The 144,179-nt window shown below is 49.3% G+C and overlaps 1 protein-coding gene across 1 annotated transcript; it reads left to right on the top strand.

The window, feature by feature from the left end:
* The first annotated feature begins 116,553 nt into the window (after positions 1 to 116,553).
* On the top strand, positions 116,554 to 118,004 carry LOC144163516 (uncharacterized). The gene has a single exon (XM_077694412.1). It carries the CDS (start codon positions 116,585 to 116,587, stop codon positions 117,671 to 117,673), a length of 1,089 nt encoding a protein of 362 aa, XP_077550538.1. The 5' UTR covers positions 116,554 to 116,584; the 3' UTR covers positions 117,674 to 118,004.
* Positions 118,005 to 144,179: the final 26,175 nt, after the last annotated feature.

Raw genomic sequence — 144,179 nt, 5'->3', positions numbered from 1 at the left:
TGTCTTCAGCAGAGTAATCACCGTCTCCGTCATTTGTCAAGTAAAGCGCTGTTTCCCCTTTGCAAGAAGACACCTCCTGGAGTATCTTTGGAGTCAAGTCATCGGAGTCAATGTCATTCGGGGTTTCTATTGTTTGCGATTGCCCATTCCAGGAAGAAATCATTGCATTTCGTGCAAGGAATGCATTAAGGGTGACCGCTTCTTTGTATTGAGTCTCTTCGGGAGTGTGATTTCCATCTGATGATTTGTCACTATTCAAATATTTGGTGCTGTTATCTCGGTTTTCCCTATGTTCTGCTTGAATTCTATCTTTGATAAACGTCCTCAGGTTTTCTCGAGCTTTCTTTGTTTTAATTGTTTTAAGTTCAAGGGTCGCTTTTGCCGCACAAACCAGGTAGTCAAAGTTGAATGCGTCTTCAAACTCGGCCTCCAGATCATCAATGTCTACAGCACCTTCCACTTCTCGGTTAATCTTGCGTAGTTCGTCATGATGTTCGGCCAATTTATTAGCAAGATCAGTCAACTCACTTATTGCTGGTCGTGTTGTCGGGAGAAGGTCTTCAACGTACCGATGAGTGCCGTGATGTCTTGTCTGACGATGTGCCGCCTTTCGAGAAGGGCCTCCATGGTACGGTCCAGCGTCAAGTCGCTTGTAATAGCTGGTGACCGGGCTCAGAAGGCAGAAGACGGCGTCGTCTCCGCATCGGTTGTGTCACTGCTCACGGACACCTCGTGCTGTGTCGGGCAGATATCTCTTGTTGCTGAGTTCATTCAATCTTTTTCTTCTTCTTGGGCTGACCCGCTCTTTTCCCAATCGGCTTCTTCCCTGTGCGGCTTCATTCCCGATCTCCAGAGGTGAGGATGCGGTCGAAGAGAAGCGGAGTACGCTCGCTGTAGCTCCCCTCTGGAGGTCCCTGCTCCCGGGCTTCACGGCACCAAAATATGTGGAGAAAGGGACGAGCCGCGAAGAGCCCTCCCGATGATGCCTTTAATCGAACACACTTCTGATGATGATAGTGGAGCGCGAGAGAAGGATATCCACTTATTTCACAACAGGATTATCCAAAAGGCGTCCTAGACGGGCTGTGATCGGGATTTGCACGCTTTATGCATGCCTTCATTATATTTGGCGGAAGTGCAAAGTGAATCTACGGTGCTTAACGCTTTATTTTATCCACAGATTTTCATGCAAAGTAAGTGATGATGAAACCGAATAATAATTGATAAAACGGTCTCCCGTACCCTGATTACGAGAGGTGCTTTAGAGCAGGCAGTTAGACAGTTAGTTTCATCTCTCCTCTCCACACTTTTACGTTCACAGTTTTCTCTTCACAATAACATATGTCGGGCACGAAGGGATTAGATTGGTCGTTTCGGCCAGGGACACAGCCAGCCAAGAGCAAACGTTGATTTTGGCACCGGTTTTGGCCGCATACGTCAACGCACCATTTTATTAGTTTCGTATGAACGTCAAAAATACTGTGCTGTAACATAAAAGCAATTAGAAATTTTAATAGTAATAAAATATTTTTTGACATTTTTAACGTTATTTATATTCAAAACGCGTGTTAGCGTTGTCGATGTATTTTGCTACGAAACTGTTCTCTACCACTTTATCAGCTTTGCTTATTTTTATTTATTTTTCGCCAACCGTGTGTGTAGGTTGAGCGGTGTGCGCGCTGGCTCTGCGATTGGAAGTGCCTTGCCCAGCTGCTGCAACATCGTCGTGCAAGGTAACTACTTAATTTCATGCGACGTTATAATGAAGTGTGTTTCTGTGGTTGCCCGTATTTGGTACGAATTCTTTATGCTGTGTTTGAGAGCGGGCGCCGGTCCAAAGGTAGCTGGCGAAGATGGCGCCCGCCGCGAGCATGGTTTGTGTCACTGGACAGTTACCCTGTCTTGCACCATTAAACCTTACATTTGTTGTGTGTCACTACACGTTAGTTATTTCATGTGACTTCATAATCAAGCGATGTAGTACCAGTAGTGGGATCTCCGTTTTATGTGCAACTTCACAGAAAAAAAAAGTACTGCCGGCTACCCGAGATGGATAGACGAAGACCGCTTGACTTGCTACCGTGCAGTATTTTCGAACATCGATTATTGGCACCTAATTGCCTTGACGCAATCTACCATTTGACATAACTGGTGCCTGCTCGAGGGAGCTGCGCTGATCGATTAACAACTAGTGATACATCGTAGGAAATAAAAAACAATTTTACATCCACTCGATGTTGCACTTTTGGCAATTTTACAGTGAAGGATTCGACATGCTTCACTGTTTTCACGTTTCATGTTAATAATTGTGCTGCCATTATGGTGTGGCTTCCAGCCGTGACTTCTATGGTTGTTTACAATCGGCATGTTCACAAAACAAACCATTGCCGAAAAGAGAAATACTATAAAGCACGTAACTCTGACAACGAAGTAACCTATGCCCCACCTACACTGGCGTCCGAACGTCATCGAACCGAATGTCGTTTGACTCAAGTGCGCCGTTGTGCTGCTCCACTGGGTTTTAAAATGGCATTCAGCTCAAATGACATTCCAGGGAAATTAGCACCCCAAGAGGCTTAAAAGCCCCTCGATTTTCGAATGCCGTTTCTTGCACTCTCGCGCACAGCGTTCCAAGGCAGCATTAACGAATATATTACTGGCCTACTTAGAAGAAACAAAATAATCTTCACTTGGGATTTTTTTTCCTTCCCATTCGCTTAAATCATGCTATCAAGATGTAATAATTTTATACTCTCATCACCAGTGCGAGCAAGCGACAAACCAGTGTAGCTAAAAAGCAGAAAACATGCATCCCAAAATATATAAAAAAACCTTGATTGCCATTTAGAATCAAGAAAAACAGTCAAATCCTGTGTTATTTCCAACTTTTACCATTTTACTGCCAAAGACTGGTGCTAAATTTGATTGTTCAATTACTGTGTAACAACAGAACTCGAGAGCAGTAGCACCATGCAGCACGGTGAGCGATTGATAGAGCTTTCAAATGCCATTGAAACTGTAGTGGAGCACGGCGGATTCTGAATGGCTTTCGAACCCCCTCATTTGAGTTGAATGATATTCGGACGGCAATGTAGCAGGGTACTAGATATGTGTGTACAAACACTGACTGATGGGGGAACGGATCGTCAAAAAGGTGGTCATGTAAAGTTGTGCATTGCCAAAACGATGCAGTGCTCATGGCAGTTTCCTGTTCCTTAATGTTGTGCAGTGTATGTTTGCACATGAAAGTTGCGTGCCCAAACAAGCACAAAATAGTCCTTTGTGGCATTCTCATAAATTCCTCGCATGCAAGTAGTGCCAGACCATAGCAAATGTTTCGGCTGAAAATCATAATAGGTTTTTTGCACAGTAGCACAAAGCCAGGTCAGTGGAGTGCATTGCATAAAACACTGGGGTACTGTGAAAGCACGCTGTTTGTACCACTATACATAACAAATTAGCTTTTTTAGTGTAACCATAAAGACAGCATACCACTTAGCATCACTCGGAGAGTCCCATAGTGGAATAACAAACATCAACTGACCTTAACTAGCAGAAAATGTAGATAGGGATGTGGCGCATTTCCTGCACTCTTTCCTGCATACAAAGTTCTCAAACAGATTTTATAGCACCATGGCATCTCCGCCCTGTATCATGCGACACATCCTTCACACATGTAGATAAAAACCGAGCTCCCACATGTGCAATTCTGCAGCACTTCTTGTATTTGCAGCAGAAGTATCAATTTTCTGAATTTTATACGGACGCCTCTAAAACTGCCACCTCTGTGTCCTGCGCGGCGCATGGGCCCGGCCTTAATGTCACTATAACTCTTAACAGTAATACCAGTATCTTTACGGCAGAGGCTTATGGTGTACTTCTTGTTGTTAATCATATCCTTCAAAGTCACACCCCCCCCGCACGGGGCACCTTGAGCAATCTTGGTGACGGTACTGGCAATACCGCGGACCCCGAGCCCCCAAACATAAGCTGGATCCAACCGTGGCGATGTGTTTATAGGTGGAGGGTTAGAAACCACGAACGGTGGCCGTCGGAGCCCAGGTCAAGCTCCGGCGGATGGGCTCCCTGTCTGTTCACCAGGCAGGGAGCTCCGGGACCTCTTTGACTACCAGGGTAAGGTCAAAGAAGAAAGTACCCCCGTCTCCCTGCTTTCCAATGTATCATATGGCATTTTCCAAACCCCCCCCCCAAACGTGATCGGCCCCCGAAAAGGGGCCGCACCGAAGCTTCATTACCACCCTTGCCAACAATTGCATCCCAAAAGCCAGATAACTATCCGCGCTTCTTGATTGTTGAATCTCTTGACAAGTCAAATCCTATCTCCTCCCAGTCAGTGTTCCTTATCACCAAATTCCTTGAAGGCATCCTTGGCAAGTCTCTCCAAGCCAAGAAACTGAGAACCGGAGAAGTTGTGGTCGAGGTGAACACTCGCCAGCAAGCCACAAGCCTCCTTACCCAGAATCGCATGGCAGATCTGGACATCAGAGTCACACCCCACCGTAGCCTCAATAGCTCTCAGGGTGTGATTTCTGAGCCAGGTCTGATAAATGAGACGGAAGCCGATCTGCTCGAAGGTCTGAAAGGCGAGGGCGTGACGGCAGTGAGGCGCATCACCATGCGGCGAGATGATAAGCAAATCATGACAAAGCATATAATCTTGACATTTGACTGTTCCACACTCCCTGAATCCATCAAAGCGGGTTTCATTCATTGTTCTGTCCGGCCTTACATCCCGAACCCGCGGCGCTGTTTCAAGTGCCAACGGTTCGGGCATGGCACCACCTCCTGTTGTGGAAAAACAACGTGTGCAAAATGTTCATCTCAAGATCATGATACAGATAACTGCCAGGCTCAACAATTAATGTGCAGCAACTGTCATGGACCTCATGCTGCGTACTCCCGCACGTGTGAAAGGTTCCAGATGGAAAAGAAAATAATCAACCTCAAAATCACTGAAAACATCACCTTCCCAGAGGCACGGAAGAGGTTCGCCTCTTTCCCTCTGGGGAGGTACGCCGACGCAGCTCGCCGGGGGGCGGAGGGCGTCTGGTTTCCACAGGGACCCAGTTCAGCGAGTCTGACCTGGTCCCTCCGCCGCCCCCCCCCTGGGTTGCCTCTGGCAGCCCAACCCGCCACCACGCCGCTTGCTGAGGCAGCAGCGGTTGTGGTGGCAACCTCTTCCGTCGGGACCGGTGCCGCTCCCGTCCCTGCCTCCCCGTCCTCCAGTGCGTTGGAGAGTGCCATGGACACCATGGGCCCCGCACCGGTTCCCACCGCCACCGCACCGCCCGTGCCACCTCTGGCGCCCCGGACGCCCTCAGCGGTGGCGGCTCAAATGAAGGGCTCCCGAGGGGGGGCCAAGTCCGGGGGGCCCGGTCCGTCGGGCACCCCTCGGACATCCGACGACGATGTGGATGTCAGGCCGTTCCTGCCTGCAACGCAGCGCAAGGAACGCGTCCCGACGCCAAAGCCTCCCGACAAGCCAAAAAAGGCGAGAGTCACAGCCCCGAAAGACGACACAAACAAACAAACACACTCCAGTAGCTCTCACACTAAATAATGGGAAGAGAAAACATATTTCAATGGAACTGTAGAGGCCTTCTTAAAAATCTTGACGATGTATACGAAATACTGCATGCTAATCAGCCAAGTGTAATGTGTGTTCAGGAAACACATTTGAATTCCAAGCACACAAATTTCTTTAATAGTTACATGGTCTTCAGAAAGGACAGGGATGGCTGCACACACTCTTCTGGCGGTGTGGCCATAATTGGGGCCCCTCACTTTTTGCGGTGAAACATTTCAAATTCTGCGATTCTAGATAGGGGAATCTGCAAAATTCTGCGACAACATTGAAACGGCATAAGGTACATGTAACAGTTCATTTATTAGACACTTCAGACTCCTAACATGCTAGATTTTATTTACAACTGAACGAAGCTGTTGTGGCTGAGCATTTGGTGATGCTTTGTGCTTCCTTCACCAAGAGAACGGTACTTGTGAGGCACGATGTCACCATAGCGACTGAATGACTTTTCTGTGTCAACAGAGTTGATTGGCACCGACAGGTATTTAAGGGCAATGGAAGAAAGTGTTGGAGTCAGGTGTTCCATCCCAGCCCAGAAAGCCAGGACATAAAAATCTTCACTTGAATTTTCTTGTTTAGGAAGAAATTGTGCCACTAGAAATTTTGCCACTAGTCACTAGACTTGAGGTCTTGGGCAGACTTCAGGTCACTTGCCATTCAGCAGCTAGGGCTATAAATCCAGGAACGGCCCCAAACTCTGATCTCTTCTCTGAGAGACACCCAACTTGCTGGGGATCCAAGCACCTCACGCTCTTGAAGAACTTCCAAGTGTCAAGAGTTCTCCAAGTATACTAGCACCTTGCTAGCCGCTTTCCTCATTGCATCCTTCATTTGTTTGCAATCTGACCGCCCTTGTCGTGTGCGATGTTCTCTTTCTGTGGCTATGGCTACGCCCCTTGATTCAGGTGGAGGCTGCACCACCTAGCCACTTTTATTATTTGATAAGGTAGGAATACGCAGATGCAAATTTAAAATTTCAACAGTAAAAACGTTGCAGACAATTAATAGAAACTATTTTGCTATTGCTAACAGAAAACACCACTTTTCCGCCACATTTCACCGAATATATCGTTTTGGGGACGTAGCGCCACACTTTTAACGTTTTTTTTGGAATTCCGCGAAAAAACTTCAATTCCGCAATTTTTTGCGGAATTGCGGAATCGCGGAAAGCTAGGGGCTCTAGCCATAATTGCCCGGAAATCCTTAGCCTGCCACCCTGTCACTCTGAACACTGTCCTCGAGGCTGTAGCAATTCGAACAATATTATTAAATAGGTTGATAACGGTATGCTCCATATACATTCCTCCTGATGTTACACTTTCGAGCTCTGACTTCGAGGCGTTGGTTGACCAGCTGCCCGAACCATACATCTTAACAGGCGATGTTAATGCTCACAATTCTCTATGGGGCTCTTCTCGTACGGATGCCCGGGGTCGCCTGATAGAGAGGTTTCTTACATCCTCTGGAGCATGCCTTTTCAACAATAAACAGCCTACATACCATAACATAGGACACAACACATACTCATATCTTGACTTGGCTATTGGCTCTGCAGTTCTCTTTCCACTTCTCGAGTGGGGTGTGGGCACTGACCCATATGGCAGGGACCACTTCCCCACGTCACTAACATACATAGGTAAAGGCCCATTCAGTCCATCTTCCCATAATAGGTTCAATGAAGCACGAGCTAACTGGAATACATTTACAGAGACATCCAAACTACACCACACATCCATAGGACACCTACACGTTGAAGAATCTACCCAACTCCTCACGGCGCACATCCTCGACGCCGCCGAAAAGTCCATTCCCCACGCCTCTGGTGCCCCGCGCAACCAGCGGAGGCCGTGGTGGAATGAGGACTGTAGGCGGGCGCGAGAGGCCCAGAACAAGGCGTGGGGTATCCTCCGTCGGTACCCCACGTCGGGAAACCTCCTCTTGTTCAAACGGGCCAAGGCGTTAGGAAAACGTGTGCGCCGTGGGGCAAAACGAGAGAGTTGGCGTACATTCATAACATCAATAAACTCCTACACAGACACAAGGAAAGTATGGACACGAATACGTAAACTCGAGGGACAACAAACACACAGCCTGTCTCTGGTCAGCACTACAGGGGACACACTCGAAGACCAGGCTGACACACTCGCACAACACTTCCAACACGTGTCCAGATCAGCACACTACACAAACACTTTCCTGAAACATAAAGCCTGTTGTGAAAAGAAGTCCCTACACGACAGCAACAAATCACAGACTTCTTACAACTCCCTGTTTTCACTACATGAGCTGAGGGCTGCTCTAAGCACGTGTAAACCCTCAGCTCCAGGCCCAGACAACATCACATACACAATGATACAACACCTGCACGCAGACACACTTCTAACACTCTTACACCTCTATAACAAGATCTGGCTTTCGGGGCACATTCCAAACTCTTGGAAGGAGGCTATAGTTGTAGCTTTCCTGAAGGAGGGAAAGGACCCGTCGTCCTACTCAAGCTACCGTCCTATAGCCCTGACGAGCTGCCTGTGCAAGCTCTTCGAGAAGATGGTAAATCGCAGGCTCGTGTACTTCCTCGAGTACAACGGTCTTCTCGAGAGCTGCCAGGCAGGCTTTAGGGTGGGGCGATCGACGAACGATCAACTGGTAGCTCTTGCCTCGTATATCAAGGATGCCTTCGCGCATAAGCAGTATTGTTTAACTGTCTTTTTCGACCTTGAAAAGGCATACGACACCGCTTGGCGTTATGGGATCCTTAGGGACCTCAAGTTATTCGGTGTATCGGGTAACATGTTAAACACTCTTGTTAGTTACTTGTCAGACAGAACGTTTCGAGTAAGAGTTGGTTGTGCACTCTCAAACGTTTACGTGCAAGAAAATGGCGTGCCACAGGGTGGCGTGTTGAGCTGCACTGTCTTCATAGTAAAAATGAACTCTCTTGGTAAGGCACTGCCACCTACAATCTCTTATTCCATGTATGTAGATGACGTGCAGATATCCTATAAATCATGCAATCTGTCAATCTGCGAATGTCAAGTCCAGCTTGGTGTAAAGAAACTTGCCGGCTGGGCAGACAAGAATGGTTTTAAATTAAATCCTGTAAAAAGCTCCTGCGTTGTGTTCTCCAGGAAGCGCGGGGTCCATATGGACCCAGACATTACTCCTAATGGCGTGTCGCTTCCTGTGAACAAGGAGCACAAGTTCTTAGGTGTTTTGTTTGACCAGAAATCCACATTCATTCCACACATCAAGGAACTTAAACATAAATGTCTGCAAACAATGAATATACTTAAGGTTCTCTCCCATCAATCTTATGGTTCCGACAAAGAACTCCTACTACGGCTCTATACTGCTTTGGTTGGGTCTCGTTTAGACTATGGCAGTGTGGTATATGGGTCGGCGACTAAAACAGCATTGCGAATGCTTGACCCAGTGCTACACTTGGGGCTTCGTCTCGCTTCGGGTGCTTTTCGCACTAGCCCTGTCGAGAGTTTGTATGTCGAGTGTGATAAGTGGAGCCTTGAGAACCAACGAACGTACATGGACTTGCTATATGCTTTTAAAATTTCATCACTGAATAATCATCCTTTTTATACTGTCTTTAACGATACATCAACATCTCTGCTCTTTGCAAATCGCCCATCCATTCCTCTGCCCTTTTCACTTAGAGTGAGAGAGCGAGCCTCGGATCTCAGTGCTTCGTTTTTAGATGTGTACAGGTCATCCTTTTCTAACAGTGTACCGCCTTGGCAAGTTGGCCATGTGTCGTGCGACCTTTCTGTTATGAGACTTGACAAAAATCGTGTACCACGAGCTGCAATACTGCAGCACTTTCTGTCTTTGCAGTTTAAATACACATGTGCAGAATTTTATAGTGACGCTTCTAAAACCTCCAGTATGGTGTCGTGCGCTGCTCATGGTCCTAATTTCAATGCAGCCAGAACCATGAACATGCACACATCAATTTTTTCAGCAAAAGCGTATGGAATTTTACTGATTGTACGACACATCCTTGAAAATCACATTCCCAATTCCATCATATATACAGATTCTTTGAGTGTTGTTCGCGCACTGTCATCGCACAAGCCCCCCAGAAACCACATAGTTAATCTTGTATTCTGCACTATCATGTCCGTGTATGCACAAAAGCATGAGCTGGTCCTCTGCTGGGTCCCAGGACACGCAGGGATCTCTGGGAACGAGTTGGCAGACGAGAGGGCCGGTGCTGCTGCACTCAGGAACACTGTGGACATTACAACGGTACCCTACACAGACCTCAAGCCACACATAAGACAACACCTGCGCAGAACATGGCAAACACACTGGAATGAACAGACAGACAACAAACTACATGTAATAAAGCCACACTTGGGACGGTACACATCTGACTCACACAACAGACACACGGAAGTCGCCTTGGGTAGGCTGCGGATAGGGCACACCCATGCGACGCACACGTATCTGCTGACGGGATCTTCTAGACCCCAGTGCAGCAGGTGCGGAGAGGCCTATCTGTAGTGCACATACTAATCACATGCAAGGCACTTCACACAACACGTCACGAACACTTCAGAGAACTCTACAGACAACATATCCCACTACATCCATCGCTGTGTCTAGGTGACGATGCCATGTTTTCCGTGAAACGTGTGTTTGAGTACTTGTCAGACGGGAAGTTTTTAAACCTCATCTCCTATCACGCATAATCATATCTGGCCCTATACACCAGCCATCACCATTGCCGTTAATCCCCGCACGGGGCACCTTGAGCAATCTTGGTGACGGTACTGGCGATACCGCGGACCCCGAGCCCCCAAACATAAGCTGGATCCAACCGTGGCGATGTGTTTATAGGTGGAGGGTTAGAAACCACGAACGGTGGCCGTCGGAGCCCAGGTCAAGCTCCGGCGGATGGGCTCCTTGTCTGTTTACCAGGCAGGGAGCTCCGGGACCTCTTTGGCTACCAGGGTAAGGTCAAAGAAGAAAGTACCCCCGTCTCCCTGCTTTTTCCTATGCTATATGGATAATTCAAAACCCCCCCATAAACGTGATCGGCCCCCGAAAAGGGGCCGCACCGAAGTCTCCTTTCCTCCCTTGACAGAGTTGACATTTCCAAAACCTGACAATTTTTCCCGCTTTCTAATAATGGAATCTCTTGACAACTCAAAACCCGTCACTGCACAGTCTGTTTTTCTCATCTCCAAGTTTCTTGAGGGCATTGTAGGGAAATCCTACAAAGCCAAGAAACTCAGAACAGGGGAAATCCTGGTCGAAATTAACAACAGGCAGCAATCTATCAACCTCCTCAAACAAACCCGCATGGTAGATACAGACATAAAGATCACACCCCACCGCACGCTGAACAGTTCCCAGGGCGTCATCTCCGATCCTGACCTGATGAACGAAACAGAGACAGATCTGCTCGATGGCCTTCGAGATCAGGGCATGACGGCAGTGCGAAGGATAATCATGCGTCGAAATGACACCGAAATTCGTACGAAACACTTGATCTTGACATTTGACTGCTCAACGCTCCCCGAGTCGGTCAATGCAGGCTTCATACGATGTCCAGTCCGACCGTACATACCAAACCCGCGCCGCTGCTTCAAATGCCAGCGGTTCGGGCACGGTACCAACTCTTGCCGCGGCAAAACGACCTGTGCGAAATGCGCCGCACAGGACCACCCGACAGATAACTGCAACTCCACCACCTTCACTTGTGTTAACTGGGGGGGGGATCGCACGCGGCGTACTCCCGCAAATGTGAGAAATTCCAACAAGAAAAGAAAATCATCAATGTCAAAGTAACTGAGAACATCACCTTCCCAGAGGCGCGGAAGAGGTTCGCCTCTTTCCCTCTGGGAAGGTACGCCGACGCAGCTCGCCGGGGGGCGGAGCGGCGTCTGGTTTCTGCGGGGACCCAGTACCGCGAGTCGGACTTGGTCCCGCCCCCGCCCCCCGCTGGGTTGCCTCACGCAGCCCAACCCGGCACCACGCCGCTTGCTGAGGCTGCAGCGGTTGTGGTGCAAACCACTTCTGTCGGGACCGGTGCCGCTCCCGCCTCTGTCTCCCCGTCCTCCAGTCCGTTGGAGGGTACCGAGGTGATGGACACCACGGGCCCCGCACCGGCTCCCACCGTCACCGCACCGCCCGTGCCACCTCTGGTGCCCCGGACGCCCTCGGCGGTGGCGGCTCAAACGAAGGGCTCCCGAGGGGGGGCCAAGTCCGGGGGGCCCGGTTCGTCGGGCACCCCTCGGACATCCGACGACGAGATGGATGTCGGGCCCTTCCTGCCTGCAACGCAGCACAAGGAGCGGCTTCCGACGCCCAAGCCAGCAGCAGAAAGGCCCAAAAAGCCAAATCCTAGAGTAACAGCCCCGAAAGACACATGAACACACATACACACAGACTTCAGTACCTTCTAAATCTCCATAATGGGAAGAGAAAATATTACTCAATGGAACTGTAGAGGCCTCATTAAAAATCTTGATGATGTCCATGAGATATTGCATTCAAACCAGCCAAGTGTGATGTGTCTTCAGGAGACGCATTTGAATCCCAATCACACAAATTTCTTAAATAGGTACATGGTATTCAGAAAGGATAGGGTTGGCTGCACACACTCTTCGGGCGGTGTAGCCATAATAGCCCGAAAATCCCTAGCATGCCATCCTATCACTCTCAACACCGTCCTTGAGGCTGTAGCAATACGCACAATAATTTTTAATAGGTTGGTAACGGTATGCTCAATTTACATTCGTCCTTATTATGCACTTTCCAGCTCTGACTTTGAGGCGCTGGTCGACCAGCTGCCCGAACCGTACATCCTAACAGGCGACCTTAATGCACACAACTCTCTTTGGGGCTCCTCCAGAACGGATGCCCGAGGTCGCCTGATAGAGAAATTTCTTACATCTTCAGGAGTATGCCTTTTCAACAAAAAGCAGCCTACATACCATAACTTAGGACATAATACATACTCACATCTCGACTTGGCTATTGGTTCTGCAATTCTCTTTCCATATCTTGAGTGGGGCGTGGGCACTGACCCATATGGTAGTGACCATTTCCCCACTTCCCTAGCATATATAGGTAAAGGCCCATGCAGTCCATCTTCCCATAAAAGGTTTAATAAATCAAAAGCAAACTGGAGCACATTCACACAAACATCTCAACTACACCACACATCCATAAAACACCTACAAGTGGAGGAAGCCGCCCAACTCGTCACAGCGCACATCCTCGACGCCGCCGAAAAGTCCATTCCCCACACCTCTGGTGCCCCGCGCAACCAGAGGAGGCCGTGGTGGAATGAGGACTGCAGGCGGGCGCGAGAGGCCCAGAACAAGGCGTGGGGTGTCCTTCGCCGGTACCCCACATCAGATAATCTCATTTCGTTTAAACGGGCCAAGGCTTTTGGGAAGCGAGTGCGCCGTGAGGCGAAAAGGGAAAGTTGGCGCACCTTCCTCACTTCCATCAACTCCTACACTGACACGCGAAAAGTATGGACACGAATACATAAACTAAAAGGACAACAGACACACAGCCGGCCCCTGGTTAGTACAACAGGGGACACACTGGAAGACCATGCTGACACGCTCGCACAACACTTCCAACATGTGTCCAGTTCAGCGCACTACACCAACACTTTCATAAAACACAAAACATCCTGTGAGAAGAAGTCCTTACGAGACAGTAATAAGTCGACCTCATCTTATAACACCCCCTTCTCACTGCATGAGCTGAAGATCGCACTTAGTACTTGTAAACCTTCAGCTCCAGGCGCAGACAACATTACATACACTATGATTCAATACTTGCACACAGACACACTTGAAACCCTCCTTCACCTCTACAACAAAATATTTCTTTCGGGGCACCTCCTCCCAGGGTCATGGAGGGAGGCCATTGTAGTGGCCTTTCTGAAAGAAGGGAAGGACCCTTCCTCTCCCGCAAGTTATCGTCCCATCGCCCTCACAAGCTGCCTGTGTAAGCTGTTCGAGAAGATGATCAATAGGAGACTCATGTACTTCTTAGAGTACAATGGTCTTCTCGACAGCTGCCAGGCTGGCTTCAGGGCTGGGAGATCCACCAATGATCAATTGGTTGCATTGGAAACATATATAAAGATGCCTTCATTCATAAGCAGTATTGTATAACAGTCTTCTTCGATATGGAGAAGGCCTAAGACACGGCCTGGCGGTACGGCATCTTGTGTGACCTCAAGTCGTTTGGTGTTTCCGGCAACATGCTGAACACGCTCAGTAGCTACATGTCGGAAAGGACCTTTCGAGTGAGGGTTGGCAGTGCCCTTTCGAATGTATACGTGCAGGAAAATGGCGTCCCTCAAGGTGGTGTCTTGAGCTGCACACTGTTTATTGTTAAGATGAACTCACTTCGGAAGGCATTGCCACCAACCATTTCCTGTTCTATATATGTAGATGACATTCAAATATCTTTTAAGTCCTGTAACTTTTCAGTTTGTGAATGCCAAGTCCAGCTTGGGGTGAACCAACTTGCTGGCTGGGCGGACACAAACGGTTTTAAACTGAACCCTGGAAAGAGTACTTGTGTTGTGTTCTCCCGCAAGCGCGGGATTAAGGCAGACCCGGAGATCACCCTTCATCGCGCTTCTATCCCTGTAAAAAAGGAGCACAAGTATTTAGGTGTAATATTTGATGAAAAACTCACGTTCATTTCACAAATCAAACAACTTAAACATAAATGCCTGAAAACACTAAACATTCTCAAAGTCCTCTCCCACCAGTCCTATGGTGCAGACAAAGAACTCCTTCTTCGCGTTTTTACCGCCTTAGTCGGGTCTCGGCTAGACTACGGTAGTGTTGTGTATGGGTCGGCATCAAAAACAGTACTAAAAATGCTTGACCCAGTTCTCCATTTGGGCCTGCGCCTTGCGTGTGGTGCTTTCCGCACTAGCCCGGCCCAGAGCCTGTACGCTGAAAGTAACAAATGGTGCCTGGAACATCAACGAATGTACATAGATTTATTATATGCTTTTAAGGTCTCATCATTCAATAACCATCCTTTTAAACCTGTCCTCAACGATACATCTACAACCCAGCTATTCTCAAATCGTCCATCTGTTCCTTTGCCCTACTCTCTGAGGGTGAGAGAGGAAGCTTCAGGTCTTTCCGTTGGGTTTTTAGATGTCTGTACATCATCATCATTTTCTGACGTTATACCACCATGGCAACTGCAGCCTGTTTGTTGTGATGTTTCATTTATGAAAATAGATAAAAACAGGGTTCCGAGAGCTGCAATTCTGCAGCATTTCTTGTCGCTTCAGGATAAATATAAATGTGCCGAATTCTATAGCGATGCCTCGAAAACTTCAATTACAGTGTCGTGCGCCGCTCATGGTCCCAACTTTATTGCTTGCAGAACCATGAGTGTACACACCACTATTTTCTCTGCAGAAGCATATGGCATTTTACTCATCGTTCAGCACATTCTTAAAAAACGAATTCCTAAGTCCGTCATCTTCACAGACTCTTTGAGCGTTGTACGTGCATTGTCTTCACACAGACCCAAGAAAAACCACATTGTCAATCTTGTCTTTAATTTCATAATGTCTATATATGCAAATAATTTTCAACTAATCCTGTGCTGGGTTCCAGGCCATGCTGGAATCGCGGGGAATGAGACCGCAGATGAAATGGCTGCCACTGCTGCACTTGCAAACACAGTGGACATAACAACAATACCCTACACTGACCTCAAGCCACACATCCGACAACACCTTCGCAGAACATGGCAAGCCGACTGGAATACACAGACAGACAACAAGTTACACATAGTAAAGCCACACTTAGGACAATACACTAGTGACTCACACAACAGATTCACCGAAGTTGCCCTAGGTAGATTACGGATAGGCCACACACACGCGACACACTCCCATCTGCTCACCGGATCTCCAAGACCCCTGTGTAGCAGGTGTGGGGAGGGCCTATCCGTACTTCACATCCTCATTACATGCAAAGCACTCCAGACAACAAGACGCAAGCACTTCCCTCAACTCTACAGACAACACATTCCACTACACCCAGCACTCTTTCTAGCGGATGATCCCGTGATTCCTGTGCAACGCACTTTTAAGTTTCTCAGTGACATCAAGTTTTTACATCTCATTTCCTATCACGCGTAGTTTTTAAAGCTTTATTTCATGCCACGCACCATCACAACCTGGCCCTTTACACCAGCCATCCTCACTGTATTTTATTGATTTTACTTTTGTTCTTGCTTACTGATTTCAGTGTCTAAGTTCTCACCTCTCATATTTAACCACTGTTTTGGCGCTCTTTGCCCTAGTTGGCCTTGCGCCATTAACATCCAACCATCATCATCATCATCACCATTGCCGTTAATTGATTTTATTGTTAATTTGGCTTCAGTAGCTACTATTTTATTTTAGATACTTTTGTTTGGCGCTCTTTGCCCCAGCTGGCCTTGCACCAAAAAACTCTAACCATCATCATCATCACCATTATCTTTATTGATCTTACTATGTACAGTTTACACATGTTATACCTACCTTCTGTGGTAATCACTTGTTTTCATTAAATAACTTCTCTGGCGCTCTTTGCCCTCGTCGGCCTTGCGCCATTAAACACCAACCATCATCATTAAATTCACACACGTGGCTCTACAAAGAGTGAAACCAGAGATTCTCACAGCGGTTACCTGGGATTCGCGGGGGTGCCGTCCCGAACGCAGCAGCATCGGCCACGGCTGTGCATCGGAAGAAAGAAAACGGAGACGAGCCATCCTAATGTGCTAGCTTGGGCTACACCACCGCGCCACACAAGCGCAGACACGGAAACAATCCGGCATGTGAGCGTAGTGATTCCCACTTATACAGATTTAAACTAAATACTTTCGTAGGTTTGAGAATTGCGAGAAAGCTGACGGAACTTTTACAATCGCTATTTATCAGAACCAGTTGCTGCATTGGTCTTTTGTAATACCTGTTAAAACACAACCGAACTGGTATTCAGCAGTTTAAAAAACACAGTCCCATTCGTGACAAGCAGTGTGCAAAAGCTGGCGTATCTCTAGCCGCCAGATGTCTGTAAGTGGATTCTACATTTTGTTTTCCCGCCCTGCAAACCAATCCTTAACGTATCTTTGCAGTAGGACCACTTAATTTTGTCGGGTCTGGGTTACCCAGGAGGTGCTGTCGAACAAGCTAATCAAGCCTTGCGAAGTAAGCGCGCAATGGACGCGAAGCTGCGCCTAAACAGGCCCAACACTGTTGCTAAAGCAGACGACAAAGCCGACGGAAGGGTCCCGCCAACACGCCCGCCGGGGTGAGCACGGGGAACGCTGGGTGTAGTGCCCTATCGTTGCACCATCTACACTGCGCCCCGTGAGTGAAAAGCGCCCTCCCAATGAGGTCCTTTGCTTGTCCCAGAAACCTCCCATATGCACCCTTTTGGAACATCCCAAAAACGTTTTTAGTTCTACTTGGGATGTTTTTTGGAACTTTATTGGGACTTAGTGGGAGGTCCCTGGGACATCCCTAACCTCCCAGATGGGATATCATTAGCATGTCCTTTGGATGTCAGTGCGTTGTCTGGGGAGTGCTCTGAAAAGCGTCCGCGCCTTCGGTTGGTAGAATTCAAGCACTCGAACTACCTTTGGTTGGTTCTTTTGGAGCATCAGCCTCCAACTCGGAGCGCTCCTGACTGCTCTGACTTTGAAGTGAGAGCGTGGCGCGATCTGGCCGGAAGGACAGGTCACGTGACACAAAACGCCGCGGTTGCCGGCAGATGACAGCAGTTACGGCAACATGACTGAAGATAAATGCAGGTACATATATCGCCTTTCGTCTACAAGGGTGGCGATTGAAAATGCTTTCACTTTATTGAAGCAGAGGTTTCGCTGACATCGGTACATTGAATTTACTAGCGTGGACAAAAATCACGCAGTTCATAATAGCATCCTGTGTGCTGCACAACATATGCCTGGACAGAGGTGACACAGGTGTGGAGAACCTGTTGACTGAAGACAAGAGAGAAGAAATAAGACAAGATGCACTACTACAGATCAGAGAAAAGCGCACTGAGCTGGATCAAAACAGGCAGCCGCAGACTGACCGTGAAAGTGTGCTGCGCCGTCTAGGCGAACTGAAAAGACACTGATGTGGCAACTATAGGGAGTAATGGAAGCACTAACCGAGGGAAAGTTGGTATAATAGCAAAAAAAGTTTTATTGTACATGTATGTTGACATACATAGGCAGGCATGTGTGCAGGGTATGCTATGTCTTCATGTGTCTGCTTTTGCTGCATAACAACAGTACCTTACACCGACCTAAAGACACACATCAGACGACAGCTTCGTAACACATGGCAATTACACTGGAGTCAACAAACAGACAACAAACTACACGTAATAAAACCACAACTGGGACGCTACATAACTGACTCACACAACAGATACACTGAAGTCGCCCTGGCTAGACTGCGGATAGGCCACACACGTTACACACTCCCACCTGCTCACTGGAACTTCGGGACCCACGTGTAGCAGGTGTGGAAAGGGCCTATCCGTAGTCCACATACTAATCACATGCAAGGCACTTGACACAACACGACACAAACATTTCCCTGAATTATACAGACGACACATTCCTTTGCACCCATCATACTTTTTAGCCGACGAACCAATGTTTTCTAGTCAACGTGTTTTTAAGTTTTTAGCTGAGGTAAACTTTCTGCAGCTCTTGTCATATCATGTGTAATCACTCTGGCCCTATACACCAGCCATCTCCATTGTCTTTTGTTTTGCATCACCTTTACTTTTAGCACATGTTTTAGTACTTACGGTCTCATCATAATTCAGTAACTTCTTCTTTGGCGCTCTTTGCCCATAGTCGGCCTTGCGCCAATAAAACCCAACTATCATCATCATGCTTTTGCTGCAAGGTCTTTCAGTGCATCAATGTGCTCCCTGTGCAATTTAACCAGCTCCAGATGACGTTCCTCTCTCCTTTTTTCTCTTTCACCCTTTTTGGCTTCTCGTTCTTGATGCAGGTTCTCCATTCGTTCAAAAAAATAATCCATGTGCCTCATTCAGCCAGCGTTGGGACGACCAGTTTCATCTTTGTTCCTTCTTCATTGTTGATTGCCTGCATTCTCAGTAGCCTCACTTGTGGAATCATCCAGAGGTTCAGAGCTACTGTGGTCAGTACTTTGAGAGGGTGCAGTTGTGCTGGTAGATGTGCTGGCTTCCTCAGTTGGCTTAGGTGCACTCTTATATGTCACTGAGTGGACACCACGAAGAACTTCGGGCTCAATACTGTCATCTGCTGCCCTTATTTGCGCAAATTCTTCTTCGTACGACACCTGGCAGCGAGTATGGCCAGATGTCCTGTTGTTGGTGTCTTCATTTTTCTTCCTTTTGGCTATTGTTTTGAAGCGTGACTCGCATTGTGTTGCAGTTTGGTAGATTCTGAGTATTTGGAGTATTTCCTTGGAAATGTGCTCGTACATAACACGCTTGCTACGAAAGTTTTTCATAGGGCCGACCTTGCTTGAATATCGTGCATATAGTGTCAATAAACGCCTTGTTTCTCCTTCCCATGTAAAATAAGCATAGCGCCAGCTATCTGCAACTTTTTATACATTCAGGACGCTTAGTTTCACCGAAAACATGCGCGGTGCGCCCACACTGCCACCCAAAACAAAAAAAAACCTCATAGGTGGACGCCATTGTGTGATGGTGATAACGATGCCGCGGGCCGTCTTTACACGAGGCGCAAGCCAGGTTCGCCAAGCCGGAGCTATAGTCAATCCGTATCCAGTTGAAATCGCGCGAATGTGCTCTGCTGCTAGCATGGCTGCTGGCGCAGGCCGTCATGTATGTGTTGTAAGCAGCTGCTCTTGCAGTTTTCCTGCTACAATTCTTCAAAGTCAAGAGCAAAAATAATGTTTTCATGTTTAGTCTTGAACCCGCGTCATCCTATCTTAGTTGCGAGCGGGCGGTCGCGATAAATGCAAGCGCGCGCGGCTTGCCTGCCAAGGTCAGTAAGCTGCCGTGCCTAGTCAGAGGATAATTAAAGGTGTTGTGCCACCAAATTTGTTGCTTGTGCATTCTTTGTTGCAAACGTTTTATAATTCGTTAGAAAGCATGATACATGCTCTCACATGCACATATTCTGAGTAAAAAATTTATTATCGCACGATTCATGTGAAGAGGATTCGGTTTCGGTTTCTGGGTGCCGATTCAAGCAGGGACGTCACAGTGTCGCGAGGAGGCTCTGCCACGTGTGTCTACCATGCGGCGCTGCGGTACGTTGCGACTTTACTGCGGCGTCTGCTCCCCACATACCTGCTTCACCACGGAAGTAAACACGCCGACTCGTCACGTCAAGCCACCATGGATATGCATACCATGAAAATGAGAAAAAAAACGCTCAAAAAAAAAAAAAAAAGTTTCCCCCGCCGCGAATCGAACCCGCAACGCTGACCGGGTGGGCGGAACGCGCGAGACCACTGAGCTACCGATCAAATGGTTTCACGCCGCGATGTAGCCGGTGTACTAGATGGAGGCCCATCCTTGGAGTCGACGTCGGTGTTCACTAGCTAGTTTACAAAATTCCTGCCTTGTAAACTCAAATTTCTTAAATAGCGCTTGCGCAGCAAGGTTTCGCGAAGCCCCCGCGACAGCTTATCGCCATCAACTCTGCTCTTCTGCGAAAGCGCTCGCAAAAATAAGTGTGCCCGGCTGCGACTGCGATTTTGCACTGAAGGGAGAGTGCTTGCCGTACTTTGGTTTTACGTTAAAAACGTTTGCCGATACTGATCTCTTGTTACCCAAATTACCCTACGTAACTGTTCTTCTGCACGAAACTGACCTTATATTTTCTACAGGCGAGCCGATCGCACACGCATTCAGGGTTAGCGGCGTCGCCGAAGAGCACGGCCGAAGCGTCGAACGCCAAAATACGGATCGCATTAGCGGTAGTGTTGAGTTGTATGGGCTTCATGGAACTTACTGAGTTTATTACCCTCCAGAAACTAACAAAATAGAGCCACGTTCATTGCGGCACGAATGTTGTCGGGGCGCAGTTTTCGCTTCTCGGTTGATTCCCGACGACGCGTCATGCGACCAGTCAGGCGACCGGTTTTGTTGGCGTCATCGGTCGGCGAGTCAGTCACACTACGGCGACTTTCCATCGGCCCACGTGTTTGTGCCGCCATCGGCGTAGTGTGACAACGGGTTGTGGCAATTCGGCAGTTGGCCCATGGTTTGGCGACTCGTCGGCGTCGTCCCCCGCACGGGGCACCTTGAGCAATCTTGGTGACGGTACTGGCGATACCGCGGACCCCGAGCCCCCAAACATCAACTGGATCCAACCGTGGCGATGTGTTTATAGGTGGAAGGTTAGAAACCACGAACGGTGGCCGTCGGAGCCCAGGTCAAGCTCCGGCGGATGGGCTCCCTGTCTGTTTACCAGGCAGGGAGCTCCGGGACCTCTTTGGCTACCAGGGTAAGGTCAAAGAAGAAAGTACCCCCGTCTCCCTGCTTTTTCCTATGCTATATGGATAATTCAAAACCCCCCCATAAACGTGATCGGCCCCCGAAAAGGGGCCGCACCGAAGTCTCCTTTCCTCCCTTGACAGAGTTGACATTTCCAAAACCTGACAATTTTTCCCGCTTTCTAATAATGGAATCTCTTGACAAGTCAAAGCCCGTCACTGCACAGTCTGTTTTTCTCATCTCCAAGTTCTTTGAGGGCATTGTAGGGAAATCCTACAAAGCCAAGAAACTCAGAACAGGGGAAATCCTGGTCGAAATTAACAACAGGCAGCAATCTATCAACCTCCTCAAACAAACCCGCATGGTAGATACAGACATAAAGATCACACCCCACCGCACGCTGAACAGTTCCCAGGGCGTCACCTCCGATCCTGACCTGATGAACGAAACAGAGACAGACCTGCTCGATGGCCTTCGAGATCAGGGCGTGACGGCAGTGCGAAGGATAATCATGCGTCGAAATGACACCGAAATTCGTACGAAACACTTGATCTTGACATTTGACTGCTCAACGCTCCCCGAGTCGGTCAATGCAGGCTTCATACGATGTCCAGTCCGACCGTACATACCAAACCCGCGCCGCTGCTTCAAATGCCAGCGGTTCGGGCACGGTACCAACTCTTGCCGCGGCAAAACGACCTGTGCGAAATGTGCCGCACAGGACCACCCGACAGATAACTGCAACTCCACCACCTTCACTTGTGTTAACTGCGGGGGATCGCACGCGGCGTACTCCCGCAAATGTGAGAAATTCCAACAAGAAAAGAAAATCATCAATGTCAAAGTAACTGAGAACATCACCTTCCCAGAGGCGCGGAAGAGGTTCGCCTCTTTCCCTCTGGGGAGGTACGCCGACGCAGCTCGCCGGGGGGCGGAGCGGCGTCTGGTTTCTGCGGGGACCCAGTACCGCGAGTCGGACTTGGTCCCGTCCCCGCCCCCCGCTGGGTTGCCTCTTGCAGCCCAACCCGCCTCCGCACCGCTCGCTGAGCCAGCAGCGGCTGTGGTGGCATCCACGTCCGGTGGGGATGCTGCTGCACCAACACCACCTAGAACTAGAGAACAAGGTGCCCCGCACGGGGCACCTTGAGTATTCATGGTGACGGTGAGCAGCGACACCGCGGACCCCGAGCTCCAAACATAAGCCGTGTCCAACCGTGGCGACGTGTTTAAAGGTGAAGGGTAGAAGCCGTAAACGGTGGCCGTCGGAGCCTTGGTCAAGCTCCGGCCGATGGGCTCCCTGTCTGTCTACCAGGCAGGGAGCTCCGGGACCTCTTTGACTACCAGGGTAAGGTCAAAGGAGAAAGTACCCCCGTCTCCCTGCTTTTTTCTATGCCATATGAATAATTCAAAACCCCCCCCCAAACGTGATCGGCCCCCGAAAAGGGGCCGCACCGAAGTTTCTTTTCCATCCCTACCAACCATCAACACTCCGAAACCTGACAACTATCCCCGGTTTTTGATCCTTGAATCAGTAGATAAATCGAAACCCGTCTCCTCCCAGTCTGTATTCCTTGTCTCCAAGTTCCTTGAAGGAAGCATTGGCAAATCTTTCGTGGCAAAAAAACTACGAACAGGCGAAGTACTAGTTGAAGTAAAAACTCAGCAGCAGTCCGCAATCCTCCTGAAACAAACCCGCATGGCAGATCTGGAGATCAAGGTCACACCCCACCGCAGCCTCAACAGCTCTCAGGGTGTGATCTCTGAGGCAGATCTCATTTCTGAAACCGATGCCGACCTTTTGGAAGGCTTAAGGGATCAGGGCGTCACGGCTGTAAAGCGCATATTCATACGCCGCGATGACAAACAAATAGCCACTAAACACATTATCCTGACCTTCGATAGATCCATCCTTCCAGAATCTATAAATGCCAGGTATATACATTGCAATGTCCGCCCGTACATCCCGAACCCACGGCGCTGTTTCAAGTGCCAACGGTTCGGGCATGGCACAAACTCTTGCCGTGGCCGACTTACCTGCGCTAAGTGCGGTCAGCATGACCATCCCTCAGAAAATTGTGAATCCGAAACCTTCAACTGTGCCAACTGCCAGGGATCCCATGCAGCGTACTCGCGAAAATGTGAAAAGTTTAAGCAGGAGAAACAGATAATTAATGTCAAGGTAACAGAGAACATCACCTTCCCAGAGGCGCGGAAGAGGTTCGCCTCTTTCCCCCTGGGGAGGTACGCCGACGCAGCTCGCCGGGGGGCGGAGCGGCGTCTTGTTTCGGCGGGGACCCAGTACCGCGAGTCGGACTTGGTCCCGCCCTCGCCCCCCCCCTGGGTTGCCTCTGGCAGCCCAACCCGCCACCGCACCGCCTGCTAAGTCAGCAGCGGCTGTGGTGGCATCCACGTCCGTTGGGGATGCTGCTGCACCCTCTGTTTCCTCCTCTCCACCGGCCCGAAGCACATGCGAGGGCCCGGAGGATATGGAGCTGGAGGAAACCGCAGCAGTTCCCACCTCCGCCGCACCGCCTGTGCCACCCGGGGCGCTCCTGACGCCCTCGGCGGTCGCGGCCAAAACGAAGGGCACCGCAAAGGGTGCCAGGTCCGGGGGGTCCGGTACGCCGGGTACCCCTTCCAAATCAGATGATGACTTGGATGTGGGACCCTTCCTGTCTGCTTCGCAGCGGAAGGAACGGGTCCCCCCATCTAAACCTCCAGAGGAGGTAAAGAAACCCCGTCCAAGAGTCCAAGCCCCGAAAGACCCTACATAAATAGTCACACTCCAGTAGCTCTAATACATAATATTGGGAAGAGAAAATATCGTTCAATGGAACTGCAGAGGCCTTCTAAATAATCTTGACGACGTCTATGAGATTCTGCATGCTAATCAGCCAAGTGTAATGTGTGTTCAGGAAACACACCTGAATTCCAAGAACACAAATTTCTTGAATAGTTACCTGGTATACAGAAAGGACAGGGTTGGCTGCACACACTCTTCTGGCGGTGTGGCCATAATCGCCCGCAAATCCTTAGCATGCCACCCTGTCACCTTGAACACTATCCTGGAGGCTGTGGCAATTCGAACGATAATATTTAATAGGTTGATAACGGTATGCTCCATATACATTCCTCCTGATGTTTCACTTTTAAGCTCTGACTTCGAGGCGCTGGTTGACCAGCTGCCCGAACCATACATCCTGACAGGCGACCTTAATGCTCACAACACTCTTTGGGGCTCTTCTCGCACGGATGCCCGAGGTCGCCTCATAGAGAAATTCCTTACATCTTCAGGAGCATGCCTTTTCAACAGTAAACAGCCTACATACCATAACATAGGACACAACACATACTCATGTCTTGACTTGGCGATTGGCTCCGCAGTTCTCTTTCCTCTTGTCGAGTGGGGAGTGGGAACTGACCCATATGGCAGTGACCACTTCCCCACCTCACTTACATACATAGATAAAGGCCCAAGCAGTTCATCTTCCCATAATAGGTTCAATGAAGCACGAGCTAACTGGAATGCGTTTACAGAGACATCCAAACTACACCACACATCCATAGGACACCTACACGTTGAAGAAGCTACCCAACTCCTCACGGCGCACATCCTCGACGCCGCCGAAAAGTCCATTCCCCACGTCTCTGGTGCCCCGCGCAACCAGCGGAGGCCGTGGTGGAATGAGGACTGCAGGCGGGCGCGAGAGGCCCAGAACAAGGCGTGGGGTATCCTTCGTCGGTACCCCACGTCGGGAAACCTCCTCTTGTTCAAACGGGCCAAGGCATTAGGAAAACGTGTGCGCCGTGAGGCAAAACGAGAGAGTTGGCGTACATTCATAACATCAATAAACTCCTACACAGACACACGGAAAGTATGGACACGTATACGCAAACTTAAAGGACAACAGACACACAGCCTGCCCCTGGTCAGTACAACAGGGGACACTCTGGAAGACCAGGCTGACACACTCGCACAACACTTTCAGCACGTGTCCAGTTCAGCACACTACACGAACACTTTCCTGAAACATAAAGCCTGTTGTGAAAAAAAGTCCCTACACGACAACAACAAATCACAGACTTCTTACAACTCCCTGTTTTCACTATATGAACTGAGGGCTGCTCTGAGCACGTGTAAAGCCTCAGCTCCAGGCCCAGACAACATTACATACACAATGATACAACACCTACACGCAGACACACTTGAAGCACTTCTACATCTATATAATAAAATATGGCTTTCGGGGCACATTCCACACTCTTGGAGGGAGGCCATTGTAGTGGCTTTCTTGAAGGAGGGAAAGGACCCGTCGTCCCCCTCAAGTTATCGTCCAATAGCCCTGACGAGCTGCCTGTGCAAGCTCTTCGAGAAGATGATCAATCGCAGGCTCGTGTACTTCCTTGAGTACAATGGTCTTCTCGAGAGCTGCCAGGCAGGCTTTAGGGTGGGGCGATCGACAAACGATCAACTGGTTGCACTTGATTCATACATCAAGGATGCCTTCGTGCATAAGCAGTATTGTGTAACTGTCTTTTTCGATCTCGAGAAGGCCTACGACACCGCTTGGCGTTATGGGATCCTTAGTGACCTCAGGTCATTCGGTCTTTCGGGTAATATGTTCAACACCCTTGTAAGTTATTTGTCAGAGAGAACGTTCAGAGTAAGAGTTGGTTGTGCACTCTCAAAGGTTCACGTCCAAGAAAACGGCGTGCCGCAAGGTGGCGTGTTGAGTTGCACTCTCTTCATAGTAAAGATGAACTCTCTTGGAAAGGCACTGCCACCAACAATCTCTTATTCCATGTATGTAGACGACGTGCAAATATCTTTTAAATCATGTAATATGTCAATATGCGAACGTCAAGTCCAGCTCGGTGTCAAGAAGCTTGCCGGCTGGGCAGACAGGAATGGGTTTAGATTGAATCCTGCAAAAAGCTCCTGCGTTGTGTTCTCCAGGATGCGCGGGGTCCATCCGGACCCAGACATTACCCTCAATGGCGTGTCGCTTCCTGTGAACAAGGAGCACAAGTTCTTAGGTGTTGTGTTTGACCAGAAACTCACATTCATTCCACACATCAAGGAACTTAAACATAAATGTCTGAAAACAATGAATATACTTAAGGTTCTCTCCCATCAATCATATGGATCCAACAAAGAACTACTACTACGGCTTTATACTGCTTTGGTTGGATCTCGTTTAGACTATGGCAGTGTGGTATATGGGTCGGCGACTAAAACAGCGTTGCGAATGCTTGACCCAGTGCTACACTTGGGGCTACGGCTTGCGTCGGGTGCTTTTCGTACTAGCCCTGTTGAGAGTCTGTATGCCGAGTGTAATACGTGGAGCCTTGAGAACCAACGGACGTACATGGACTTACTTTATGCTTTTAAAATTTCATCGCTGAATAACCATCCTTTTTATCCTGTCTTTAACGACACATCCACATCTGTGCTTTTTGTAAATCGCCCATCCGTTCCTCTGCCCTTTTCACTTCGAGTGAGAGAGCGAGCCTTGGATCTGAGCGCTTCGTTTTTAGACGTGTACAGATCATCCTTTTCAGACATTTTACCTCCTTGGAAAGTTCGTCCTGTTTACTCCGACCTTTCTTTTATGAAACTTGACAAAAGTCGGGTACCGCGAGCTGCTATACTGCAGCACTTTCTGTCTCTGCAGTTTAAATACCCACTTGCAGAATTTTACAGTGACGCGTCTAAAACCTCCACTATGGTCTCCTGCGCTGCTCATGGTCCGAATTTCAGTGCAGCCAGAACCATGAGTGTCCACACAACAATTTTCTCAGCAGAAGCATATGGAATTTTATTAATTGTACGACACATACTTGAAAATCAAATTCCAAAGTCTATCATCTACACAGATTCCTTGAGTGTTGTTCGCGCACTGTCATCGCATACACCCCCCAAAAACCGCATAGTTAATCTTGTATTTAAATCTATCATGTCTGTGTATGCGCAGAAGCATCAGCTGCTCCTCTGCTGGGTCCCAGGACACGCTGGGATCGCTGGAAACGAGTTGGCAGACGAGAGGGCAGCTGCCGCTGCACTCAGGAACACTGTAGACATAACAACCGTACTATATACAGACCTCAAGCCACACATAAGACAACACTTGCGTAGAACATGGCAAACACACTGGGATGAACAGACAGACAACAAACTACATGTAATAAAGCCACACTTGGGACGGTACACATCTGACTCACACAACAGACACACGGAAGTCGCCTTGGGTAGGCTGCGGATAGGGCACACCCATGCGACGCACACGTATCTGCTGATGGGATCTTCTAGACCCCAGTGCAGCAGGTGCGGAGAGGCCCTATCCGTAGTGCACATACTAATCACATGCAAGGCACTTCACAAAACACGACACAAACACTTCAGAGAACTCTACAGACAACATATTCCCCTACATCCATCGTTTTTTCTAGGTGACGAAGCCATTGTTTCCGTGAAACGTGTGTTTGAGTATTTGTCGGACGTCAAGTTTTTAAACCTCATTTCCTATCACGCATCATGAAATCTGGCCCTATACACCAGCCATGCTCATTGTCGTTTTGTAATTTCACTTTTGTTTTTGCTGATTTTACTTAGTATTTAAGGTTTCACCCCTATCATCGACTATTGTTTTGGCGCTCTTTGCCCCAGTTGGCCTTGCGCCATAAACATCCAACGATCATCATCATCATCAGAACTAGAGAAGGCCTGCGCAGGGATGCGTGACGTCATCGCAGTGAGATATGCCTAAAAGCTGGCTTCACCTGATACTTCCAAAGTTTTTCATTCGAAGATGCAGTTTTGCCTACATAGCCTTTTTTTTCTCCTTGCGATTTGGACGATACAGAAAATATTTGTATTGCCGGATATTTTCAGGATGTTTAAAGAAGGTAGGCTTGAGATAATTCATCAGGAACTTCTCAGACAAGCATACGAATTTTGTAACAGAACGCACGGCTAATTCATGCAGTTCAGAACAGGTACAAATTTTCTTTCGACACACATTTATTCATGACACAAAAATGCATGCAGGCAGAATAATTCTTCAGAAAAAGGATTATGCTTGAAGAGTGTTCAGCTTCCGCTTCGCAGCCTTGTTTTCAGTCGGCTTGCTTTCATCTTTGTTCCGCTTTTTAGACTTGCTTTCAGCCAGTTTGTTATTCTGCACTTTACACAGATTGTTCAGCAGTGTATTAGCAGCAGCACTGAGAACATAGTTTAGCACTACTTCAGGTGAGTGGCCATCATCGCAGAAGTCCAAGTCTTCGTTACATTCAACAAGGGAAGTCGTGAGGCTGACAAGCACTTCTTTTTGTTTTGCACAAGCAAAAAATTTGGATGCATACTTCGCACTTCTTAGCTTATCAAGGACAATTTCCATTGTGAGCACAGCATGAACAACTACTGGCTGTGGAAATTTCAGTCCACCCCGTGTTGCATTGGCAATCAGCACATCATCTTCCAGTTCAATGCTCCGATTCTCAACAACCAAGTTTTCTCGGCATGAAGAACAGGCAAGTTTTTTCACTGCAGCGTGTGCGCAATATCCAGCTACATACGTAATAGCTGGTAGCATTGCCTCCTTCTGCTTCACATCATCATCTGTCACTGCAACGTCAAATTGTTTGACGACAACTTGCACGTCTGTGGTGGGGAGACAAGGTGCAGTGGCATCCAAGTTGGGAAGATCAAGTAGCTTTTGGAGTCTTAGCTTCTGTTCACATTCATAAATCTGACGTATTGAAGCATGATACTGGGAACCACACAGCTGTCTGTATCGGCCGAACCGGTCCTCCAAGCTGTCAGTTTGAAACTTCCCTAATAAGACATACTTGAACCCAAGTTCTTCAATGCAATATGCCGACACCTCAACAAGAGCATGTGAGGTATGATGCAGCGCTGTGTGTGTTTCACGGGTTAACTGCCCAGCATCATGTTTCAAGCTCTGCCAGTAGTCCAACCAATCAACAATCTTGTTTAGGTAGTCAATCTGGTGGCAGTTGAGTGCACTTATAGGTTCTTGAAATGGGTCTCGCAGACGCTGGCCCTTCAATGGTGTCTTGACGTTGACTATGTCCCACCACTTCAACACAATGCTAATAAATTCCAATGTTCCATTTGCATGATCAAGTGTCACTTTGGTGCTCCTTAGTGCTGCAACAGTCGAACTGTGGAAAATCCTGAGTGCGAGCTTAACGTTCTGTCGCTCAAGATTGGATGGATTGAGAGCTTTGAATGACAAAGTTGGAGCAAGCCGCAAAAGCTCATCTTTTTCTCCCTCATGCAACTTGCATAGTGTGTTAAAGGAGGCTGTCAGCACAGATGGGGTTTCTGTGAGGGAACTGAAATCAGGAAAGAAGATGCATCTTCCACAATTACGCTGGTTCAGCCAGTTATTTCGGATGCATTTTAGGATATGCACAGTGTCCAGGATAAAGAACAAGGGCCTTGATGAGTCCGAGGGGTGCCTGTAAACAATGCTCAACTTGGGAGGATCCGCAAAAAACGACATTGCCTTTCGGTTGATCGAGTTGTTGTCGGACACCACTGCGACTACTCGTATGCCAATGTCTTCTAGTTTCCTGATCAACAGATCAAGAAAATCATGCAGTTGTTTTGCTCCTATCTGTGCAACTGGAAGTATGTGCACAACGTCCTTGTTAGATGATAACAAGCTTTGCAGCATAAAAACATATGCTGTTTTCGCTGCATTCTCACTGTTCGTCGCTGCACCTGTTACACATCCACCCTTGTATTGAAAGGATGCCTGCAGGTGGATCTCATCCATCATAAGCGTGACGAAGCGCTCGTGGTCTTTTAGTGTTGACGCCAGCCTCCTTGCATAAAAGAGGAAAGCATCCTCTTCTTGCTCCCTGGATGGGCTAGCATTGTAAGAAGCACAAATGCGTCTTATTGTTTGGGGATGTGGAAGCTTCAGTTTCGCTGTGCTTCTGATGAATCTGTACGCATGAGGCGATATTGTGTACACAAGGCTGCAGAACACCATAAAGTCAGCTGGGTAAATCGATGCCTTATTGAGGAGAACTTGAAGCTGCTGTGTCACAAACTTTACAACTTCCATTTGCCACTCATGTGGCAGAGCTGAAGATGACAGTTCCTCCAGGAGTGCCACAACACGCTTCAGCAGAATCTCTAACTGAAGTTCATTCTTTGCAGAATCCTTCGTGACCTCTTCCACGTCGCACAAAACTTTCTGAAGCACTCTGAAGTCGGAGATGGTCAAGGGAAGCACAGATGAACCTAGGCTTTCCAACCTCATTTCACCGACATACACTGCCAAAGAAAGGTCGGAAGACACTGTCACCGCACAATGCACAACTGGCGCTTCTTGGTTGCGGAAGTTGAGGAAAAGTACTCGTGTTTGGGTGACGACCATGCTCCAGAAATCAGTCAGAGAGAGGCCACCTACTGCTTTCAATAGGTCTTCGAAAGTTGCAATGGCATTCTTCTTTTCTTCCGCTTCGTGAGACTGCGCTGACAATTGTATAGCTTCTTGTAATGCTTCTGCATCAAGACGAGCGCGCTTTTCTTCGGGGCTCTCACGTGCTGAAGTTTCTTGGCGAGACAAGTAGGCAGGACAATTGGGAAAGACGCTTGGAATTGCAGAAGGCTTCAATCGCCGCAGCTTGAGGGGTACTTCAATTACTTTCCCAGTCATGCTGTCGGTGTAGCTCGCCGAGTCCACGAAGTCGCTTTCATGGAAGTGGTGCTCACAGACCTGCAAGGTAAGCCCAAAAACGAAGTGTAAGACGAAAGCGACGTTTTACAGAATTATGAGATCCCAGCAAGCCGCTTGTAGAAACCAAGACAGTTACTTTATCTCTGCTTCAGTACGGCAACCAGGATATAGCGATGAAGAATGCTGTATTACACTGGAGTCTCGGTTTGATATGTTAAACCGCGAGCCATGGTTAATTCTGAACTCGAATACATGGCGGACGCTTCACATGTATCGTAACTACGCCTTGCACATCGTCTGTTCGATTAGATTTCGGTGCACGTTAAAGATCCCCAGGTAGTCAAAATTATTTCGGAGCCCTCCACTACGGCGCGCCTCATAACCTTAGTAGTTTCGGTGCGTTAAACAACCCCACAATCAAAAATCGTCTGTTCGATGTAAATTATACTGCGAACGCATAGCGCGAAATAAATTTATGATTAGACAGACGCGCAACTAGGCCTATACATTTAAGCTACACTTAACAGCACAAACACACAATTAAATTACACCGAAACACTATCCGTTCTGTTTTCATCCCTCTAAGTGTATAGCGCGCCGTAACGGTTGCAAGTATCACGCAATACGATCACCTAAACCTTGCTGTCACGAGAATTACGACCGCGGAAAGCAAACTGAGCATTCGCTTACCACTGTGTACTTCGTAGGTACGAAGTTTTCCCGTCGCACAGCCTTCGTCCACGCTGCATTTTGTGCGGGGTCCGACGGAAACCTGTACACGCGCTCTCGCGGTCCGTTGGGATAGTTTGACCGACAGTTCGGTGCACAGCAGCACCCAGGCATTTTCGACGGCACGGCAGCAAACTCCTGTGTCGTACCATTGAGCTACTGAGAACAAAGGAAGACTGCACACCAACGACCATCCAACGACCAAAAGCAGCGCTCTGAACTGGTGTCAACGTTGCCAGATGCTGAGGCTGACGCCGCTAGAATCAGTCCTGTATGCGTTCGGGACTGCATTATTTAGTCATTTTTACTCTCAGTACAGCACCACGACAATGGGCGATGATGTAAATAGACGTATGTAATTTTTTTTCTTATTTTTGCAAAAGAAACGTACCTTATGAATGCCATATTCAATAAACCGTTTTCATTTCCCAACGCGTGCGCTGGCAGTTAGATTCCATACAAGCCATATCCGAAAGTCGCGCCAAGTCGAGCCGGTCTTCACAGCCATCGTAGAGTGAACTAGAAGTTTTAGAGTGGCCCGACCGGCCGCCCGGAGAGGTGCTCGTTTCGCGCAGAAAATAGCGGCGGCGCTGTAGTCAACGACCATTGAAAGCGAAAGCGGCGGCTGACCGCGCGCACGGCCGCGCGCCCAGCCGGGCCAGGAAACGCTTTACGCGTGGAGCGCTGGAAATTTTTTCTGCGGGTCGTCCAATTGCTGAAATGTACTGTAGGTACAGTGGACTGTGGGTAACGAAATGAAAAATAAACGCTGCAGCTCATTTTGCGTTAGTTTTGCCTTTCCCGCTCGACAACAAGGAAAATTACGGATTTTCCTTCAGTGCAGCATTCGTAACAACGGATTCTAAATAAAGTAATTGCAGCGACATTTTCGCTATTCCAATGTCCTGTAAAAACGTATTTTGCGTTGAATTGACTAATATGAACCAGTTTATGATTGCTTTATGATTGTGTCCTTATTGGGCTGCTTGATGGACATGACACGAAAAAATATGAGGACTGGGATGATAGCTTCTCAGAAAAATTTCTTAGTTATTGTCTTGCAATTTAGAGCTCGGACTGCAGTTATGTGGGTTACTATCGTAAGTTGTTGCGTTTGTTTTTTATTGCGGGAGTTGTTATTATAGCAGTATTTAAGCAGTGGCCCGCTTGGGATAATTACGGTTCACGGTGGTGGCCGAACAGAAAATGACACGCGCAAGCGAGAGATCTTTTAAGTGCTAATGCACTTCTTAAGCGACCCTGAACCTGCGTCCACCGGCGATGTCCGCGCACGTGGAGATGGGCGCACGCAGCCTGGCCGCTGACATGGCACATACCCACGTGGGGGATTGGCCAGGAATCTCCTCGTCTTCCTTGGCAACGGGGGGAGATGGGCGCGCGCTGCCTGGCCGCTGACATGGCACATACCCACGTGGGGGATTGGCCAAGAATCGGGCGTGAGAAGGGCTAATGCACCTGCTTAAAGGAGTACTGACACGAAATTTCAAAGCTGAGATCCGCTCTAGCAATCAAGTACAACGACAACACAAATAGGTGTCTGTGAATAAATGCATCTTTCTTTCTTTGTAGTTGTGGGTGTGCGTGTGATCTCTCTTTCGCGAACATTACCGAACCGCGCAAATTCAACTCGTGCATTCGCACTTTCACATTCTTCCCCTCGGGGAAATGCGGGGAATTTTTTTAGAGTGGTTAGCTCAGTTAGCTCAGTTGTCCCAATGACCGTCTTTCATAGAACTATTCCCGCAACGTTCTATTAATGGCACCACCTTTCACCTGATTCGATCAAGAAAGGAGTTGAATCAGATTAACACAAATTTAATTCGCAAGTATGCTGAGAGTACAATTACACGCACATAAAACAAATGCAAAACATAGATCAGAAGATGTATTGACCGCGACAAAAATGAAATATAACACGTCTACTATAGAGGTAAAGGTTCAAGAAGGCTAACATGGAGGTTCAAATAAACGGAACTGGAACAAATACACATTTTGTTTTCATTTTCAATAGGCCAGCAAATGAAATGTAACGCGGGAAATCATGCACAAAGTCTACACATGTAAAGGTTTAGGAATAACTGTAACATGGAATTTTAAATTGACATTTTTGGTCAACGCATTTTCATGACTCGCCCTCGATCACTAGCGACGGCTAAGTTTAAGGTGTTGCTCCCACCTCCGCATGTAATCACGGAACTTGTTTAAACATTTTATGTCGAAATGAATCTCTGTCGAAATGTACACAGAACCAAACCAAATTTGCGGTCAAGGTCTCACGTGCTGGTCGCAACCAACGCAGTTAAGGTGTTTGTTGTGAATAAGGGCTGCAGCACATCCATAACGCTGTCATGGTGGAGCTCCTTGTCGCTGAAGCAACCGGTAAAAACCTCCTAGAGATCGCTAATAAACTTTAAAAAATGCGCGGAAGGATTCAGAAGTCCCCCCAAATTACAAGAGGTAGTAAACACAGCGGCATCGTCCCCTGGCATCCAGGAAGCAGTAGTTGGTCCCGCAGACTTGGCACTTCGTTTTCAGTACACACTTTCTTACCAAGTGCCTGCGACAAAGTAGGTTTATAAAATAAGCCCACTAACGACAGTACACGCATCAACGGTAGGGGTATCCCAGAAGAAGGCTTTTGGTATTTTCGTTCCAAATAGGAACGTAAAAAACAGTAAACTTTTTGCAGCATAGAATGTGCGCCCCGCCGCGTTTGCTTCATGCGCAGTCAAGAAGGGGAAGGGGAGAACATTCCTGGTGCCTGTCCGTCAAATTAATCCCTCGTTAACTCGAACTCTGCTATATCTGAAAATATCTTCTCGAAACTTTTTCTCACCGTGTTTACCTCCCATAGGCGGTACGCGCCGCATTGGCCCGCTTTATCTCAAAACGTTTTTTCGGAGGACCACGGATGTCTCGAAATACTGGCAGAGAGGACACAAGGCAAAGTCCGCTGCAGGCAGCTGATAAGGTCCCCGTTCGAATGATTACTCCCACTACTCGCCGAACGCGGTCGTGAAGTGCAAGTTTACGCGGACTACGCGCCCCCGTTACCGGAATTAATGCTGTTTGGCGCATAAGATAGCTGTGGACGCCGCAGCTGATCATGCGGACGAGGAGGAGCTTCCAGAAGTGCCTACAACGGCAGAAACAACATACATGCTGCGTCTGCTTTGTAACAAGGTAGAATGTAGAGGTGGCGACCACCAGTTCATGCGATGCGTTGAGAATTCTCGGGTACGCTTTTCTGGGATGCAGATGCGAACGCGAATCAGCCGAGCGCAACACAGCTGTTTCTTTCTTCTGCAATAATAAAAGTTTCTTTTTCTTGCGAATTATTTTGCCTTTATTGCGAAATCTCCCCTGTGCAATAGTGCTGTTGTTAGCAGCACTATATATATAGCTGTTATTTCAGGGACCTGGCTACAAATTTTCTGCATTTGATTTAACTCGAAACTCCGCGCTTATATGAAAATTTTCAGCTAATTTTACGACTATGAGTTAACGAGAGATTACTGTATGTCAACGATTAACGTTTTCAGAAAACGCATACAAAATGAGAAAGTATCGTTGGGGGGGAGGGGGGGAGGGAGGAGGGGAGGTCGATAATTTTATGGCGGGTCGTACTAGTTTAAAGTTTGCTCAAGCGGAGTCATAACGTTTCTGCGTCTACTTTCTAAGCCAGCTGACCAAAGGCGCAGGATCGATTCCCGGCCACGGCGGCTGCTTTTATGATGGAGGATAAAAGCGAAAAACGCCCGTGTCTTCGAGATTTCGGCGCACGTTAAAGATCCCCAGGTGGTCAAAATTAATCCGGAGCCCTCCAGTCGCGCTTGCCTCATCGCCTGTGTACCGCCGGCGCGTTAAACCTCATAATCCAAAATAAATCAGCTTCGCAAGCGCAAAACACCGCAGCGAGCAACGCAAATATTGCCGCGCGCAGGCTGGGAGCTGGTGCCGGGGAGCGCCGGCTGTTCAGTTGTTGACGACAGCAGCGCCGCCGCTATACCGATTTTATTTTCTGCGCGAAAGTCGACCCGGCGGAGCAATGGGAGAGGCCGCCGCTCGGGCCACTCTAAAGCTTCTAGTACACTCTAGCCATCGCAGCTGCGTGCGCTGCGTCGGCGCAGTAGGCGGCGCTGTGGTCGAAAGCCCGTCGATCCTCCCGCATATCTCACTGTGGTGACGTAGGTGCTGTGGAGAGGAGGGTTTGCGCAGGCCTTCTCTAGTTCTAGGTGGTGTTGGCTGCACCCACCGTTTCCCCCTCTCCACCGGCCCGAAGCACACGCGAGGGCCCGAACGAGATGGAGGCGGAGGCAGTCGCAGCGACCCCCTCCCACGCCTCACTGCCTGTGCCATCTGGGGTGCTCCCCACGCCTTCGGCACTGGCGGCGCAGGCAAAGAACACCCGAAAGGGTACCATGTCAAGGGGGCCCAGTCCGCTGGGCACCCCCTTGCCTTCAGATGACGACATGGACGTCGAGCCCTTCCGGCTTTCATCGCAGCGGAAGGAACGGGCTGCGACGTCCAGGTCAGTAGAGAAGGTCAGAAAACCCCTTCCAAGAGTGCAAGCCCCGAAAGACCCTACATAAATAGTCACACTCCAGTAGCTCTGAACACATAATAATGGGAAGAGAAAATATTGTTCAATGGAACTGCAGAGGCCTTCTGAATAATCTTGACGACGTTTATGAGATTCTGCATGCCAATCAGCCAAGTATAATGTGTGTCCAGGAAACACATCTGAATTCCAAACACACAAATTTCTTGAATAGTTACATGGTATACAGGAAAGACAGGGATGGCTGCACACACTCTTCTGGCGGTGTTGCCATAATCGCCTGCAAATCCTTAGCATGCCACCCTGTCACCTTGAACACCGTCCTTGAGGCTGTAGCCGTCCGCACAATACTATTTAATAGATTGATAACGGTATGCTCCATATACATTCCTCCTGATGTTGCACTTACGAGCTCCGACTTCGAGGCGCTGGTTGACCAGCTGCCCGAACCATACATCCTGACAGGCGACCTTAATGCTCACAACACTCTTTGGAGCTCTTCTCGCACGGATGCCCGAGGTCGCCTCATAGAGAAATTCCTTACATCTTCAGGAGCATGCCTTTTCAACAGTAAACAGCCTACATACCATAACATAGGACACAACACATACTCATGTCTTGACTTGGCGATTGGCTCCGCAGTTCTCTTTCCTCTTCTCGAGTGGGGTGTGGGAACTGACCCATATGGCAGTGACCACTTCCCCACCTCACTTACATATATAGATAAAGGCCCAAGCAGTTCATCTTCCCATAATAGGTTCAATGAAGCACGAGCTAACTGGAATACATTTACAGAGACATCCAAACTACACCACACATCTATAGGACACCTACACGTTGAAGAAGCTACCCAACTCCTCACGGCGCACATCCTCGACGCCGCCGAAAAGTCCATTCCCCACGTCTCTGGTGCCCCGTGCAACCAGCGGAGGCCGTGGTGGAATGAGGACTGTAGGCGGGCGCGAGAGGCCCAGAACAAGGCGTGGGGTATCCTTCGTCGGTACCCCACGTCGGGAAACCTCCTCTTGTTCAAACGGGCCAAGGCATTAGGAAAACGTGTGCGCCGTGAGGCAAAACGAGAGAGTTGGCGTACATTCATAACATCAATAAACTCCTACACAGACACACGGAAAGTATGGACACGTATACGCAAGCTAAAGGGACAACAGACACACAGCCTGCCCCTGGTTAGCACAACAGGGGACACTCTGGAAGACCAGGCTGACACACTCGCACAACACTTCCAGCACGTGTCCAGTTCAGCACACTACACGAACACTTTCCTGAAACATAAAGCCTGTTGTGAAAAGAAGTCCCTACGCGACAGCAACAAATCACAGACTTCTTACAACTCCCTGTTTTCACTACATGAGCTGAGGGCTGCTCTGAGCATGTGTAAACCCTCAGCTCCAGGCCCAGACAACATCACATACACAATGTTACAACACTTACACGCAGACACACTCGAATCACTTCTTCATCTATATAATAAAATATGGCTTTCGGGGCACATTCCAAAGTCTTGGAGGGAGGCCGTAGTAGTGGCTTTTTTGAAGGAGGGAAAGGACCCGTCGTCCCCCTCAAGTTACCGCCCTATAGCCCTGACGAGCTGCCTGTGCAAGCTTTTCGAGAAGATGATCAATCGCAGGCTCGTGTACTTCCTTGAGTACAACGGTCTTCTCGAGAGCTGCCAGGCAGGCTTCAGGGCGGGGCGCTCCACCAATGATCAGCTGGTTGCCTTGGAATCCTACATAAAAGATGCCTTCATTCACAAACAGTTCTGTATAACAGTCTTCTTTGATATGGAAAAGGCCTACGACACGGCATGGCGATACGGCATCTTGAATGACTTGAAGTCATTCGGTGTTTCGGGCAACATGCTCAGCACACTTTCTAGCTACATGTCTGAACGAACTTTCCGTGTAAGAATTGGTAGTGCACTTTCTAATGTACATGTTCAGGAAAATGGCGTGCCTCAGGGAGGTATTTTGAGCTGCACACTCTTCATAGTTAAGATGAACTCACTCCGTAAGGTATTGCCACCAACCATTTCTTGTTCAGTTTATGTAGATGATGTCCAAATATCTTTTAAATCATGTAATATGTCAATCTGTGAACGTCAAGTCCAGCTCGGCGTGAACAAACTTGCTGGCTGGGCGGACACAAACGGCTTTAAGCTGAACCTCGTAAAAAGTACTTGTGTTGTGTTCACCCGTGTTCGTGGGATCCATGTGGACCCTGACATTACTCTAAACGGCGTGTCTATGCCTGTAGAAAAGGAGCACAAGTTTTTAGGCCTAATATTCGACAACAAACTAACATTTCTTCCTCATCTGAAAATGCTTAAAAAAATGCCTAAAAACTATGAATATCCTTAAAGTCGTCTCTCACCAATCATACGGTGCAGACAAGCAGCTACTCCTGCGTCTTTATACTGCACTGGTAGGATCTCGCTTGGACTACGGCAGCGTCGTATATGGGTCTGCAACGAAAACGGCACTTAAAATGCTTGACCCAGTTCTGCATTTGGGGCTTCGCCTTGCTTGTGGTGCCTTTCGCACCAGCCCTGTCGAAAGCCTCTATGCAGAGTGCCACAAATGGTCCCTGTATCACCAGAGGATATACACTGACCTATTGTATGCCTCTAAAATCATGTCTCTGACAAATCATCCTCTTAACTCGACCATTCATGATGCATCCTCACAGCAGCTCTTTTTAAACCGTCCATCTATTCCCATGCCGTTCCCTCTCAGAGTGAGAGCAGAAGCTTCTGAGCTAGCAGTGTCATTCTCATATATCCACAAGACACCGATCATTGATTTTATTACACCATGGCAGGCCAGGGATGTTTCCTGTGACCTGTCTTTTGTGCAGTTCGACAAAAACCGGGCACCAAGGGAAGCTATTATGCAGCATTTCCTCTTCCTGCAGGATAAGTACCAGTGTGCAGAGTTTTACTCCGACGCATCAAAGACAGCTGATGCTGTGTCTTGTGCTGCCCACGGACTGAACTTTAACATGGCAAAAAGAATGAACTCACACAACAGCATTTTTACAGCTGAAGCACAGGGCATTTTACTTATTTTAGACCACATTGTCCAACATCAAATTCCAAAGTCCATAGTTTTTACAGATTCTCTTAGTGTTGTACGTGCACTTTTGTCCAGAAAACGCTCAAAAAATTATGTAATCAATCTTGTTTTTAAGGCCCTTTTGGCGGCATACGCATCAAGTCTTGAAATAACAATATGTTGGGTTCCTGGCCATTGTGGAATAGCCGGGAATGAAACCGCAGATGAAATGGCCACTGCTGCTACACTCTTGAATTCAGTGGGCATAGCAACACTGCCGTACACAGATATGAAGCCACACATCAGACACCAACTTCACAGCACATGGCAAACACACTGGAGTGAACAGACAGATAACAAGTTACACGTAATAAAACCACACTTAGGACCATACGCTACTGACTCACACAACAGACACATTGAAGTTACCTTAGCTAGGTTGCGGATAGGCCACACACATGTAACACACTCACACCTGCTCACTAGCTCTCCAAGACCTGTGTGTAGCAGGTGTGGGGAGGGCCTATCCGTAGTCCACATCCTAATAACATGCAAGGCACTCGACACAACAAGACACAGACACTTCAAGGAACTATACAGACAACACTTTCCGCTACACCCTTCCTTGTTTTTGGGTGACAATGCCATGGTCTCTGTGCAACGCGTTTTTAAATATTTGTCAGACGTTAAGTTTTTAAACCTCATTTCCTATCATGCGTAATCAAAACTGGCCCTATACATCAGCCATCACCATTGCCGTTGATTGATTTTACTGCTGTTATTTTGGCTTTAGTAGCCACTATTTTCTTTTACATACTTTTGTTTGGCGCTCTTTGCCCCAGGTGGCCTTGCGCCAAAAAACTCCAACCATCATCATCATCAAGTTGGTCAGAACTGGTCAGTTCGGGAATGCCTACTCTCAATGCCCCGATGACTGGGAGACCTCCTTTCCACCCAAGCTGACCATACATAGTTTATTTGTCGCTTTCATTGTCATTTCCCATACCTCCCATTATCATTGCTCTTTCTTTCTGTCCCCAGTACCTTCCCCCCAGAGGGAAGTTGCAAGCCCAAGATAAAATTTCGCAGGCCGACCTCTTCTCCTTTTCAATAAACATTTACTCTCTCTCTTATACCGAACATTAGAAATTTAAAATTATCATCGTCATCGGTGGTAGATGGAATAAATTGGATATTTCTCAAATGCGCCGAAGTACATTCATACATAATTAGCGAAGACGTGCTTCTACAACCACGAGCGCGACTTCACTGACTGGCAGCGATTTACTTCCTAGCAGCGCCTAGTCTTCAGCACGTCGTCTACGCGTATGGAAGCGGTCATAAAGACATTAGACGAGCTCATTAAAAGACCTGGTGAGTCGTACACATACTACATTGAGGACGTTCTCGCATTATGCCTACTCGAGCTTCTCAATGCATCGCACGAATTGGTGGACGCCAACGCTACATTCTACCTTGCTACGAAGCAGACGCAGCATCTATGTTGTATCGACCGTTGTTGTATGTTGTATCTACCGTCGTAGTCACTTCTGGGGGCTCCTCCTCCTCCGCGTGATCAGCTGCGTCGTCCACAGCTACCTCAATGATGTACGCGCCCCTTAATAATAAAACAAATAAAGAGGGGGAGATTAATATCTTCACATTTTGGAATGTATCCGAATGTTGTCTAAAACCTCAATATTTTCAACAGCGGAGCTGTTTAAGCTTGAGCTTGGTCTGGTGGTGTTAGCAAAAAAAAAAAGGCTGTGTCTAGCGTTCCGTCCAGACGGAACGATATACAAGTGCTAAAGTTCCGTCCAGACGGAACGGAGCTCTGCGGGTTATCCTTCCGTCCAGACGGAATACAACTGAGAGCTTAGCGTTCCGTCCAGACGGAGGCGGCGTGAAATTTGTACAGTTCCGTCCAGACGAAAGCAAAACCGACTAATTAGACACCATGCTCACTAGATTTATTTAATAGTCACTGTCATCATCACTACGATATTATTTGGACACCTGGCCACGCGGAGATGTTTGGCAACGTTCGGGCAGACACGCTCGCCCGTGAGTTAAGAATCCGGGCACCGAACATCTCCCTGGAGAGGTCCAATTGTCGTGGCATCATGAACAATACACTAAGAGACCTTAAACTAAACAGAAGAGAATTACCTCCACCTCACCCTAACCTAGACAGGCAGCAATCAGTATTACTGAGACAAGAGAGAGAGAGAGAGAGAGAGAGAGAGCGATCTTTAATGAAGTCTGGCGATGTTAGTTGGGCTAAAATGCTTTACTTGCTACGCCAGTTGATGACGGGATGAAGATGATGGCAATGATGTTCAAGAAGTTGGTGCGTACAGGTACGGCGAGTTATTTACAGCGACTGGTCTAGACTTGTGTGTTGCAGGTACTCTATCAGAGCTGCACAGACTAACACGACATGCACCCCAGCTAGACAATATCTTTTCTCTAAAGGAAAAGCACAAGAACCACCTGTCTGCCAACACTGTGGTGGATATCCTAATCAGCAACATATCCTATGGGAATGTCCTCACACCATTCCCAGCATTCCTCACTTACACACACCAACGCAGCTGCCATATCCCATTGACCAAACCTGGCTGACTCTCGCCTCTACCTACAAGGAGCAGCTAGCTCTAGTGCAATACATCAAAAACGCACTAGAGCTGAGTTTCCCATTCACTGAAGACGACGTGTAATTGGGTTGTCTGAACCGCCTTTGGTTCTAAATAAAGTTTTCTCTCTCTCTCTTCCGATTTGGTGTAGAGGGTGTGCCTCCGACAATGGCACTCTTGTACCAGCGTCTAGTTAGAGCTAACTTCGCGCCCACTTTACAATTGACGCGGTGAGAGCAGGCGGTCTTGATTTTGCACTCAACCGGCCGCTCCGCTACCGCTCACTAGAGCCAAGGCCGACGTATCCATCGCCAGAGTTCCGATCATCGTAATGTTGATTACTAATTACGGTTATTCTTCTAGTCAATGAGCGGGAGGGGGTCGTTCTTCTGGGTAAATATCAAGAAAGACTGGTCGCGCTGCTCGTTGTGAAGCGGGCGTGGTCGAGCTTGGCAGATCGTTTGACGGCCGATCATCTCATTGAGAGTGATTATAAATCAAATGTGACTCAAATGTGATTATAAATCAAAAGCGAACCGCGGTTAGACAAAACCGCACTTTTCTGCGTTACACGACAAACGAAACTGCGGTTACCCCGCTAACCGTGGTTAATGCACACTGAGCTCGGCCACCTCAGTTCGGTCACGCTAACCGCAGTTCCCGCAGCCGCAGTGCTCAAAATCGCACAAGTCAGTTGGGATGCAAGTTGCGGCGCATCAGCGAAGGTGAAAAAAAAATCACTTGGCGTTCGGAGGAGACCCCCGCACGGGGCACCTTGAGTAATCTTGGTGACGGTGAGCGGCGACACCGCGTACCCCGAGCCCCCCATACTTAAGCTGTCACCTACCGTGGCTAGAAGTTGAAAGGTGAAGGGTTAGAAGCCGTGAACGGTGGCCGTCGGAGCCTTGGTCAAGCTCCGGCCGATAGGCTCCCTGCCTGTCTACCAGGCAGGGAGCTCCGGGACCTCTTTGACTACCAGGGTAAGGTGAAAAAAGAAAGTACCCCCGTCTCCCTGCTTTACAATGTATCATATGGCATTTTCCAAACCCCCCCCCCCCCCCCACCAGACGTGATCGGCCCCCGAAAAGGGGCCGCACCAAAGTTTCTTTTCCTCCTTTGCAATCGATCTCTCCCCCAAAGCCTGATAATTTCTCGCGGTTTTTGTTCATGGAATCTGTTGACAAGACAAAGCCCATCACTTCCCAGTCTGTGCTTCTAATCTCCAAATTTCTTGAAAGCCTTATCGGAAATTCGTACAAGGCTAAGAAACTCACAACGAGAGAAGTTTTGATAGAAGTAGAAAACAAAACAACAATCCTCTAACCTCCTCAAGCAAACCCGCATGGTAGATGTTGACATCAAGATCACGCCCCATCGCAGCCTCAATGGCTGCCAGGGCGTGATCTCTGATCGGGATCTAATGAATGAGACTGAAGCAGATCTGCTCGAGGGCCTCCGAGATCAGGGCGTCACAGCAGTTAGGCGAATCACCATACGCCGGAATGATCAAATAATTCCTACCAAGCACATAATCTTGACACTTGACCGCTCTAACCTTCCTGAGTCGGTCAACGCAGGTTTCTTGAGATGTCCAATCCGACCCTACGTGCCGAACCCACGCCGCTGTTTCAAGTGTCAGCGGTTTGGGCATGGCACAACCTCTTGTCGTGGTAAATTGACGTGCGCAAAATGTGCAGCACATGATCATGTAACTGACAATTGTAAATCCGAGAACTTCACCTGTGCGAACTGCCAGGGACCACACGCTGCCTATTCTAGGAGCTGTGAAAAGTTCAAACAGGAAAAACAGATAATTGCCTTGAAAGTCAACGAAAACATCACCTTCCCAGAGGCGCGGAAGAGGTTCGCCTCTTTCCACATGGGGAGGTACGCCGACGCAGCTCGCCGGGGGGCGGAGCGGCGTCTGGTTTCGGCGGGGACCCAGTACCGCGAGTCGGACTTGGTCCCGCCCCCGCCCCCCCCCCCTGGGTTGCCTCTTTCAGCCCAACCAGCCTCTGCACCGCTCGCTCACCCAGCAGCGGTTGTGGTGGCAACCTCTTCCGTCGGGACCGGTGCCGCTCCCGTCCCTGTCTCCGCATCCTCCAGTGCGTTGGAGGGTGCCATGGACACCACGGCCTCCGCACCGGCTCCCACCGCCACCGCACCGCCCGTGCCACTTCTGGTGCCTCCGATACCTGCGGCGGAGAGAGAGAGAGATAAAGACATTTATTCGGTGAAATCCGGCACCGGGGAGTGCGTCACGCAGGACTCCGCCCCGTCCGTGGAGTCCCCGAAAGGACCGGGCTGGATGACTAATGTGCCTGGGGAGACCGGGCGTGAGGGGCATTACAGCCACCACCTTGGTGACTGCCCGATCCGCCTCGTTTCTGTCTAGCCAGGGCTAGCTCCAGCTGCTGGATCACCGTCCGTTGCGCACTGAGGTCCGTAGAGTTGAGCGCGCACTGCACATTCGGGGGGAGCACCCGCGGGTACCCCTGAGTTTCGTGTTCTACACATCCCCACATTACGTGTGGTAAGTCTGCTAGCACCAGTTCACACACACAGCACGTGTCACTTGCGTAGTATCCTGGACACACATAACGCGCCAACGCCGGCGTAATCACTGTGTTTGTCTGTAGTTTACGATAAAGCACTCCCTCGGTACGGGTGAGGAGTGGGTGTGGCTGCACTGTCTTCCTCCGTTGCTCCCGATGCCAGGCGAGTACGTCTCCATAGTTCAGGATTGGGTGCCTTTCATTGGAGCTGTCGCAATCAGTCTCATTTCCCTCCGCCCGCGATGTAAGAGGTTCGGCAGTCGCTACACGGTGTGCGAGCTCTCGTGCAACTTTGTCCGCCTCCTCATTGCGGTTGGGGGTCCCCTTCAATAAGTTTCCCATGTGCGCCGGGAACCATCTGAGGTATGCTCGAGCCATTCTGTTTGTGGGTACCAGTTTCCACGCGACGCTGCTTATCGCATCTCTGCTGTATCTGTGGACAGCAGAGAGGGAGTCGCTCAGTATCGTGATGGTTTGACCGGGTTGACACGTCAACGCAAGCGCTATGGCAGCTTCTTCAGCTTGCACGGCCGTACGGGTCCGGACACTGCCGGCCGTTACACACTGACCATCGCGTGCTCGTATTACCCAGAGTGCAAAGACCCCGGTCTTGTGCTGATGTTCGGCTGCGTCGACGTAATATGCCGAGCCATCGTTTTCATACATGTGCGCTAGCGCATTTGCTCGTGCTCTACGACGTCCCTCGTCCAGCCCCGGCTGCACGTTGCGGGGAAGTGGAGGCATGACTAGTTGCTGCGCAAGTAGATGCTTCTTGCCCGCGTGTATCTTTTGGTCTCCCTCTTCAGGCAGGGGGTCCACCGGCAACGTCAGAGCCGCCCTGTGGAGTATCTCCCTGCCCGCTTGCGTGGTGCCAAGCCGGACTATTTGCGATATGCGTTGCGCCTCCCCTATTTCTTCAAGGGTGTTGTGCATTCCCAAGCCAGCCAGTGCCACGTTACTGGTGCTAGGTAGGAGGCCTAGGATGGCTTTGTAGGCCTTGCGAATGGCCGCATCGATCTTGTCCTTCTCATGTCGGAGCCATTTGTGAAAAGCTCCAATGTAGGCTACATGGCTGACCACAAAGGATTGCGCCAGTCGCAGGAGGCTCGCCTCCCGCATTCCATGTTTCCTCGTGGCCACCTGCTTGACGAGGCGCGTGGCCACTCCTATCTTTGTGATGAGTCGGTCTACTGCCGTCGCGTTTCCACTGCCCCGGTTGATGTGCATGCCCAGAACGCGGATGCTGGCCACGTGGGGGATGGTGCCGTTATCACCGGTGTGCAGAACGATTTCGGCGGCCTCTGCCTCGGCGCTCTTCCTCCAGTGCCCGGCGGGGGTTAAGACCAGTAATTCGGATTTTTGCGGGGAACATTGCAGTCCTGCCCCTTGCAGTTGCGTTTCTATTCAATCTATGGCTTCTTGCAGCTGTTCCTGTATGTGCCCCGTGGCTCCTCCTTTTACCCAGAGGGTCACGTCGTCTGCATAGAAGGTATGATGCACTGAGGGGAGATCGGCCAGGCTGTTGGCAACCGGGATCATGACCAGGTTAAACAGGAAAGGGGAGATGACCGCACCCTGTGGTGTTCCCTGGCTTCCCATCGCTCGTTCCTCGAACTGGATCTGGCCCGCTTGGAGCTGCGCCGTTCTGCCCGTGAGAAAGGCTCGTATGTATTCGTAAGAGCGCTTCCCGAGGCCGACGCGCTGAGCTTGTGCCAATATGGCCGCGTGCCGGACGTTATCGAAAGCGCTCTTGACATCTAATCCTAAAATCGCTCGGCAATCAGTGACGCTGGGCTGGTCCAGCAGGTCACTTTGTATGAGAAGCATGGCATCTTGGGTGCTTAGCTTATTACGGAAGCCGATCATGGTTGGAGGATAGATGCCGTTCTCTTCCATGTAGCGTTGCCATCTGTTGTTTAGGATGTGCTCCATGACCTTGCCCACACACGATGTAAGGGATATGGGTCGCAGATTTTCGATGTTAGGTGGTTTTCCCGGTTTGGGGATCAGGACCGTACGGGCCGTCTTCCACTGCTTCGGTACGTGAACAGTGCTCCAACATTTGTTGAAGAAGTACGTGAGTGCCGTAATGTCTCCGTCGCCCAGGTTGCGAAGCGCCTTGTTGTGCACTCGATCCGGGCCTGCGGCGGATTTGCAGTTGAGTTCACTAACGGCTCTCCTAACCTCGCCTTCGCTGATATCGGCGTCCAATTCGGGGTTTGCCTTCCCTGCATATTCCGGATGGGCGACGCTAGGCGTGGAAGGTAGGTACTTGTTTTTGAGATAGTCTCGTACTCCGTCCTCCCCGTGCTGTTTAATCGCTGTGTGCAATATCTGCTCGAGCCGGTGTCTCTGGAAGGACTTGTTTTGTGTTTCGTCTCGGAGAGACCGTAGCAGCTTCCAGGTACGGCTAGCATGAAGCTGCCCATCCCCTTCCTTGCAGACTGCATGCCATTGCTGTCTGGCTAGCTGTTGGCTGTACGCCTCTATATCCCGACCGAGTTGCGCAACACGTTTTCGTAAGTTCCTACTTGTTCTATTCCTCCATCGATGCTGAAGGGACCTTCGCGCTTCGATCATGTGGGCCAAATGAGGGTCCATTGCAGGAACGGTGTCCTCAGTTCTGACCTCCGTGGTCGCTTCCTGGACCGCTTTATTTATGTTGTGTGCCCATTCCTCGATATCTTCAATGACGGTGCAGGTGCTTTGCCTGCGGAAGGCTGCCCAATCCGTGAGCTTGTGCACGCGCAAGGGAGTGTTAGCGCCCTCGACACCGAGTTCCAGCGTGATTTCTATTATGTAGTGATCGCTCCCTAAGTTCATACCAGTGTTTCTCCAGCTTACCGGACCCTCGCTTGGCGCGGTCGTGAAGATGAGGTCCGGGGTCGTGTCGCGCACTGTGGACGTGCCGATTCTTGAGGGTTGCTTGGCATCTGTATGAAGGGTGAAGCCCGCTGCCTCGGCCTCTTCCAGAAGGTTCCTTCCCTTGGCTGTCGTGCGTGGATATCCTAGTTCCTTGTGAGCAGAGTTGAAATCACCTCCCACGACACAAGGTGCGCTCGGAACAAGCTGCTGAACTCTCTGGAAGAGAGTCTTGAATCGCTGGCTCCCGTGCTGCGGGTTGCTGTATACATTGACGAGAGTGAGGGAGTGACGCTGACGCTTCCCAGCACCACCTCCGTAGCGCAGGTTTCGAGCGCCGTCGAGCCATTGTTCGGCGGATCGAGTGGGATGAAAGTGATGCCCTTGCCTATGAACCTGCAGACCCCCTGCGCCGCTCCCTTTCCTTGCGTACGAGCACTTGGGGGGTGCTCGTATGCCTACTCGAGCTTCTCAATGCATCGCACGAATTGGTGGACGCCAACGCTACATTCTACCTTGCTACGAAGCAGACGCAGCATCTATGTTGTATCGACCGTTGTTGTATGTTGTATCTACCGTCGTAGTCACTTCTGGGGCTCCTCCTCCTCCGCGTGATCAGCTGCGTCGTCCACAGCTACCTCAATGATGTACGCGCCCCTAATAATAAAACAAATAAAGAGGGGGAGATTAATATCTTCACATTTTGGAATGTATCCGAATGTTGTCTAAAACCTCAATATTTTCAACAGCGGAGCTGTTTAAGCTTGAGCTTGGTCTGGTGGTGTTAGCAAAAAAAAAAGGCTGTGTCTAGCGTTCCGTCCAGACGGAACGATATACAAGTGCTAAAGTTCCGTCCAGACGGAACGGAGCTCTGCGGGTTATCCTTCCGTCCAGACGGAATACAACTGAGAGCTTAGCGTTCCGTCCAGACGGAGGCGGCGTGAAATTTGTACAGTTCCGTCCAGACGAAAGCAAAACCGACTAATTAGACACCATGCTCACTAGATTTATTTAATAGTCACTGTCATCATCACTACGATATTATTTGGACACCTGGCCACGCGGAGATGTTTGGCAACGTTCGGGCAGACACGCTCGCCCGTGAGTTAAGAATCCGGGCACCGAACATCTCCCTGGAGAGGTCCAATTGTCGTGGCATCATGAACAATACACTAAGAGACCTTAAACTAAACAGAAGAGAATTACCTCCACCTCACCCTAACCTAGACAGGCAGCAATCAGTATTACTGAGACAAGAGAGAGAGAGAGAGAGAGAGAGAGCGATCTTTAATGAAGTCTGGCGATGTTAGTTGGGCTAAAATGCCTCACTTGCTACGCCAGTTGATGACGGGATGAAGATGATGGCGATGATGTTCAAGAAGTTGGTGCGTACAGGTACGGCGAGTTATTTACAGCGACTGGTCTAGACTTGTGTGTTGCAGGTACTCTATCAGAGCTGCACAGACTAACACGACATGCACCCCAGCTAGACAATATCTTTTCTCTAAAGGAAAAGCACAAGAACCACCTGTCTGCCAACACTGTGGTGGATATCCTAATCAGCAACATATCCTATGGGAATGTCCTCACACCATTCCCAGCATTCCTCACTTACACACACCAACGCAGCTGCCATATCCCATTGACCAAACCTGGCTGACTCTCGCCGCTACCTACAAGGAGCAGCTAGCTCTAGTGCAATACATCAAAAACGCACTAGAGCTGAGTTTCCCATTCACTGAAGACGACGTGTAATTGGGTTGTCTGAACCGCCTTTGGTTCTAAATAAAGTTTTCTCTCTCTCTCTTCCGATTTGGTGTAGAGGGTGTGCCTCCGACAATGGCACTCTTGTACCAGCGTCTAGTTAGAGCTAACTTCGCGCCCACTTTACAATTGACGCGGTGAGAGCAGGCGGTCTTGATTTTGCACTCAACCGGCCGCTCCGCTACCGCTCACTAGAGCCAAGGCCGACGTATCCATCGCCAGAGTTCCGATCATCGTAATGGTGATTACTAATTACGGTTATTCTTGCTAGTCAATGAGCGGGAGGGGGTCGTTCTTCTGGGTAAATATCAAGAAAGACTGGTCGCGCTGCTCGTTGTGAAGCGGGCGTGGTCGAGCTTGGCAGATCGTTTGACGGCCGATCATCTCATTGAGAGTGATTATAAATCAAATGTGACTCAAATGTGATTATAAATCAAAAGCGAACCGCGGTTAGACAAAACCGCACTTTTCTGCGTTACACGACAAACGAAACTGCGGTTACCCCGCTAACCGTGGTTAATGCACACTGAGCTCGGCCACCTCAGTTCGGTCACGCTAACCGCAGTTCCCGCAGCCGCAGTGCTCAAAATCGCACAAGTCAGTTGGGATGCAAGTTGCGGCGCATCAGCGAAGGTGAAAAAAAAATCACTTGGCGTTCGGAGGAGACCCCCGCACGGGGCACCTTGAGTAATCTTGGTGACGGTGAGCGGCGACACCGCGTACCCCGAGCCCCCCATACTTAAGCTGTCACCTACCGTGGCTAGAAGTTGAAAGGTGAAGGGTTAGAAGCCGTGAACGGTGGCCGTCGGAGCCTTGGTCAAGCTCCGGCCGATGGGCTCCCTGCCTGTCTACCAGGCAGGGAGCTCCGGGACCTCTTTGACTACCAGGGTAAGGTCAAAGGAGAAAGTCTCCCTGCTTTTCAATGTATCATATGGCATTTTCCAAACCCCCCCCCAGACGTGATCGGCCCCCGAAAAGGGGCCGCACCGAAGTATCTTTTCCTCCTTTGCAATCGATCTCTCTCCCAAAGCCCGATAATTTTTCGCGCTTTCTGATCATGGAATCTCTTGATAAGACAAAACCAATCACTTCGCAGTCCGTGTTTCTAATCTCCAAGTATCTTGAAAGCCTTGTGGGAAAGTCCTACAAGGCTAAAAAACTTACAACGGGAGAAGTTTTGATAGAAGTAGAAAACAAACAGCAATCGTCTAACCTCCACCAGCAAACACGCATGGTAGATGTCAACATTAAGATCACGCCCCATCGCAGTCTCAATAGCTGCCAGGGCGTGATCTCTGATCGGGATCTAATGAATGAGACTGAAGCAGATCTGCTCGAGGGCCTCCGAGATCAGGGCGTGACAGCAGTGAGGCGAATCACCATACGCCGAAAGGATGAAATAATTCCAACTAAGCACATAATCTTGACACTTGACCGCTCTAGCCTTCCTGAGTCGGTCAATGCAGGTTTCTTGAGATGTCCAATCCGACCCTACGTGCCAAACCCACGCCGCTGTTTCAAGTGTCAGCGGTTTGGGCACGGCACAACGTCTTGTCGTGGTAAATTGACGTGCGCAAAATGTGCAGCACATGATCATCAAACTGACAATTGTAAATCCGAGAACTTCACCTGTGCCAACTGCCAGGGACCACACGCTGCCTATTCTAGGAGCTGTGAAAAGTTCAAACAAGAGAAACAGATCATTGCCTTGAAAGTCAACGAAAACATCACCTTCCCAGAGGCGCGGAAGAGGTTCGCCTCTTTCCCCCTGGTGAGGTACGCCGACGCAGCTCTCCGGGGGGGCGGAGCGGCGTCTTGTTTCGGCGGGGACCCAGTACCGCGAGTCGGACTTGGTCCCGCCCCCGCCCCCCCCTGGGTTGCCTCTGGCAGCCCAACCCGCCACCGCACCGCCTGATAAGTCAGCAGCGGCTGTGGTGGCATCCACGTCCGTTGGGGATGCTGCTGCACCCTCTGTTTCCTCCTCTCCACCGGCCCGAAGCACATGCGAGGGCCCGGAGGAGATGGAGTTGGAGGAAACCGCAGCAGTTCCCACCTCCGCCGCACCGCCTGTGCCACCCGGGGCGCTCCTGACGCCCTCGGCGGTCGCGGCCAAAACGAAGGGCACCGCAAAGGGTGCCAGGTCCGGGGGGTCCGGTACGCCGGGTACCCCTTCCAAATCAGATGATGACATGGATGTGGGATCCTTCCTGTCTGCTTCGCAGCGGAAGGAACGGTTCCCCCCATCTAAACCTCCAGAGGAGGTAAAAAAACCCCGTCCAAGAATCCAAGCCCCGAAAGACCCTACATAAATAGTCACACTCCAGTAGCTCTAATACATAATAATGGGAAGAGAAAATATCGTTCAATGGAACTGCAGAGGCCTTCTAAATAATCTTGATGACGTCTATGAGATTCTGCATGCTAATCAGCCAAGTGTAATGTGTGTTCAGGAAACACACCTGAATTCCAAGAACACAAATTTCTTGAATAGTTACCTGGTATACAGAAAGGACAGGGTTGGCTGCACACACTCTTCTGGCGGTGTGGCCATAATCGCCCGCAAATCCTTAGCATGCCACCCTGTCACCTTGAACACTATCCTGGAGGCTGTGGCAATTCGAACGATAATATTTAATAGGTTGATAACGGTATGCTCCATATACATTCCTCCTGATGTTTCACTTTTAAGCTCTGACTTCGAGGCGCTGGTTGACCAGCTGTCCGAACCATACATCCTGACAGGCGACCTTAATGCTCACAACACTCTTTGGGGCTCTTCTCGCACGGATGCCCGAGGTCGCCTCATAGAGAAATTCCTTACATCTTCAGGAGCATGCCTTTTCAACAGTAAACAGCCTACATACCATAACATAGGACACAACACATACTCATGTCTTGACTTGGCGATTGGCTTTGCAGTTCTCTTTCCTCTTCTCGAGTGGGGTGTGGGAACTGACCCATATGGCAGTGACCACTTCCCCACCTCACTTACATATATGGATAAAGGCCCAAGCAGTTCATCTTCCCATAATAGGTTCAATGAAGCACGAGCTAACTGGAATACATTTACAGAGACATCCAAACTACACCACACATCCATAGGGCACCTACACGTTGAAGAAGCTACCCAACTCCTCACGGCGCACATCCTCGACGCCGCCGAAAAGTCCATTCCCCACGTCTCTGGTGCCCCGCGCAACCAGCGGAGGCCGTGGTGGAATGAGGACTGTAGGCGGGCGCGAGAGGCCCAGAACAAGGCGTGGGGTATCCTTCGTCGGTACCCCACGTCGGGAAACCTCCTCTTGTTCAAACGGGCCAAGGCATTAGGAAAACGTGTGCGCCATGAGGCAAAACGAGAGAGTTGGCGTACATTCATAACATCAATAAACTCCTACACAGACACACGGAAAGTATGGACACGTATACGCAAACTCAAAGGACAACAGACACACAGCCTGCCCCTGGTCAGTACAACAGGGGACACTCTGGAAGACCAGGCTGACACACTCGCACAACACTTTCAACACGTGTCCAGTTCAGCACACTAGACGAACACTTTCCTGAAACATAAAGCCTCTTGTGAAAAGAAGTCCCTACACGACAACAGCAAATCACAGACTTCGTACAACTCCCTGTTTTCACTACATGAGCTGAGGGCTGCTCTGAGCACGTGTAAACCCTCAGCTCCAGGCCCAGACAACATTACATATACAATGATACAGAACTTACACACAGACACTCTTGTAACACTTCTTCACCTTTTCAACAAGATATGGCTTTCGGGGCACATTCCAAAGTCTTGGAGGGATGCCATAGTTGTAGCATTCTTGAAAGAAGGGAAGGACCCTTCTTCTCCCGCTAGCTATCGACCCATTGCCCTGACCAGCTGCCTGTGCAAGCTTCTCGAGAAGATGATAAACCGGAGGCTCGTGTACTTTTTGGAGTATAACGGCCTTCTCGAGAGCTGCCAGGCAGGCTTCAGGGTGGGGCGATCCACGAATGATCAACTTGTGGCACTAGAGTCGTATATTAAGGATGCCTTCGTGCATAAACAGTTCTGTTTAACTGTGTTTTTCGACCTAGACAAGGCCTATGACACCGCTTGGCGTTATGGGATTCTTACTGACCTGAAGTCATTCGGTGTTTCTGGTAATATGTTTAACACCCTTGCTAGCTATTTGTCGGAGAGAACCTTTCGCGTCAGAGTTGGTTCTGCACTGTCAAAGGTACACGTGCAAGAAAATGGCGTGCCGCAAGGCGGAGTTCTAAGCTGCACTCTCTTCATAGTAAAGATGAACTCCCTTGGGAAGGCACTGCCGCCTACAATGTCTTACTCCATGTATGTAGATGATGTGCAGATATCTTTTAAATCATGTAATATGTCCATCTGCGAACGTCAAGTCCAGCTCGGCGTCAAGAAGCTTGCCGGCTGGGCAGACAAGAATGGTTTTAAAATTAATCCCGGAAAGAGCTCTTGTGTTGTATTCTCCAGGAAGCGTGGGGTCCACCCGGACCCAGACATCACTCTTGCGAATGTGCCAATTCCTGTGAACAAGGAGCACAAGTTTTTAGGCATTTTATTCGATGAAAAACTTACATTCATTCCTCATGTCAAACAGCTCAAATGTAAATGCCTAAAGGCAATGAATATTCTTAAGGTTCTCTCGCATCAATCTTATGGGGCCGACAAACAACTCCTGCTGCGCCTGTACACAGCGTTGGTGGGGTCCCGGCTCGACTACGGCAGTGTCGTGTATGGGTCGGCGACAAAGACCGCACTGAGAATGCTCGACCCAGTGCTGCATCTTGGCCTTCGCCTCTCATGCGGCGCTTTCCGCACTAGCCCTGTCGAAAGCCTTTATGTCGAGTGCGACAAGTGGTGTCTAGGGCATCAGCGGGAGTATGTTGACCTGCTGTATGCATCTAAGGTTGTGTCCCTTACCAACCATCCTTTTAATCCCATCATGAACAATACATCAAACTTGCAACTCTTTTTAAACAGGCCATCCGTTTCCTTACCTTTCTCTCTCAGAGTTAGGGAGGAGGCTTCTGCACTCACGGTCCCTCTTTCAGACACGCACAAGACACCCATTCAAAATTTCATCGCACCATGGCATCTTCGTCCTGTATCATGCGACCTGTCATTCACTCTTGTAGAAAAAAATAGGGTACCCAAGAATGCAATTCTGCAGCACTTCCTGTTCCTGCAGGACAAGTACAGGTGCGCAGAATTCTATAGCGACGCGTCGAAAACTGGTTCTACGGTATCTTGTGCAGCGCACGGACCAAATTTTAGAGTAAGCAAAACAATGAATTTTCATAACAGTATTTACACGGCAGAAGCATATGGCATTTTACTCGTTACAAACCACATCATCAAACATAAAATTCCCAAGTCCATTGTGTACACAGACTCTCAAAGCGTTGTACAGGCACTGTCATTAGGAAAGTCATCTAAAAACTATGTCATAAATGCTCTTTTCAAGGTACTAATGTCTGCATATGCCTCAAATCTTGAAATAACTATATGCTGGGTACCAGGGCATTGTGGAATCCCTGGCAATGAGGCCGCCGACCAAATGGCTGGTGATGCTGCTCTCATGACTACAGTTGACGTTACAACAGTACCTTACACCGACCTAAAGACACACATCAGACGACAGCTTCGTAACACATGGCAATTACACTGGAGTCAACAAACAGACAACAAACTACACATAATAAAACCACAACTTGGACGCTACATAACTGACTCACACAACAGATACACTGAAGTCGCCCTTACTAGGCTGCGGATGGGCCACACACATGCGACGCACTCCCACCTGCTCACTGGTACTTCGGGACCCACGTGTAGCAGGTGTGGAAAGGGCCTATCCGTAGTCCACATACTAATCACATGCAAGGCACTTGACACAACACGACACAAACATTTCCCTGAATTATACAGACAACACATTCCTTTGCACCCATCATACTTTTTAGCCGACGAACCAATGTTTTCTAGTCAACGTGTTTTTAAGTTTTTAGCTGAGGTAAACTTTCTGCAGCTCTTGTCATATCATGTGTAATCACCCTGGCCCTATACACCAGCCATCTCCATTGTCTTTTGTTTTGCATCACCTTTACTTTTAGTTACATGTTTTAGTACTTACGGTCTGATGAAAACTCAATAACTTCTTTGGCGCTCTTTGCCCTCGTTGGCCTTGCGCCATAAAACACCAACCATCATCATCATCATCATTTTCCAAACCCCCTTCCCCACCAGACGTGATCGGCCCCCGAAAAGGGGCCGCACCAAAGTTTCTTTTCCTCCTTTGCAATCGATCTCTCCCCCAAAGCCTGATAATTTCTCGCGGTTTTTGTTCATGGAATCTGTTGACAAGACAAAGCCCATCACTTCCCAGTCTGTGCTTCTAATCTCCAAATTTCTTGAAAGCCTTATCGGAAATTCCTACAAGGCTAAGAAACTCACAACGAGAGAAGTTTTGATAGAAGTAGAAAACAAAACAACAATCCTCTAACCTCCTCAAGCAAACCCGCATGGTAGATGTTGACATCAAGATCACGCCCCATCGCAGCCTCAATAGCTGCCAGGGCGTGATCTCTGATCGGGATCTAATGAATGAGACTGAAGCAGATCTGCTCGAGGGCCTCCGAGATCAGAGCGTCACAGCAGTTAGGCGAATCACCATACGCCGGAATGATGAAATAATTCCTACCAAGCACATAATCTTGACACTTGACCGCTCTAACCTTCCTGAGTCGGTCAACGCAGGTTTCTTGATATGTCCAATCCGACCCTACGTGCCGAACACACGCCGCTGTTTCAAGTGTCAGCGGTTTGGGCATGGCACAACCTCTTGTCGTGGTAAATTGACGTGCGCAAAATGTGCAGCACATGATCATGTAACTGACAATTGTAAATCCGAGAACTTCACCTGTGCGAACTGCCAGGGACCACACGCTGCCTATTCTAGGAGCTGTGAAAAGTTCAAACAGGAAAAACAGATAATTGCCTTGAAAGTCAACGAAAACATCACCTTCCCAGAGGCGCGGAAGAGGTTCGCCTCTTTCCACATGGGGAGGTACGCCGACGCAGCTTGCCGGGGGGCGGAGCGGCGTCTGGTTTCGGCGGGGACCCAGTACCGCGAGTCGGACTTGGTCCCGCCCCCGCCCCCCCCCCCCCTGGGTTGCCTCTTGCAGCCCAACCAGCCTCTGCACCGCTCGCTCACCCAGCAGCGGTTGTGGTGGCAACCTCTTCCGTCGGGACCGGTGCCGCTCCCGTCCCTGTCTCCGCATCCTCCAGTGCGTTGGAGGGTGCCATGGACACCACGGCCTCCGCACCGGCTCCCACCGCCACCGCACCGCCCGTGCCACTTCTGGTGCCTCCGATACCTGCGGCGGAGAGAGAGAGAGATAAAGACATTTATTCGGTGAAATCCGGCACCGGGGAGTGCGTCACGCAGGACTCCGCCCCGTCCCTGGAGTCCCCGAAAGGACCGGGCTGGATGACTAATGTGCCTGGGGAGACCGGGCGTGAGGGGCATTACAGCCACCACCTTGGTGACTGCCCGATCCGCCTCGTTTCTGTCTAGCCAGGGCTAGCTCCAGCTGCTGGATCACCGTCCGTTGCGCACTGAGGTCCGTAGAGTTGAGCGCGCACTGCACATTCGGGGGGAGCACCCGCGGGTACCCCTGAGTTTCGTGTTCTACACATCCCCACATTACGTGTGGTAAGTCTGCTAGCACCAGTTCACACACACAGCACGTGTCACTTGCGTAGTATCCTGGACACACATAACGCGCCAACGCCGGCGTAATCACTGTGTTTGTCTGTAGTTTACGATAAAGCACTCCCTCGGTACGGGTGAGGAGTGGGTGTGGCTGCACTGTCTTCCTCCGTTGCTCCCGATGCCAGGCGAGTACGTCTCCATAGTTCAGGATTGGGTGCCTTTCATTGGAGCTGTCGCAATCAGTCTCATTTCCCTCCGCCCGCGATGTAAGAGGTTCGGCAGTCGCTACACGGTGTGCGAGCTCTCGTGCAACTTTGTCCGCCTCCTCATTGCGGTTGGGGGTCCCCTTCAATAAGTTTCCCATGTGCGCCGGGAACCATCTGAGGTATGCTCGAGCCATTCTGTTTGTGGGTACCAGTTTCCACGCGACGCTGCTTATCGCATCTCTGCTGTATCTGTGGACAGCAGAGAGGGAGTCGCTCAGTATCGTGATGGTTTGACCGGGTTGACACGTCAACGCAAGCGCTATGGCAGCTTCTTCAGCTTGCACGGCCGTACGGGTCCGGACACTGCCGGCCGTTACACGCTGACCTTCGCGTGCTCGTATTACTGAGAGTGCAAAGACCCCGGTCTTGTGCTGATGTTCGGCTGCGTCGACGTAATATGCCGAGCCATCGTTTTCATACATGTGCGCTAGCGCATTTGCTCGTGCTCTACGACGTCCCTCGTCCAGCCCCGGCTGCACGTTGCGGGGAAGTGGAGGCATGACTAGTTGCTGCGCAAGTAGATGCTTCTTGCCCGCGTGTATCTTTTGGTCTCCCTCTTCAGGCAGGGGGTCCACCGGCAACGTCAGAGCCGCCCTGTGGAGTATCTCCCTGCCCGCTTGCGTGGTGCCAAGCCGGACTATTTGCGATATGCGTTGCGCCTCCCCTATTTCTTCAAGGGTGTTGTGCATTCCCAAGCCAGCCAGTGCCACGTTACTGGTGCTAGGTAGGAGGCCTAGGATGGCTTTGTAGGCCTTGCGAATGGCCGCATCGATCTTGTCCTTCTCATGTCGGAGCCATTTGTGAAAAGCTCCAATGTAGGCTACATGGCTGACCACAAAGGATTGCGCCAGTCGCAGGAGTCCGCATTCCATGTTTCCTCGTGGCCACCTGCTTGACGAGGCGCGTGGCCACTCCTATCTTTGTGATGAGTCGGTCTACTGCCGTCGCGTTTCCACTGCCCCGGTTGATGTGCATGCCCAGAACGCGGATGCTGGCCACGTGGGGGATGGTGCCGTTATCACCGGTGTGCAGAACGATTTCGGCGGCCTCTGCCTCGGCGCTCTTCCTCCAGTGCCCGGCGGGGGTTAAGACCAGTAATTTGGATTTTTGCGGGGAACATTGCAGTCCTGCCCCTTGCAGTTGCGTTTCTATTCGATCTATGGCTTCTTGCAGCTGTTCCTGTATGTGCCCCGTGGCTCCTCCTTTTACCCAGAGGGTCACGTCGTCTGCATAGAAGGTATGATGCACTGAGGGGAGATCGGCCAGGCTGTTGGCAACCGGGATCATGACCAGGTTAAACCCCCGCACGGGGCACCTTGAGTATTCATGGTGACGGTGAGCAGCGACACCGCGGACCCCGAGCTCCCAACATATGCCGTGTCCAACCGTGGCGAGGTGTTTTTAAGGTGAAGGGTAGAAGCCGTAAACGGTGGCCGTCGGAACCTTGGTCAAGCTCCGGCCGATGGGCTCCCTGCCTGTCTACCAGGCAGGGAGCTCCGGGACCTCTTTGACTACCAGGGTAAGGTCAAAGGAGAAAGTACCCCCGTCTCCCTGCTTTCCAATGTATCATATGGAATCTTCAAACCCCCCCCCCCCAGACGTGATCGGCCCCCGAAAAGGGGCCGCACCGAAGTTTCCTTTCCACCCCTACCAACTATCAACGTTCCGAAACATGATAACTATCCCCGTTTTTTGGTCCTTGAATCAATCGACAAATCCAAACCCGTCTCCTCCCAATCTGTATTCCTCGTATCCAAGTTCCTTGAAGGAATTGTTGGCAAATCTTTCGAGGCAAAAAAACTACGAACAGGCGAAGTGTTGGTTGAAGTCAAGACGCAGCAGCAAGCCACAAATCTCCTGACCCAAACCCGCATGGCAGATCTGGACATCACTGTCACACCCCACCGCAGCCTCAACAGCTCGCAGGGGGTGATATCTCAACCAGATCTGCTAAGTGAAACAGAGGCCGACCTTCTAGAAGGTCTGAAGGATCAGGGCGTAACAGCTGTCAGGAGAATCACCATCCGTCGCGACAATGTAGAAATACCCACAAAGCACATAATCTTAACATTCAGCAGTTCAAAACTTCCTGATCACATCAATGCTGGTTTCATTAGGTGTGGTGTACGTCCGCACATACCTAACCCGCGCCGCTGCTACAAGTGCCAGCGGTTCGGGCACGCTACGACTTCTTGCCGCGGCAAACAGACCTGCGCAAAATGCGCCGCACACGACCACCCCACTGAAAAATGTGATTCCACCACCTTCACCTGCGCAAACTGTAGGGGCCGCACGCGGCATACTCCCGTAGCTGTGAGAAGTTTCACCAAGAAAAAAAGATCATCCACGTGAAAGTAACTGAGAACATCTCCTTCCCCGAGGCGCGAAAGAGGTTCGCCTCTTTCCCCTTGGGAAGGTACGCCGACGCAGCTCGCCGGGGGGCGGAGCGGCGTCTTGTTTCGGCGGGGACCCAGTACCACGAGTCGGACTTGGTCCCGCCTCCGCCCCCCCCTGGGTTGCCTCTGGCGACCCAACCCGCCACCGCACCGCCTGCTAAGTCAGCAGCGGCTGTGGTGGCATCCACGTCCGTTGGGGATGCTGCTGCACCCTCTGTTTCCTCCTCTCCACCGGCCCGAAGCACATGCGAGGGCCCGGAGGAGATGGAGCTGGAGGAAACCGCAGCAGTTCCCACCTCCGCCGCACCGCCTGTGCCACCTGGGGCGCTCCTGACGCCCTCGGCGGTCGCGGCCAAAACGAAGGGCACCGCAAAGGGTGCGAGGTCCGGGGGGTCCGGTACGCCGGGTACCCCTTCCAAATCAGATGATGGCTTGGATGTGGGACCCTTCCTGTCTGCTTCGCAGCGGAAGGAACGGGTCCCTCCATCTAAACCTCCAGAGGAGGTAAAGAAACCCCGTCCAAGAGTCCAAGCCCCGAAAGACCCTACATAAGTAGTCACACTCCAGTAGCTCTAATACATAATAATGGGAAGAGAAAATATCGTTCAATGGAACTGCAGAGGCCTTCTAAGTAATCTTGACGACGTCTATGAGATCCTGCATAGCAATCAGCCAAGTGTAATGTGTGTTCAGGAAACACACCTGAATTCCAAGAACACAAATTTCTTGAATAGTTACCTGGCATACAGAAAGGACAGGGTTGGCTGCACACACTCTTCTGGCGGTGTGGCCATAATCGCCGAGAAATCCTTAGCATGCCACCCTGTCACCTTGAACACAATCCTTGAGGCTGTGGCAATTCGAACGATAATATTTAATAGGTTGATAACGGTATGCTCCATATACATTCCTCCTGATGTTTCACTTTTAAACTCTGACTTCGAGGCGCTGGTTGACCAGCTACCCGAACCATACATTCTAACAGGCGACCTTAATGCTCACAACTCTCTTTGGGGCTCTTCCAGAACGGATGCCCGAGGTCGCCTGATAGAGAAATTCCTGACATCTTCTGGAGCATGCCTTTTTAACAATAAACAGCCTACATATCATAACATAGGACACAACACATACTCATGTCTTGACTTGGCTATTGGCTCCGCAGTTCTCTTTCCTCTTCTCGAGTGGGGTGTGGGAACTGACCCATATGGCATTGACCACTTCCCCACCTCACTTAGATATATAGGTAAAGGCCCAAGCAGTTCATCTTCCCATAATAGGTTCAACGAAGCACGAGCTAACTGGAACACATTTACAGAGACATCGAAACTACACCACACATCCATAGCACACCTACATGTAGATGAAGCCGCACAACTCCTCACGGCGCACATCCTCGACGCCGCCGAAAAGTCCATTCCCTACGCCTCTGGTGCCCCGCGCAACCAGCGGAGGCCGTGGTGGAATGAGGACTGTAGGCGGGCGCGAGAGGCCCAGAACAAGGCGTGGGGTGTCCTTCGTCGGTACCCCACGTCGGGTAACCTCATTTTGTTCAAACGGGCCAAGGCGTTAGGAAAACGTGTGCGCCGTGAGGCAAAACGAGAGAGTTGGCGCTCATTCATAACATCTATAAACTCATACACAGACACACGCAAGGTATGGACACGTATACGCAAACTCAAAGGACAACATACACACAGCCTGCCCCTGGTCAGTACAACAGGGGACACTCTGGAAGACCAGGCTGACACACTCGCACAACACTTCCAACACGTGTCCAGTTCAGCACACTACACGAACACTTTCCTGAAGTATAAAGCCTCTTGTGAAAAGAAGTCCCTACACGACAACAACAAATCACAGACTTCTTACAACTCCGTTTTCACTACATGAGCTGAGGGCTGCTCTGAGCACGTGTAAACCCTCAGCTCCAGGCCCAGACAACATTACATACACAATGATACAACACCTACACGCAGACACACTTGAAGCACTTCTACATCTATATAATAAAATATGGCTTTCGGGGCACATTCCACACTCTTGGAGGGAGGCCATTGTAGTGGCTTTCTTGAAGGAGGGAAAGGACCCGTCGTCCCCCTCAAGTTACCGTCCAATAGCCCTTACGAGCTGCCTGTGCAAGCTCTTCGAGAAGATGATCAATCACAGGCTCGTGTACTTCCTCGAGTACAATGGTCTTCTCGAGAGCTGCCAGGCAGGCTTTAGGGTGGGGCGATCGACGAACGATCAACTGGTTGCACTTGACTCATACATCAAGGATGCCTTCGTGCATAAGCAGTACTGCTTAACTGTCTTTTTTGACCTCGAGAAGGCCTACGACACCGCTTGGCGTTATGGGATCCTTAGTGACCTCAGGTCATTCGGTGTTTCGGGTAATATGTTGAACACCCTTGTTAGTTATTTGTCGGAGAGAGCGTTCAGAGTAAGAGTTGGTTGTGCACTTTCAAAGGTTCACGTCCAAGAAAATGGCGTGCCGCAAGGTGGCGTGTTGAGTTGCACTCTCTTTATCGTAAAGATGAACTCTCTTGGAAAGGCACTGCCACCAACAATCTCTTATTCTATGTATGTAGACGACGTGCAAATATCTTTTAAATCATGTAATATGTCAATATGCGAACGTCAAGTCCAGCTTGGTGTGAAGAAGCTTGCCGGCTGGGCAGACAAGGATGGGTTTAAATTGAATCCTGCAAAAAGCTCCTGCGTTGTGTTCTCCAGGAAGCGCGGGGTCCATCCGGACCCAGACATTACTCTGAATGGCGTGTCCCTTCCTGTGAACAAGGAGCACAAGTTTTTAGGTGTTGTGTTTGACCAGAAACTCACATTCATTCCACACATCAAGAAACTTAAACGTAAATGTCTGAAAACAATGAATATACTTAAGGTTCTCTCCCATCAATCGTATGGTTCCGACAAAGAACTCCTACTACGGCTCTATACTGCTTTGGTTGGGTCTCGTTTAGACTATGGTAGTGTGGTATATGGGTCGGCGTCTAAAACAGCGTTGCGAATGCTTGACCCAGTGCTACACTTGGGGCTACGGCTTGCGTCGGGTGCTTTTCGCACTAGCCCTGTCGAGAGTCTGTATGCCGAGTGTAATAAGTGGAGCCTTGAGAACCAACGGACGTACATGGACTTACTTTATGCTTTTAAAATTTCATCGCTGAATAACCATCCTTTTTATCCTGTTTTTAACGACACATCCACATCTGTTCTTTTTGTAAATCGCCCATCCGTTCCTCTGCCCTTTTCACTTAGAGTGAGAGAGCGAGCCTCGGATCTGAGCGCTTCGTTTTTAGATGTGTACGGATCAACCTTTTCAGACATTTTACCTCCTTGGAAAGTTCATCCTGTGTCCTCCGACCTTTCTTTTATGAAACTTGACAAAAATCGGGTACCGCGAGCTGCAATACTGCAGCACTTTCTGTCTCTGCAGTTTAAATACCCACTTGCAGAATTTTACAGTGACGCGTCTAAAACCTCCACTATGGTCTCCTGCGCTGCTCATGGTCCGAATTTCAGTGCAGCCAGAACCATGAGCGTCCACTACAATTTTTTCAGCAGAAGCGCATGGGATTTTGCTGATTGTACGACACATACATGAAAATCAAATTCCGAAGTCTATCATCTACACAGATTCCTTGAGTGTTGTTCGCGCACTGTCATCGCATACACCCCCCAAAAACCACATAGTTAATCTTGTATTTAACATTATCATGTCTGTGTATGCAAAGAAGCATCAGCTGCTCCTCTGCTGGGTTCCAGGACACGCTGGGATCGCTGGGAACGAGTTGGCAGACGAGAGGGCCGCTGCTGCTGCACTCAGGAACACTGTAGACATAACAACCGTACCGTACACAGACCTCAAGCCACACATAAGACAACACCTGCGCAGAACATGGCAAACACACTGGGACGAACAGACAGACAACAAACTACATGTAATAAAGCCACACTTGGGACGGTACACAGCTGACTCACGCAACAGACACACGGAAGTCACCTTGGGTAGGCTACGGATAGGGCACACGCATGCAACTCACTCGTATCTGCTGACGGGATCTCCTAGACCCCAGTGCGGCAGGTGCGGAGAGGCCCTATCCGTAGTGCACATACTAATCACATGCAAGGCACTTCACACAACACGACACAAACACTTCAGAGAACTCTACAGACAACATATTCCCTTACATCCATCGTTTTTCCTAGGTGATGATGCCATTGTTTCCGTGAAACGTGTGTTTGAGTATTTGTCCGACGTCAAGTTTTTAAACCTCATTTCCTATCACGCATCATGAAATCTGGCCCTATACACCAGCCATGCTCATTGTCGTGTTGTGATTTTACTTTTGTTTTTGCTGATTTTAGTTAGTGTTTAAGGTTTCACCCCTATCATCGACTATTGTTTTGGCGCTCTTTGCCCCAGTTGGCCTTGCGCCATAAACATCCAACGATCATCATCATCACCAGGTTAAACAGGAAAGGGGAGATGACCGCACCCTGTGGTGTTCCCTGGCTTCCCATCGCTCGTTCCTCGAACTGGATCTGGCCCGCTTGGAGCTGCGCCGTTCTGCCCGTGAGAAAGGCTCGTATGTATTCGTAAGAGCGCTTCCCGAGGCCGACGCGCTGAGCTTGTGCCAATATGGCCGCGTGCCGGACGTTATCGAAAGCGCTCTTGACATGTAATCCTAAAATCGCTCGGTAATCAGTGACGCTGGGCTGGTCCAGCAGGTCACTTTGTATGAGAAGCATGGCATCTTGGGTGCTTAGCTTATTACGGAAGCCGATCATGGTTGGAGGATAGATGCCGTTCTCTTCCATGTAGCGTTGCCATCTGTTGTTTAGGATGTGCTCCATGACCTCGCCCACACACGATGTAAGGGATATGGGTCGCAGATTTTCGATGTTAGGTGGTTTTCCCGGTTTGGGGATCAGGACCGTACGGGCCGTCTTCCACTGCTTCGGTACGTGAACAGTGCTCCAACATTTGTTGAAGAAGTACGTGAGTGCCGTAATGTCTCCGTCGCCCAGGTTGCGAAGCGCCTTGTTGTGTACTCGATCCGGGCCTGCGGCGGATTTGCAGTTGAGTTCACAACGGCTCTCCTAACCTCGCCTTCGCTGATATCGGCGTCCAATTCGGGGTTTGCCTTCCCTGCATATTCCGGATGGGCGACGCTAGGCGTGGAAGGTAGGTACTTGTTTTTGAGATAGTCTCGTACTCCGTCCTCCCCGTGCTGTTTAATCGCTGTGTGCAATATCTGCTCGAGCCGGTGTCTCTGGAAGGACTTGTTTTGTGTTTCGTCTCGGAGAGACCGTAGCAGCTTCCAGGTACGGCTAGCATGAAGCTGCCCATCCCCTTCCTTGCAGACTGCATGCCATTGCTGTCTGGCTAGCTGTTGGCTGTACGCCTCTATATCCCGACCGAGTTGCGCAACACGTTTTCGTAAGTTCCTACTTGTTCTATTCCTCCATCGATGCTGAAGGGACCTTCGCGCTTCGATCATGTGGGCCAAATGAGGGTCCATTGCAGGAACGGTGTCCTCAGTTCTGACCTCCGTGGTCGCGTCCTGGACCGCTTTATTTATGTTGTGTGCCCATTCCTCGATATCTTCAATGACGGTGCAGGTGCTTTGCCTGCGGAAGGCTGCCCAACCCGTGAGCTTGTGCACGCGCAAGGGAGTGTTAGCGCCCTCGACACCGAGTTCCAGCGTGATTTCTATTATGTAGTGATCGCTCCCTAAGTTCATACCAGTGTTTCTCCAGCTTACCGGACCCTCGCTTGGCGCGGTCGTGAAGATGAGGTCCGGGGTCGTGTCGCGCACTGTGGACGTGCCGATTCTTGAGGGTTGCTTGGCATCTGTATGAAGGGTGAAGCCCGCTGCCTCGGCCTCTTCCAGAAGGTTCCTTCCCTTGGCTGTCGTGCGTGGATATCCTAGTTCCTTGTGAGCAGAGTTGAAATCACCTCCCACGACACAAGGTGCGCTCGGAACAAGCTGCTGAACTCTCTGGAAGAGAGTCTTGAATCGCTGGCTCCCGTGCTGCGGGTTGCTGTATACATTGACGAGAGTGAGGGAGTGACGCTGACGCTTTCCCAGCACCACCTCCGTAGCGCAGGTTTCGAGCGCCGTCGAGCCATTGTTCGGCGGATCGAATGGGATGAAAGTGATGCCCTTGCCTATGAACCTGCAGACCCCCTGCGCCGCTCCCTTTCCTTGCGTACGAGCACTTGGGGGGTGCTCGTATGCCTACTCGAGCTTCTCAATGCATCGCACGAATTGGTGGACGCCAACGCTACATTCTACCTTGCTACGAAGCAGACGCAGCATCTATGTTGTATCGACCGTTGTTGTATGTTGCATCTACCGTCGTAGTCACTTCTGGGGGCTCCTCCTCCTCCGCGTGATCAGCTGCGTCGTCCACAGCTACCTCAATGATGTACGCGCCCCTTAATAATAAAACAAATAAAGAGGGGGAGATTAATATATTCACATTTTGGAATGTATCCGAATGTTGTCTAAAACCTCAATATTTTCAACAGCGGAGCTGTTTAAGCTTGAGCTTGGTCTGGTGGTGTTAGCAAAAAAAAAGAAAGGCTGTGTCTAGCGTTCCGTCCAGACGGAACGATATACAAGTGCTAAAGTTCCGTCCAGACGGAACGGAGCTCTGCGGGTTATCCTTCCGTCCAGACGGAATACAACTGAGAGCTTAGCGTTCCGTCCACCCCGCACGGGGCACCTTGAGTATTCATGGTGACGGTACTGGCGATACCGCGGACCCCGAGCCCCCAAACATAAGCTGGATCCAACCGTGGCGATGTGTTTATAGGTGGAGGGTTAGAAACCACGAACGGTGGCCGTCGGAGCCCAGGTCAAGCTCCGGCGGATGGGCTCCCTGTCTGTTTACCAGGCAGGGAGCTCCGGGACCTCTCAGGCTATCAGGGTAAGGTTTGAGAAGAAAGAACCCCCGTCCCCTGCTTCTATACTATGATGTATGGCATTCTCTAAACCCCCCCCCCAAACGTGATCGGTCCCTGAAAAGGGGCCGCACCGAATTATCTTTTCCATCCCTTCCAACAATCCACAGTCCGAAACCTGACAACTATCCTCGATTCTTGGTTATCGAGGCAGTTGACAAAACAAACCCTGCCCCGCACGGGGCACCTTGAGCAATCTTGGTGACGGTACTGGCGATACCGCGGACCCCGAGCCCCCAAACATAAGCTGGATCCAACCGTGGTGATGTGTTTTTAAGGTGAAGGGTAGAAACCTCTAACGGTGGCCGTCGGAGCCCAGGTCAAGCTCCGGCGGATGGGCTCCCTGTCTGTTTACCAGGCAGGGAGCTCCGGGACCTCCTCAGCTATCAGGGTAAGGTTGTGGAAGAAAGTACCCCCGTCTCCCTGCTTTTATACTATGCTTTATGGTATTGTCTAAAACCCCCCCCAACCGTGATCGGTCCCTGAAAAGGGGCCGCACCGAAGTATCCTTTCCTCCGTTGCCGTCGTTAACCTTTCCTGAACCGGACCATTTTTCTCGATTTCTTGTGATGGAATCCCTCAATCCAACCCACCCTCTTGCATCTCAGTCAGTCTTCTTGATCGCCAAGTATCTTGAAGCAATAATAGGAAAATCGTATAAATGCAAAAAACAAAGGTCTGGTGAACTCCTAATCGAAATAAATGACAAGCAGCAGTCTGCAAAGCTTCTAGCTCAGACTAGACTGGCTGATCTCGACATCAGGGTCACACCCCATCGGAGCCTCAACAGCTCGCAGGGTGTGATATCAGAGTCAGATCTCTTGAATGAAACGGATGCGGATCTCCTTGCCGGCTTGAAGGATCAGGGCGTCACTGCCGTGAGACGCATCACTATCCGCAGAGACGACAAGGAGATTCCCACCAAACACATTATCTTGACTTTCGACCGCGCAGTACTCCCACAACACATAAATGCAGGTTTTATCCGTTGCTCCATCCGTCCGTACATCCCGAACCCGCGGCGCTGTTTTAAGTGCCAGCGGTTCGGGCACGGTACGAACTCTTGCCGTGGCCGAACGACGTGTGCGAAATGCGCGGCGCACGATCATCCGAGCGAGAACTGCGCATCCGAAACCCTCACTTGTGTAAACTGCGGGGGGCCGCATGCAGCGTACTCCCGCAAGTGCGAAAAATTCCAACTAGAGAAAAAGATTATAAACATTAAGGTCACTGAGAACATCACCTTTCCAGAGGCGAGAAAGAGGTTCGCCTCTTTCCCTCTGGGGAGGTACGCCGACGCAGCTCGCCGGGGGGCGGAGCGGCGTCTGGTTTCCACAGGGACCCAGTTCAGCGAGTCTGACCTGGTCCCTCCCCCGCCCCCCCCTGGGTTGCCTCGGGCAGTCCAACCTGCCACCACGCCGCCTGCTGAGGCAGCAGCGGTTGTGGTGGCCACGTCTTCCGTCGGGACCGGTGCCGCTCCCGCCTCTGTCTCCCCGTCCTCCAGTGCGTTGGAGGGTACCGAGGTGATGGACACCACGGGCCCCGCACCGGCTCCCACCGCCACCGCACCGCCCGTGCCACTTTTGGCGTTCCCGACGCCTGCGGCGGTGGCGGCTCAAGCGAAGGGCTCCCGAAGGGGGGCCAAGTCCGGGGGGCCCGGTCCGTCGGGCACCCCTCGGACATCTGACGAGGAGATGGACGTCGGGCCGTTCCTGCCTGCAACGCAGCGCAAGGAGCGGCCACCGACTTCCAAGCCTACAGAAAGGCCCAAAAAGCCCAATCCAAGAGTAACAGCCCCGAAAGACGACACATGAACACACACGAACACACACATTCCAGTCATTCTTAAATTTAAATAATGGGAACAGAAAATATTATCCAATGGAACTGCAGAGGCCTCCTTAAAAATCTTGACGATGTGTATGAGATTCTGCATGCCAGTCAGCCAAGTATTATGTGTCTCCAGGAAACCCACCTCAACTCTAAACAAACAAATTTCTTAAATAGGTACATGGTATTCAGAAAGGACAGGGTTGGCTGCACCCACTCTTCAGGAGGTGTGGCCATTATCGCCCGGAAATCATTAGCATGCCACCCTGTCACTTTAAACACTGTCCTCGAGGCTGTAGCGATCCGTACCATAATATTTAATAGGTTGATAACGGTATGCTCTATTTACATCTCTCCTGATTTTGCACTTCTGAGCTCTGATTTCGAGGCACTGGTTGACCAGCTGCCCGAACCATACATACTAACAGGCGACCTTAATGCGCACAACTCTCTTTGGGGCTCCACCAGAACGGATGCCCGAGGTCGCCTGATAGAGAAGTTCCTTACATCCTCCGGAGCATGCCTTTTCAACAAGAAACAGCCTACATACCATAACTTAGGACACAATACATACTCGCATCTTGACTTGGCTATTGGTTCCGCAGTTCTCTTTCCATGTCTTGATTGGGGTGTGGGCACAGACCCATATGGTAGTGACCATTTCCCCACTTCATTAACGTATATAGGTATAGGCCCGAGCAGTCCATCTTCCCATAAAAGGTTTAATGAATCACAAGCAAACTGGAGCACATTCACACAAACATCTCAACTACACCACACATCCATAAAACACCTACACGTGGAGGAAGCCGCCCAACTCGTCACGGCGCACATCCTCGACGCCGCCGAAAAGTCCATTCCCCAGGCCTCCAGTGGGTCCCGCTGCCCAAGGAGGCCCTGGTGGAACGAGGACTGCAGGCGGGCGCGAGAGGCCCAGAACAAGGCGTGGGGTGTCCTTCGCCGGTACCCCACGTCAGACAACCTCATTTCTTTTAAACGGGCAAAAGCTTTTGGGAAGCGAGTGCGTCGTGAGGCGAAAAGGGAGAGTTGGCGCACCTTCCTCACTTCCATCAATTCATACACTGATACACACAAAGTCTGGACACGAATACGAAAACTAAAAGGACAACAGACACACAGCCTGCCCCTGGTTAGTACAACAGGGGACACACTGGAAGACCAGGCTAACACACTTGCACAACACTTCGAACACGTGTCCAGTTCAGCACACTACACGAACACTTTCATGAAACACAAAACATCTGCAGAAAAAAAGCCCTTACACGACAAAGACAGATCAAAAACTTCCTACAACTCTGAATTCACTCTCTATGAGTTGAGGGCTGCCCTGAGCACGTGCAAACCTTCAGCTCCAGGCGCAGATAAGATTACATACACCATGATACAGCACCTACACCCAGACACTCTTGAAACACTCTTACACCTATACAATAAAATATGGCTTTCGGGGCACATTCCTCGCTCTTGGAGGGAGGCCATAGTAGTGGCTGTCCTAAAGGAAGGGAAGGACCCTTCCTCTCCTGCCAGTTATCGCCCCATTGCCCTGACAAGCTGCCTGTGTAACCTCTTCGAGAAGATGATAAACAGGAGACTTGTGTACTTCTTAGAGTACAATGGTCTTCTCGAGAGTTGCCAGGCAGGCTTCAGGGCGGGGCGATCTACCAACGATCAACTCGTTGCATTAGAGGCGTATATAAAAGATGCTTTCCTCCATAAGCAGTACTGTATGACAGTATTCTTTGATCTAGAAAAGGCGTATGATACTGCTTGGAGGTATGGTATCCTCATCGACCTAAAGTCCTTTGGCATAAGGGGTAACATGATGAACACGCTTTCTAGTTACATGTCCGAAAGGACGTTTCGCGTGCGACTTGGAACTGCACTTTCTAGGGTTCATGTGCAGGAAAACGGCGTGCCGCAAGGTGGAGTTTTAAGTTGCACCCTTTTTATTGTAAAAATGAATTCCCTCAGGAAGGTGTTGCCACCATCGATTTCCTGCTCCGTTTATGTAGACGACGTACAATTATCCTTTAAGTCTTGTAACCTCTCTGTCTGCGAGCGCCAAGTCCAGCTTGGTGTTAACAAGCTAGCTGGTTGGGCAGACAGCAACGGTTTTAAATTTAATCCAGGGAAGTGCACTTGTGTCTTATTTTCCAAGAGGCGTGGCATCCGGCCGGATCCAGACATTCATCTCAATGGTGTCTCGATTCCTGTCAAGAAAGAACACAAGTTTTTAGGTATAATCTTTGACGAAAAGCTCACGTTTATCCCACATATAAAACAACTAAAACATAAATGCTTAAAAACAATGAATATCCTGAAGGTTCTGTCGCACATTTCTTTTGGTGCTGACAAACAACTTCTTTTACGTGTTTTTACCAGCTTGATAGGCTCACGACTGGACTATGGTAGCGTTGTCTATGGGTCAGCCACTAAAACATCCCTCAGAATGCTGGACCCCGTGCTTCATCTAGGGCTCCGCTTGTCGTGTGGTGCCTTTCGGACTAGTCCAGTCGAAAGTCTGTATGTAGAGTGCAACAAATGGAGCCTAGAACGTCAGCGAGCCTACACAGACCTGCTTTATGCTTTTAAAATCTCATCAATGCCTCACCATCCTTTTACGTCAGTTTTTTATGATACATCAATATCTCAACTTCTTACTAATCGCCCATCAGTCTCTGCTCCCTTCGCTTTCAGAGTAAGAGAAGAAGCGTCACAACTTGATGTCATGTTCTCAGACACCATCAAAACCTCCTCTACTGAACTTCTAGTACCGTGGCAGCTTCGCCCGATATCATGTGATGTATCTTTTAAAAGTGTCGAGATAAACAGAGTGCCTAGAAGCGCGATCGTGCAACATTTCTTGTCCCTGCAGCACAAATACAAGTGTGCTGAATTTTACACAGATGCTTCTAAAACTGCCACAACTGTTTCCTGTGCTGCGCATGGTGGTGGTACCTTTAATGTCTGTAGAACTATGAATAGAAATACAAGTATCTTTACGGCAGAGGCCTATGGCATACTTCTTGTAGTTAAACATATTGTTCTAAGTCGAATTCCGAAATCTGTAATTTATACTGATTCTTTAAGTGTTGTGCGTACATTATCCTCACAGAAGTCTAAAAACCATGTGGTCAATACTCTCATTAGTACTATTATGACTGTGCATGCGTTAAACCTTGAGGTGACCGTGTGCTGGGTGCCAGGGCACTCTGGAATTCCAGGTAATGAGACCGCAGACCGAATGGCGGGCGCTGCTGCCCTTACAACAACAGTTGACATAACAACAATACCCTACACCGACCTCAAATCACACATCAGACAACACCTTCGCACAACATGGCAAGCGCACTGGAATCAACAGACTGACAACAAACTACACATTATAAAGCCACTCTTGGGAGCATACACCACGGATACTCACAACAGACACAACGAAGTTACCCTGGCTCGATTACGGATAGGCCACACGCATGCAACACATTCCCACCTGCTCACGGGACCTCCAAGACCCCTGTGTAGCAGGTGCGGGGAGGGCCTATCCGTAGTCCACATACTAATAACATGCAAGGCACTTCACACAACACGACACAAACACTTCAGAGAACTCTACAGACAACATATCCCACTACACCCATCGCTGTTTCTAGGTGACGATGCCAGTGTTTCTATGAAACGTGTGTTTGATTATTTGTCAGATGTTAAGTTTTTAAACCTTATCTCATATCACGCGTAATCAAATCTGGCCCTATACACCAGCCATCACCATTTCCTTTAATTGATTTTACAATGTCCGATTTACATGTTTTTATACCTACCTTTTTATGGTAATCACTTCGCTTCATTATATAACTTCTTTTCTGGCGCTCTTTGCCCTCGCTGGCCTTGCGCCATGAAACACCAACCATCATCATCATCATCAAAACAAACCCTGTTTCTTCAATGTCCGTATTCCTGATCACTAAGTTCCTGGAAGGCATCCTCGGAAAATCGTTCGATGCTAAGAAACGCCGTACCGGAGAAGTCCTTGTCAATGTCAAGACGCAGCAACAAGCCACTAACCTCCTGTCGCAAACCTGCATGGCAGATCTGGCCATCCGAGTCACTCCCCATCGTAGCCTCAACAGCTCTCAGGGTGTGATCTCGGAGACCGATTTGTTGAATGAGACCGAAGCTGATCTGTTGGAAGGCCTGAAAGATCAGGGTGTAACTGCAGTGAGGCGTATCACCATCAGACGAGACAATAAGGAAATCCCCACAAAGCATATAATCCTGACATTCAACAAATCAAAACTTCCTGAGCACATCAATGCTGGCTTCATTAGGTGTGGTGTACGTCCGTACATACCTAACCCGCGCCGCTGCTACAAGTGCCAGCGATTCGGGCACGCTACAACTTCTTGTCGCGGCAAAACGACCTGCGCGAAATGCGCCGCACATGACCACCCTACTGAAAACTGTGACTCTACTACCTTCACCTGTGCAAACTGTCAGGGGCCGCACGCAGCATGGTCCCGCAGCTGTGAAAAGTTTCAATTAGAAAAGAAAATCATTAACATCAAGGTCACTGAAAACATCACCTTCCCAGAGGCGCGGAAGAGGTTCGCCTCTTTCCCTCTGGGGAGGTACGCCGACGCAGCTCGCCGGGGGGCGGAGCGGCGCCTGGTTTCTGCGGGGACCCAGTACCACGAGTCGGACTTGGTCCCACCCCCGCCCCCCCCCTGGGTTGCCTCAGGCAGCCCAACCCGCCTCCGCACCGCTCGCTGAGTCAGCAGCGGCTGTGGTGGCATCCACGTCCAGTGGGGATGCTGCTGCACCCACTGTTTCCCCCTCTCCACCGGCCCGAAGCACGCGCGAGGGCCCGAACGAGATGGAGGCGGAGGCAATCGCAGCGACCCCCTCCCACGCCTCACTGCCTGTGCCATCTGGGGTGCTCCCCACGCCTTCGGCACTGGCAGCGCAGGCAAAGAACACCCGAAAGGGTACCATGTCAAGGGGGCCCAGTCCGCTGGGCACCCCCTTGCCTTCAGATGACGACATGGACGTCGAGCCCTTCCGGCTTCCATCGCAGCGGAAGGAACGGGCTGCGACGTCCAGGTCAGTAGAGAAGGTCAGAAAACCCCTTCCAAGAGTGCAAGCCCCGAAAGACCCTACATAAATAGTCACACTCCAGTAGCTCTGAACACATAATAATGGGAAGAGAAAATATTGTTCAATGGAACTGCAGAGGCCTTCTGAATAATCTTGACGACATTTATGAGATTCTGCATGCCAATCAGCCAAGTATAATGTGTGTCCAGGAAACACATCTGAATTCCAAACACACAAATTTCTTGAATAGTTACCTGGTATACAGGAAAGACAGGGATGGCTGCACACACTCTTCTGGGGGTGTGGCCATAATCACCCGGAAATCTTTAGCATGCCACCCTGTCACTTTAAACACTATCCTTGAGGCTGTAGCAATACGCTTAATAATATTTAATAGGTTGATAACGGTATGCTCCATATACATTCCTCCTGATGTTACACTTTTGAGCTCTGACTTCGAAGCGCTGGTTGACCAGCTGCCTGAACCATACATTCTAACAGGCGACCTTAATGCTCACAATTCTCTTTGGGGCTCTTCTCGAACGGATGCCCGAGGTCGCCTGATAGAGAGGTTTCTTACATCCTCTGGAGCATGCCTTTTCAACAATAAGCAGCCTACATATCATAACATAGCACACAACACATACTCATGTCTTGACTTGGCTATTGGCTCCGCAGTTCTCTTTCCTCTTCTCGAGTGGGGTGTGGGACCTGACCCATATGGCAGTGACCATTTCCCCACTTCATTAAGGTATATAGGTAAAGGCCCGAGCAGTCCATCTTCCCATAATAGGTTCAATGAAGCACGAGCTAACTGGAACACATTTACAGAGACATCCAAACTACACCACACATCCATAGGACACCTACACGTTGAAGAAGCCACTCAACTCCTCACGGCGCACATCCTCGACGCCGCCGAAAAGTCCATTCCCCACGCCTCTGGTGCCCCGCGCAACCAGCGGAGGCCGTGGTGGAATGAGGACTGCAGGCGGGCGCGAGAGGCCCAGAACAAGGCGTGGGGTGTCCTTCGTCGGTACCCCACGTCGGGTAACCTCATTTTGTTCAAACGGGCCAAGGCGTTAGGAAAACGTGTGCGCCGTGAGGCGAAACGAGAGAGTTGGCACACCTTCTTGACATCCATTAATTCATACACGGACACACACAAAGTCTGGACACGTATACGCAAGCTCAAAGGACAAAAGACACACAGCCTGCCCCTGGTTAGCACAACAGGGGACACACTTGAAGACCAGGCTAACACGCTTGCACAACACTTCGAACACGTGTCCAGTTCAGCACACTACACGGACACTTTCATGAAACACAAAACATCTGCAGAAAAAAAGCCCTTACACGACAAAGACAGATCAAAAACTTCTTACAACTCTGAATTCACTCTCTATGAGTTGAGGGCTGCCCTGAGCTCGTGCAAACCTTCAGCTCCAGGCGCAGATAAGATTACATACAACATGATGCAGCACCTACACACAGACACTTTTGAAACACTCTTACACCTATACAATAAAATATGGCTTTCGGGGCACATTCCACGCTCTTGGAGGGAGGCCATAGTAGTGGCTTTCCTAAAGGAAGGGAAGGACCCTTCCTCTCCCGCCAGTTATCGTCCCATTGCCCTGACAAGCTGCCTGTGTAAGCTCTTCGAGAAGATGATAAACAGGAGACTTGTGTACTTCTTAGAGTACAATGGCCTTCTCGAGAGCTGCCAGGCGGGCTTTAGGGCGGGGCGATCTACCAACGATCAACTCGTTGCATTAGAGTCTTATATCAAAGATGCTTTCCTCCACAAGCAGTACTGTATGACAGTCTTCTTTGATCTTGAAAAGGCGTACGATACTGCGTGGCGGTACGGCATCCTTAGCGACTTGAAGTCCTTTGGCATGTCGGGTAACATGATAAACACGCTTTCCAGTTACATGTCCGAAAGGACGTTTCGCGTGCGACTTGGAACTGCACTCTCTAGGGTGCATGTGCAGGAAAATGGAGTGCCACAAGGTGGAGTTTTAAGTTGCACCCTTTTTATTGTGAAAATGAATTCCCTGAGGAAGGCATTGCCACCGTCGATTTCCTGCTCAATTTATGTAGACGACGTACAATTATCCTTTAAGTCTTGTAACCTGTCTGTCTGCGAGCGCCAAGTCCAGCTTGGTGTAAACAAGCTAGCTGGTTGGGCAGACAGGAACGGTTTTAAATTTAATCCAGGGAAGTGCACTTGTGTCTTGTTTTCCAAGAGGCGTGGCATCCGGCCGGATCCAGACATTCAACTCCACGGTGTCTCGATTCCTGTCAAAAAGGAACACAAGTTTTTAGGTATAATCTTTGACGAAAAGCTCACATTCATCCCACACATAAAACAACTAAAACATAAATGCTTAAAAACAATGAATATCTTGAAGGATCTCTCGCACATCTCTTTTGGTGCTGACAAACAGCTTCTGTTGCGTGTTTTTGCCAGCCTGATAGGCTCACGATTGGACTATGGCAGCGTTGTCTATGGGTCAGCCACTAAAACATCCCTCAGAATGCTGGACCCTCTGCTTCATCTAGGGCTCCGCTTGTCCTGTGGTGCCTTTCGGACTAGTCCAGTCGAAAGCCTGTATGTAGAGTGCAATAAATGGAACCTGCAACGTCAGCGAGCATACACAGACCTTCTTTATGCTTTTAAAATTTCATCCATGCCTCACCATCCTTTTAAATCAGTTTTTCATGATACCTCCATGACTGAACTCCTTTTAAATCGACCATCTTTCTCTGCGCCCTTCTCTTACAGAGTTAGAGAGGAAGCGTCAGAGTTTGCTGTCTCCTTTTTAGATACCATCCAAAGTTCTGTAACAGATCTCATAGCACCATGGCATCTCCGCCCTGTCTCATGCGACACATCATTCACACATGTAGATAAAAACCGAGCTCCCACATGTGCAATTCTGCAGCATTTCTTGTATTTGCAGCAGAAGTATGAGTGCTCTGAATTTTATACGGATGCCTCCAAGACTTCCACCTCTGTGTCCTGCGCGGCGCATGGGCCCGGCCTTAGTGTCACCAAAACTCTGAATAGTCATACTAGTATATTTACGGCAGAGGCTTACGGTGTACTTCTTGTTGTCAATCATATCCTTCAATGTCACATCCCAAGATCCATTATATATACAGACTCACTCAGTGTCGTGCGGGCGTTGTCGGCAACAAAGTCTTCAAGAAATCACGTTGTAAATCTAATAGTCAAGGGTATTATGTCTGTGTATGTCCACAAATTTGAACTAGTTCTTTCCCCGCACGGGGCACCTTGAGTAATCTTGGTGACGGTGAGCAGCGACACCGCGGACCCCGAGCTCCCAACATAAGTCGTGTCCAACCGTGGCGAGGTGTTTAAAGGTGAAGGGTAGAAGCCGTAAACGGTGGCCGTCGGAGCCTTGGTCAAGCTCCGGCCGATGGGCTCCCTGCCTGTCTACCAGGCAGGGAGCTCCGGGACCTCTTTGACTACCAGGGTAAGGTCAAAGGAGAAAGTACCCCAGTCTCCCTGCTTTTATACTATGCTTTATGGTATTGTCTAAAACCCCCCCCAACCGTGATCGGCCCCCTAAAAGGGGCCGCACCGAAGTACCGTTTCCTCCATTGCCATCTTTGACATTTCCTGAACCAGAACATTACTCTCGATTTCTTATCATGGAGTCCCTGAATCCAACCCACCCTCTTGCATCTCAGTCAGTCTTCTTGATCGCCAAGTATCTTGAAGCAATAATAGGAAAATCGTATAAATGCAAAAAACAAAGGTCTGGTGAACTCCTAATCGAAATAAATGACAAGCAGCAGTCTGCAAAGCTTCTAGCTCAGACTAGACTGGCTGATCTCGACATCAGGGTCACACCCCATCGGAGCCTCAACAGCTCGCAGGGTGTGATATCAGAGTCAGATCTCTTGAATGAAACGGATGCGGATCTCCTTGCCGGCTTGAAGGATCAGGGCGTCACTGCCGTGAGACGCATCACTATCCGCAGAGACGACAAGGAGATTCCCACCAAACACATTATCTTGACTTTCGACCGCGCAGTACTCCCACAACATATAAATGCAGGTTTTATCCGTTGCTCCATCCGTCCGTACATCCCGAACCCGCGGCGCTGTTTTAAGTGCCAGCGGTTCGGGCACGGTACGAACTCTTGCCGTGGCCGAACGACGTGTGCGAAATGCGCGGCGCACGATCATCCGAGCGAGAACTGCGCATCCGAAACCCTCACTTGTGTAAACTGCGGGGGGCCGCATGCAGCGTACTCCCGCAAGTGCGAAAAATTCCAACTAGAGAAAAAGATTATAAACATTAAGGTCACTGAGAACATCACCTTTCCAGAGGCGAGAAAGAGGTTCGCCTCTTTCCCTCTGGGGAGGTACGCCGACGCAGCTCGCCGGGGGGCGGAGCGGCGTCTGGTTTCCACAGGGACCCAGTTCAGCGAGTCTGACCTGGTCCCTCCCCCGCCCCCCCCTGGGTTGCCTCGGGCAGTCCAACCTGCCACCACGCCGCCTGCTGAGGCAGCAGCAGTTGTGGTGGCCACGTCTTCCGTCGGGACCGGTGCCGCTCCCGCCTCTGTCTCCCCGTCCTCCAGTGCGTTGGAGGGTACCGAGGTGATGGACACCACGGGCCCCGCACCGGCTCCCACCGCCACCACACCGCCCGTGCCACTTTTGGCGTTCCTGACGCCTGCGGCGGTGGCGGCTCAAGCGAAGGGCTCCCGAAGGGGGGCCAAGTCCGGGGGGCCCGGTCCGTCGGGCACCCCTCGGACATCTGACGACGAGATGGACGTCGGGCCGTTCCTGCCTGCAACGCAGCGCAAGGAGCGGCCACCGACTTCCAAGCCTACAGAAAGGCCCAAAAAGCCCAATCCAAGAGTAACAGCCCCGAAAGACGACACATGAACACACACGAACACACACATTCCAGTCATTCTTAAATTTAAATAATGGGAACAGAAAATATTATCCAATGGAACTGCAGAGGCCTCTTTAAAAATCTTGACGATGTGTATGAGATTCTGCATGCCAGTCAGCCAAGTATTATGTGTCTCCAGGAAACCCACCTCAACTCTAAACAAACAAATTTCTTAAATAGGTACATGGTATTCAGAAAGGACAGGGTTGGCTGCACCCACTCTTCAGGAGGTGTGGCCATTATCGCCCGGAAATCATTAGCATGCCACCCTGTCACTTTAAACACTGTCCTCTAGGCTGTAGCGATCCGTACCATAATATTTAATAGGTTGATAACGGTATGCTCTATTTACATCTCTCCTGATTTTGCACTTCTGAGCTCTGATTTCGAGGCACTGGTTGACCAGCTGCCCGAACCATACATACTAACAGGCGACCTTAATGCGCACAACTCTCTTTGGGGCTCCACCAGAACGGATGCCCGAGGTCGCCTGATAGAGAAGTTCCTTACATCCTCCGGAGCATGCCTTTTCAACAAAAAACAGCCTACATACCATAACTTAGGACACAATACATACTCGCATCTTGACTTGGCTATTGGTTCCGCAGTTCTCTTTCCATGTCTTGATTGGGGAGTGGGCACAGACCCATATGGTAGTGACCATTTCCCCACTTCATTAACGTATATAGGTATAGGCCCGAGCAGTCCATCTTCCCATAAAAGGTTTAATGAATCACAAGCAAACTGGAGCACATTCACACAAACATCTCAACTACACCACACATCCATAAAACACCTACACGTGGAGGAAGCCGCCCAACTCGTCACGGCGCACATCCTCGACGCCGCCGAAAAGTCCATTCCCCAGGCCTCCAGTGGGTCCCACTGCCCAAGGAGGCCCTGGTGGAACGAGGACTGCAGGCGGGCGCGAGAGGCCCAGAACAAGGCGTGGGGTGTCCTTCGCCGGTACCCCACGTCAGACAACCTCATTTCTTTTAAACGGGCAAAAGCTTTTGGGAAGCGAGTGCGTCGTGAGGCGAAAAGGGAGAGTTGGCGCACCTTCCTCACTTCCATCAATTCATACACTGATACACACAAAGTCTGGACACGAATACGAAAACTAAAAGGACAACAGACACACAGCCTGCCCCTGGTTAGTACAACAGGGGACACACTGGAAGACCAGGCTAACACACTTGCACAACACTTCGAACACGTGTCCAGTTCAGCACACTACACAAACACTTTCATGAAACACAAAACATCTGTAGAAAAGAAGTCCCTGCGTGATAACAACAAGTCGCACACTTCTTACAATTCTTGTTTTTCAATTCATGAGCTGAAGGTTGCTCTGAGCACATGTAAGACGTCAGCTCCAGGTGCAGACAAAATCACATACACCATGATACAACACCTACACCCAGACACTCTTGAAACACTCTTACACCTATACAATAAAATATGGCTTTCGGGGCACATTCCTCGCTCTTGGAGGGAGGCCATAGTAGTGGCTGTCCTAAAGGAAGGGAAGGACCCTTCCTCTCCTGCCAGTTATCGCCCCATTGCCCTGACAAGCTGCCTGTGTAAGCTCTTCGAGAAGATGATAAACAGGAGACTTGTGTACTTCTTAGAGTACAATGGTCTTCTCGAGAGTTGCCAGGCAGGCTTCAGGGCGGGGCGATCTACCAACGATCAACTCGTTGCATTAGAGGCGTATATAAAAGATGCTTTCCTCCATAAGCAGTACTGTATGACAGTATTCTTTGATCTAGAAAAGGCGTATGATACTGCTTGGAGGTATGGTATCCTCATCGACCTAAAGTCCTTTGGCATAAGGGGTAACATGATGAACACGCTTTCTAGTTACATGTCCGAAAGGACGTTTCGCGTGCGACTTGGAACTGCACTTTCTAGGGTTCATGTGCAGGAAAACGGCGTGCCCCAGGGTGGAGTTTTAAGTTGCACCCTTTTTATTGTAAAAATGAATTCCCTCAGGAAGGCGTTGCCACCATCGATTTCCTGCTCCGTTTATGTAGACGACGTACAATTATCCTTTAAGTCTTGTAACCTCTCTGTCTGCGAGCGCCAAGTCCAGCTTGGTGTTAACAAGCTAGCTGGTTGGGCAGACAGCAACGGTTTTAAATTTAATCCAGGGAAGTGCACTTGTGTCTTATTTTCCAAGAGGCGTGGCATCCGGCCGGATCCAGACATTCATCTCAATGGTGTCTCGATTCTTGTCAAGAAAGAACACAAGTTTTTAGGTATAATCTTTGACGAAAAGCTCACGTTTATCCCACATATAAAACAACTAAAACATAAATGCTTAAAAACAATGAATATCCTGAAGGTTCTGTCGCACATTTCTTTTGGTGCTGACAAACAACTTCTTTTACGTGTTTTTACCAGCTTGATAGGCTCACGACTGGACTATGGTAGCGTTGTCTATGGGTCAGCCACTAAAACATCCCTCAGAATGCTGGACCCCGTGCTTCATCTAGGGCTCCGCTTGTCGTGTGGTGCCTTTCGGACTAGTCCAGTCGAAAGTCTGTATGTAGAGTGCAACAAATGGAGCCTAGAACGTCAGCGAGCCTACACAGACCTGCTTTATGCTTTTAAAATCTCATCAATGCCTCACCATCCTTTTACGTCAGTTTTTATGATACATCAATATCCCAACTTCTTACTAATCGCCCATCAGTCTCTGCTCCCTTCGCTTTCAGAGTAAGAGAAGAAGCGTCACAACTTGATGTCATGTTCTCAGACACCATCAAAACCTCCTCTACTGAACTTCTAGTACCGTGGCAGCTTCGCCCGATATCATGTGATGTATCTTTTAAAAGTGTCGAGATAAACAGAGTCCCTAGAAGCGCGATCGTGCAACATTTCTTGTCCCTGCAGCACAAATACAAGTGTGCTGAATTTTATACAGATGCTTCTAAAACTGCCACAACTGTTTCCTGTGCTGCGCATGGTGGTGGTACCTTTAATGTCTGTAGAACTATGAATAGAAATACAAGTATCTTTACGGCAGAGGCCTATGGCATACTTCTTGTAGTTAAACATATTGTTCTAAGTCGAATTCCGAAATCTGTAATTTATACTGATTCTTTAAGTGTTGTGCGTACATTATCCTCACAGAAGTCTAAAAACCATGTGGTCAATACTCTCATTAGTACTATTATGACTGTGCATGCGTTAAACCTTGAGGTGACCGTGTGCTGGGTGCCAGGGCACTCTGAAATTCCAGGTAATGAGACCGCAGACCGAATGGCGGGCGCTGCTGCCCTTACAACAACAGTTGACATAACAACAATACCCTACACCGACCTCAAATCACACATCAGACAACACCTTCGCACAACATGGCAAGCGCACTGGAATCAACAGACTGACAACAAACTACACATTATAAAGCCACTCTTGGGAGCATACACCACGGATACTCACAACAGACACAACGAAGTTACCCTGGCTCGATTACGGATAGGCCACACGCATGCAACACATTCCCACCTGCTCACGGGATCTCCAAGACCCCTGTGTAGCAGGTGCGGGGAGGGCCTATCAGTAGTCCACATACTAATAACATGCAAGGCACTTCACACAACACGACACAAACACTTCAGAGAACTCTACAGACAACATATCCCACTACACCCATCGCTGTTTCTAGGTGACGATGCCAGTGTTTCTATGAAACGTGTGTTTGATTATTTGTCAGATGTTAAGTTTTTAAACCTTATCTCATATCACGCATAATCAAATCTGGCCCTATACACCAGCCATCACCATTACCTTTAATTGATTTTACAATGTCCGATTTACATGTTTTTATACCTACCTTTTTATGGTAATCACTTCGCTTAATTATATAACTTCTTTTCTGGCGCTCTTTGCCCTCGCTGGCCTTGCGCCATGAAACACCAACCATCATCATCATTGAACTAGTTCTTTGCTGGGTCCCTGGCCACTGTGGTATAACCGGGAACGAAGCAGCGGACCGAATGGCTGCTGCTGCTACACTCACGAATACAGTAGACATAACCACATTACCCTACACCGACGTGAAACCACACATCAGACAACTTCGCAAAACATGGCAAACACACTGGAGTGAACAAACAGACAACAAGTTACACGTAATAAAACCACACTTGGGACCATACACCACCGACACACGTAATAGATACACTGAAGTCGCCTTGGCTAGATTACGGATAGGGCACACTCATGCAACGCACTCGCACCTTCTCACGGGGTCTCCAAGACCTCTGTGCAGCAGGTGCGGAGAGGCCCTATCCGTGATCCACATCCTTATACAATGTAAGGCACTTGACACAACACGACACAAATACTTCCCACAACTACACACGCGACATATTCCACCACACCTGTCATACTTCTTAGGAGATGAAGCCATGTTTTCAATCAAACGCGTTTTCGAGTTTCTTACCGACGTAAAATTTTTACATCTCATTTCTTATCATGCATGTTGACAACCTGGCCCTTTACACCAGTCATCATCTTCATTACGTTGTCTTTTACTTGGTTTATTTTTACTGAAATGTTCTACTTTTACTTCCATGCCACTTTCATTTAATCACTATTGTTTGGCGCTCTTTGCCCTTTGTCGGCCTTGCGCCATTAAACTCCAAACATCATCATTAGCGTTCCGTCCAGACGGAGCCGGCGTGAAATTTGTACAGTTCCGTCCAGACGAAAGCAAAACCGACTAATTAGACACCATGCTCACTAGATTTATTTAATAGTCACTGTCATCATCACTACGATATTATTTGGACACCTGGCCACGCGGAGATGTTTGGCAACGTTCGGGCAGACACGCTCGCCCGTGAGTTAAGAATCCGGGCACCGAACATCTCCCTGGAGAGGTCCAATTGTCGTGGCATCATGAACAATACACTAAGAGACCTTAAACTAAACAGAAGAGAATTACCTCCACCTCACCCTAACCTAGACAGGCAGCAATCAGTATTACTGAGACAAGAGAGAGAGAGAGAGAGAGAGAGCGATCTTTAATGAAGTCTGGCGATGTTAGTTGGGCTAAAATGCCTCACTTGCTACGCCAGTTGATGACGGGATGAAGATGATGGCGATGATGTTCAAGAAGTTGGTGCGTACAGGTACGGCGAGTTATTTACAGCGACTGGTCTAGACTTGTGTGTTGCAGGTACTCTATCAGAGCTGCATAGACTAACACGACATGCACCCCAGCTAGACAATATCTTTTCTCTAAAGGAAAAGCACAAGAACCACCTGTCTGCCAACACTGTGGTGGATATCCTAATCAGCAACATATCCTATGGGAATGTCCTCACACCATTCCCAGCATTCCTCACTTACACACACCAACGCAGCTGCCATATCCCATTGACCAAACCTGGCTGACTCTCGCCTCTACCTACAAGGAGCAGCTAGCTCTAGTGCAATACATCAAAAACGCACTAGAGCTGAGTTTCCCATTCACTGAAGACGACGTGTAATTGGGTTGTCTGAACCGCCTTTGGTTCTAAATAAAGTTTTCTCTCTCTCTCTTCCGATTTGGTGTAGAGGGTGTGCCTCCGACAATGGCACTCTTGTACCAGCGTCTAGTTAGAGCTAACTTCGCGCCCACTTTACAATTGACGCGGTGAGAGCAGGCGGTCTTGATTTTGCACTCAACCGGCCGCTCCGCTACCGCTCACTAGAGCCAAGGCCGACGTATCCATCGCCAGAGTTCCGATCATCGTAATGGTGATTACTAATTACGGTTATTCTTGCTAGTCAATGAGCGGGAGGGGGTCGTTCTTCTGGGTAAATATCAAGACTGGTCGCGCTGCTCGTTGTGAAGCGGGCGTGGTCGAGCTTGGCAGATCGTTTGACGGCCGATCATCTCATTGAGAGTGATTATAAATCAAATGTGACTAAAATGTGATTATAAATCAAAAGCGAACTGCGGTTAGACAAAACCGCACTTTTCTGCGTTACACGACAAACGAAACTGCGGTTACCCCGCTAACCGTGGTTAATGCACACTGAGCTCGGCCACCTCAGTTCGGTCACGCTAACCGCAGTTCCCGCAGCCGCAGTGCTCAAAATCGCACAAGTCAGTTGGGATGCAAGTTGCGGCGCATCAGCGAAGGTGAAAAAAAAATCACTTGGCGTTCGGAGGAGACCCCCGCACGGGGCACCTTGAGTAATCTTGGTGACGGTGAGCGGTGACACCGCGTACCCCGAGCCCCCCATACTTAAGCTGTCACCTACCGTGGCTAGAAGTTGAAAGGTGAAGGGTTAGAAGCCGTGAACGGTGGCCGTCGGAGCCTTGGTCAAGCTCCGGCCGATAGGCTCCCTGCCTGTCTACCAGGCAGGGAGCTCCGGGACCTCTTTGACTACCAGGGTAAGGTCAAAAAAGAAAGTACCCCCGTCTCCCTGCTTTACAATGTATCATATGGCATTTTCCAAACCCCCCCCCCACCAGACGTGATCGGCCCCCGAAAAGGGGCGCACCAAAGTTTCTTTTCCTCCTTTGCAATCGATCTCTCCCCCAAAGCCTGATAATTTCTCGCGGTTTTTGTTCATGGAATCTGTTGACAAGACAAAGCCCATCACTTCCCAGTCTGTGCTTCTAATCTCCAAATTTCTTGAAAGCCTTATCGGAAATTCGTACAAGGCTAAGAAACTCACAACGAGAGAAGTTTTGATAGAAGTAGAAAACAAAACAACAATCCTCTAACCTCCTCAAGCAAACCCGCATGGTAGATGTTGACATCAAGATCACGCCCCATCGCAGCCTCAATAGCTGCCAGGGCGTGATCTCTGATCGGGATCTAATGAATGAGACTGAAGCAGATCTGCTCGAGGGCCTCCGAGATCAGGGCGTCACAGCAGTTAGGCGAATCACCATACGCCGGAATGATGAAATAATTCCTACCAAGCACATAATCTTGACACTTGACCGCTCTAACCTTCCTGAGTCGGTCAACGCAGGTTTCTTGAGATGTCCAATCCGACCCTACGTGCCGAACCCACGCCGCTGTTTCAAGTGTCAGCGGTTTGGGCATGGCACAACCTCTTGTCGTGGTAAATTGACGTGCGCAAAATGTGCAGCACATGATCATGTAACCGACAATTGTAAATCCGAGAACTTCACCTGTGCGAACTGCCAGGGACCACACGCTGCCTATTCTAGGAGCTGTGAAAAGTTCAAACAGGAAAAACAGATAATTGCCTTGAAAGTCAACGAAAACATCACCTTCCCAGAGGCGCGGAAGAGGTTCGCCTCTTTCCACATGGGGAGGTACGCCGACGCAGCTCGCCGGGGGGCGGAGCGGCGTCTGGTTTCGGCGGGGACCCAGTACCGCGAGTCGGACTTGGTCCCGCCCCCGCCCCCCCCCCCCCTGGGTTGCCTCTTGCAGCCCAACCAGCCTCTGCACCGCTCGCTCACCCAGCAGCGGTTGTGGTGGCAACCTCTTCCGTCGGGACCGGTGCCGCTCCCGTCCCTGTCTCCGCATCCTCCAGTGCGTTGGAGGGTGCCATGGACACCACGGCCTCCGCACTGGCTCCCACCGCCACCGCACCGCCCGTGCCACTTCTGGTGCCTCCGATACCTGCGGCGGAGAGAGAGAGAGAGATAAAGACATTTATTCGGTGAAATCCGGCACCGGGGAGTGCGTCACGCAGGACTCCGCCCCGTCCGTGGAGTCCCCGAAAGGACCGGGCTGGATGACTAATGTGCCTGGGGAGACCGGGCGTGAGGGGCATTACAGCCACCACCTTGGTGACTGCCCGATCCGCCTCGTTTCTGTCTAGCCAGGGCTAGCTCCAGCTGCTGGATCACCGTCCGTTGCGCACTGAGGTCCGTAGAGTTGAGCGCGCACTGCACATTCGGGGGGAGCACCCGCGGGTACCCCTGAGTTTCGTGTTCTACACATCCCCACATTACGCGTGGTAAGTCTGCTAGCACCAGTTCACACACACAGCACGTGTCACTTGCGTAGTATCCTGGACACACATAACGCGCCAACGCCGGCGTAATCACTGTGTTTGTCTGTAGTTTACGATAAAGCACTCCCTCGGTACGGGTGAGGAGTGGGTGTGGCTGCACTGTCTTCCTCCGTTGCTCCCGATGCCAGGCGAGTACGTCTCCATAGTTCAGGATTGGGTGCCTTTCATTGGAGCTGTCGCAATCAGTCTCATTTCCCTCCGCCCGCGATGTAAGAGGTTCGGCAGTCGCTACACGGTGTGCGAGCTCTCGTGCAACTTTGTCCGCCTCCTCATTGCGGTTGGGGGTCCCCTTCAATAAGTTTCCCATGTGCGCCGGGAACCATCTGAGGTATGCTCGAGCCATTCTGTTTGTGGGTACCAGTTTCCACGCGACGCTGCTTATCGCATCTCTGCTGTATCTGTGGACAGCAGAGAGGGAGTCGCTCAGTATCGTGATGGTTTGACCGGGTTGACACGTCAACGCAAGCGCTATGGCAGCTTCTTCAGCTTGCACGGCCGTACGGGTCCGGACACTGCCGGCCGTTACACACTGACCATCGCGTGCTCGTATTACCGAGAGTGCAAAGACCCCGGTCTTGTGCTGATGTTCGGCTGCGTCGACGTAATATGCCGAGCCATCGTTTTCATACATGTGCGCTAGCGCATTTGCTTGTGCTCTACGACGTCCCTCGTCCAGCCCCGGCTGCACGTTGCGGGGAAGTGGAGGCATGACTAGTTGCTGCGCAAGTAGATGCTTCTTGCCCGCGTGTATCTTTTGGTCTCCCTCTTCAGGCAGGGGGTCCACTGGCAACGTCAGAGCCGCCCTGTGGAGTATCTCCCTGCCCGCTTGCGTGGTGCCAAGCCGGACTATTTGCGATATGCGTTGCGCCTCCCCTATTTCTTCAAGGGTGTTGTGCATTCCCAAGCCAGCCAGTGCCACGTTACTGGTGCTAGGTAGGAGGCCCAGGATGGCTTTGTAGGCCTTGCGAATGGCCGCATCGATCTTGTCCTTCTCATGTCGGAGCCATTTGTGAAAAGCTCCAATGTAGGCTACATGGCTGACCACAAAGGATTGCGCCAGTCGCAGGAGGCTCGCCTCCCGCATTCCATGTTTCCTCGTGGCCACCTGCTTGACGAGGCGCGTGGCCACTCCTATCTTTGTGATGAGTCGGTCTACTGCCGTCGCGTTTCCACTGCCCCGGTTGATGTGCATGCCCAGAACGCGGATGCTGGCCACGTGGGGGATGGTGCCGTTATCACCGGTGTGCAGAACGATTTCGGCGGCCTCTGCCTCGGCGCTCTTCCTCCAGTGCCCGGCGGGGGTTAAGACCAGTAATTCGGATTTTTGCGGGGAACATTGCAGTCCTGCCCCTTGCAGTTGCGTTTCTATTCGATCTATGGCTTCTTGCAGCTGTTCCTGTATGTGCCCCGTGGCTCCTCCTTTTACCCAGAGGGTCACGTCGTCTGCATAGAAGGTATGATGCACTGAGGGGAGATCGGCCAGGCTGTTGGCAACCGGGATCATGACCAGGTTAAACAGGAAAGGGGAGATGACCGCACCCTGTGGTGTTCCCTGGCCTCCCATCGCTCGTTCCTCGAACTGGATCTGGCCCGCTTGGAGCTGCGCCGTTCTGCCCGTGAGAAAGGCTCGTATGTATTCGTAAGAGCGCTTCCCGAGGCCGACGCGCTGAGCTTGTGCCAATATGGCCGCGTGCCGGACGTTATCGAAAGCGCTCTTGACATCTAATCCTAAAATCGCTCGGCAATCAGTGACGCTGGGCTGGTCCAGCAGGTCACTTTGTATGAGAAGCATGGCATCTTGGGTGCTTAGCTTATTACGGAAGCCGATCATGGTTGGAGGATAGATGCCGTTCTCTTCCATGTAGCGTTGCCATCTGTTGTTTAGGATGTGCTCCATGACCTTGCCCACACACGATGTAAGGGATATGGGTCGCAGATTTTCGATGTTAGGTGGTTTTCCCGGTTTGGGGATCAGGACCGTACGGGCCGTCTTCCACTGCTTCGGTACGTGAACAGTGCTCCAACATTTGTTGAAGAAGTACGTGAGTGCCGTAATGTCTCCGTCGCCCAGGTTGCGAAGCGCCTTGTTGTGCACTCGATCCGGGCCTGCGGCGGATTTGCAGTTGAGTTCACTAACGGCTCTCCTAACCTCGCCTTCGCTGATATCGGCGTCCAATTCGGGGTTTGCCTTCCCTGCATATTCCGGATGGGCGACGCTAGGCGTGGAAGGTAGGTACTTGTTTTTGAGATAGTCTCGTACTCCGTCCTCCCCGTGCTGTTTAATCGCTGTGTGCAATATCTGCTCGAGCCGGTGTCTCTGGAAGGACTTGTTTTGTGTTTCGTCTCGGAGAGACCGTAGCAGCTTCCAGGTACGGCTAGCATGAAGCTGCCATCCCCTTCCTTGCAGACTGCATGCCATTGCTGTCTGGCTAGCTGTTGGCTGTACGCCTCTATATCCCGACCGAGTTGCGCAACACGTTTTCGTAAGTTCCTACTTGTTCTATTCCTCCATCGATGCTGAAGGGACCTTCGCGCTTCGATCATGCGGGCCAAATGAGGGTCCATTGCAGGAACGGTGTCCTCAGTTCTGACCTCCGTGGTCGCGTCCTGGACCGCTTTATTTATGTTGTGTGCCCATTCCTCGATATCTTCAATGACGGTGCAGGTGCTTTGCCTGCGGAAGGCTGCCCAATCCGTGAGCTTGTGCACGCGCAAGGGAGTGTTAGCGCCCTCGACACCGAGTTCCAGCGTGATTTCTATTATGTAGTGATCGCTCCCTAAGTTCATACCAGTGTTTCTCCAGCTTACCGGACCCTCGCTTGGCGCGTTCGTGAAGATGAGGTCCGGGGTCGTGTCGCGCACTGTGGACGTGCCGATTCTTGAGGGTTGCTTGGAATCTGTATGAAGGGTGAAGCCCGCTGCCTCGGCCTCTTCCAGAAGGTTCCTTCCCTTGGCTGTCGTGCGTGGATATTCTAGTTCCTTGTGAGCAGAGTTGAAATCACCTCCCACGACACAAGGTGCGCCCGGAACAAGCTGCTGAACTCTCTGGAAGAGAGTCTTGAATCGCTGGCTCCCGTGCTGCGGGTTGCTGTATACATTGACGAGAGTGAGGGAGTGACGCTGACGCTTTCCCAGAACCACCTCCGTAGCGCAGGTTTCGAGCGCCGTCGAGCCATTGTGCGGCGGATCGAGTGGGATGAAAGTGATGCCCTTGCGTATGAACCTGCAGACCCCCTGCGCCGCTCCCTTTCCTTGCGTACGAGCACTTGGGGGGTGCTCGTACGCTCGTATGCCTTCTCGAGCTTCTCAATGCATCGCACGAATTGGTGGACGCCAACGCTACATTCTACCTTGCTACGAAGCAGACGCAGCATCTATGTTGTATCGACCGCTGTTGTATGTTGTATCTACCGTCGTAGTCACTTCTGGGGGCTCCTCCTCCTCCGCGTGATCAGCTGCGTCGTCCACAGCTACCTCAATGATGTACGCGCCCCTTAATAATAAAACAAATAAAGAGGGGGAGATTAATATCTTCACATTTTGGAATGTATCCGAATGTTGTCTAAAACCTCAATATTTTCAACAGCGGAGCTGTTTAAGCTTGAGCTTGGTCTGGTGGTGTTAGCAAAAAAAAAAGGCTGTGTCTACCGTTCCGTCCAGACGGAACGATATACAAGTGCTAAAGTTCCGTCCAGACGGAACGGAGCTCTGCGGGTTATCCTTCCGTCCAGACGGAATACAACTGAGAGCTTAGCGTTCCGTCCAGACGGAGCCGGCGTGAAATTTGTACAGTTCCGTCCAGACGAAAGCAAAACCGACTAATTAGACACCATGCTCACTAGATTTATTTAATAGTCACTGTCATCATCACTACGATATTATTTGGACACCTGGCCACGCGGAGATGTTTGGCAACGTTCGGGCAGACACGCTCGCCCGTGAGTTAAGAATCCGGGCACCGAACATCTCCCTGGAGAGGTCCAATTGTCGTGGCATCATGAACAATACACTAAGAGACCTTAAACTAAACAGAAGAGAATTACCTCCACCTCACCCTAACCTAGACAGGCAGCAATCAGTATTACTGAGACAAGAGAGAGAGAGAGAGAGAGAGAGAGAGCGATCTTTAATGAAGTCTGGCGATGTTAGCTGGGCTAAAATGCCTAACTTGCTACGCCAGTTGATGACGGGATGAAGATGATGGCGATGATGTTCAAGAAGTTGGTGCGTACAGGTACGGCGAGTTATTTACAGCGACTGGTCTAGACCTGTGTGTTGCAGGTACTCTATCAGAGCTGCACAGACTAACACGACATGCACCCCAGCTAGACGATATCTTTTCTCTAAAGGAAAAGCACAAGAACCACCTGTCTGCCAACACTGTGGTGGATATCCTAATCAGCAACATATCCTATGGGAATGTCCTCACACCATTCCCAGCATTCCTCACTTACACACACCAACGCAGCTGCCATATCCCATTGACCAAACCTGGCTGACTCTCGCCTCTACCTACAAGGAGCAGCTAGCTCTAGTGCAATACATCAAAAACGCACTAGAGCTGAGTTTCCCATTCACTGAAGACGACGTGTAATTGGGCTGTCTGAACCGCCTTTGGTTCTAAATAAAGTTTTTTCTCTCTCTCTTCCGATTTGGTGTAGAGGGTGTGCCTCCGACAATGGCACTCTTGTACCAGTGTCTAGTTAGAACTAACTTCGCGCCCACTTTACAATTGACGCGGTGAGAGCAGGCGGTCTTGATTTTGCACTCAACCCCCCGCACGGGGCACCTTGAGCAATCTTGGTGACGGTACTGGCGATACCGCGGACCCCGAGCCCCCAAACATACGCTGGATCCAACCGTGGCAATGTGTTTATAGGTGAAGGGTTAGAAACCATGAACGGTGGCCGTCGGAGCCCAGGTCAAGCTCCGGCGGATGGGCTCCCTGTCTGTTCACCAGGCAGGGAGCTCCGGGACCTCTTTGGCTACCAGGGTAAGGTCAAAGAAGAAAGTACCCCCGTCTCCCTGCTTTCCAATGTGTCATATGGCATTTTCCAAACCCCCCCCCAAACGTGATCGGCCCCCGAAAAGGGGCCGCACCGAAGCTTCGTTCCCACCACTTCCCAACTTGAGTATTTCGAAACCGAACAACTACCCTCGCTTCTTAGTAATAGAATCAGTTGACCAGTTGAACCCTCTTGCTTCAAAGTCAGTATTTCTCGTCTCCAAATTTCTTGAAGGTGTCATCGGCGAATCATATAAAGCCAAAAAACAAAGAACCGGTGAAATCCTTGTTGAAGTCAGTAGCCAGGATCAGGCTGATAAACTACTTGCACAAACTCGCATCGCCGATCTGGCCATCCGAGTCACGCCCCACCGCAGCCTAAACAGCTCCCAGGGCGTGATTTCCGAATATGACCTAATCAATGAATCTGAAGCTGACCTGCTGGAGGGCCTTCGTAGTCAGGGCGTAACAGCGGTCAGGCGCATAACCATCCGCAGAGACGATAAACAAATACCGACAAAGCACCTCATCCTAACCTTCGACAAGGCGACCCTTCCTGAATTCATCAACGCAGGTTACATTCGTTGTTCAGTCCGGCCTTACATCCCGAACCCACGGCGCTGCTTCAAGTGCCAACGGTTCGGGCACGGCACAAACACCTGTCGCGGCCGACTTACCTGCGCAAAATGCGCCCAGCACGATCACCCGGCCGAAAACTGCAACGTGCAACAACTTCTTTGTGTAAACTGCCAGGGTCCACATGCGGCCTACTCCAGAAAATGCGAAAAGTTTCAATTAGAAAAGAAAATCATTAACATCAAGGTCACTAAAAACATCACTTTCCCAGAGGCGCGGAAGAGGTTCGCCTCTTTTCCTCTGGGGAGGTACGCCGACGCAGCTCGCCGGGGGGCGGAGCGGCGTCTGGTTTCGGCGGGGACCCAGTACCGCGAGTCGGACTTGGTCCCGCCCCCGCCCCCCCCTGGGTTGCCTCTGGCAGCCCAACCCGCCTCCGCACCGCTCGCTGAGCCAGCAGCGGCTGTGGTGGCATCCACGTCCGGTGGGGATGCTGCTGCACACACCGTTTCCCCCTCTCTACCGGCCCGAAGCACACGCGAGGGCCCGGACGAGATGGAGACGGAGGCAGTCGCAGCGACCCCCTCCCCCGCCTCACTGCCTGTGCCATCTGTGGTGCTCCCCACGCCTTCGGCACTGACAGCACAGGCAAAGAACACCCGAAAGGGTACCACGTCAAGGGGGCCCAGTCCGCTGGGCACCCCCTTGCCTTCAGATGACGACATGGACGTCGAGCCCTTCCGGCTTTCATCGCAGCGGAAGGAACGGGCTGCGACGTCCAGGTCAGTAGAGAAGGCCAGAAAACCCCTTCCAAGAGTCCAAGCCCCGAAAGACCCTACATAAATAGTCACACTCCAGTAGCTCTGAACACATAATAATGGGAAGAGAAAACATAGTTCAATGGAACTGCAGAGGCCTTCTGAATAATCTTGACGACGTGCATGAGATTCTGCATGCCAACCAGCCAAGTTTAATGTGTGTCCAGGAAACACATCTGAATTCCAAAAACACAAATGTCTTGAATAGTTACCTGGTATACAGGAAAGACAGGGATGGCTGCACCCACTCTTCTGGCGGTGTGGCCATAATCGCCCGCAAATCCTTAGCATGCCACCCTGTCACCTTGAACACTATCCTTGAGGCTGTAGCCATCCGCACAATAATATTTAATAGGCTGATAACGGTATGCTCCATTTACATCCCTCCTGATCTTGCACTTTCGAGCTCTGACTTTGAGGCGCTGGTCGACCAGCTGCCGGAGCCGTACATTCTAACAGGCGACTTTAATGCTCACAATTCTCTTTGGGGCTCTTCTCGTACGGATGCCCGGGGTCGCCTGATAGAGAGGTTTCTTACATCCTCTGGAGCATGCCTTTTCAATAATACACAGCCTACATATCATAACATAGGACACAATACATACTCAAATCTTGACTTGGCTATTGGTTCGGCAATTCTCTTACCATGTCTTGAGTGGGGTGTGGGCACTGACCCATATGGCAGTGACCACTTCCCCACCTCACTTACATATATAGGTAAAGGCCCAAGCAGTTCATCTTCCCATAATAGGTTCAATGAAGCACGAGCTAACTGGAATACATTTACAGAGACATCCAAACTACACCACACATCCATAGGACACCTACACGTTGAAGAAGCTGCCCATCTCCTCACGGCGCACATCCTCGACGCCGCCGAAAGATCCATTCCCCACGCCTCTGGTGCCCCGCGCAACCAGCGGAGGCCGTGGTGGAATGAGGACTGTAGGCGGGCGCGAGAGGCCCAGAACAAGGCGTGGGGTTTCCTTCGACGGTACCCCACGTCGGGCAACCTTATTTTGTTCAAACGGGCCAAGGCGTTAGGAAAACGTGTGCGCCGTGAGGCAAAACGAGAGAGTTGGCACACCTTCCTTACATCTATTAACTCATACACAGACACACACAAAGTCTGGACACGAATCAGAAAACTAAAAGGACAACAGACACACAGCCTGCCCCTGGTTAGTACAACAGGGGACACACTAGAAGACCAGGCAAACACTCTTGCACAACACTTCGAACACGTGTCTAGTTCAGCACACTACACAAACACTTTCATGAAACACAAAACATCTGCAGAAAAAAAGCCCTTACACGACAAAGACAAATCAAAAATTTCTTACAACTCTGAATTCACTCTCTATGAGTTGAGGGCTGCCCTGAGCACGTGCAAACCTTCAGCTCCAGGCGCAGATAAGATTACATACACCATGATACAGCACCTACACCCAGACACTCTTGAAACACTCTTACACCTATACAATAAAATATGCCTTTCGGGGCACATTCCACGCTCTTGGAGGGAGGCCATAGTAGTGGCTGTCCTAAAGGAAGGGAAGGACCCTTCCTCTCCTGCCAGTTACCGCCCCATTGCCCTGACAAGCTGCCTGTGTAAGCTCTTCGAGAAGATGATAAACAGGAGGCTTGTGTACTTCTTAGAGTACAATGGTCTTCTCGAGAGCTGCCAGGCGGGCTTCAGGGCGGGGCGATCTACCAACGATCAACTCGTTGCATTAGAGGCGTATATAAAAGATGCTTTTCTCCATAAGCAGTACTGTATGACAGTATTCTTTGATCTAGAAAAAGCGTACGATACCGCGTGGCGGTATGGCATCTTAAGCGACCTCAAGTCCTTTGGCATGTCGGGTAACATGATGAACACGCTTGCCAGTTACCTGTCTGAAAGAACGTTTCGCGTGCGAGTTGGAACTGCACTTTCTAGGGTTCATGTGCAGGAAAACGGTGTTCCGCAAGGTGGAGTTTTGAGTTGCACTTTGTTTATTGTAAAAATGAACTCTCTTCGGAAGGCTCTGCCACCAACCATTTCCTGCTCAATCTATGTAGACGACGTGCAATTATCCTTTAAGTCTTGTAACCTGTCTGTCTGCGAGCGCCAAGTCCAGCTTGGTGTTAACAAGCTAGCTGGCTGGGCAGATAGCAACGGTTTTAAATTTAATCCGGGAAAGTGCACTTGCGTTTTGTTTTCCAAGAGGCGTGGTATCCGGCCGGATCCTGACATTCAACTCAATGGTGTCTTGATTCCTGTCAAAAAGGAACACACGTTTTTAGGCATAACCTTTGACGAAAAGCTTACATTCATTTCACACGTAAAACAGCTAAAACATAAATGCCTAAAAACAATGAATATCCTTAAGGTTCTGTCGCACATCTCTTTTGGTGCTGACAAACAACTTCTTTTACGTGTTTTTACCAGCTTGATAGGTTCACGATTGGACTATGGTAGTGTTGTTTATGGGTCAGCAAGTAAAACATCCCTGAAAATGCTGGACCCTGTGCTTCATCTGGGGCTCCGCTTGGCGTGTGGCGCCTTCCGGACTAGTCCAGTTGAAAGCCTGTATGTCGAGTGCAACAAATGGAACCTACAACGCCAGCGAGCATACACAGACCTCCTTTATGCTTTTAAAATTTCATCCATGCCTCACCATCCTTTTAAATCAGTTTTTTATGATAGATCCATGAGTGAACTCCTTTTAAATCGACCATCGTTCTCTGCGCCCTTCTCTTACAGAGTTAGAGAGGAAGCGTCAGAGCTTTCTGTCTCCTTTTTAGACACCATACAAAGTTCTCAAACAGATTTTATAGCACCATGGCATCTCCGCCCTGTATCATGCGACACATCTTTCGCACAGGTAGATAAAAACCGAGCTCCCACATGTGCAGTTCTGCAGCACTTCTTGTATCTGCAGCAGAAGTACCAATGTTCTGAATTTTATACGGACGCCTCTAAAACTTCCACCTCGGTGTCCTGCGCGGCGCATGGGCCCGGCCTTAGTGTCACGAGAACTCTTAACAGTAATACAAGTATCTTTACGGCAGAGGCTTATGGTGTACTTCTGGTTGTTAATCATATCCTTCAAAGCCACATCCCACAATCCATTATATATACAGATTCTCTCAGTGTTGTGCGGGCGTTGTCGTCAACAAAGTCTTCAAAAAATCACGTTATAAAATTAATAGTCAAGGGTATTATGTCTGTGTATGTACGCAAATTTGAACTGGTTCTTTGCTGGGTCCCTGGCCACTGTGGTATAGCCGGGAACGAAGCAGCGGACCGAATGGCTGCTGCTGCTACACTCTTGAATACAGTAGACATAACCACATTACCCTACACCGACGTGAAACCACACATCAGGCAACAACTTCGCAAAACATGGCAAATACACTGGAGTGAACAGACAGACAACAAGTTACACGTAATAAAACCTCACTTGGGACCGTACACCTCCGACACACGGAACAGATACATAGAAGTCGCCTTGGCTAGATTACGGATAGGGCACACGCACGCAACGCACTCGCACCTGCTCACTGGATCTCCAAGACCTCTGTGCAGCAGGTGCGGAGAGGCCCTATCCGTGATCCACATCCTCATACAATGTAAGGCACTCGACATTACACGACGAAAACACTTCCCACAACTACACGCACGACATATCCCACCACACCCGTCATACTTCTTAGGAGACGAAGCCCTGTTTCCAATCAAACGCGTTTTCGAGTTTCTCACCGACGTAAAATTTTTACACCTCATTTCTTATCATGCATGTTGACAACCTGGCCCTTTACACCAGTCATCTTCATTACGTTGTGTTTTACTTTGTTTATTTTTACTAAGATGATCTTTTACTTCCATTTCACTTTCATGTAATCACTTTTATTTGGCGCTCTTTGCCCTTAGTCGGCCTTGCGCCATTAAACTCTAAACATCATCATCATTTTGCACTCAACCGGCCGCTCCGCTACCGCTCACTAGAGCCAAGGCCGACGTATCCATCGCCAGAGTTCCGATTATCGTAATGGTGATTACTAATTACGGTCATTCTTGCTAGTCAATGAGCGGGAGGGGGTCGTTCTTCCGGGTAAATATCAAGAAAGACTGGTCGCGCTGCTCGTTCTGAAGCGGGCGTGGTCGAGCTTGGCAGTTCGTTTGACGGCCGATCATCTCATTGAGAGTGATTATAAATCAAATGTGACTCAAATGTGATTATAAATCAAAAGCGAACCGCGGTTAGACAAAACCGCGCTTTTCTGCGTTACACGACAAACGAAACTGCGGTTACCCCGCTAACCGTGGTTAATGCACACTGAGCTCGGCCACCTCAGTTCGGTCACGCTAACCGCAGTTCCCGCAGCCGCAGTGCTCAAAATCGCACAAGTCAGTTGGGATGCAAGTTGCGGCGCATCAGCGAAGGTGAAAAAAAAAATCACTTGGCGTTCGGAGGAGACCCCCGCACGGGGCACCTTGAGTAATCTTGGTGACGGTGAGCGGCGACACCGCGTACCCCGAGCCCCCCATACTTAAGCTGTCACCTACCGTGGCTAGAAGTTGAAAGGTGAAGGGTTAGAAGCCGTGAACGGTGGCCGTCGGAGCCTTGGTCAAGCTCCGGCCGATAGGCTCCCTGCCTGTCTACCAGGCAGGGAGCTCCGGGACCTCTTTGACTACCAGGGTAAGGTCAAAAAAGAAAGTACCCCCGTCTCCCTGCTTTACAATGTATCATATGGCATTTTCCAAACCCCCCCCCCCCACCAGACGTGATCGGCCCCCGAAAAGGGGCCGCACCAAAGTTTCTTTTCCTCCTTTGCAATAGATCTCTCCCCCAAAGCCTGATAATTTCTCGCGGTTTTTGTTCATGGAATCTGTTGACAAGACAAAGCCCATCACTTCCCAGTCTGTGCTTCTTATCTCTAAATTTCTTGAAAGCCTTATCGGAAATTCGTACAAGGCTAAGAAACTCACAACGAGAGAAGTTTTGATAGAAGTAGAAAACAAACAACAATCCTCTAACCTCCTCAAGCAAACCCGCATGGTAGATGTTGACATCAAGATCACGCCCCATCGCAGCCTCAATAGCTGCCAGGGCGTGATCTCTGATCGGGATCTACAAGTCCAGCTTGGTGTCAACAAACTAGCAGGCTGGGCAGATCAGAACGGTTTTAAGCTGAACCCAGTCAAGAGCACTTGTGTTGTGTTTTCCAAAAGGCGTGGGATCAGGCCAGATCCAGACATCAAACTGAATGGTGTCTCGATTCCGGTCAAAAAAGAACACAAGTTCCTCGGTATAGGCTCCGGACAGCGAAGTTTGCCGCGCGAGCGCAGCGCCAGCCGCGACAGACACGCGCAACTCCGGGTCGGTCCCGCTGCGCCGACCGCCTTCAGCACCAGTGAACGCAACTTAGCAAAAAACGTTTGTTATAACGTTATTTGTGCGTATATGTACTACATAGTGCGACAAAGTCATGTAAAATGTTTTGCAGTGGGGGGAAGCCTCCAAATAAAACGGGGCACTGATAAAATGCTGTCGCCTCGCTGCCGAGCCGCTAGCACAACTGGGAAGCACGTGTTCAAGGCTCTGCATTCTCCCGCGGATTCTTCTTCTCTGGTTTTTTTTTTTTTTCATAGATACCGAGCATGGTTACTGAATCTTGAAAGGCCCACATTAAGCGAGCGGATTACATGCTGCCGTGGTGTACGATCAGCTTGTTAGTAGGCTGGTTAGCAGGCAGTCAATACACATAATTGCGCTCTGAATTTGGTAACAAAGAGGGCCCCCAAGCACAATTATAGCATTGTAGTTTTATCACCCAGCGGTTCTACTCTGCTTCCTCAAATATTCCACGTTCTTATACCGCCGAATTAAATACATATAACCACATATATGGCGCGGACACTTATAGGCGTTAATGTTCCCACATGTTTTGCGAGCATTTGGATAGCATAAAATAACCGCCTCTTCTTGCAAAAGAGTTGTCTAAGCCACTGAAAAGCAAAGAAAAATAGAGCTAAGACGTGCCGCAATCAAAGTTGGAACAATATGTACACAGGAAAAAAAAAATTCGCATTCGGGGTGGAGGAGGAGGACAAACTTTATTTACCCATCCGTTGTGATTGCGGTCACTCCGGACCAGTGAGGGGTGTACTCAGGGAACTAAATTTTTTCTCCCGTGACTTTTGTTGCAAAAGTGTTGACGGCAATAAAAGCGCTACTATTCGTTCTTAACGGAGGTCTCCTGCCGAACCCGTTGGCGTGGAGAGAAAAAAAAATGCCCGAATATGAATATTCCGTAATTTATTCCGATACGCCTATTAGATGTTCTGCTTACCTCTCCCCATCCCATCCCTGCCCAAAGGAATTTCTCGTGATAGCCTTCTCGTGATGAGATTCTTTTTTTGGGGCGTGTTTACATATATGCAACTAACGTACTGGGCTACAACTGGAAGCCCAAAAGTTTCTCGGCGAAGCGGGCACTTATTAACGTCCGCACTTTCGCTATACCCCAACAAACGTGAATTTCATAGTATTACATGCATATGCAGCATCACATTCGGATCAAAGAACTATATGTAACTCCCGTGAGGTCCAGTTAGTAGTTCTGCAGTCGCATGCAAGTGCACTCACATGGATGGAATACCCCGCGCGGAAACATCGCGCAACGTCTGATATATTTGCAGGCAAAGCCTCCTCTTTTGTGGAGTGAACAATATAAATTACGTTTTTTTTTTGAAGCGAAACATGCTGATCTTGAAAAAGGTTTGCCCCGCTGGCAGGCTGTACAAGCGTTTCTCTTCTGGGCATCACGGTTATGCGGCCTTTATATGCCTTCTCATACGCGAGTTCAACCGAAAAAATCCTTCTCCATTCACATGCACTATGTGGCAGGATTACTTTACAATCTATTACTTCATTTTAAGCCCAAAAGGGGCGACTAATATGCTTGATCCGCGCTGCAAAAAGAAGAGCGCCTGTTATGACTCACTGGCGCCATGTTTGCGCGGGTCAGTCGCCCGCCGGTCGACCACCCCACCGCTTGTCGACGGAAATGAAAGGAGGCCGACACGACGCCGCGGCGGCCACTGATTGACAGCGGCTTTTGAGCGGAGTTGAGTGTTGTCGCCCCAAAAGGGATTAAGGAGCCGCCGGTATTCCCCCGGCCTGAGCAACTGAACGCGTGTGCGCGTGAAAGCCCAGACGGCGACGACCGGACAATGGGACCCCGTGGCGGCGGCAGCACAGCGAAGAAGGCAGTGGCAATGGTCAAGCCATTAACCCTTCCCGGAGTGATTCCACGAACCTTGTTAATCTGTGCTGTTAGGCTCCCTGGGAACGCAGCGCGCGGCAGACACCAAAAGAATACGCGGCGCCGCGCGGGTCCTGACGAGTGGCAAGGGTGTGTGTGTGTGCGTGTGCTGTGCATCTGCCGACATACCTGAAAGGCGTGCCCCTACCCGAGGGCGGTGCTTCACATCGAGGAACGTACACATCACCATTGGTCCGCATTGTTTTGTATGGGGATCCCTAACCTAGGGAACTAGGGATCGGGGGTCAACAAAAAGGGCGTGCTGCGGCCCGCCAAGAGCGGTCATCTGTCTTCTGTCTTCATCTCGACAACTCACTGTAAAAATGTAAATAAACCCGTTGAGTTTGCTCTAAGCTCTCCCCTAGTCCTGGCTCGACGAAACGACGGCGACCGGCCCCGCTACCAGCAGACTGCGGTCGCTACAACTCGCTACAAGACGCAACACGCCCCCGAGCCAGCAGCGTATCGGCTTGCGGGGACCGACCCAGTGTTGCGCATACTGTCGAAGGGGGCGCTGGGTGTCGCGTGCTCCGTGTCGCCCTCTGGGCGCTGTCTGGAGCCTATAATTCTTGATGAAAAACTTTCCTTTATTTCTCATATGAAACAACTAAAACAAAAATGTCTTAAAACAATGAATATCCTGAAGGTTCTCTCCCATCATTCATATGGTTCTGACAAAGAACTCCTACTACGGCTCTATACTCCTTTGGTTGGGTCTCGTTTGGACTATGGCAGTGTGGTATATGGGTCGGCGAGTAAAACAGCATTGCGAATGCTTGACCCAGTACTACACTTGGGGCTACGGCTTGCGTCGGGTGCTTTTCGCACTAGCCCTGTCGAGAGTCTATATGTTGAATGTAATAAGTGGAGCCTTGAGAACCAGCGAACGTACATGGACTTGCTTTATGCTTTTAAAATTTCATCTCAGAATAACCACCCTTTTTATCCTGTCCTTAACGATACATCCACATCTGTGCTGTTTGTAAATCGCCCGTCCATTACTCCGCCTTTTTCACTTCGAGCGAGAGAGCGAGCCTCGGATCTGAGTGCTTCGTTTTTAGACGTGTACAGGTCATCCTCTTTAAACATTTTACCGCCTTGGCAAGTTCGCCCTGTGTCCTGTGACCTTTCTTTTATAAAGCGTGACAAAAATCGGGTACCGCGAGCTGCAATACTTCAGCACTTTCTTTCTTTGCAGTTCAAATACCCACGTGCTGAATTCTACAGTGACGCTTCTAAAACCTCCACTATGGTGTCGCGCGCTGCTCATGGTCCAAATTTCAATGCAGCCAGAACCATGAGCGTGCACACAACAATTTTTTCAGCAGAGGCGTACGGAATTTTACTGATTGTACGACATATCCTTGAAAATCAAATTCCCAATTCTATCATCTACACAGATTCTTTGAGTGTTGTTCGCGCATTATCATCGCATAAACCACCCAAAAACCACATAATTAATCTTGTATTCAACACTATCATGTCGGTGTATGCGGAGAAGCATCGGCTGCTCCTCTGCTGGGTCCCAGGACACGCTGGGATCGCTGGGAACGAGTTGGCGGACGAGAGGGCCGGTGCTGCTGCACTCAGGAACACTGTCGACATAACAAGCGTACCATATACAGACCTCAAGCCTCACATAAAACAGCACCTGTGCAGAACATGGCAAACACACTGGGACGAACAGACTCACACACTCACACAACAGACACACAGAAGTCGCCTTGGCAAGGCTACGGATAGGGCACACCCATGCAACTCACTCGTATCTGCTAACGGGATCTTCTAGACCCCAGTGCAGCAGGTGCGGAGAGGCCCTATCCGTAGTGCACATACTAATCACATGCAAGGCCCTTCACACAACACGACACAAACACTTCAGAGAACTCTACAGACAACATATTCCCCTACATCCATCGTTTTTCCTAGGTGATGATGCCATTGTTTCCGTGAAACGTGTGTTTGATTATTTGTCCGACGTCAAGTTTTTAAACCTCATTTCCTATCACGCATCATGAAATCTGGGCCTATACACCAGCCATGCTCATTGTCGTTTTGTGACTTTTCTTTTGTTTTTGCTGATTTTACTTAGTGCTTAAGGTTTCACCCCTATCATCGACTATTGTTTTGGCGCTCTTTGCCCCAGTTGGCCTTGCGCCATAAACATCCAACGATCATCATCATCAGAACAAGGCGTGGGGTGTCCTCCGTCGGTACCCCACGTCGGGAAACCTCCTCTTGTTCAAACGGGCCTAGGCATTCGGAAAACGTGTGCGCCGTGAGGCAAAAAGAGATAGTTGGCGCTCATTCATAACATCTATAAACTCGTACACAGACACACGCAAGGTATGGACTCGTATACGCAAACTCAAAGGACAACAGACACACAGCCTGCCCCTGGTCAGTACAACAGGGGACACACTGGAAGACCAGGCTGACACACTCGCACAACACTTCCGACGCGTGTCCAGTTCAGCACACTACACGAATACTTTCCTGAAGTATAAACCCTCTTGTGAAAAGAAGTCCCTACACGACAACAACAAATCACAGACTTCTTACAACTCCCTGTTTTCACTACATGAGCTGAGGGCTGCTCTGAGCACGTGTAAACCCTCAGCTCCAGGCCCAGACAACATTACATACACAATGATACAACACCTACACGCAGACACACTTCAAGCACTTCTACATCTATATAATAAAATATGGCTTTCGGGGCACATTCCACACTCTTCTTTGATCTTGACTTCTTTGATCTTGAAAAGGCGTACGATACTGCTTGGCGGTACGGCATCCTTAGCGACTTGAAGTCTTTTGGAATGTCGGGTAACATGTGGAACACGCTTGCCAGTTACCTCTCTGAAAGAACGTTTCGCGTGCGAGTTGGAACAGCACTCTCTAGGGTTCATGTGCAGGAAAACGGTGTTCCGCAAGGTGGAGTTTTGAGTTGCACGTTGTTTATTGTAAAAATGAACTCTCTTCGGAAGGCTCTACCACCAACCATTTCCTGCTCAATCTATGTAGACGACGTGCAGTTATCCTTTAAGTCTTGTAACCTGTCTATCTGCGAGCGCCAAGTCCAGCTTGGTGTTAACAAGCTAGCTGGCTGGGCAGATAGCAACGGGTTTAAATTTAATCCAGTGAAGTGTACTTGTGTTTTGTTTTCGAAAAGGCGCGGCATTCGGCCGGATCCAGACATCAAACTCAATGGTGTCTCAATTTCAGTCAGAAATGAACACAAGTTTTTAGGTGTAGTCCTTGACGAAAAGCTCTCGTTCATTCCACACATAAAACAACTTAAACATAAATGCTTAAAGGCCATGAATATACTCAAGGTTCTCTCCCACTCTTCATATGGGGCGGACAAACAACTTCTTATACGTGTTTTTACCAGCCTGATAGGTTCACGATTAGACTATGGAAGCGTTGTTTATGGGTCAGCAAGTAAGACATCCCTCAAAATGCTGGACCCAGTGCTTCATCTGGGGCTGAGGTTGGCAAGTGGCGCCTTCCGGACTAGCCCGGTCGAAAGCCTCTATGTGGAGTGTAATAAGTGGAACCTACAACGTCAGCGAGCATACACAGATCTCCTTTTTGCTTTTAAAATTTCATCTATGCCACACCATCCTTTTAAATCGGCTTTTTATGATACGTCTATGACTGCACTACTCCTAAACCGACCATCGTTCTCTGCGCCCTTCTCTTACAGAGTTAGAGAGGAAGCGTCAGTGCTTTCTGTCTCCTTTTTAGACACCATACAAAGTTCTCAAACAGATTTTATAGCACCATTGCATCTCCGCCCTGTATCGTGCGACACATCCTTCACACATGTAGATAAAAACCGAGCTCCCACATGTGCAATTCTGCAGCACTTCTTGTATTTGCAGCAGAAGTATCAATTTTCTGAATTTTATACGGACGCCTCTAAAACTGCCACCTCTGTGTCCTGCGCGGCGCATGGGCCCGGCCTTAATGTCACTAAAACTCTTAACAGTAATACGAGTATCTTTACGGCAGAGGCTTATGGTGTACTTCTTGTTGTTAATCATATCCTTCAAAGTCACATCCCACAATCCATTATATATGCAGACTCCCTCAGTGTCGTGCGGGCGTTGTCGTCAACAAAGTCTTCAAAAAATCATGTGGTAAATCTAATAGTCAAGGGTATTATGTCGGTGTATGTACGCAAATTTGAACTGGTTCTTTGCTGGGTCCCTGGCCACAGTGGTATAGCCGGGAACGAAGCAGCGGACCGAATGGCTGCTGCTGCTACACTCTCGAATACAGTAGACATAACCACATTACCCTACACCGACGTGAAACCACACATCAGACAACAACTTCGCAAAACATGGCAAACGCACTGGAGTGAACAAACAGACAACAAGTTACACGTAATAAAACCACACTTGGGACCATACACCACCGACACACGTAATAGATACACTGAAGTCGCCTTGGCTAGATTACGGATAGGGCACACTCATGCAACGCACTCGCACCTTCTCACGGGGTCTCCAAGACCTCTGTGCAGCAGGTGCGGAGAGGCCCTATCCGTGATCCACATCCTCATACAATGTAAGGCACTCGACATTACACGACGAAAACACTTCCCACAACTACACACACGACATATTCCCCACACCCGTCATACTTCTTAGGAGACGAAGCCATGTTTTCTGTTCAACGCACCTTTCAGTTCCTATCAGAAGTTCACTTTTTACAACTCATCTCATACCACCCATAGTTTTACCCCTGGTCCTATACACCAGCCACCTTATTTATTTTTTAACCACTCTTGTTCTTCACCCTGGCCCTTTATACCAGCCGTGCTCATAGCTTTTAACTGATTTTATTTCTTGTTCTCACCTCATCAAATCACTTTGTGTTTGGCGCTCTTTGCCCATGTCGGCCTTGCGCCAATAAAATCAAACCATCATCATCATCATCATATCCTTCAAAGTCACATCCCACAATCCATTATATATACAGACTCCCTCAGTGTCATGCGGGCGTTGTCGTCAACAAAGTCTTCAAAAATCACGTTGTAAATCTAATAGTCAAGGGTATTATGTCTGTGTATGTCCACAAATTTTAACTAGTCCTTTGCTGGGTCCCTGGCCACTGTGGTATAGCCGGAAACGAAGCAGCGGATCGAATGGCTGCTGCTGCTACACTCTCGAATACAGCAGACATAACCACATTACCCTACACCGACGTGAATCCACACATCAGACAACAACTTCGCAAAACATGGCAAACACACTGGAGCGAACAAACCGATAACAAGTTACACGTAATAAAACCACACTTGGGACCATACACCACCGACACACGCAATAGATACACTGAAGTCGCCTTGGCTAGATTACGGATAGGGCACACTCACGCAACGCACTCGCACCTGCTCACTGGATCTCCAAGACCTCTGTGCAGCAGGTGCGGAGAGGCCCTATCCGTGATCCACATCCTCATAGAATGTAAGGCACTCGACACTACACGACGCAAACACTTCCCTCAACTACACACACGACATATTCCACCACACCCATCATACTTCTTAGGAGATGATGCCATGTTTTCTGTTCAGCGCACCTTTAAGTTCCTATCACAAGTTCACTTTTTACAACTCATCTCATACCACCCATAGCTTTACCCCTGGTCCTATACACCAGCCACCTTATTTATTTTTTAACCACTCTTGTTCTTCACCCTGGCCCTTTACACCAGCTGTACTCATAGTTTTTAACTGATTTTATTTCGTGTTTTCTGCTCATCAAATAACTTTCTGTTTGGCGCTCTTTGCCCGTGTCGGCCTTGCGCCAATAAAATCAAACCATCATCATCATCATCGATACTGCTTGGCGGTACGGCATCCTTAGCGACTTGAAGTCCTTTGGCATGTCGGGTAACATGATGAACACGCTTGCCAGTTACCTGTCTGAAAGAACGTTTCGCGTGCGAGTTGGAACTGCACTTTCTAGGGTTCATGTGCAGGAAAACGGCGTGCCGCAAGGTGGAGTTTGAAGTTGCACCCTTTTTATTGTAAAAATGAATTCTCTTCGTAAGGCGCTACCACCATCGATTTCCTCCTCCATTTATGTAGACGACGTTCAATTATCCTTTAAGTCTTGTAACCTGTCTGTCTGCGAGCGCCAAGTCCAGCTTGGTGTTAACAAGCTAGGTGGTTGGGCAGACAGCAACGGTTTTAAATTTAATCCGGGGAAGTGCACTTGTGTCTTGTTTTCCAAGAGGCGTGGCATCCGGTCGGATCCAGACATTCATCTCAATGGTGTCTCGATTCCTTTCAAGAAAGAACACATGTTTTAGGTATAATCTTTGACGAAAAGCTCACATTTATCCCACACATAAAACAACTAAAACATAAATGCTTAAAAACAATGACTATCCTGAAGGTTCTGTCGCACATTTCTTTTGGTGCTGACAAACAACTTCTTTTACATGTTTTTACCAGCTTGATAGGCGCACGACTGGACTATGGTAGCGTTGTCTATGGGTCAGCCACTAAAACATCCCTCAGAATGCTGGACCCTGTGCTTCATCTAGGGCTCCGCCTGTCATGTGGTGCCTTTCGGACTAGTCCAGTAGAAAGTCTGTATGTAGAGTGCAACAAATGGAGCCTAGAACGTGAGCGAGCCTACACAGACCTGCTTTATGCTTTTAAAATCTCATCAATGCCTCACCATCCTTTTATATCAGTTTTTTATGATACATCCATATCTCAACTTCTTACTAATCGTCCATCAGTCTCTGCTCCCTTCGCCTTCAGAGTAAGAGAAGAAGCGTCGCAACTTGATGTCATGTTCTCAGACACCATCAAAACCTCCGCTACTGAACTTCTAGTACCCCCCGCACGGGGCACCTTGAGCAATCTTGGTGACGGTACTGGCGATACCGCGGACCCCGAGCCCCCAAACATAAGCTGGATCCAACCGTGGTGATGTGTTTTTAAGGTGAAGGGTAGAAACCTCTAACGGTGGCCGTCGGAGCCCAGGTCAAGCTCCGGCGGATGGGCTCCCTGTCTGTTTACCAGGCAGGGAGCTCCAGGACCTCCTCAGCTATCAGGGTAAGGTTGTGGAAGAAAGTACCCCCGTCTCCCTGCTTTTATACTATGCTTTATGGTATTGTCTAAAACCCCCCCCAACCGTGATCGGTCCCTGAAAAGGGGCCGCACCGAAGTATCCTTTCCTCCGTTGCCGTCGTTAACCTTTCCTGAACCGGACCATTTTTCTCGATTTCTTGTGATGGAATCCCTCAATCCAACCCACCCTCTTGCATCTCAGTCAGTCTTCTTGATCGCCAAGTATCTTGAAGCAATAATAGGAAAATCGTATAAATGCAAAAAACAAAGGTCTGGTGAACTCCTAATCGAAATAAATGACAAGCAGCAGTCTGCAAAGCTTCTAGCTCAGACTAGACTGGCTGATCTCGACATCAGGGTCACACCCCATCGGAGCCTCAACAGCTCGCAGGGTGTGATATCAGAGTCAGATCTCTTGAATGAAACGGATGCGGATCTCCTTGCCGGCTTGAAGGATCAGGGCGTCACTGCCGTGAGACGCATCACTATCCGCAGAGACGACAAGGAGATTCCCACCAAACACATTATCTTGACTTTCGACCGCGCAGTACTCCCACAACACATAAATGCAGGTTTTATCCGTTGCTCCATCCGTCCGTACATCCCGAACCCGCGGCGCTGTTTTAAGTGCCAGCGGTTCGGGCACGGTACGAACTCTTGCCGTGGCCGAACGACGTGTGCGAAATGCGCGGCGCACGATCATCCGAGCGAGAACTGCGCATCCGAAACCCTCACTTGTGTAAACTGCGGGGGGCCGCATGCAGCGTACTCCCGCAAGTGCGAAAAATTCCAACTAGAGAAAAAGATTATAAACATTAAGGTCACTGAGAACATCACCTTTCCAGAGGCGAGAAAGAGGTTCGCCTCTTTCCCTCTGGGGAGGTACGCCGACGCAGCTCGCCGGGGGGCGGAGCGGCGTCTGGTTTCCACAGGGACCCAGTTCAGCGAGTCTGACCTGGTCCCTCCCCCGCCCCCCCCTGGGTTGCCTCGGGCAGTCCAACCTGCCACCACGCCGCCTGCTGAGGCAGCAGCGGTTGTGGTGGCCACGTCTTCCGTCGGGACCGGTGCCGCTCCCGCCTCTGTCTCCCCGTCCTCCAGTGCGTTGGAGGGTACCGAGGTGATGGACACCACGGGCCCCGCACCGGCTCCCACCGCCACCGCACCGCCCGTGCCACTTTTGGCGTTCCCGACGCCTGCGGCGGTGGCGGCTCAAGCGAAGGGCTCCCGAAGGGGGGCCAAGTCCGGGGGGCCCGGTCCGTCGGGCACCCCTCGGACATCTGACGACGAGATGGACGTCGGGCCGTTCCTGCCTGCAACGCAGCGCAAGGAGCGGCCACCGACTTCCAAGCCTACAGAAAGGCCCAAAAAGCCCAATCCAAGAGTAACAGCCCCGAAAGACGACACATGAACACACACGAACACACACATTCCAGTCATTCTTAAATTTAAATAATGGGAACAGAAAATATTATCCAATGGAACTGCAGAGGCCTCCTTAAAAATCTTGACGATGTGTATGAGATTCTGCATGCCAGTCAGCCAAGTATTATGTGTCTCCAGGAAACCCACCTCAACTCTAAACAAACAAATTTCTTAAATAGGTACATGGTATTCAGAAAGGACAGGGTTGGCTGCACCCACTCTTCAGGAGGTGTGGCCATTATCGCCCGGAAATCATTAGCATGCCACCCTGTCACTTTAAACACTGTCCTCGAGGCTGTAGCGATCCGTACCATAATATTTAATAGGTTGATAACGGTATGCTCTATTTACATCTCTCCTGATTTTGCACTTCTGAGCTCTGATTTCGAGGCACTGGTTGACCAGCTGCCCGAACCATACATACTAACAGGCGACCTTAATGCGCACAACTCTCTTTGGGGCTCCACCAGAACGGATGCCCGAGGTCGCCTGATAGAGAAGTTCCTTACATCCTCCGGAGCATGCCTTTTCAACAAGAAACAGCCTACATACCATAACTTAGGACACAATACATACTCGCATCTTGACTTGGCTATTGGTTCCGCAGTTCTCTTTCCATGTCTTGATTGGGGTGTGGGCACAGACCCATATGGTAGTGACCATTTCCCCACTTCATTAACGTATATAGGTATAGGCCCGAGCAGTCCATCTTCCCATAAAAGGTTTAATGAATCACAAGCAAACTGGAGCACATTCACACAAACATCTCAACTACACCACACATCCATAAAACACCTACACGTGGAGGAAGCCGCCCAACTCGTCACGGCGCACATCCTCGACGCCGCCGAAAAGTCCATTCCCCAGGCCTCCAGTGGGTCCCGCTGCCCAAGGAGGCCCTGGTGGAACGAGGACTGCAGGCGGGCGCGAGAGGCCCAGAACAAGGCGTGGGGTGTCCTTCGCCGGTACCCCACGTCAGACAACCTCATTTCTTTTAAACGGGCAAAAGCTTTTGGGAAGCGAGTGCGTCGTGAGGCGAAAAGGGAGAGTTGGCGCACCTTCCTCACTTCCATCAATTCATACACTGATACACACAAAGTCTGGACACGAATACGAAAACTAAAAGGACAACAGACACACAGCCTGCCCCTGGTTAGTACAACAGGGGACACACTGGAAGACCAGGCTAACACACTTGCACAACACTTCGAACACGTGTCCAGTTCAGCACACTACACGAACACTTTCATGAAACACAAAACATCTGCAGAAAAAAAGCCCTTACACGACAAAGACAGATCAAAAACTTCCTACAACTCTGAATTCACTCTCTATGAGTTGAGGGCTGCCCTGAGCACGTGCAAACCTTCAGCTCCAGGCGCAGATAAGATTACATACACCATGATACAGCACCTACACCCAGACACTCTTGAAACACTCTTACACCTATACAATAAAATATGGCTTTCGGGGCACATTCCTCGCTCTTGGAGGGAGGCCATAGTAGTGGCTGTCCTAAAGGAAGGGAAGGACCCTTCCTCTCCTGCCAGTTATCGCCCCATTGCCCTGACAAGCTGCCTGTGTAAGCTCTTCGAGAAGATGATAAACAGGAGACTTGTGTACTTCTTAGAGTACAATGGTCTTCTCGAGAGTTGCCAGGCAGGCTTCAGGGCGGGGCGATCTACCAACGATCAACTCGTTGCATTAGAGGCGTATATAAAAGATGCTTTCCTCCATAAGCAGTACTGTATGACAGTATTCTTTGATCTAGAAAAGGCGTATGATACTGCTTGGAGGTATGGTATCCTCATCGACCTAAAGTCCTTTGGCATAAGGGGTAACATGATGAACACGCTTTCTAGTTACATGTCCGAAAGGACGTTTCGCGTGCGACTTGGAACTGCACTTTCTAGGGTTCATGTGCAGGAAAACGGCGTGCCGCAAGGTGGAGTTTTAAGTTGCACCCTTTTTATTGTAAAAATGAATTCCCTCAGGAAGGTGTTGCCACCATCGATTTCCTGCTCCGTTTATGTAGACGACGTACAATTATCCTTTAAGTCTTGTAACCTCTCTGTCTGCGAGCGCCAAGTCCAGCTTGGTGTTAACAAGCTAGCTGGTTGGGCAGACAGCAACGGTTTTAAATTTAATCCAGGGAAGTGCACTTGTGTCTTATTTTCCAAGAGGCGTGGCATCCGGCCGGATCCAGACATTCATCTCAATGGTGTCTCGATTCCTGTCAAGAAAGAACACAAGTTTTTAGGTATAATCTTTGACGAAAAGCTCACGTTTATCCCACATATAAAACAACTAAAACATAAATGCTTAAAAACAATGAATATCCTGAAGGTTCTGTCGCACATTTCTTTTGGTGCTGACAAACAACTTCTTTTACGTGTTTTTACCAGCTTGATAGGCTCACGACTGGACTATGGTAGCGTTGTCTATGGGTCAGCCACTAAAACATCCCTCAGAATGCTGGACCCCGTGCTTCATCTAGGGCTCCGCTTGTCGTGTGGTGCCTTTCGGACTAGTCCAGTCGAAAGTCTGTATGTAGAGTGCAACAAATGGAGCCTAGAACGTCAGCGAGCCTACACAGACCTGCTTTATGCTTTTAAAATCTCATCAATGCCTCACCATCCTTTTACGTCAGTTTTTTATGATACATCAATATCTCAACTTCTTACTAATCGCCCATCAGTCTCTGCTCCCTTCGCTTTCAGAGTAAGAGAAGAAGCGTCACAACTTGATGTCATGTTCTCAGACACCATCAAAACCTCCTCTACTGAACTTCTAGTACCGTGGCAGCTTCGCCCGATATCATGTGATGTATCTTTTAAAAGTGTCGAGATAAACAGAGTGCCAAGAAGCGCGATCGTGCAACATTTCTTGTCCCTGCAGCACAAATACAAGTGTGCTGAATTTTACACAGATGCTTCTAAAACTGCCACAACTGTTTCCTGTGCTGCGCATGGTGGTGGTACCTTTAATGTCTGTAGAACTATGAATAGAAATACAAGTATCTTTACGGCAGAGGCCTATGGCATACTTCTTGTAGTTAAACATATTGTTCTAAGTCGAATTCCGAAATCTGTAATTTATACTGATTCTTTAAGTGTTGTGCGTACATTATCCTCACAGAAGTCTAAAAACCATGTGGTCAATACTCTCATTAGTACTATTATGACTGTGCATGCGTTAAACCTTGAGGTGACCGTGTGCTGGGTGCCAGGGCACTCTGGAATTCCAGGTAATGAGACCGCAGACCGAATGGCGGGCGCTGCTGCCCTTACAACAACAGTTGACATAACAACAATACCCTACACCGACCTCAAATCACACATCAGACAACACCTTCGCACAACATGGCAAGCGCACTGGAATCAACAGACTGACAACAAACTACACATTATAAAGCCACTCTTGGGAGCATACACCACGGATACTCACAACAGACACAACGAAGTTACCCTGGCTCGATTACGGATAGGCCACACGCATGCAACACATTCCCACCTGCTCACGGGATCTCCAAGACCCCTGTGTAGCAGGTGCGGGGAGGGCCTATCCGTAGTCCACATACTAATAACATGCAAGGCACTTCACACAACACGACACAAACACTTCAGAGAACTCTACAGACAACATATCCCACTACACCCATCGCTGTTTCTAGGTGACGATGCCATGGTTTCTATGAAACGTGTGTTTGATTATTTGTCAGATGTGAAGTTTTTAAACCTTATCTCATATCACGCATAATCAAATCTGGCCCTATACACCAGCCATCACCATTACCTTTAATTGATTTTACAATATCCGATTTACATGTTTTTATACCTACCTTTTTATGGTAATCACTTCGCTTCATTATATAACTTCTTTTCTGGCGCTCTTTGCCCTCGCTGGCCTTGCGCCATGAAACACCAACCATCATCATCATCAACTTCTAGTACCGTGGCAGCTTCGCCCGATATCATGTGATGTATCTTTTATAAGTGTCGGGAAAAACAGAGTGCCTAGAAGCGCGATCGTGCAACATTTCTTGTCCCTGCAGTACAAATATAAGTGTGCTGAATTTTATACGGATGCTTCAAAAACTGCTACAACTGTTTCCTGGGCTGCGCATGGTGGGACCTTTAATGGCTGTAGAACTATGAATAGAAATACAAGTATCTTTACGGCAGAGGCCTATGGCATACTTCTGGTAGTTCAACATATTGTTCTAAGTCGAATTCCGAAATCTGTCATTTATACTGATTCTTTAAGTGTTGTGCGTACATTATCCTCACAGAAGTCTAAAAACCATGTGGTCAGCCCCCCGTCTTCTTCTCGAAAGGGAAGACATAGAGATGTTTTATATAATGATTAGAAAGGCGGTTGAGCAGGCCATTGGTCTTCTCATGAGTGCGTCCACACAGAGGCTGCTTAGCACGGGGCTTCACAACACGGTGGAAGAGCTGATAGAAGGCCATCTTTCTAACCACAAGGTCCGACTCAGAACTGCTGTGGGTGACCGCATGCTTCACCAGATTGGCTGGGCAGCCCAGAATGTCACTCTGCTTGACGTACTGCCAGACTGTTGGCGACTAAAACTAAAGATGCTCCCTTTGCTTAGAAATACGAACCCCTCACATGACGAGCGTTAACGAAAAGCACGGGCTCAAGCGCTAAACACCACCCTCGGTGAGGCTCATGCAGTTATCTACACAGACTTCTCCTTACATCGAGGGCAGCAACACGCCATCATCGTGGATACCTCCAGAACCAACCTTCTTGCGTTTACCTCGCTTAGGACCCAACAAATGACGGCAGCAGAAGAGGCAGCCATCACCTTGGCTCTCACTCAACCAGGGGTTCGGAGGGTAGTCACCGATTCCCAGCAAGCCTACTGGAATTACCAGTCGGGTTGGGTGTCCTGACCTGCACTGTGCGTGCTAAAAAACCACTCCCCAAACGGTTCCATTCAGCTCATCTGGACACCGCCTCACGCTTCAATGGAGGGCAGCAAATACGCCCACCCAACAAGCCTGCGCTTTTACCTCCCGTGCTATGGAGCTGCACGAGGACAGTCACCCGCTTGTCACGTCCAGGGAGATAATCCAGCATTATCACCTTCTGAGACATACCGTACCTTCGCCTTACCCTGACCTTTCCAGAGAGAACCCTACGGCTCATACAATCCGGGCTCCTTCCCACAGCCTACGCGTCTACACGTAATGCGTCCGAATCGCTACGACGCTGAATGTAAACTTTTCTCAGAAGTAGGAATACTCCGCCCCGTAATCGGGGTGTGCGACTTTAGCCCTGAGCACCCTCCTCTCTTTCCGTCAACTACCCAACAAGAGCAATGGGAGATGCTGCTGTACAGGCCCTCTCTGCCTACCCAGCTACAGCGGGTGGACAGAACACAGGCCGCGCGGACTGCATATGGGCCCCACAGAAGAAGGAATCACTCCCCAAGGCTGCACTCTGGGCCGTTCAGATATCTAAACGGAAGTATTTCTTCCTCCTCCTTCTCAGCCGCAAGTCTCGTCGCCTCCGTCCGCGGCGCAGAGACGGAGAAGTCAGATCGTCTAACACCGGGTTGGCGCTTACTTTTAAATGCAGAGCATTTCAGTAACTCACGATGTCACCCGCGTTGGCGTCCGTAGTCCGCGTCCGCATCGCTCCCCCCACACTATATAAAAAAATAATATTTGCCGGCGCCAGGTTTCGAACCTACGACACTGCGGGCGGAAGGCAAGGTGCACGGTACTCTACCAACTGAGCCACAAAGCCGACACAGAACGGAAGGTTACGAACGTGCCTTATATCCTTGACTCATTCAACCGTCGGCCAGAGGTGTGCCCTCTCCCCCGCGTCCTCCTCACCTTCTCTCCGCTCGCAACGCCCTCTCTCGCCGCGTTCGGTTCGGGCGCACAACAGGTGGGGACGTGCGCAACACCCTCTCTCTCCGCGTTAGGTTCGCGCGCAAGAACAGGTGGGGGCGCTCGCATCGCGCTCTCTCGCCGCGGTCGGTTCGCGCATAAACCACATGTGGTTCGCGCGCGCTGCGGTCGCTAACATCTGTGGCGTGATCGTGACGTCAGCATCACGCGTTCGCGTGGTGGCGATTTCGGCGCTATAACACTCTCTCGCGAGGGGCATTGGATCGGATTCGATTGGATTGGCTTGGATTGGATTAAAGTGGATTGTGTTGGATTGTGTTGCGTCATAGCCGCGCCGCGTTGCGTCATAGCCGCTCCACGTTGCGTCATAGCCGCGGCAGGGGGTTCACGGCACGTTTCACCATCGACTTCATCGACAATGTCTACGCTGGAAGACAACAATTACAACAACAACAACCAATACGTAATCCATACGACTTGCAGGCGCGCCCCCCGCAGAAATGCTCTGCATTTGATCGTGCCCCTCGCGAGGGGGATGTTTAAACCTCATTTCCTATCACGCATCATAAAATCTGGCCCTATACACCAGCCATGCTCATTGTCGTTTTGTGATTTTATTTTATAAAAAAAAAAGTTTCCACTTTTTCTACTCCAATACAACTCAACCAAATACCGTTCATGCATCATGAATTGATGTAACATTAACAAGAATATCTCTTTGAAGTAATAAATGGTGTGGTTAAGTGCATTTCACTTCTCTCTGGTTTTACTATTTGTAGAGTGATGTGAGTGATTTTAAGAAACGTCGCATGAGTAATCGTTATGGGTGCCGTTTACAGCTTTGCTTTCCAACCACATTCACGGGGTGGATTGGCGCGATTTCTTTTAAACCTTATCTCATATCACGCATAATCAAATGTGGCCCTATACACCAGCCATCACCATTACCTTTAATTGATTTTACTATGTTCGATTTACATGTTTTTATACCTACCTTTTTGTGGTAATCACTTCGCTTCATTATATAACTTCTTTTCTGGCGCTCTTTGCCCTCGTTGGCCTTACGCCATGAAACACCAACCATCATCAACTCCGCCCACAGTAAATACATTTGTAAATACATCTGTACCACACGCGTTAATCTGACAACATCCATTTTACAGGGTGGGCCTGTACCTGATAATGCTACGATGACGCATCCATATTCCGGTGGCACGCACAGAAGCGCGCACCCACGCATACACACACACGCACGCACGCATGCACGCACCCGCCCACATGCACACACGCACCCACAAACACACGCAGGCACGGACATGCACACACGTACACATACACTCGCTCACACTCAAGCACATGAACACGAAGGCACACGTAAGTGCAAGCCAGAGCTCTTTGATGTTACTTGATGTTCTCTGAGTTACTTGATACAAAGTAACTCGGGGTGCAAGCATGCCAGGAAAATTTGACGCCAAAGTAGCATCGCGATTTCATACAATTAATTATCTTGCATTGTATTTTCTGCAGATTCTTCACATTTTTCTTTTAGAATTGCGAAATCAGTTTACCATGTCCATATAACTCACGAATAACCGTTGCTGTCCGGAATTAATCAGAGTGCTACTCAAAGATTCTTGATCAATTCGATAGCAAATTCCGTGCCTTGCCTGTACCTTCGAATACTTCATACAAAGATACGCAGCACGTCTGTCCCACGTCGGGGAACTATACGAATACAGTGTGGCTAAGGCGTACCACACGTGTGTACAGGAATAGCGACGTCCCTGCTTAGTGGAACACCGCAGTGATTTCAGAGTTGCGGGCAGGAAAAAAAATTCCCCCGCATTTCCCCGAGGGGGAGAATGTGAAAGTGCGAATGCACGGTTGTCGGCCCGCTTGCGGCGCTTGCGCTCGGCCCCCGCAGCCCACCGCCTCGCCGCCTTCTCTTCCATCTCTTCCATCGGGTTTGTAGTATCACGTGTACACCACGCAGTTATCAAGCCGCTATAACGCCGCTGAGTCGCCAACGCACGCCGCTGACGACGTAGTTTGAATGCGTTAAAGATATAAGGCGCGTTACTAACACTTATATCAGCGTCGCGTCCGTGGCTTAGTGGATTCTGCTTCCGGCCACCACAGTGAACGGACGCAGGATGCAGGGCTCCTCAGGAGCGGTTAATGCGGCCGTTCCCGGCCGCGGTAACAGGTTTCTTGCTCAGGACGATTGTTATCAAGTTTCGTTGCCGACATTGCCTACAGGACGTATTGTTTTTAATACCGTTTTTTTGCACGGTGACATGCGTGCGCGCCCGTATCGCGTTGAAGATTTCCGCGATACTTTGGCTCGGCTGGAATTGCTCCCTGAGGTACTTGCCTTGGGGGCGTTCCAAATGAGTCACGTATGGGCGGTGACGTTCAAGTCGGAGCTAGGCGTCAAGAAGATCTTGGAAGCAAAGGAGCTTCACGTCAAAGGTCGACACTGCCTCGTCATTGACCCTGCCAACCAGGACCTGCGGCTGAAGCTCCACTGGCTGCTTTACAACGTGACCGAGGACGACGTACGAGTTGCGCTGGCTCCCTACGGGAGGGTCAGCGAAGTTTCACGGGAGCGCTGGCGTGTTCAAGGCGTCCACGACAAGGGCTCGACGACGCGGTCCGTGACCCTCAAGCTCAACGCGGGCGTGAGGGCTGAGGACCTGCCCCACCAGCTTCGTGTCGCAGGCGAGCAGGCGCTCGTGGTCGTGCCCGGCAGGGCCCCGCAGTGCCTTCGCTGCTCTGGCACGGGGCACACGAGGCGCGACTGCAAGGTGCCGCGCTGCACTCTCTGCCGCCGCTTCGGTCACGAAGCGAACGAGTGCGTGCGGACGTACGCGAAGGTGGCCGGACCGGTGGGGGATGTGGACCGAACGGAGAACATCATGGACGAGGAGGAGACGGAGGCGGCTGCAGCAGGGGGCGGAGGAGACCCGGTGACGGAGGACGCGCCGCCTGAAAAGAGCGCTGAGGTGAAGGAGTCAGCCGCCGTCGTAGTGCTACCTGCGCAAAGTGTCAACGAAGGAGACCAGCTGACGTACGACGGCGACGGTGAGAGCCCGGTGAGCGTGGCGGGTCAGTTTGCGGCGTTGGAAACTCCCGCCCCCCAAGAGGGCGTCGACTTGAAAACTGGCGACCAGGACCAGTCTGTGGCCAAGCGGCCGCGTCAAGACAGTGTCGGACAACGCGGAGGGGGGATGGCTCCGTAGCGGTGGGGTCGGTGAGTGTGGGACCCACGTCGCGGCGCTCGAGCTTCAAGCCGAAGCTCAACACGCCCTACGACAGAGGACCCATGGCAACAAAGAATTCGTAAGAACGCCATCCTTGCCTTCGTTTTCGGACTGCTAAAAGTATTTTTAAGTTTTCTTTGTGTGTCTTTGAAAAGCAAGAAAAGTGCAGGGCGTGTTCTAGTCATGGGTTTAAGCTCGTTAGTTGTATTACGTGGGTTTTTGGTTCTGTGTCGGGTGTCGAAGGGTTTTCCTTGCGGTCATTGCGCGTTTTTTTGGGGGGGTGTGTTGGGCGTCGAAGAGTTCTTCCTTCGTTTCAGGGTGGGGGTTTGGGGTGTTTTGTATGTACGAGCGTCAAGTGAAGCTCTCTCAACGGGCTCAAGTTCGATCCGTTTGTTTTTTTCCATGGGGGGAGGGGGGGGGGGGGGCTGTTTTCGTCGTTTTACGGTGTTGTGTTTTTTTTTTCATTTGTCAAATGTACCAGCATAAATGCTTTCGGGTCTGTTTGTTTTCTCTCTTAACCTGGTGTATTTAAACACGCCAATCCGTATTGCCACGCTTAACGTCCGGGGGCTTGCTGACAGGAGACGGCAGAATCAGTTGTATCGTTTAGTGACCGAACAGGACCTGGATTTAGTGGCGGTACAAGAAACGAAGGTTGAGAGAGAGGAGCAGACAGATCGTATGGTGCGCCCGTTTGCGTCGAGGTACGACGTGTGCGTTGCTCACGCGGTCGGGATGTCTGCGGGCGTTGCCCTGTTGGTTCGAAGGAGTTTGGGGGCAACCCTAGAGACCGTCACCGCGTCCGAGTGTGGGCGTTTTGTTGTGTGCGATTTTGTTTTATCGTCAAGCGAATGGCGCTTGATTTGTGTGTACGCGCCCACAAAGGCAGCGGAAAGGAAGGGTTTTTTTGAGGATGTTCGCGGGTTTTGCGATACGGAGAGGCTCGTTATTTTACTTGGCGACTTTAATTGCGTATGTTCTGCGCAAGACAAAAGTAGCTCGACAAGGTTCCGCGATGCGAGTACGATAGTTTTAACTGATATCGTCGCTGACTTCGCGCTGGAAGATGTGGGCGATAGCCTTGGCAGTAGCGGTACCGTTCGCTATACACACTTCCAGGGCAACAGTCATGCGCGTCTCGACAGAGTGTATGTTTCGTCAGAGATTCTGCCGGAGTGTGATAGCTACCGAGTTTCCCCCGTTTCCTTCAGCGATCACTGTCTTGTGACCGTAACCGTTGGTAGAATGGTAAAACCAGGCAACGCGTTCTGTTGGGGGCTTTGGAAGCTTAATAACAAGCTGCTGCAGGATGAACATTTCACTGAGGCCGTTAATGCATGCGCACGGACGTTTTTCGGTGGAGAAGAGAACGTTAACTTTACTCTCAATTGGGAGCTCTTCAAACAAGAAGTTAAGTTAAAGGCCCTTGAAAGATCATCCGCAATCAAACACGACGAGAAGCAAAGAGAAGCCTGGTTACGAAGTACCCTGGACGTTTTTAAGGAAGAATGTGAATCGCCCGGGGCGTTGAAGGATGACATTAGAGGATTAAAAGCGCAGCTCGAAGTAATAGATAAAGAGAAGTATGAGGGTGCGCTTGTGCGCGCACGAGCTGAGAGATTTTTGCACGGGGAAGCGCCGACTAAAAGAGCGTTCAGCGCGGAAAAGAAGTATGCGCGCAGAAATGCGATAGTGGAAATTGAAGCCGAAGGTGTGGTTTATAGTGACCAGGCTAATATAGAGCGCTGTTTTTGTGACTTTTATAAAAATTTGTTTTCTTGTCATCCTGTCGATGCCGTCAAGTTTAGAGAAGAGTTTACGTCTTTGTTACCGTGCTTAGACGAGGAAGTTATGGCGCACCTCGAAAGAGATATTACAGTAGAAGAGATACGCGGCGCTATCGACGAGTTAAGCCCAGGGAAGACGCCGGGCCCTGATGGCCTGAGCGCTGCTTTCTACAAGGCGTTTAAGGGTGACATTAGCCCGGTCCTATGTAGAGTTTACTCTGAGGCGTACCACAAAGGTGTGCTGCCACCTTCTTTTCTCGTGTCGCACACTGTGTTTATACCGAAATCGGAGGAGGTTGCGAAACTCAGGCAGATCCCTGGGTATCGTCCTATTAGTCTGACAAATGTCGATTATAAGGTTTTAATGAAAATATTGGCAGGCCGCTTACAGACTGTCATAAAGGACCTGGTAGGGCCGCATCAAACGTGCGGGATCAAAGGGCGGTCGATAGTTACAAATATTCATACTGCCCGAAGTGTTCTGGAGTGTTGTGACGCCATGCAAGGGACTTTGGCAATGCTCCAGGTAGACATGGCTAAAGCCTTCGATCAGGTGTCGCACGAACTTTTGTTAAATATGTTGGAACACGTGAATGTTGGTTCTGTTATTCTCAATGGTGTGCGCATGGCGTACACTGGGTGTTCTACTAGGCTTGTTATTACCAAAACGATCGGCGCACCCGTTCCTGTTCAACGTGCCGTTCGTCAGGGTTGCCCATTGTCTCCGTTGCTTTTTTGTTTCTACATTGAAGCGTTTTGTTTAAGTGTAATCCGGAGCAAAGACGTCAAAGGCTTTAAACTTCAGTCGTGTGAAGTGCGGGTGTTAGCTTACGCTGACGACATTGCTCTTTTTTTTTTGTTGATAGGAGAAGCATAAGTATTGCTGTAAACACCTTGAAATGTTTTTGTAAGTACAGTGCCAGTAGTGTTAATTGGCAGAAATGTGTTGGTTTCTGGCATGGCCAGTGGGACAGTATGCCTAGTGTTTTCGAGTGTATCAGCTGGCAGACGACGCCGGTGAAGTACTTGGGAGTGCCCCTCGAGAACTATGTAGACAGCGACCCTTATTGGCGCAGTCAAACAGTCGAATTGCGTGAAAAGGCCGAGAAATGGAAGGGAAGCGGACTTTCAATATTTGCTAGGGCATCAGTGTGTAATGTGTTTTTAATTAGCAAACTGTGGTACGTTCTACAGGTGTTGCATTGTTCGCGGGCACGTGTACAGGCCTTGCACCGAGTTTTTGCTATGTTGATTTGGGAGTCGTCATGGGAGAGAACAAGCCGTACGAACCTGTTTCGGCGCGTGCGTCTTGGTGGCCTGTCATTATCGCATCTGTTTTTGCGTCAAGTGGTAAATCGTTTTTTGTTTCTTCGGGATGTGAAGGACTCCTTTTTGCGCACTGTGTTTCAGGTGAAGTTGGCCAGAGCGCTTCCTGATTTTGTTGTAACGTCAGCTTTATCTTTTGGCGCAACGAAAGGCTACTTCCGTGAGGTGGTACAAGCCACCATGTTTTTGCGTGCACGCTTCACGCTAGAGTACTTATCTAGTGTGACGCGTAAAAGATTGTATAATGACCTCGTTGATTCCGTACTTCCCGTTCCATTGTATAGATCGCTGTACCGTGTAGGGCCAGGACAGGATGTGGTCAAGCGTGTGAAACGTATGGCGATTGGCCCATGGGTTAAGACGTTTTTCTTTAAACTTCACTCGGGCGTCCTTGATGCGAAAACGTGGCTGAAGGAAAAGGGAATGTTTTTGCCGGGTGGGGTGGACTGCTACCCGTGCAGAAAACCCGAGACTGTAGAACACGTGTTTTTGGACTGCTTGGACGGGGTCTTCTTTTGGGACGTGCTTCAGCGAACCCTCAAAAAAGATTTTCCCCTGGACGCTCACGGCATTAGGTTTTTACCTATTGAGAGTGACGAAGTACCTTACGACCTCGTGATGGTCCTGGCCCTACATGCAATTTGGAAATCCCGCATGGCCATACGCCATAGGGACGTTGACGCTAAATGGTCAAGAGAATATTTCGCTGATTCAATGCGTATGATTATTGAAGTGTGGAGGGCTCAGCCTGAGCCTCCAGAGTGGTTGCCTGTGATGGAAACACTGACCAACCTCAAACAATTTTAATCGTTTTTCTGCTGTCAAGGTGATGACTAGCAGTTTTATCGTTGCAGTTTTTTGTTTGATGGTGCTTGTTTTGTACTGAAATGTTGCAATAAATAAAAAAAAAAAGTCCGTGGCTTAGTCGGTAGCGCGTCACGCTGCGGCCGCAAAGTCCTCGGATCGAAACCAGGCGCCGGATGCTGTTTTTTTTTATAGAGAGAGGAGTACTGCGTTAAAGATATAAGGCGCGTTACTAACACTGATATCAGCGTCGCGTCCGTGGCTTAGTCGGTAGAGCGTCGCGCTGCGGCCGCAAAGTCCTCGGATCGTAACCTGACGCCGGATGTTGTTTTTTTTTTTTATAGAGAGAGGAAGACTGCGGACGCCGCCGCCGCCGCCGCCGGCGGTGGAAGGTTTGGGGTCGCTTAAAACACAACTACCCAGGCTGCATTCATCACACAACGGCAACGCAAAATTTAGCAATTTACCCCTCGCGGTGGCTCAGTGCACGGCTAAGGCGTTGCGCTGCTGAGCACAAGGTCGCGGGTTCGATTCCCGGCTCGCCGCTCCGATCGGAGGTCGGAACTTCTGCTCTCGAGCAACGAACGATCCGATCGTTGGCGGCGGAGGCGCCGGGATTTCGTTGGCTCATCGGGCGCCTGGCCGCGTCCTAAGTTATACAGCGATTTCAGGCACTCTGCGTTACGCTGCTGAGCACGAAGTCGCGGGTTCGATTCCCGGCCGGCCGCGGCGGCCGCTTTTCTGATGGAGGCGAAAAGCAAAAACGCCCGTGTGTACGAGATTTCGGCGCACGTTAAAGATACCCAGGCGATCAAAATTAATCCGGAGCCCTCCACTGCGGCGCGCCTCATTGCCTGCGTTGCGTCGGCGGGATAAAACCCTACAATCAATCAAAATTTAGCTATTTAAAAAAGCGAAAAGCAAGCACTCGGGCAGGTTCCCATAGCAACCCCGCAGTACCCGTGCACAACCGGACAGCCTAAACCAATATGTCCAGATACCCGTGCCTGCGTGGCTGCGACAAAAGCGCAGCGAAGATGCGGGTGTCATCCCGGCCGCTCTTCAGATGGAGGCGAGAAGGAACAACGTCCCCGTGTCGAGATTACGCAGAACGATCTGCAGGTGGTTGTAATTCATCCGGAGCCCCCACTAGCGCGCGCTTATATCCCAGGTGTGGCTGCAGCGTGTTACAGTCCCAAAATTTCAATTTTTTTTTAAAGCGCACCGAGCGCAGTCCACGCCGCGTTGACTTCATGCCCGTACATGGTACACCACGTTCGGAAGTCGCCTTTTAGTCACAGCGTCAGCAGGTGCATTATCGTTATCTCGCCGCTGCCTCAGCTGGCTGCGACGCGCGTCTGTCGCAGCCACGTGAACGCTGCGACTATTGATAACGCTGGGTCATGTAGTCTTAGACAATGCGCGAGACTGCTGAAAGTGGTACCACTGAAAGTGAACTAAGGGAGGGCATGTTTTGGCCCAAACGGATAACCGTTGGACCACCGTGGTAACGGAATGACTACCCTGAAATGAGAATAGAAAGAGCAGAAGACCGCTAGCGCTATGAAAGAATGAAATAAACAAATTAAGCGTAAATGAGTTATTCGGACAAAGCAATATAAAAGCAGTTGGATTTCCACGGACAACGCCCTTGATAAGCTGATCATTCATACATACATACATAAATACATACATACATACATACATACATACATACATACATACATACATACATACATGCATACATGCATACATGCATACATGCATGCATACATGCATACATGCATACATGCATACATACATGCATACATACATGCATACATACATACATACATACATACATACATACATACATACATACATACATACATACATACATACATACATACATACATACATACATACATACATACATACATACATACATACATACATACATACATACATACATACATACATACATACATACATACATACATACATACATACATACATACATACATACATACATACATACATACATACATACATACATACATACATACATACATACATACATACATACATACATACATACATACATACATACATACATACATACATACATACATACATACATACATACATACATACATACATACATACATACATACATACATACATACATACATACATACATACATACATACATACATACATACATACATACATACATACATACATACATACATACATACATACATACATACATACATACATACATACATACATACATACATACATACATACATACATACATACATACATACATACATACATACATACATACATACATACATACATACATACATACATACATACATACATACATACATACATACATACATACATACATACATACATACATACATACATACATACATACATACATACATACATACATACATACATACATACATACATACATACATACATACATACATACATACCCCCTGCACGGGGCACCTTGAGTAATCTTGGTGACGGTACTGGCGATACCGCGGACCCCGAGCCCCCCAACATAAGCTGAGACCTACCGTGGTGATGTGTTTTTAAGGTGAAGGGTAGAAACCCCTAACGGTGGCCGTCGGAGCCTTGGTCAAGCTCCGGCCGATGGGCTCCCTGCCTGTCTACCAGGCAGGGAGCTCCGGGACCTCTTTGACTACCAGGGTAAGGTCAAAGGAGAAAGTACCCCCGTCTCCCTGCTTTTATACTATGCCGTATGGTTTCCAAATTTTCTAAATCCAAAGATCGGCCCCGTAAAAGGGGCCGCACCGAAGTATCCTTTCCTCTGTTGCCCACGACGAGTTTCCCAAAGCCGGACAACTATGCTAGGTTTTTGGTAATCCAATCTGTTGATGCGTCGAACCCCCTTGCCAGAAAGTCTGTCTTCCTGATCTCCAAATTTCTTGAGGGCATTATTGGTCAGTCCTACAAAGCCAAAAAACTGAGAACAGGAGAAATTCTTGTAGAAGTGAATAACAAGCAACAAGCTACAAATCTCTTGACTCAAACTCGCATCGCAGATCTCGACATCAGGGTCACACCCCACCGCAGCCTTAATAGCTCCCAGGGTGTGATCTGAGTCAGATCTGATGAATGAAACTGACACCGATCTGTTGGAAGGCCTTAAGGACCAAGGTGTGACAGCAGTGAGGCGTATCATGATTCGTAGAGATAACAAGGAAATCCTAACAAAAGATGTAATATTGACTTTCGACCATTCCACAGTTCCTGAATCAGTAAATGCAGGTTTCATTCATTGCCCCGTCAGGCCGTACATCCCCAACCCGCGCCGGTGTTTTAAATGCCAGCGGTTTGGGCATGACACTACCGCCTGCCGTGGTCGACTAACATGCGCCAAGTGCGCACAACACGATCATCCATCAGACAACTGCCCATCGCAAACCCTCATGTGTGCTAACTGCCAGGGGCCCCACGGGGCCTACTCGAGAACATGCGAGAAATTCAAACAGGAGAAGGAGATCATCAAGGTGAAAGTCACTGAGAACCTTACCTTCCCAGAGGCGCGAAAGAGGTTCGCCTCTTTCCCCCTGGGGAGGTACGCCGCCGCAGCTCGCCGGGGGGCGGAGCGGCGTCTGGTTTCGGCGGGGACCCAGTACCGCGAGTCGGACTTGGTCCCGCCCCCCCCCCCCCTGGGTTGCCTCTTGCAGCCCAACCAGCCTCTGCACCGCTCGCTCACCCAGCAGCGGTTGTGGTGGCAACCTCTTCCGTCGGGACCGGTGCCGCTCCCGTCCCTGCCTCCGCATCCTCCAGTGCGTTGGAGGGTGCCATGGACACCACGGCCTCCGCACCGGCTCCCACCGCCACCGCACCGCCCGTGCCATTTCTGGTGCCTCCGATACCTGCGGCGGTGGCGGGTCAAACGAAGGGCCCCCGAAGGGGGGCCAAGTCCGGGGGGCCCGGTTCGACGGGCACACCCAGGACATCAGACGACGACACGGACATCAGACATCAGACGACGCTCAGGACATCAGACGACGCTCCAGGACATCAGACGACGCTCCTTGCCTGCAACGCAGCGCAAGGAGCGGCCTCCGACGTCCAAGCCTACAGATAGGCCGCCCACAAAGCCCAATCCAAGAGTCACAGCCCCGAAAGACGACACATAAACATACACACTCCAGTAGCTCTCACACTAAATAATGGGAAAAGCAAATATTGTTCAATGGAACTGCAGAGGCCTTATGAATAATCTTGACGACGTGTATGAGATTCTGCATATCACTCAGCGAAGTGTAATGTGTGTTCAGGAAACACATTTGAATTCTATACACACAAATTTCTTGAATAGTTACCTGGTATACAGGAAAGACAGGGATGGCTGCGCACACTCTTCTGGCGGTGTGGCCATAATCGTCCGGAAATCCTTAGCATGACACCCTGTCACTTTAAACACTATCCTTGAGGCTGTAGCAATACGCTTAATAATATTTAATAGGTTGATAACGGTATGCTCCATATACATTGCTCCTGATGTTACACTTTTGAGCTCTGACTTCGAGGCGCTGGTTGACCAGCTGCCCGAACCATACATTCTAACAGGCGACCTTAATGCTCACAATTCTCTTTGGGGCTCTTCTCGTACGGATGCCCGGGGTCGCATGATAGAGAGGTTTCTTACATCCTCTGGAGCATGCCTTTTCAACAATAAACAGCCTACATACCATAACATAGGTCACAACACATACTAACATCTTGACCTGGCTATTGGCTCTGCAATTCTCTTTCCATGTCTTGAGTGGGGTGTAGGCACGGACCCATATGGTAGTGACCATTTCCCCACATCATTAACGTATATAGGTACAGGCACGAGCAGTCCATCTTCCCATAAAAGGTTTAATGAAGCAAGAGCTAACTGCAATACATTTACAGAGACATCCAAACTACACCACACATTCATAGGACACCTACACGTTGAAGAAGCTACCCAACTGCTCACGGCGCACATCCTCGACGCCGCCGAAAAGTCCATTCCCCACGCCTCTGGTGCCCCGCGCAACCAGCGGAGGCCGTGGTGGTATGAGGACTGTAGGCGGGTGCGAGAGGCCCAGAACAAGGCGTGGTGTGTCCTCCGTCGGTACCCCACGTCGGGAAACCTCCTCTTGTTTAAACGGGCCAAGGCGTTCGGAAAACGTGTGCGTCGTGAGGCAAAAAGAGATAGTTGGCGCTCATTCATAACATCTATAAACTCGTACACAGACACACGCAAGGTATGGACACGTATACGCAAACTCAAAGGACAAGAGACACACAGCCTGCCCCTGATCAGTACAACAGGGGACACACTGGAAGACCAGGCTGACACACTCGCACAACACTTCCAACACGTGTCCAGTTCAGCACACTACACGAACACTTTCCTGAAGTATAAAGCCTCTTGTGAAAAGAAGTCCCTACACGACAACAACAAATCACAGACTTCTTACAACTCCCTGTTTTCACTACATGAGCTGAGGGCTGCTCTGAGCACGTGTAAACCCTCAGCTCCAGGCCCAGACAACATTACATACACAATGATACAACACCTACACGCAGACACACTTGAACCACTTCTACATCTATATAATAAAATATGGCTTTCGGGGCACATTCCACACTCTTGGAGGGAGGCCATTGTAGTGGCTTTCTTGAAGGAGGAAAATGACCCGTCGTCCCCCTCAAGTTACCGTCCAATAGCCCTGACGAGCTGCCTGTGCAAGCTCTTCGAGAAGATGATCAATCGCAGGCTCGTGTACTTCCTCGAGTACAATGGTCTTCTCGAGAGCTGCCAGGCAGGCTTTAGGGTGGGGCGATCGACAAACGATCAACTGGTTGCACTTGACTCATACATCAAGGATGCCTTCGTGCATAAGCAGTACTGCTTAACTGTCTTTTTCGACCCCGAGAAGGCCTACGACACCGCTTGGCGTTATGGGATCCTTAGTGACCTCAGGTCATTCGGTGTTTCGGGCAATATGTTGAACACCCTTGTAAGTTATTTGTCGGAGAGAACGTTCAGAGTAAGGGTTGGTTGTGCACTTTCAAAGGTTCACGTCCAAGAAAATGGCGTGCCGCAAGGTGGCGTGCTGAGTTGCACTCTCTTTATCGTAAAGATGAACTCTCTTGGAAAGGCACTGCCACCAACAATCTCTTATTCTATGTATGTAGACGACGTGCAAATATCTTTTAAATCATGTAATATGTCAATATGCGAACGTCAAGTCCAGCGTGGTGTCAAGAAGCTTGCCGGCTGATCAGACAAGAATGGGTTTAAATTAAATCCTGCAGAAAGCTCCTGCGTTGTGTTCTCCAGGAAGCGCGGGGTCCATCCGCACCCAGACATTACTCTGAATGGCGTGTCGCTTCCTGTAAACAAGGAGCACAAGTTCTTAGGTGTTGTGTCTGACCAGGAACTCACATTCATTCCACACATCAAGAAACACAAACATAAATGTCTGAAAACAATGAATATACTTAAGGTTCTCTCCCATCAATCGTATGGGTCCGACAAAGAACTCCTACTACGGCTCTATACTGCTTTGGTTGGGTCTCGTTTAGACTATGGCAGTGTGGTATATGGGTCGGCGACTAAAAAAGCGTTGCGAATGCTTGACCCAGTGCTACACTTGGGGCTGCGGCTTGCGTCGGGTGCTTTTCGCACTAGCCCTGTCGAGAGTCTGTATGCCGAGTGTAATAAGTGGAGCCTTGAGAACCAACGGACGTACATGGACTTACTTTATGCTTTTAAAATTTCATCGGTGAATAACCATCCTTTTTATCCTGTCTTTAACGATACATCCACATCTGTGCTTTTTGTAAATCGCCCATCCGTTCCTCTGCCCTCTTCAATTAGAGTGAGAGAGCGAGCCTCGGATCTGAGCGCTTCGTTTTTAGATGTGTACAGATCATCCTTTTCAGACATTTTACCTCTTTGGAAAGTTCGTCCTGTGTCTTCCGACCTTTCTTTTATGAAACTTGACAAAAATCGGGTACCGCGAGCTGCAATACTGCAGCACTTTCTGTCTCTGCAGTTTAAATACCCACTTGCAGAATTTTACAGTGACGCGTCTAAAACCTCGACTATGGTCTCCTGCGCTGCTCATGGTCCGAATTTCAGTGCAGCCAGAACCATGAGCGTCCACACAACAATTTTTTCAGCAGAAGCATATGGAATTTTACTGATTGTACGACACATACTTGAAAATCAAATTCCGAAGTCTATCATCTACACAGATTCCTTGAGTGTTGTTCGCGCACTGTCATCGCATACACCCCCCAAAAACCACATAGTTAATCTTGTATTTAACACTATCATGTATGTGTATGCACAGAAGCATCAGCTGCTCCTCTGCTGGGTCCCAGGACACGCTGGGATCGCTGGGAACGAGTTGGCAGACGAGAGGGCCGCTGCTGCTGCACTCAGGAACACTGTAGACATAACAACCGTACCATATACAGGCCTCAAGCCACACATAAGACAACACCTGCGCATAACATGGCAAACACACTGGGACGAACAGACAGACAACAAACTACATGTAATAAAGCCACACTTGGGACGGTACACAGCTGACTCACGCAACAGACACGCGGAAGTCGCCTTGGGTAGGCTACGGATAGGGCACACCCATGCGACGCACTCGTATCTGCTGACGGGATCTTCTAGACCCCAGTGCAGCAGGTGCGGAGAGGCCCTATCAGTAATGCACATACTAATCACATGCAAGGCACTTCACACAACACGACACAAACACTTCAGAGAACTCTACAGACAACATATTCCCCTACATCCATCGTTTTTTCTAGGTGATGATGCCATTGTTTCCGTGAAACGTGTGTATGGGTATTTGTCAGAGGTCAAGTTTTTAAACCTCATTTCCTATCACGCATCATGAAATCTGGCCCTATACACCAGCCATGCTCATTGTCGTTTCGTGATTTCACTTTTGTTTTTACTGACTTTACTTAGTGTTTAAGGTTTCACCCCTCATATGTGACTATTGGTTTGGCGCTCTTTGCCCCAGTTGGCCTTGCGCCATAAACATCCAACTATCATCATCAATTCACAGGTACTCGCCTTTGCTTTCTACTTTTCTCAGGCAGTTTTTGTTGTAGTACGTGCCTTGTCTGAGTGTCAGATGGTTCTGGATTCTTTTTTTTTTAGGAAGGCTGGGCTGTAGTCCCGGGCATTCAGGGCTCCAACACAAGGCTTCCACCTTTTCTAACAGGCTTTCTGCTTCTGCTTGAGATCTCGGGAAGCATTCATCTACCAGTCGCCCTCTCAGGTACATTTTACAGTGGGCATCAGGTGGCTTGTCGCAGACAAACATCACAACTTTTTCAGACGTGACGACCGCATCCTACTCCAAAACCGAGCTACAATACAGTACACCATCCAAGTCCGGGAAGTAAAGGGTCTACAATGAGAGTTTTCAGGGGTACCATTGGGAGTGTATTACTTCCTCCAACTGGGAGTTGTCAGGGGGCGCATTGGGAGGAGTGTTGACCTGCATTGGAGGGTTTTTTTTTTGCTGTTTGTGCGCGTGATATAAGCGCTGCAGAGGAATTAATTACTGTGTTTGTGGATCAGGTCTAAAAGCGACCTGGCCAAGGTTGAACCCCATTCACTCCCCACCCCCTGCAGGAGCCGTTCGTTTAGGAATCTGGTAGTGGAGGCACGGCCGCTCAATGGACCTAGTTTCCATCGAGCGGCCGTGGTGGAGGAAACAGCTATAGGAAATGGGCAACCGACGGATGTTCCGAAGCAGAACAGCAGAATTAAAACAGATGAAACACCAGCAAAACTAAAGGTTTTCTTCTTTATTACGGGTACAGGGATGCCTTCGTCAATGTAACAATACGTAAGCCGCCAGGCTGCGGGGTAATTCTCTTTGAATGTGTAAATTGTGTCCTGGAGACTTTTGTCCCAGAGTGTGCGCGAGCGTGGGTTTCGTATTAACTTAAGTTGTAGATTACGCGGTAATCACATACTGGAAAGTTAGGCTTCTATAAGGTTGATCCGCTGGGGAAAGGCGTCGCAGCTGCGGCCCCACGTGACTGGGCGAAGTTTTAACGGCTGCTTCGCCGGTTCGGCATTATTTAATTTTGGAAAGGGCGGACTGCTGTAGATAAGTAAAAGAGGCACCCTTGTTAAAGCATCTGTGGTTCCTGCTGCTGGCGGTATGACCCCTTTCAGTTGCTATTGGCTAATATTCTGTAGGCACATTTTGAAAATCTGTGGAAATTTTGAAGTGTATCGCAAAGGCCTTAGATATTCAGTATATTTGCAAGCCACTTTCTGAAATTTTTACGTGTTTCGATTTTGTGATCGCAATTCGTGGTGTAGCAACACCCATCGCCAAGAAATATTTTACTAGGTTTCTTAAGTAGTTACATAAACTGCAATTAATCATTGTTGTCACGGCTCTTCAATTGCCGGCCATTTTTGCCGGCCGGCCATCTGCAACGTCCGGCCATCTGCCGAACATCTGCAACGTATAAAACAATAAACATTTTATTGTTTAAGTTTTAACGCGTAGAGTTCTCAACCCTCGGAGGCGAACTTGCGGCTCCGCAAGTTTATTTATTTATTTATTTATTTTGTAGCAAGTATGTATGTAGCTTACATGGAAGGAGATTTGTTCTTTCTCTTTGGAGATCGAGGCTTAAATTGCATATACCCATCCTGTGATTGCTGTTCAGAATCTTGCCTATCATCGCTACGTCCTGCAAAATACCTCGGTTGCCAGTAAAAATGAAGTTAATTTCGTCTGTTGTGCGAATGCGAGTTTCTCATGTTCTTTTCCAGTTGTTTCGTTGTAGAAGAATGTGTTCATGAACGTTACTTGTGCAATGAGTTTTTTCAGAAATGATATCACTGTCTTTTCTATCGTCCATATAGCGAGCTGAGATAAAACCAATGAGAGAGACAGGCAGAGGAGGCGGAGGAATAACATTAATTCTTTTTAAGTGAAAGGAGACTCGGACAGGAAAGTGGGTGGGGGCCTTAGTCCAAGCCACCTTCAGGCCCACCAGCAGACCGCGCCCGGGAGATCTGGCACTCCTGATCCTCGAGCTGGAAGGTCTCAATTTTTGTATGCAGATATGTGTGTTGCCTAGCCAATTTCCCGCAACTTTTCTGTGACGTCACGGAACCTTGTTTGTGCGATTGGCGGCCGCCTAACTGACCTGTCGCGACGACACATGACTGGACGTCTGTAATGGGACCTCTAGTTCCATTTGACTGCATCACTTGAATGCTAACGTGCAGTTAACGCACTGAAAATTATGTTTTATTGTTGGTCAGTACGACTTCATTCTTGCTCATAACACGTCACTGTGGCGCAAAATTTGAAAGTTTTTAAATACTTGCTTTTTTTCGTTAAAAACATATTTTGTGGCGGTAATGGAGCTGAGAGATAAATGACCGCAGAGCAGACGCCGCGGCATTCCATTCGCCGACACCAGTCTGCGCAAGTCACTTTGTGGACTGCTGCTTCGACGCCTGTCTATTCTTTGAGTTGTTAGGCGAGCACAAGCTCGCTCCAACAAACTTCTTTTCCTTGAAGACAACTGCGTCGTCTTTGGCTACGTGACAATACGCCGCACCTTGTCAAGAAGCAGCAGCAGCAGTGACTCCCCGCAAAACCCGGGGGAGAGCCAAAGAAATCTTCGCTTTAAAGGCCACAAGAAACCGGTGCCCGGAGTCCAAATGCGAAACGTACAGCCACCGACAAATAAAAAGCGAACACAAAAGTATGAACTGTTTAAGCTCTTGGTTGCACCGTCAATGAACAGAAAAAAAATCCAAGGAAAATGCCGAGCTCACGTGAGCGTGCGTCTCGTGCGTCTCGTCTCGTTCTGTACTTTGTATCAGGGCATGCACCCACGTCGGGGATTTCAAAGGAATCGAGAGTAAGGAGCGCTAATGCTCAGCTGGCATTCGTTTCAACAGCATTACGAACGGTTGAGTATGTTAAAAAATGCGATCTTTTGTCACGCGATCAGCTGGTTAATACCAAAACCTTTTACAAAATTTTTCTGTGCAGCCGATTACTGGCGCGGTGCTCTCCAGGTGCATAAGTGCCCCATCGTTTCTTTGGTGTAGGCTTCAGGACCTCTGTAAGGCTTTTCTTTGGAGAGTCAAATTGCATAGGTGTGGTGAAGATATGAAATTCTTGAATCCACAAGGGTGGGCCCATGCCCGAATTAAAATGTGAAGGGATGTCATTATGCCAGTTAGTACAATGGTACAAGGTCGGTAAATTAGTTGGTTATTCGTACCATGAGGTTGAAGGAATACTTTCATGACCGCGAAACATGTTGTGACACTGCTAAATTGCTTCCAAGCCGTCAACACTGGACACCACCCCCCCAGCGGGACGAGTGCTTAGATATGTATATCAAAGCTGTGCAACAAGACATCATTGAAGCTTACAAAAAGCAGCCAAGGCGACTTCCGTGTGTCTGTTGCGTGTGTCGGTGGTGTATGGTCCCAAACGTGGTTTTATAACGTGCAACTTGCTATCTGTCTGTTCACTCCAGTGTGTTTGCCATGTTCTACGCAAGTGTTGCCTCATGTGTGGCTTGAGGTCTGTATATGGTACCGTTATGTATAGGTCAATTCGGCGCATTCTGGTTGAATGCACAGGATTGTTTGGCATCGTATTGGTCGGTTTCCGCTCGTTTACCAACACGCTCATTATTTGTTCGATAAGATTCAAGGAGACGAACGTGTGGTGCGTCACGGCTACAGGTTTGTCAAATACGCAGCCCGTACAGTAATTGCTTGTTGTGTGTTGTGTGCTAAGCTCCGGACGCCAGGCGGAGCTCCAAGTGCAGCACTGCGTCCAGCATTTTTAGAGCTGTTTTTGAGGCAGACCCATACACTACACTTCCGTAGTCGACACGGGACCTGACAAGACTGTTAAAAACACGTAAAAGGCATGTCGTATCTGCACCGTATGACTGGCGGGAAAGGACTTTTAAGATGTTAATAGTCTTCATGCATTTCATTTTAAGTTGTTTAATATGTGGAATGAATGTAAGCTTATCATCTAAAACTACTCCAAGAAACCTGTGTTCTCTTTTTACGGGTATGTCAACTCCCTTAAGTTGTATGGTTGGTTGCAGGTGGATCCCAGGCTTCCTGGAAAAGAGAACACAAGTGCTTTTCTGCGGATTTAGGATAAAACCATTTTTCTCTAAGCAGATAAGTAATAACAATGCAAGGAAGGCCCTTTGCTTTCAGATCACGGATCTTATCAACGCAGCTCAACAGCAAATTATTCAAGTAGCCAGCAAAAGACCGCAACTCGCAAGGCAGGCTCAGATTAAAGAGATAAGGGAAAGCCTCAAGTACGCCCGCAAGCAAATAGAGAAACGCATTACTTTTCATTTCGTGAAGACAGGTTGCTCTGGCTCGGCACGTATGACACAATGAGGATATTGACCGATTCTAAGGCCGCAAAGACAAAGGGGCCCTCACCTTCAGATAGCCTAGGCCTGCGATTTGGTGGTTCGGCTCTGGGTGGTTGTCCTGGCCAGGACGGGCACTCTGGGCACCCGCAATAAAATGGCGTAGGCCGTAAGAATGAGATTTTTTTTATTTATTTGCTAATGTCTGAAATTCAGAAGAAAATTTTTTGCTGATAAGCATTCTTGAGAGGGCCTGTGGTCGTTTTTTTTTTTTAAATAGCGACATTCGTTCATCATGCCAAATCGGTTGAGCATTGAAAGAACGATACTCTCGCGCCCACAAAACTTCAAAAAAAAAAAAAAAGGCCAGAAAGAGCTAAACAAAAATTCTACTATAAAGGCACGTCCGTTTCTTCACCACCAGTACGAAGGTTCTTAACTTGCGCACATGCTGATTATTTTAAAATTGGGTGTAGCAGTGGATTCACGCGTCACTCGGACTACTCGGGGTGAAGGGGACCTTCTTTTTAACCCCCTGGGACGTGACTCGACTGTCTACGACATGTCGAGAGTGGTCGACCAGCGTTGAACCCTCTTAAGCTACCTTTGGCACCAAGACTGCCAGAGGTTCGAGTAGCTGCGAATCCCTCCCGCATACGAAACCTTTGGACATGATTGGGCACCACAAGCGCACGCTTTCATAAAAAAGGAATTATTTTACCGTTTGAGGTTTGTATTCGTGTTCCGTGTTACCCGCGTGATTGATGTCGCCATGTACTGGAGAAACATCCGAAGCTTGGAGCTTGTCTGTGCCCGTGTATGGGGGGAGGGGGTCGTCGGTGGTCTTGGGAAAGTACGTATCTTTGATGCAATTAATAAGGTCTGTGTCTGAGCCAGTGAAGTTTTGTATGACGTGGGTGAGTCGGTGGGCGTGGACTGTTTTCGAATTGCTGGGGTACAACAGGTGTTTGAGCAGTTGCCAGGTACGTTTCATCCCCAGGTTCCCTTGCATTCGGTCGCAAATTTCGTCCCATTGGTTCTGTGAGAGTTGAAAAGTGTGTTTTTGGATAACGGATTCTAAATCAGCGAGATTTCGGCATAGTTTTCGATTGTGCGTATTTTTTCTTCACCTTTTTTGAACGCTGTTGAATGCTTCCCGTAGGTGTTGAAGGTGCGTGTCCGCTGTTTCCGCAGGAATTTCTAGCTTATAGAATTTTATTAAATGCCAAGCAAATCTTCCCGCCACCTCAACACCCTTCAAAAAGTGTGTTCATTATTTCAACACCCTTTTTCCCAGATGGGTGAGGTGAGGTGACTGTGAGAGGGAAAGAGCTTCCCAGCCTGCACCACATATGTATCGCAGGGAGAGAAAGGGAAGGGGAGGGGGTGATCGAATTCATGTGCGCTGTGCCGCTTTGAACAATTCATATAAAGGAGTAGTGACACAAAGTTTCAAAGCTGAAATAACTGTGTAAAATGCTTCCTTTTTATCAGGAGATATCTCCCAGCAAGTTTCAACAGAAGCCGTTCAGTATAACATATATTAAATCCATTTTAATCACTGCCCGCCCAAGAAAGCCCAGAGCGGGCCAGCATTTCATCATCTGCTACTTGCCCAAACTGCCGACGTCGGGGCTCCCGTGACGTAGCTGACGCGCTGGCTGCGGTTGGCACGCGCTGCTACACCGTGTGTACACGTCATGGGTTTGGGACTGACGTCATGCTTACTGTTCAATATTCTCGCGGTTCTGCCTTTGCCGCAAGCTCTGTTTGACAGGTGACGGGTGTCGCCATGCAGCCGTAGATATGTCACGTAAAAATGTTCGTCATAACTCTAGATTTAGGCGGTAGAGCCAATCTGAAAACGGAGGGGCGCGCTTTTCTTTATTTTGCTTGAGGCGCCTGCCAAGAATGGCGGACCAGCAGCCCGTGCATGCGCAGATCGCTACTGGAAAAAGGTCCATTATACTCTGCGGCCAAACGCAAAAAATTACAGATGAGCAGTCCTTGCGAAGATGAATAACCACTGCGTGATTTACTCGACGCACCAGGTACGCCTTCCATTTATACTTTGTTTTTGTGGTTTTAGGTTGGTATCGCAAAGCGTTCATTGCTGCAACTCAAGCAAAACCGGCCAAGAGACGCTACATGACCTTAGTGGCGCATTTCGAGCCGTCGAAGAACGTCAAGATCAGAATTTAGTTCATAATTCTTCTTAGGACATTGCAAAAGTGGTGGCCTTCCCATGAGCCCAAATTTTGTTTCGAACATTTGTGAAGAGCTGCCGCAATTCTTTTCACGCGGAAGCAGGTCCTGGCGGACAGTCGGGGAAAGCTTTTCGCTTCTGCCAACCGCTGGTGGCGGATGAGGGCGTAGCTCAAAGCCATGAACTCCGCGGCTTTCCCGGTTTGAGGGTATCTTGAAAACCATAGCCTGCAATGAAAGTGACTTCCGACTCTTTACCAGCTGCTATTTACCAGCCGTTTGGGGTGCATTTTTCACAACTCAAGAACGCGCTATGCTGCTTAATGCATTTCAGAAATGTAAGTCGCAAACGAACGCATGTGCTCGAACAGCGCACTTTTTCTCACCATCTGTGACACCTTCAGCCTTCAAAGTGCCCCTTTCTAACAAAATTGGCTGTATAGCCAGAAAAACTACCAAGTGGTAGCATTTCCTTTTGATGGGCAAATGGGAACATGCTGCTAGGCTATAAGATGGAATCACGGACACCTACAGCCAAATATGGAACATATTTAGTGTACCGTTAGAAACACCAGCACTGTCTTCTTTCAACATAAATCATAAATGCAACTTTTCTCTTCTCTTGCGTTCGTCGGCGATCGCAGTTGATAAGCGATGGAAGCAAGACATTCAACTAGTACACTCTTAGTCGCGTCCCGGATGGCGTCCTATTTATATGCGGTGGGCAGTCTCAATACCGTGATATAAGAGGCCCTGACAGACTTCTTTTCCGTGACAAAACCTCAGGTAGTTGCATCACGATTATAAGCTGCGCCAACGGCCCGTGTCACGGCTATAAACTAGCAGACAGCCTGACGCCAGGAATAAAATAAAAAAGGAAGGCAATCGTGAAGCTTCGAGCGATATGTGTGGCTTGCGGCGCATGCGCGTATTCCTGCTCAATAAATAGCCCGCGAGCTTCTTTTGCGGTGGCCGACCACGCGCGCCCGACGGCGCGGCGAAAGCCGAAAAACATTCAAAAATATATCGCGCGCACATGCGCAGTAGTAGTGGAAAAAAGTTCACGCGCGGCGAGTTGTGATACGGCGATCTGTCTCTATCGCGTACGTGCGACAAATTTCACCGCGGAGCAAGTTGGCGGCCCCCGCTTTGACTCTTGTTCTGTGTAGTTCATACAAGGTAAATATAACTGGTAGCGAAGCTTCCATAGAAGCCCATACGTTCAGAAAATGGCGGCTCTTAAGCTGCTCATGGGGCTTAGCGCCATCTGTGTGAGGAGGGAACACTTCCGGCGTAACAAAAAATAAACAGGATGTGACGCAAGATCCGGTCAGAAAGTGACGTCATTTTGGTGGTATTAGCGGGAAAATTTCACTTCAAAATAGCCTTAGCAGGACTCTGATCGCTGAGGGCTCATGCCATTGCCATCTGACGCAAGTTGGCGAGCCCTTGGCGTGCGTGCTTCAAGTCAACGCCAGCTTATACTCGTGACTAGAGAAACGCACTTTAGCATACTGTCGTATGATTCGCCTCGGTGTTTATAAAAGCATCTTGCATCTTCTCTGAACCTTTATTCTGTATTCATGCATCCACTGCTGTATAAAAGCAATCAGTTGTTTATTTTGATTGCAGCGGGTGGCAAACGTTCCCCCCCCCCTCCCGACCGGAATTTTTTTCTGCCTTGGGATACAGAGCCCAAAAATGACACTTACCACTCTCCCCGGCCCCCCTTTTATATAAAAAACGTGCCCGCTCCTTACCCCGATACCAATTTCTACCAACGCCACTGCTAAGTTTAATTGCCTCGCACATACGCAGGTACGCGTGCGTGCCTTAAGTATAGATCAAGGTTATATAATGCTTGCTCAGTTTCTGTACTTCTGTTCTAAGAGAAGAAATAACGCAAAGTCATGCTATAATCAAGACATTTGAATTTTATTCCAGGATGAACATAAAACATATTTACCACACTGCACAAAATGAGCACGTATACAATAAGTATAAAATATTCGTGGGCACTACATGCATTATGATTTTCCTTACGCGCAGAAAAATTTACTTTACCCGTAACACATAGCATTATGAGCAATGAAAGCGTCAACAGCTGAACTACTTCGAAACAAGAGAAAAGAACTAGGCACTGCCTCTTGACGTAGAAAACCGGGCCGCAGGAATGCCGATTCACGAAAGTGCAGCGAGCACACTGCAGCTGTCCCGGCGTCTTATCAAGTAGACAAGGGTTTCTACAGAAGTTCACTCAGCATTGCCTGCAATTTCCTGGTTGCATTATTAGGCAAGTGTCGCAACACATAAGTAAAAAGAGGAAAAATGGATCAATGCAAACGAAAGCGACGGCAGTATGTAAAAGCACATGGCAGGAAAGATCTGGCAGCAGCCCAGCACGGAGCAGCACAACACAGTACTGCGATGGAAATAATGCTAGCTTGCGCATACAAGTGCGGGAAGCAACGAGCACTACAACCGTTGTAATGCAATAGAGAAGACACTGAGATAGACAATTAAAGCGACTCGTTTAAATTCGAGTGGTACTACGCCGAGAAGTCCTAGAGTAATTGACACAACTTGCTCTGAGCCAGACTGAGGTGAAATCAAGAGATAACTGTGACATAACAAAGCTTTAGACCCATTTTTTTCGAAGCACCACCACGTCCCCTTACACAACCCCCGTGCACATATCAACAGTACAATAGTTTCGCGTTACCTGTGGAAATGAGAGGAAAATGGTGCAGTAAAACGCCAGGTGTACGGGAGTTGCTGTTGCAACTTGTACAGCACATCGATTCCGTAGGTACCGACGAAAGCACTCCGCTCCAACCGTTGGCAGCATCGTCCCGTAGTTCACCGTGCCTGCCGGGCACGGTACTACACGTGTTCACCGACAATACAACGCTCCTCGCAACTCCACGCACAGCAAAAATTAAGTGCACACCAAATTAACAAGGAAAAACGAATGCAAATGCGCACCACCAAAACACGCGAGGGGCGTTTCCTAGCAGACGAACTTTAGGAGCGCCTTTCCGATCACTACAAGGACTGCATCACAAAGCAATGACATGTGCCATTCTTCAGAGGGCGCTACAAAAAAGGTTTTTGAGAATGAACGGCATTTTCATAAATTATTTATACACTGTGCCTAAATAAATGTTATTCATAAATAAATATAGTTCGTAAAATATAATTGTTGTTTTGTTGTTGAACAAAACTTGGTTTTTTGTTACTAGTGTTTGTTCCCTCCTCACCTAGTCGCGCTTCAATCGCCACTCCCATAAGCCCCCGTGCTGATGTCGCTGGCAATAGGTTCTGAACCGCTTTTTGCCCGAACCTTCGCTACCATTTATATTTACCTTGGTTCATACTTAGTTCCGAGCGTTCACACTTTCTTGACCACGTTCGCTTCCGCTGACATCAAATGTGTGCTTCGAGGTCAGTGTAACAGTGGAAACAACTGCAAATGCGATGGGTTTATTAGGGCCACCGGTCACACAAGCCAGGCGGCGGCGCCATGTCTAGCCGGCTGGTGTGTCTATTGCGGGCATAGCCCGGTTGAATACGAAAGGATAGGTAAGTCCCTGGATTTCTTGTTTTTTTTATCGAGGGGTGGGGGCGCAGACTGTAAGAATTTGTGTTTCCAGACAACTAGTAAAGGCCATGAAATTATGCCTTTTTCGTCGTCGTAAGAAGCCCGCGCCAAAACCGTTCTGCGATACCCGGGGCCGTACGGTAAATTTGACGTGATTTATATATAGAGGATTCGGTTTTCCTGTGCGGCGGGCGTTTTGGGATCCAGGCGAAAAATGAAAACGCTTGCACATGTCAGGTGCTTCCGTTGCCGTAATGAGTACCGTGGTTTCATAAAGAAATTGCATTTTTTCCACGCGTTTAAGTGTACAGGTCAAGGCACATAAAACCCAGTTTGAATTTTGTATTTTCCAATATTCCATGGCCTCTGCTTGTCATTTTCGGTAGGCGTACCAGAAAGTTATGTAACTTTTTTTCGTAACTAGGTTTTCACGCCGTCGTTTCGGCTGGTGACTTTTCTCGCGCTTTGAGTAGTCTGTATTCTGTGGCGATTTGTAAACTTCATCACGGTGCGCTTAAGTGGTAAACTTTTCACATGAAGCAGCATTCATGACTAACACCAGCCCCCATCTTGCTGTGTACGCCACAGCTGTCGTCTGTCTGGAGTGTCAACTCGCGGTTTGCAGAAACATGATAGCATTGGCAGCGCAAACGCGGCGCGTCGCCGGCGTGAAGGTCGCTCGAAGCGGTGGCTTCTAATGTTGTTACAGATGCGCTGGCTGTTGCTCGGTGCGCGCAGTTTACCTATGCTTTAGCAAAAGATATTGCTAGCAATTTTGTTTCATATTTAACAAAATATTTTGCGCCAGTCTATTGGTGGAACTTGTTTCATAAAAAGAAACTAGGGCACATTACCTTCCGCCTGTGACAGCGAACAGAGTTTCTTTTCGACGGCCAATTGATGTGTCTCCGTCAAATAAAATTATGGCAACGTTTTCTCGCACGCCTTTGCACTGAAAAAGCGCTCAGTCTTTCTATGTATATGAAGAAAACGTCCTTTTGAGAGCGTTTGAATCTACAAGCAGTAAGAAAGAAATAATTGTCTAAACTACAGCGATACACTTACCTGATTTATATTTTCACATATCGGCTAACCCGTTGGTGATACTTCTGCTGTGCCCCTTCAGGCTATACTGTTTTACTGCCGATAAATAACACCACCCTTTTTGCCCTGGTCACTTATTCACCTGCCGTTTCTTTTCCTCACGAGTGCCCACACAACAGATTGCTGCCCGTGACTCAACATTTTTGAAATGTTTACAACGGTGTTTCCAATACAGTGCGACGAAATTCCAGAAGCAGCAGCTGCCGTGCCAAAGATTGCTTGGGGCAATTCTACAAAGGCCATCTACATCATCGGAAGTGGTGTACCTGGACCATAATTGAAGCCCGGAGAATGTACTTTTTCTTTGTTTGGTAATATATTACATTCAGGACAGGAGATAACCGTCAGCTTTAAGCCAAACGTTGGGCGTTATACAGTCAGTAGCCAGCAAAAAAGACGAGTTTCCTCCCTGTTTTGTAAACAGCAAGCTGTTGAAAATTCTATAAATTAAAACAATAATTTTATCTGGACAGGTCATTATTTGCTCTTCCACAAAAAAGATTTTCATTTGTGTGTTCCATAACGGCAATCTGCTAATATTTGTATTTATTATTTCACTAAGTATTTTGTGTTCACATTTGTATCTTGGATATCAAATAAAAAGAAAACATCGTTCCTTGGACATGAGGTCATTTATGTAATTTTCATCTCACACTTGTGCATGCTCATGAATTCGAGAATGACAAAATACTTAACATTTACATACCCAACTCAGTTCTCTGTTCCTCAGTGGCTAAGGCGTTGAACTGCTGAGCACGAGGTCGCGGGTTTGATTCCCGGCCGCGGCGGCCGCTTTTCTGATGGAGGCGAAAAGCAAAAACGCCCGTGTGTACGTGATTTCGGCGCACGTTAAAGATCCCCAGGTGGTGAAAATTAATCCGGAGCCCTCCACTACGGCGCGCCTCATCGCCTTCGTTGCGTCAGCGCGTTAAAACCCACAATCAATCAATCAATCAATCAATCAGTTCTCTGTTCGTGTCCCAAGCTTGTATGAGTAGACTACCACTTCAAAATCCGGATATGTTTAAGCTATACAGATACTTGCTTTACAGCTTTGCTTGTAACATGGCATTATGAATATAGGGAGTTTTTTTTTTTCGTGGTATGAGCATTGAGGCCTGATAAATCAGGTGACAAAACACCGAGATTATGAAGGTAGAACCTCATTGACTGAAAACTGAGGTCATGAAGATGTTCCAGAAGGGCACAAATTAAAAATGTTTTGGGGTAATTGCAGCCATTGTAACCCATTTATTTGTGGCATTGGTTTATATGGTCTAAACTTTCGACACAAGGGTGCGTTCATGCCCAAGTGCTATGGTTTTGGTGAAGTGCCCTGAAAATGTTGAAAATGCTGAACCGCGACATTGCGCTTCTGCGTACAATAATAACTCGCTAATAACGGAAGCGCGAATGAAACGAGACCACTTAAAAAAATTGCATAAATTCAGAGAAATGTCTATTAAAGCGCAGCATTCTTATAGCGCTCTTCTTGAGTGGGAGTCTTTTAGAGAAAATTTTCTTGGTTTTACTAAGTCCTGTCCGTTCAATTATCTCCATTTACCTTATTATAACGATCCCAGGTGTTACTTGCGCCAAATCTGCATTTTTTTTGTAAATGAAGGGCGTTACAAGGCTTAACATTTTCCGTAATGTTATATTTTTCTTGTTCTTTAGTTGTTCAAAATTCTGTTCGACCAATTATCTCCATCTACGCTATGATAACGATTACAAGTGGAATTTCCGCAAAATCTGCATTATTGTGGAAATGCAGGGCATTATACGGTTCGCCATTTTCCGTCATTTTTTTATATTTGTCTTAATTTTTACTTTTTTTAAACGTTGTTCGAACAATGATCTTCATTTACGATATTATAACGATTAAAGGTGGAACTTCTGCGAAACCTGAATTTCCCTGGAAAGGCAGGGCGTTACAAGTTACACGGTCGAGCGCTTATCCGGTCTGCGCGAGAAAACGCTAGAGATTCTTTGTGTGCTAGCGATCCATAAAAAAAAACGCATTATCTGGCCTTCCAATGGCTCTTTATCTCTTTACGCAGCAATTCTGCAGGCGTCGCGGCACAATGGTAGGTAGGGTGAGTGATTTAATATTGGTTCATTACATCACCAGATCCGTATTTTACTACCGCCCCCCTATTACAAAAACAAAGTTCAAGGGATATAACCACATCATCAGAAGAGCTACGACGAGCAGAAAAAATTCCGTAAACCATTTCAGGTTTGGTATACTTGCTACTCGTGACGAGACAGCTCTTATTTTCAGTACAACAGTGCGCCTTACATGTTAGTTATTTGCGAGTATTGTCATGGGGGCACTTTCCACCAATGGCCAAGAATACGTTCGGTAACAAGACAGAATAACTGTTATCAATTCCGTTTGCATCGATGGAATAAATCCCCGCACGGCGCATGTTGGAACGGGCACACAGCATGGCAAAAGGTTTCCGCTCGTACCAGTGTACTTAAATTCTCGCAAACCGTAGTATTATGCCTCTTTGGTAGAGTGAATCAAAAACGTTGGTCGTAAAGAAAGCCACTCACCGCCGAATGTGTTATTTAAGATTCCTGCTTGACGCGCAACAGCATGTAGAATACTTATAAGCCCATGTTTGCACTTCCGAGCAGCCCGTGGGTCGTGGCGCAGTGGTTATGATATCAGGCTTTTGATGTGTTGTAGTAGACCCAGGTTCGATTCTCCGTAGGGTTACGTTTATGTGCTTACATGTCTCGAATGATGTAACATATGTTAGAGCATTCTTCACGGGGTGGTGACGTTGACCTGTCATTGCGAGCGAAAAAAAAAACCTATGAAATCAATTCTGTCCACGCGGATTTTTTTCTTTTTTTTTGGTGAAAAGCAAAAAGGCCGCTTATTTGAGGGGCCGTATGATGTTGGAGCCGCTTCGTAAGCGGGAATAGATTAGCATAAGGGGCCGCGTAGAAAAATTACGGCCAGCAGCCCGCCGAACACACGGCCCGGCGTTTAGGTGGCCCTCTGGTTAGGCGGCCCTCAAGAGGGCCGCTTAAACGCCGGGCCACGTGTTCGGTGGGCCACGTGTTTGGCGGGCCGCTTGCGCTCGAGGCCGCCTGAACCACGCTTTATAAGCGGCTTTAAATTGACGCGGCGGCCCGCCTGCATGCGGGTCGTATAACCAGGAATTGACTAAGAGTGTACCGC

The sequence above is a fragment of the Haemaphysalis longicornis genome, unplaced genomic scaffold (genome assembly GCF_048455015.1).
Source record: "Haemaphysalis longicornis isolate Haplotype H1 unplaced genomic scaffold, Haemaphysalis longicornis Haplotype H1 scaffold_1, whole genome shotgun sequence".
Lineage (NCBI taxonomy): Eukaryota > Metazoa > Arthropoda > Arachnida > Ixodida > Ixodidae > Haemaphysalis > Haemaphysalis longicornis.
Note: the sequence above shows the minus strand (reverse complement) of the source record. Positions and strands in the feature narration are given on the sequence as shown.

Excerpts from the sequence above, each read along its gene's own strand:
- LOC144163516 (XM_077694412.1), top strand. The coding sequence starts at position 116,585 with ATGCAGGGCTCCTCAGGAGCGGTTAATGCGGCCGTTCCCGGCCGCGGT.